The 135827-nt window shown below is 40.2% G+C and overlaps 1 protein-coding gene across 1 annotated transcript; it reads left to right on the top strand.

Moving 5' to 3' along the window:
* Positions 1-14559: 14559 nt before the first annotated feature.
* LOC126236219 (mite allergen Der f 3-like) lies at positions 14560-74965 on the top strand. Its single transcript, XM_049945354.1, has 6 exons — positions 14560-14684; positions 41372-41528; positions 53760-53898; positions 66831-66947; positions 67279-67428; positions 74702-74965. Exons 1-6 carry the CDS (start codon positions 14636-14638, stop codon positions 74837-74839), a joined length of 750 nt encoding a protein of 249 aa, XP_049801311.1. The 5' UTR covers positions 14560-14635; the 3' UTR covers positions 74840-74965.
* Positions 74966-135827: the final 60862 nt, after the last annotated feature.

Below are 135827 nucleotides of genomic sequence, written 5' to 3'. Positions count from 1 at the left end.
GCTTTATTTTAAAAGCCACAAGAGCTCTCACATCAAAATTTCAGAAGCTTAGTTTTCAATTTACAATTACCATTGCACACAGCATACATGTATGGCAGCACAATGTTTAGCGTAGGCTTGCGGATACGGAGGTAGCGTCATCAGGATCTTATGTTAAAGTACACAGACATACTAAAGCGACGTACATATACGAAGCGTACGGGTGTTTTTCTGGACGTGGGCTGTAGAGTGATAAGACTAGTTCAATTTCGCTTCCTGACAACAAAAGTGAAAGACACAAAAAGCAAGCTCCGATGCAAATGTAACTCCGCACGTGAAAACACCATTTGCGGGTATGTAAATGATTTCAGTTGTAATTTTCTGTGACGCCCACCGTAGTGCATTAGTGTTGATCGTGTTTAGTGTTGTTATTGGGCATGGTGGAAAGTATGAGGCGTGAACTAAGAGATCACAGCGAAGGAGGCGCAGATGCCGCATACTCTTGTGATACAGTGTTATCAGGCCCTGAAAAGGCCCTCGCTGTGGGCCTACGTATCGTGTAATATCCAGATACGTGGTTCATTCGCGATTGACAGTGGCCCGATGTTGGACAGCTTGAGAATGTAACGGCGAGCACACTCTTTGTCAAGGTTATGGTTGAACTCGTTTGACCACCATAATGGCCGTATTCAACACCAGGCACATAGTAACCGCTTCAAAGCCGCCCACGCCATCCGAGAATAAGTGATAAACTCTTACAATATTCCGTGTCATCCACACCATTGGCCGGAGACTAGCTGCAGCCAGGTTACGGAGTTGCTGCTCCACTCGTAGTAGGCCGCCGTTAACAATGCAGCACAAACGGTTCCGATTTGAGTTGTACCATAACCGGGAAGCGTGCACTGCTAATGAATGTCGTCGCATTGGGTTCAGCGATGAACTGCAGTTCATAATTAGCAGGATGACCTTTGACATTTGTCAGCGAATAGGCTATGAAGTACGTTTTCGAAATGCAAAGCGGTGTTACCCAATGCAGTTGGGGAGCCATCGGGTACGACTTCAGGTCACAGCTGGTAGTGACTGCGGGAACTCTGATGGCACAACAGCATACACATATACAGATGGCAGTAGTATCGCGTACACAACGTACGTCGTGTTTAAAAAGTCTCTCCGCAGTGCCGTATGATTGTTAGCCGCCCGTGCCGTATGCCGCAGTGAATATACCGAAATCAAACTCAGTGAAATATAAGTTATTAATTTAGTGAATATTCATTTTTACTTACAAATTTTCACATTAAATGTTGTAAGTGTCCCCCCTGTTGTTGAATACACAATTCAGTTCGTCTAATCATGTTTCCAAACACAAGTGTAACATTTCTTCTGTGACAGAAGCAGTGTAAGTGGATATTGCAGTTTTCAATTCATCAATGGATTTAGGACGGTTTTTATAGACACTTGCTTTCGCTGCATCCCAGAAGAAAAAGTCAGGTGGTGTTAGGTGAGGCGATCGTGGAGGCCAAAGTCCCTGTGAAATTATGCGATCACCAAGAACTTCAGCAAGGAGTGACATAGAAACGCGAGCCGTATGCGCGGTTGCATCATCTTGTTGAAAATAACCGTTCAGTATTTCACTTAAGACAAGTTCTTCTATGAATGGGTACGGAATATCACTGCAATATCGTTGTGCGTTTATTGTTTCGTTGAAAAATATGGAACCCACAATTCGACGTTTAGAAATTGCGATTCAGATTCCTTTTTACACAGAATGAAGTGGTTCCTCACGAATACACAATCGATTTGCAGTAGTCCACATACCAGAATTTTGCGAGTTCATGTACCCGGATAAATGAAACCACGCTCCATCAGTGAAAAACCTTCCATTCAGAATATCCCTTCCATTTTGTTGAACGAAATTTTTGAAACATTGACAATAATACAGTTTCTTGCCATTATCAGTATTTTTCAGTCCCTGCACGACTGTCACTTTGTATGGGCCGCTCCGACACTAACATCGATTTCGTGGGCGAATTTTCTTACTGACTTGTTCGGACTCATGGACATTTCATCGGAAATATCGAGTAGTTTACCCTCAGACAAAACGCTAGAACGACCACTTCTCGGTCCAACTGTCACTGAACCCGAACTTCGAAATTTGTTAATCAAATCTCACACATTATCGCGATATGCGAGTGTTGTCTCCAGGAAAACTGAATTAAATGTTTGACGAACTGAAACCGTGTATTTACCGCCAGCTTTGAACACTTTTTCGACTAAAAACACACGTTCTACAATGGTTAGAATTTTAACAGTGACAAAAAGGAAACAGACGAACAAAGGAACTAAACTTAAACGTTCACGTCAACATATAACGACACACACCAACGATACTACTGACGCTGGCTGAGATAAACGAAACAGTGGAATGTTGGGAGAGTCCACTTGAAGGGAAGTAATCCAGTCAGGCGAACAATCATACGCCAAGCGCGGCTAACAATCATACGGCACTGCGGAGAGACTTTGTGAACACCCCGCAGTGCACTGGTGTGGCTGTCATTTGTACTCAGGTCATTCGTGTGGAAAGGTTTCCGACGTGATTATGTCTGGACGACCGGAATTAACAGACTTGGAACTTGAATTCGTAGTAGGAGTTAGATAAATAGGACATTCCATTTAGGAAATTGTTAGGGACTATTTCAAGATTCACAATGTCAAAAATGTGCCGAAAATACCAAATATCAGACATTACCTCTCACCACGGACAACACAGTGGCCGACGGCATTCAGTTACGGACCGAAGCACCGGCGTTTGCGTAGAGTTGTTAGTGCTGACAAGCAACACTGCGTGGAATAAGCGCAGAAATATATTTGCGACATCCGACGAACGTAATCATTAGGACAGTACGGCTACATTTGGCGTTAATAGGCTACAGCAGCAGACGACGGACGCGAGCGTATTTGCTAACAGCAATGGTCTGCAGCGCCTCTCCTGGTCTTGTGACCATATCCCTTGGACCCTAGACGACTGGAAAACAGTGGCATTGTCAGACGAGTCCCGATTTCAGTTGCTAGCATTGGATAGTAGGTTTCGAGTGTGGCCAGACCCCGCGATGCAATGAAACCAAGTTGTCAACAAGGCACTGTGCTAGTTGGTGGCTGCTCCATAATAATGTGGGCTATGTTTAGATGGAATGGACTGATTTATTTGATCCAAATGAATCGATCATTGATTGGAAATGATTATATTCGGCTATTTGAACACGATATGGAGCCATTCATTGTCCTCATTTTCCCAAATGCCGATGGAGATTTTACGGATGTTAGTGTGCTATGTCATTCAGCCACAATTGTTTGCGAATGGTATGAAAAACATTCTGAACAGTTCGAATATTTTGGCCACCGAGATCGCCAGGCATCAATCCCACCGAACGTTTATGGGACACAGTCGAGAGTCAGTTCGTGCACTGAATACTGCAATGGGAACGCTTTCGTAATTATGAACGGCTGTAGATTGAGTAAGGGTTAATATTTTTGAATGGGACTTCCAATAACGTTGAGTTCATGCCAAGTCCAGTTGCAGCCTTGCACCGGGCAGAAAGAGGTCCGACGAGGTATTGAGAGCTATCTCATGACCTTTGTCTACTCAGTATACACTGAATAATAGGAGCGAAAGGCTGCATCCCTCCCTTACACTGTTTGTAATCCGAGCGCTTCATTCTTGCTCTCCCATTCTTAGTTCCATCCCTTGCTCCTTATACATGCTATGTATTTATCCTTATTTCCCTGCAGCTATTGTTCTCATAATTTCGAACATCTTATAACTGTTTACATTGTCGGAACTGCCTCTTCGTTATCTTTACTTTTTCCAAAGACAAACTGATCGTCATTTAGACGATGTTCAGTTTTCTTTTAAATTCTTCTGTATTTATTGTCTGCAACTCGGATGAATAAGATGTCAGGCTGATCGTGGTGTGGTTCTCACACTTATCTGCCCTTGCTATCTTCGGGATTATGGGGATGTATTTATTCGAAAGTCCGGTAGTATGTCTCCAAACCAGCTAGGCATTCGATTAACAGTTCCCCCCAGTGATTTTAATTATTCCGAAGGAATGTTATCCCTCCCTTCCCACTTATTTTATCACTAGACCTCCGAAACTCTGTTAAAATTCGACTCTAATAATGTGTCCCCTGCGGTGTTCCACGTTGCTCCCATCTTTACTTGTATCACGTTACCAGGGAGTTTCTTACTCTGGTAGAGATCTGCATTGTACTCTTTCCACCTGTTCGTTCTCACCTTTATTTTCTACAGTGGATTTTCCATTGAACTCTCATTGTAGGGTCCGTTGATTTTAATTTCACCGAAGGCTACTTTGACTTTTCTCTATGCCGAGTAGCTTCTTTCGACGATTATTTCTGTTCCGTTTTCTATTCATTTTCGTTGCAGCCACGCTTCCCTGGATTCTCCGCAGATCTTATATGTTTCATTGCTAAATGAAGTATGTTGCTGTACTCCTGTCCTGACTGGATCTTTCGTCTTTAGACGATCAATTAAAGTTTTTCTTCGCAGTTATATTTATTGTATGTATGTTTATCCAACTTCTGTGAGTGCCCTGTTTTGTAACGTTGATTCTCTTCGACTGAACTGCCTACTACGGTATTCACTATCGCAGTATTTACAGACGAAGAAAACTTCATATGTGTCTCATCGTTCACAGTATTTCAGCGTCTCATTTCTTCCCTCTTTGATGGTTCTGCACGATTCTCTTAAAATTCAGTCTACTCTTCGTCATTACTAAATTATGATCCGAATGTATATCTTCTCCTGCGTGTACCTCACAATCTTATAGTATCGGAATTTCTGTGTGATCACTGAGTAATCTTGCTGGAGTCATCTCATGTCTCACGGTCGTATCCTGGTGTACCTCCTCCTCTTGTGATTTCTGAACTGTGTATTCGATATTACTAGCTGAAATTTATTGCAGAACTTATATTTTTTCTCTCCATCATTCCTAATACCAAGCCCTTATTCCCCGGTTACTCTTACGCCTATTCTGTGGTTTAGGGACAGCGTCTTTGATGAGTAATCAAAGCGTTCCCGGTCCTGGGCACAACAATAGTCTTTTATTCATTTAGATGTGGAACAAGACACCCTATGAGGGTCATCTTAAGCAATTTCTTGTCAGCCGGAAACACATAGTTTCGGTTCATGAAAGTTGCTGGTAGGTGGTAGGATATTTACGTCTTCTCCCAGCACCTCAGTCATTCTCTGTGTTTGACAAATCAGGGGAGATGACGAGCCAGTCAGTGATCCTTACATTTCTCAGGTGGTTCGTGGTGCGAAACAAAGTGTAGGGCACTGCATTATCCTGCTGGAATATGCCATTTAATACTTGGTCATTAGGGATATGTCAACAACTACCAGCCCAGCCCTGATTCCAGGAGTTGGAGAGGTACGGGTCTCGAGAATCGCTGCTTCATGTGACATTTCACCACGTCATGTACGGTGTCGATGCGGTACTACATTATGCAAATGCCTGTTGTCTGTGGTATAGTGCCCGTGGTAAGCGACACACAGCAACTCGGGAACTCAGCTTACACTAATCTGTTTCCAACGGTTCGTCGTCACATTCCCTTCATAACATCTTCCAAAATTTTTGCTGTTTTCGCCTGCCTACTTGCCAGAGCTAGTGGAACAAACGTACGATCTTCTCGGTATGTAGTCCATCCATAAAAAAATGTACCTGTTCTTCTTACCACACTGCTGTCCTGAGTTCATCTTCGGTGGTTTCACTACTACTAGCCTACTATCGGTATAATTTGTTGGCCTGACCCTACTATGTGCTTAAGGACAGTGATTCTACCCTCTACAAAGTCCGCAAGATAATTGTAAGTTGCACCTGTATATCCTCCATCTGTAAAACACCAGCAACTTTAAAAACACTCAGTAATTAGGTGCTGACAACATTTTTCATCCCTGTTCTTTTTGTTGTGGTCTTCAGTCCAGAGACTCATTTATTACAGCTCTCCATGCTACTCCATCCTGAGCAAGCTTCTTCATCTCCGAATAACTACTACAACCTACATCCTTCTGAATCTGTTTAGTGTATTCATTCTTGGATCTCCCTCTACGATTTTTATCCTCCGCGCTTCCCTTGATGCCTCGGAACGTTCCCTACCAACCAATCCCTACTTCTAGTCAGGCTGTGCCACAAATTTCTCTCCTCCTCAATTCTATTCAGTACCTCCTTCTTAGTTAAGTGATCTACCCATCTAATCTTCAGCATTCTTCTGTAGCACCACATTTCGAAAGCTTCTATTCTCTTCTTGTCCAAACTATTATCGTCCATGTTTCACTTCCATACGTGGCCACACTCCATACAAATACTTTCAGAAAAGACTTCCTGACACTTAAATCTATATTGGATGATAACTGTTTTTTTCTTTCTTCGGAAACGCTTTCCTTGACATTGCCAGTCTACGTTTTATATCCTCTCTATTTCGAGCATCATCAGTTATTTTGCTCACCAACTATTTTATGTCTCTCAGCATCACCTGATTTAATTCGACTACATTCCATTATCTTCCTTTTGCTTTTGTTGATGTTCATCTTATAACCTCATTTCAAGACACTGTCCATTCCGTTCAACTGCTCTTCAAAGTCCTATGCTGTCTCTGACACAATTACAATGTCGTCAGCAAACCTCGAAGTTTTCATACCTTCTGCATGGATATTAATCCCTTCTAGAAATTTTTCTTTTGTTGCCTTTACTGCTTGTTTTATATACAGATTGAATAACATCGGAGATAGGTTACAACTCTGCCTTACTCCTGTAAGTAGGCTGTTTATGTTTTCTTATTGGCAACGTTACGTAGCGCTCTGTATGAAAATCACTGGCTGTGCTGTGTGCAGTCTGTGGCTAGTTTGCTTTGTTGTCTGCCATTATAGTGTTGGGCAGCGGCAGCTGGATGTGAACAGCGCGCAGCGTTGCGCAGTTGGAGGTGAGCCGCCAGCAGTGGTGGATGTGGGGAGAGAGATGGCGGAGTTTGGAAATCTTTAAAACTGGATGTCATGAACTGCTATGTATATTATTAGTTTTCAACATTATTAAGGTAAATAAATTGTTTGTTCTCTATTGAAATCTTTCATTTGCTAACTATGCCTATCAGTAGTTAGTGCCTTCAGTAGTTTGAATCTTTTATTTAGCTGGCAGTAGTGGCGCTCGCTATATTGCAGTAGTTCGAGTAACGAAGATTTTTGTGAGGTAAGTGATTTGTGAAAGGTATAGGTTAATGTTAGTCAGGGCCATTCTTTTGCAGGGATTATTGAAAGTCAGATTGCGTTGCGCTAAAAATATTGTGTGACAGTTTTCGCACAGTCATGTATAATTTTTCTAAGGGGACGTTTCATATGTCGACCCTTAGCCGAGGATACCTCACTGGAATCTTCTGATTTTTTCTTGTAGTTTGTGTAATTAGTGTAGCTTTTGTTTATTACTAGCGCGTAATTACAGAGAGAATTTCCTTTGTAGTTGTAGTTTTTCATTGTTGTACAGTAGAACAGTTGTGGCATGCATGTGGATTTGCAGCAGGTGTTTCGCAGCTGCGCTTGCAATTAACTAGATATTATTTTCAGTGCTATGTTAGTGTGTTCCCCATTTTGCTCTTCAAATTGAGTTTTTCTGTGTTGTCGTGTGAAATATTGTGACAATAATGGCGCGTGAAAAACGTAACACTAGGCTCCAAAGTAAACTGAGAAATGACTGCGAAGACGAAAGCAGTGTGTTAGCGCCATCGTGTAATGAATTAACTAATATTCAGAGTAGTAATTTGGTAATTGTGCATAGGGAAATGGAGCGGGTGGCAAATAATGGTGTAGACAGTGAAACAAGTAGTGAACAGGGAAGCATTATCGATCGATCGGTCGGCAACAGCTCGACTCAGGAATACGAAATGACAGGACACAATCTTGCAAATACTGCAGATTCAGATTTTGGGTCCTCACCGTTCTCTCAAATAAGTCAAATGCAGTGCCGAAAAGCATAGAGGAACCGATTCCAGACACTAACACATTATTATTGCAATTAATGCAGCAAATGAAACAAAATCAGAGACAAACACAGCAACAGTTAGACACAATGGAACAAAATCTTCAAAAGTTAGACACAATGGAACAAAATCTTCAAAAGTTAGACACAATGGAACAAAATCAGAGACAAACACAGAAAAAGCTTCAAAAGTTAGACACAATGGAACAAAATCAGAGACAAACACAGTAAAAGCTTCAAAAGTTAGACACAATGGAACAAAATCTTCAAAAGTTAGACTCAATGGAACAACACCAGAGACAAACACAGCAACAGTTAGACGCAATGGAACAAAATCTTCAAAAGTTAGACAGCACACTTGAACAAACACGTGAAGATTTAACTACTGAGTTACATAAAATCGAATCGAAATGTCAAAAAGTCTGTAATGACGTAAAAACACAAATTTGTGAGCATTTCCAACCTATTTTTTCGCGTCATGAAAATGCATCACAGAATCACGAAGCAGCCATAAAAGAACTGCAAACTATTGTTCATGAAAATCACGACACCCTGCAAGCTAAAATTGACTCAGTTGCATCTACCGATTCGGTTATGCAACTTGCAAAAACTCAGGAAAACTTAAAGGACACAGTAGATACGATTTCAACACAAATGGACACTCTGAAACTTGGTTCAGAAAAACACACAGAGGAAATAATTTCACTAACGGATACAGTAGCCGAACTTTCAGATCAGTTCACTAACTTATCTACAAAGGTAGATGATGATCTGAATGACACAAGACCTGTAGCCATCACTGACACAGAAGAGTATGAACAAATTAAGAAATTCAAACAAAATCAGAATCAAATTAATACGCAACACAAAAGAGAAATCCGAGAAGTACAAGATCAGTTGGCACAAGTAATACAAAAATTACATATTTCAGAGGACACTCGCGCTCCAACACGGGAAGAGGGACTTAGAAATACGGAACAACCACAAAATAATAACACAGGACACTTCGGAAATTATGAAAGAAATAGGCAAGGCACACCGAATTTTGAGATGCAACCGCCGAAACGACGTAACAATGACCGACATGTGACTCGCCGACATGATGATTTTGACTATAAGCTGTTCATTACTACACGTAAATTCAAAACATTTAAGAATTCAATACACATTCATCCACAAGCATGGCTCCATCAATTCTCTCATTGTTTTCCTCCCAACTGGTCCTTAGAGCACAGATTAGAATTTATGTGTGGCTACTTAGAGAATGAACCAGCTGAAAGAATGCGATCGGTCATTCACGATTGTCACAGTGAAGGAGAATTTTACCATGCGTTCCTCTCAGCATATTGGTCTCAAGCTACACAAGACCGAGTAAAACATAGCATCATGATGATGATACACTTTGAACAATCTGAATTTTCCAGTCTTGTCAAATATTTTGAAGACATGTTGCACAAGAATCAGTACCTGTCAAACCCATACAGCCCCTCAGAACTCATCCGCATTTGCTTCATCAAATTACCTGAACATTTACGACATATTATTTTGGCAGGAAGTTGCAAAGACGACATTGAAGCTTTTCAGGGGCTCTTACAAGAACTGGAAATTGACACTGACAATCGCGGAACGCGAAAACAGGAGCACAACAATTACAGGTCACATCCGTCACATTTCCGCGATGAAAGAAATAATAACTGGACGCGACAAGGCTATTCTCACAACATAAATCGTGACCAAAACAGACACCACCCGTATGACAACCGTTGGCAGAGTAGTAATAATTACAGGGAAAGATCACCTCTCTGCGGTAATGACTATCACAGAGACAATCAGAGAAACAGACAATATGGGAACCAAAACAATTATTATTACGGGAGACAGAATAACTTTAGACGCAACGGTCCAGCGCGCAGTTACGATTCAGGGAGAAATTCTCCACCACTTAACCGACAAGAAAGAAACTACAGGAACTACCGACATGACGACAGACGATATGATCGTAACGACATACCTGAATTGCATCAGAACTGGCGGGATTTAAACTGGGCAGGGCCCTCTCGACAAGGTGAATTTGTAGGTCCTCAAACCCCAATAACGACGCGCGCCAACAAAGAGACAATAGGCAATGACTCATACCGCTGGCAGCCACAAAACGTACGTATGAAACTAACGACGCAGCTGCCGTAGCTAGTAATTACGTAAAAATGGAAGACATTAGGGACATCTTACTCCAAGAACACGACGTAAAACATAACAACATTGCATATCCTGTGATTCACATTACAGTAAATGACGTAAAATTTACGGCAGTACTTGACTCTGGCAGTCCCATTTCAGTAATTAGTGAAACAGCCTTTAGCAAATGCAACAAATCGAACGATTGCCCCACACTTCCGTTACGTAAGATTAAATTACAAGGTGCAATCTTTGGAAAAAGTGTAGATGTACGCCAACAAACCAACTTAGAATTCTTTTGTCAAAGCCACAGCTTCTCTATGAACTTTCTTATTGTTCCATTATTGTCGACGGAAATTATACTGGGAGTAGACTTTTTGAATGAATACAAAGCAATCTTAAGCCTTCACGATGCTGAAATAAGTTTAGAAAAAGAAGGTAAGTCAGTAGCTTTGAAATTTGAAGATTGGCTCTCAAACCATGACGAAGAAATTAATCGGCTTTACCTCCTGTTAGACAACAGTTCGGAATTCTCGACGGAACTTGACACTAACAATCACTCTGCAAGTACTGACAGGGGTGATATCGACGGCGCATTTGATACTAATGAGTTAATTCAGAATAAAATTCAAACAACTGAGATTTGTAATGACAATGATAGGCAAGAACTTTTTGAGATTTTACAAGCACATTCCACAGTTTTTACTCACAAAACAGAAACAGCCTACTTACATAAGTTGTAAAATTTTTTGTGGGGAGCATGGGGGCTATGTAAGTAGGCTGTTTATGTTTTCTTATTGGCAATGTTACGTAGCGCTCTGTATGAAAATCACTGGCTGTGCTGTGTGCAGTCTGTGGCTAGTTTGCATTGTTGTCTGCCATTATAGTGTTGGGCAGCGGCAGCTGGATGTGAACAGCGCGTAGCGTTGCGCAGTTGGAGGTGAGCCGCCAGCAGTGGTGGATGTGGAGAGAGAAATGGCGGAGTTTGGAAATTGTTAAGACTGGATGTCATGAACTCCTATGTATATTATGAGTTTTCAACATTATTAAGGTAAATACATTGTTTGTTCTCTATTAAAATCTTTCATTTGCTAACTATGCCTATCAGTAGTTAGTGCCTTCAGTAGTTTGAATCTTTTATTTAGCTGGCAGTAGTGGCGCTCGCTGTATTGCAGTAGTTCGAGTAACGAAGATTTTTGTGAGGTAAGTGATTTGTGAAAGGTATAGGTTAATGGTAGTCAGGGCCATTCTTTTGTAGGGATTTTTGAAAGTCAGATAGCGTAGCGCTAAAAATATTGTGTGTCAGTTTAAGCACAGTCATGTATAATTTTTCTAAGGGGACGTTTCAACTTCTTTGTGTACTACTGGCTTGCCATATCAGCTTTTGATAATCATTTTGAACTTCCTGTCAATCTAGTCCTTTAGATGTATGTACCATCTTTCGCATGCTTTATTTGTTGCATTTTTATATTTTATCCCTTCGACAGTTAAATTATATACCTGTTGTTGTGGTCTTCAGTCCAGAGACTGTTTTGATGCGGCTCTCCATGCTACTCTATCCTGTGCAAGCTTCTTCATCACCCAGTACCTACGCAACCTACATCCTTCTGAATCTGCTTAGTGTATTCATCTCTTGGGCTCCCCCTACGATTTTTACCCTCCACTCTGCTCTCCAGTACTATATTTGTGATCCCTTGATGTCTCAGAACATGTCCTACCAACCGATCCCTTCTTCTAGTCAAGTTGTGCAAAAATTTCTCTTCTACCCAATTCTGTTCAATAACTCCTCATTAGTTAAGTGATCTACCCATCGAATCCTCAGCATTCTTCTGTAGCACCACATTTCGAAAGTTTCTATTCTCTTCTTGTCTAAACTACTTATCGTCCATGTTTCACTTCCATACATGGCTACACTCCACACAAATACTTTCAGAAACGACTTCCTGACACTTAAATCTAAACTCGATGTTAACAAATTTCTCTTCTTCAGAAACCCTTTCCTACCAATGCCAGTCTACATTTTATATCCTCTCTACTTCGACAATCATCAGTTATTTTGCTCTCCAAATAGCGAAACTCATTTACTACTTTAAGCGTCTCATTTCCTAATCTAATTCCCTCAGCATCAGCCGATTTAAATCGACTACATTCAGTTATCCTCGACTTGATTTTGTTGATGTTCATCTTATATCCTCCTTTCAAGACACTGTCCACTGCGTTCAATTGCTCTTCCAGGTCCTTTGCTGTCTCTGGCAGAATTACAGTGTCATCGGCAAACCACAAAGTTTTTATTTCTTCTTTATGGATTTTAATACCTATTCCGAATTTTTCTTTTGTTTCCTTTACTGCTAGCTCAGTATAAAGATTGAATATCATCGGGGATACCTATCTGAGATTTATGGGGACCTTTTCTCCTGGTTCATCCTCTGCTGCCTTCATTGTTTCATCTCTCAAAGATATCCATTCGTCTTCTGTTGTATTCCTTTCCACTCTTTCAGCCAACTGTTGCCTAACCCTCTATTTGAAGCTCTCAACTGCCTCTGCATCTTTGAATTTATCCACATGCTCTCTCTTTAATTTCGTATCTTCGTGTAATTTACACACTTTTAATCTGTAGTTCAAAACCAATTAGCAATGGAACTACGCTCAGAGACACATCTACAACTTGAAAAGTTTTGCCGTTTAAAAATTTTGTTTCAAGTCTCTGTCCCACTATTATATGTTTAATATATCTGAAACTTTCTGGTATCTCCATGTCACATTCTCCTATACAGTATCCATCCATGGGGTGCCTTCCTCCCAATCGATATTCTGTTACCAGTTTCTCTTTCCTTTTCTCCCTTTTGTTATTGTTAAATTTCAGCCCCTTATTCACAGTTAAATTTCCGTATCCCTTAACTATGTGAGTAATTCTTTGTATCTCATCATCAAACATTCTTTGAGTCTCCTCAACATCTCCGTCGATATTAAACGTCTACCTTTCTACTGCTGTTGTAGCTGTTCTGTCTTGGTTCCCTACTCTACCCCAATCCTAGCATATGTGCCAGCGCCCTGGGTATCGAACTGATATTAAGTCGAGATCTCCACTTCTTCCTTCTCACCATTCGTGCCATTGCGAAGGTGTGGGATGGCCTCCGTTCTGTGCAGCACACCAGGTCAGCTCCGTCACTTCTCCGTCTGTATCGGTGCCTCGCACATCTCCGCCGGGATCCCTTGCTGCTAATGCATTGATGTCCTGGATTTTCAGACTTTTAATCGGAATCAACGACGTGATGGGGATTTTACGATACCCAGAGACTAAGCTTGGTAAATTATAGTGGTGAACATCAGCATTGGAATAAGTTTTCACTCTGCAGCAGAGTGTGTATAGATTTTAAACTTAATGGCAGATTAAAAATGTGTTTTGTGAACCCGGACTCAAACCTGAGACCTCTGGATTTCGTGGGCAAGTCCTCTATCACCTGAGCTATCAACGCGCGCTCCTCCACTCCCCCCCCCCCCCCCCCCGTTCCGACACCACTCACACTCACACGTACACTGATACCAGTACCTTGAGTCCTATGATACCAGTACCTAGAGTCGTAAACTCTTTGCGGGACAATCATTTGCGCCAGAAGGAATGTTTCTCGGGGAAAGTGGATTAGCCACTACGTAGACGTATGGAGAGTAGGTGAAATATGCAAGAGAACTTCTGAGAAGTTTTTATAGTGGACGAGGAGTTACTGGGGTAAGCTAAGTCATGTCTGCTTGGATAGCAGAATCACAAACACAGCTTCCCTACGAAAGTCAGAAGTCCCACGTTTTGAGTCCAAATCCAACGCATAGTTTTAGTCTTCCACTCAATTTCAATACAAAACACTGCTTACGACATCGCGACGTATTGCAATTGCTTAATTGCTTACTGCCTGACACGATTATACAGCTCAGTGCACGGAAGGATGATGAAATAAGAAACGTTTCGTGTAATTTAGACCTTGTAGTCGATTTCAACACAGCAAAGAATGTTTAGATTGTAAAAGAAAATAATTTTTTGCTTTTTGTTGTACTGTCACAGATAGGGGTAGATTATCGCACCTAAGCGTATGACTATTACTAAAGTGGATTTCCAGATGTAAGTACAGCATGAAGTAGATGTTGCTGCAAGGAAGATAATATACACGGAGATTGGGAACAAAGTCCTGTGTGCAGATTAATTTTTGAACGAGCAGTATTAAAGTGGAAGGTATAGCAATTATCAGATGCTTTCAAGGTAAACTGTACCAACTGACAAGAGATAGTAGAAATGCTTAATTGAACTACAGTCTACAGGTGGTAAGTTATCAGAAAGATATGAAGTTACGCAGAAGATAAGGTTGCTGTTGGCAGTCCCGAAATTGCAACAAATCTTTATATATAAAAGGGGAACACAAATACCTTGTCAGAGAGTGATTTTGACGAAAATGAAGAGCTTTCTGGTAATTTGTATCTTCCTGATAGCGACGGCCACTGGTAAGTGAGTTTTATGGTTCAATTCATGCTTTTGAATAAAGTTTATTTCAAATTGATGATAATTTCTTTTTGTTGAATTTCGAAGTTTCGTCCGACGACGAGGTGCTACTGAGGATGTGACGTTTCCAGAATTTTTTAAGCTGCTATTGAGTGTTTACATTACGACAGTGTGAACCAGGCAGTATATTTCTAAATATGTTAATTAAAGGAATCTCTTGAGAGATGTGCTATCGTATCTGGCTGTTAGTTAACTGCTGGTGTGGAAGAAATCACGTTGTCCCGTTTCACACGACTTCAGGACTGCCAGTGCAAAATGTTGATTCAAATGCGCCGATCTCGCGACTGACGCAAATGCTTCAAATACTGCCGCCGAGCAACTGACATCTGAGAATGTGAAATTGGCGGTATCGGCAGGCTTGTACACTTACGGAATTCTTAAAAAAAGGCTTCGAACACTACCAGAATCAGTGCAGAGTGGAATTTAGGGGCAGTCATATGAAAAAGACACTGCCAGAAAAAAATTTAGTGCCTATTACTTCAAAACTAATCCATTGCTGACATGTTGGCCACGAGTACGCCGCAGAAGTTTCGCTGGGAAGCCCATACGGACATACAGTCCCGATCACTCCCCATGTGATGACTATGTTTTTGGAGCCCCGAAGAAAAACATTCGTGGCCCTGGATTTGCTTCGGATGAACAGGTTCACTCCTGGGTACAATCGCGGTTCCGTAGGCAACCGCAAAATATTTTTCCACAAAGGCAATGGTCGTCTTGTATCACAACGGATAAAATGTGTTAATAGTTACGGCCATAACTTTTGAAAGAATTAAGAGTGTCATTACTTTTTTGCATTTTCCTCGTTTCCATATCGCTACCCATTACACAAGACAACAAAAAAATCTATTTTGAACGCCAACAACGGCTGACTAGATAGCATAATCACAATGAAGAACGTGGCTAAGCGCCGCAAAAGTGCACAGGTGGACCGATTAGTGTACTGCTGCTGTTATTAAATAATCTGTCATTTTTAATTGACGAGCTGGTTAAATCAGGATTACAATGTAACATGTACAAAACACAGCTGACCTATTAAATTAACGCGTACAAAAGTTATTGAATGTTAACAAAGCGATAAAACTGCGACATTGACAACTTGTTAACTTAGACTACGAAGAAATGTTACACTTGTGTCATACCTGAAAATGGATGCATCGAGACCACAGAGGTACAGATGACCACAGAGACGAGAAATGTCATGTCACAATATTTGAGATGGAGTGAAATGCGATGGAGGTGATGATGACACCAGTTGAGATGAAGGTAGTACCAAATGGCTCTGAGCAATATGGGACTTAACATCTGAGGTCATCAGTCCCCTAGAACTTAGAAGTACTTAAACCTAACTAACCTAAGGACATCACACACATCCATGCCCGAGGCAGGATTCGAAATTGCGACCGTAGCGGTCACGCGGTTCCAGACTGCAGCGCCTAGAACCGCTCGGCCACCCCGGCCGGCGAAGGTAGTAACAATACAGTTTAATATTATGATGTTTGCTGTGGCTGAGTCCGCAGCTATGAATTTTCGTGGTGTTACGAGTCCTGGCGGTATATACGAGGCGTGAACATCATCAGATGTTGAGTGATCACTGTGAAGGAGGCGGAGATGCCAAGGACTGTTGTGATAGAGCGTTATCAGCACGTGAAAAATGACTGAGTGGCACCTACAGAAGTCGTTTTTTTCTTCATTCGTTGTAAGATTAGACAGTTTCGGTTTCAGATGATAATCAGTTCTCATATTAAACGGAAGCAATGAATAGCCATGTATTAGCAATCCCTTAATGGTTAGAATAGTACAAAGTCCGATCTTAAAAGGTGTTAGGATAAATACAGCTTGTTTTACACAAATTTGTCGGTGGTACGTTATACTATACAAGTCTCTGTACCCCTGTATATATTTATATATCGTCCACCGTTATTGTGCTTATGAATGCACTTGTCGTGCTCTTAAAGCTTTTCAGTTAAAACAAAATATTATTAACATTCTACATAATTATTCTTAATGTCTATATATTCCTTTCTCAATATCCTTACGACGAATACATTTCTCCAACGAGACATCATTTTGCAGATACCGTCAGTGCAGAATCTTTGACTTTTTTGATGGGGTCACCTCTGCTTGCGCCGCTTCACCACTATCAAAATGAAGTCCTTGAAGGTGTTCTTTAAATTCTGGAAATTGCTGAAAATCGGTTGTGGCCAAGTCAGGACTCTATGGAGGATGATTGGTAATACGAAGCTTCGGATTGTGCAGATGTCGCAGCGCTCCTGTGTGCTCTAGTATTGCCATGCTGAAAGTGAGGGTGATCCACGTTTCGACGAACTCTTTATAATTCGAAACTCGATTACTGCAGGATGTGTCTCACGCAACGACGTAGTTGTGTTTCTCAACGCTATGTTACACGATACAATTCGGAGGCCTCTAGCTGCATAGAGATGGAAATATGAAGACGTATGTCACTAACGTTTATTTTATTTAAAAAAATACTTTAGGTGTTATCACATTAAAATGCGGAGGCATTACTTTTCAGCACGCTCTCGTATGGATAGGTGACAAAAGTCGTGGTATAGAGATATACACGTATACAGATAGCGGTAGTATCGCCTATACAAGGCAAAAAATGGTAATGCACTGGCGAAGCTGTTATTTGTACTGAAGTGATCCATGTGAGAGGATTTACGACGTGATTGTGGCCGCACGATGGCAATTAACACACCCTGAACGCGGAATGGTAGTGGGAGCTAGACGCGTGAGACATTCCATTTCATAATCGTTATGGAATTCAGTATTCCGAAACCCAGTCTGTCAAGAGTGTGCCAAGAATACCACATTTTAGGCATTACTTCTCACCACGGACAACACAGTGGTCGACGACTTGCACTTAACGATCCAGAGTAGTGGCATTCGCGCAGAGTTGTCAGTACTAACAGATACTTAGTACTGCATGAAATACCAGCAGAAATCAAGTGAGACGTGCGATGAACCTATCCGTGTGGACAGTGCGGTGAAGTTTGGTGTTAACAGGATCTGTCAGCAGACGCTAGACGCTAGTGCCTTTGTTAAGAGCGCCTGCAGCGTCTCTCTTGAACTCGTGATCATATCGGTTGGACTCCACATAACTAGACGGGTCAGATGAGTCCCTATTTCCCAGTAGGGTTCGAGGGCGGTGCAGACCCCACGTAGCGGTGGACCCAAGTTGTAAATAAGGAATTGTACGAGATGGAGGTGGGCTGTGTTTACATGGACAGGGTCCCCTGGTCCAACTGCTACTTGGAGACCACCTGTAGCCATCCATGGAATTCACGTTTCCAAACAACGATAGAATCTTTATATATGACAATGCACCATGTCACCGGGCCACAGTTGTTCGGGATTAGTTTGAAGAACATTCTGCAAAAGTCGAGCGAATGACTTGACCCAGTTTAGCGCCCGACATGTACCACATCGAACGTTATGGGACATAATCGAGAGGTCGTTTCGAGCACAAAATAATGCACCGGCAACCCTTTCGCAGTTATGGACTGGATAGGGGCAGCATAGCTAAGTATTTCTGAAGAGGACTTCCAGCGACTTGTTGAGTACATACCACGTGACGTCAAGTTGCTGCACTACGCCGGGTGAAAGAAAGACCAGCACTGTTCTAGGAGGTATCTCATGACTTTTCTCGCCACACTGTATATTGCACTTATCATAGAGCTCAACATACATGTATGGGCTCACAATGTTTAAGGTTGAGTTGGGGCTATGGAAATAGCGGTAACAGGATATTATGTTGAAGGATACACAGACGTACCAAGGAGACGTACATACACTACTGGCCATTAAAATTGCTGCACCAGGAAGATGACGTGCTACAGACGCGAAATTTAACCGACAGGAAGAAGATGCTGTGATATGCAAATGATCAGCTTTTCAGAGCATTGACACAGAGTTGGGGCCGGTGGCGACACCTACAACGTGCTAACATGAGGAAAGTTGCCAACCGATTTCTCATACACAAACAGCAGTTGACAGGCGTTGCCTGGTGAAACGTTGTTCTGATGCCTGGTGTAAGGAGGAGAAATGCGTACCATCACGTTTCCGACTTTGATAAAGGTCGAACTGTAGCTCATCGCGATTGCGGTTTATCGTATCGCGACATTGCTGCTCGCGTTGGTCGAGATCCAAAGACTGTTAGCAGAATATGGAATTGGTGGGTTCAGGAGGGTAATACGGAACGCCGTGTTGGATCCCAACGGCCTCGTATCACTAGCAGTCGAGATGACGGGCATCTTATTCACATGGCTGTAACGGATCGTGCAGCCACGTCTCGATCCCTGAGTCAACAGATGGGGACGTTTGCAAGACAACAACCATCTGCACGAACAGTTCGACGACGTTTGCAGCAGCATGGACTATCAGCTCGGAGACCATTGCTGCGGTTACCCTTGACGCTGCATCACAGACAGGAGCGCCTGCGGTGGTGTACTCAACGACGAACCTGGGTGCACAAATGGCAAAACGTCATTTTTTCGAATGAATCCTGGTTCTGTTTACAGCATCATGATGGTCGCATCCGTGTTTGGCGACATCGCGGTGAACGCACATTGGAAGCGTGTATTCGTCATCGCCATACTGTCCTATCACCCGGCGTGATGGTGTGGGGTGCCATTGGAACAGTGGACGTTATATTTCAGATGTGTTACGACCCGTGGCTCTAGTCTTCATTCGATCCCTGCGAAACCCTACATTTCAGCAGGATAATGTACGACCGCATGTTGCAGGTCCTGTACGGGCCTTTCTGGATACAGAAAATGTTCGACTGCTGCCCTGGCCAGCACATTCTCCAGATCTCTCACCAATTGGAAACGTCTCGTCAATGGTGGCCGAGCAACTGGCTCGTCCCAATACGCCAGTCATATTGATGAACTGTGGCACCGTGTTGAAGCTGCATGGGCAGCTGTACCTGTACACGCCATCTAAGCTTTGTTTGACTCAATGACCAGGCGTATCAAGGCCGTTATTACGGCCAGAGGTGGTTGTTCTTGGTACTGATTTCTCAGGATCTATGCACCCAAATTGCGTGAAAATGTAATCACATTGCAGAGTGATAAGACTGGCTAAATTACAATGCCTGACAACAAAAGTGAAGCTCGAATTTTAACGTTAACTTTCTAGGTGCACACACCATCGGGGCGTGTATGCAAATGATTTAGGCTGCAATTGTCTGTGACAGGTAGAACTGCTACCAAAGCGCATTAGTGTTGTTCGTGTTTAGTGTTGTTACCAGGCCTGGTGGGGTGTATCAGACGTGAACAGCATCAGATGTTGAGTGATAACTGTGAAGGAGACGGAGATGCCGCGTCCTATTGTGATACAGTGCCGTCAGCCCCTGAAAAGGACCTCGCGTTAGGTCACATTTGGCCGTCTTGTTGAATTGTGGAATATGCAGATATGCGAGACATTCGCGTATGACAGTGACCCGATGACGGGCTGCATGGGAACGTCAGGGCGAGCATACCCTTTGTCAAGGTTCTGCTTGACTACGTCTGACCACCACAAAGAAGGATTTCGGTATTGCGCACCAGTCGTATCATAAGCCCATTAACGCTGCCATGCGAACCAACAAGTAGTACACACAACATTTTGTGTCATCCTGGTCAAGTGGGCGGATACTAGTCGTAGGCAGACTAGGGAATTACTCTCCCATGCACAGTATGATGCTGGGACACGGCAACTCAAACGGCTATCATTCGAGTGGTGCCAAAACCAGGAAGCAAGCGCTGACGAGGAATGGCGTCGTATTGGATTCGGCGATGAAGCGTAGCTCTGCATTAGCAGGATGACCTACGTCAGTGGCTAACGAGTATGACGGCGACCTGGGGAGAGGTCCTATTCTTTCAATGTTTTAGAGATGAACAGCGGCGTTGCACACGGCATCACGGTTTCTGGAGTCATCGGCGATGGCTTCAGGTCACGGCTGGTAGTGACGGAGGAACTCTGACGACACAACAAGACGACAAAGAGATCGTGCGTCATGTGTTACCTTGTATGTGACAGCATCTCGGTGTCCGAATTTGACAGGACAGTGCTCAACGAGACATGTCACGTGTCACTAAGAGGTGCATGCGTGACGCTGAGGTATTCCCGCGGCCAGCAGGATCCTCACATCTGTCCCCGATCGAACATGTGTAGGATCAGCTCGGACGTCAACTCAATCCCATTGACACTATCCAGGATACCGAGGACCACACAGCTGTCTGCCAGATTGCCTCAGGAGAGGTTAAAAGGTTTGCGTGACATTATTCGTAACCGAATCAATGAATGGATCAACGGCATAGGGCCAACGCGATGCTGGTGAGCTTATACTGCCATTATAAATTTGACTTGATTATGTAATCACTAAAATGGTCTCATATACTCTCTGAACTCGTGATGTTTCATTTCCTCGTGGCCCTTATCCTTCACTGTCTTAGTCATGCAGTGTGTACGTAGAGAAACTTCCCTCAAGTGCTTCAAATTCCTGATATTCTGGGTACTTCATTTTTTCGTCAGGCAGTGTATGTAAAACATACATTACGTTAATTATGCAGGGTATTCCCACCTTTTGATTCAAATTGAAACATGTGAGAGTGGGTCCAGAACTGATTATATTTGGATATGATGAAAAATGCCAGTTTATTATGTTATGGACATACACAGCATACCAACAACGTAGTTCGTAGTAACTGGTGATAGCGGCGATCTTCAGCGTCAGTGCATGAACTGCAACGGCACATGCAGTTCTTGGAGAGTATACGCCTTGTTGTCTGCGAAAGAATATGGTTTCAGCATGACGGTGCACCAGGCTACTTCGACGTTAATGTCCACGAGCACCTGAACAATAAGTACCCTGATTGTTGGACTGGAAGACAAGGTCCTGCTCCACAGCCAGCGCGATCGCCGTATCTCACACCAATCGACTTCTTACTCTGGGGATACGCCAAAACGTTCGTTTATGGAACCCCCGTAGAAAGGAATGAAGCTCTGCTTAGTCGGGTCCAAGCTGCCTGTCTCCTAAAACAACAGACGACAGAGATCTTTGAGGCAATGCGACAGCACTTAATGGGCATTGATACTGGCGCTCTTCTTTTTGAGCAATTACTCTAAAGTACTCTGTGTATGTCCATAATGCAATAAATATGCGTTTCTAAACATTTGACCCCTATCTCAATATAATGGGTTGTTGATCCACTACCAATTGTTTCAATCTGACCGAAAAGATTTCAGACACCTTCTATGGGAATGTGGTCCCTCCCTAAAGAACATAGAGCAAATAAGAATGAGTACACCTCAAAAAGTTCTTGCTATATCGCCAATAAAGTTAAAAATATAAGGAATCCCAGTAGTGGGAAAATTTCATCACTCGACATATCAAACTTCTACGCGAATATTGCGACAACAGAGACTACTGAAATCATTAACAAAAATCAGTCTAGGTGAACTTTATGAAATAGTAGGTCTGCTACAATTGATGAATGCATACTATTTCTCTTTCCAGAATGAAATTTATATGTCGGATTCGTTCCGCACTGGTACTTTACCTGACATTTTATGACCACTTTAGAAGATAATTTTCTTTTTGTCAGATCTAAATCTGAGAAAATAATTTGTCGTAATCGTTTCGACGAACTTTTTAATCTTGTTTCATGGTACAACACGTGAGAGTAATCTTATACAGCCACAGTTAACCATTTTATCTTGTAGCGTAAGATTAAACTCGCAGTGAGATCAGAGAAAATCAAAAAGCATCAATAATTTGATCTGAAAATTTCGAATGTGAAACTTGAACATACGTTGGACATATTTCATAAACCCTCCACAACGTAAATAAGTATTCGCAGTCAACCACATCACCTGAGGACACATATGACATTGCATGTGTTTACGCAATGAACTACAGATTACTCAGACTAGAACTGGAAAATGAAAAAACTGGAGAGGAACTACACATTCTCTACAGTGTAGTTGGAAATGATGATTTTCCTAAGAACAAGGCTGATACATTATTTAGAATATATTTCTCAATCTCAAAAAATAAGAAACTTTAACCGAGGGTACATGATAACAGAAGAAAATGCCCATATATAGGTACTTTTCCTTGCAAAACAGCTTTAAGAATATAGAACTGAAGTTGCAGGAAAACTGACAGTATACAATGTCTGTTAAGACATACGCCACGTAAACCTCGATCTTTCTCGCAATACATAATATCAGTTGTGGAAACTGATTTGACTTTTCTATTGGTCGAACAGAAAAGAAGGTTGAAAGAATACACGGCAGTAACAAACAGTAACTTCTTCCGTTTTGTTGCACATTTAAAAGGCTCCAAGCACAAAGTGCTTAATATTAGCGAATCGTTACAGGGTTTTCATAGAGTACACGAAGGTAAAGTAATGGACATGGTGAAGGGAACAGGAATTCGGTCTTAAGTAAGGACTGGGCGAGGCGGCGCGGTGCTTAGAACCACGGCTGAAATATCCGTCCGGGCCTCTAGACAAGAGTTTCACGCGGTTGCCTCAAATCGTTTGTCAGGTGCCGGAACGGTTCCTTTGAAAGGAATGGGATACATGACGATAGATATTAGATGATAGGACACATGGGATGATGTGAAGATGGCGATGAAGTTGTTGCAGGTTAACGTTGATCCGTAATGACCAGGAAAGAAAATAAGTCAAAATATACAGACAAGTGGAGAATTGGGGTAAACAATACCTATATAAAAATAACGTTATGACCTGAAAATGAAGCATGGGAGCACGAACACCCGTAATGAAGTTGTCATACACATTTACAAGACTTGAAGGGTCTAATAATGGGGAAATTAGCAGCATTTAAAAAAAATGCTGAGTTATTGTTTAGAGCCTGTCAAATATGTGTAGCTTCATTCAAAAGGGGAAGTTATTTGCTTAATTGTTAGTACCAGCAGAACTCGACGAAAAAAAAAAAAAAAACAAACGAAAGAGCTTACTGTGCCCCCATCACGACCACGACGTTTCAGATGAAATCCGTGACCGAGAATTTGTTGCTGAAGTAGGTGATTACAAGTTCCCATCATTTTGACACGTTATTTTCCGATTTTCCCACAGGTGAATCATAAGACAGGTCACCTATTTCCTTCATACTGACATTTTACAGTACTCAGGTGGGCCATTTCCTTGACGTAGATTTTTGTTCTTTCCAATCTGGTATGTTGCTTAAGGCTTGGCGAAGAGAAAAGGAAGATTCTCTAACCAACATCAACTACATTACTGTTTCTCATCACTCCATGGGCGCCAGATCAATCAATGTAATGCCGTACTTCTTCATACGCGCTAAGACATAAGGAGATATTTATTGACATTTTGAAGGAAAAACATACTATTACTGTTGTACAAACGACTTTTTTTTACTCACCAGTCTGCTTTGAAGCAGTGCGCCACGAATTCCCCTCTTGTTCCTACCTCTTTCTGTCATAGTGGCACTTGGACCCTACGTTCTCAATTATTTGTTGTATGTATTCCAGTCTGTCTTCCCCTATAGTTTTTACCCTTTACAGATCGCTCTAGCACGATGGATCCCCTCTTCCTTTCCGGAATTTTCCGCATTTTCGCCGATTCTGAGAAGAATCTTCTCATTCCTTATCTTATCAGTGCACCTAGTTTTCAAGACCCTTCTAGAGCACCACATCAAAAATGCTGCAGTTCTCCTCCGGTTTCCGACAGACCATGATTCACTACTGTGCAAACATAAATTCTCTGAAATTTCTTCCTCAAATAAAGGTCTATATTTGATACTAATATACTTCGTCTCGCGAGGAGTGTACTCTTTGCATGTGCTAGCGCTAGGCTGCTTTTCATGTCCTCGCTTCAACCGTTATGTGTTATGTTGTTTCCAAGCACTTAGCTTACTTCGTGGTCACCAGTTTTGATGTTCTGTTTAGCGCTAATCTCATTTCTGCTACTCCTCACTACTTTCGTGTTTTTACGGTTTACTCTCAACCCATATTCTGCACTCTATAGCAATGCCAGCAGCGAATTTCGTCATTGATGTTCTTTTCATCCTGCATTTCAGTTCTACTTTTAATACTTTCCTTTATTTTCGTCATTGCTTCTTCCGAGTTCATACTGAAGAGTAGAAACGGAAAACAGCATCCCACTCTTACACCCTTCTTAATACGAGCACTTCATTCTTGCTCTTAGATTCTTAATGTTCCTTGTACACGATGTATATACATCTGTCTTTGTCCACAGCTATTCTTCCCAGAATTTTGAAGATCTTGCGCCAGTTTACACTGTCAATGCGTTTTATATGTCGATAAATCCTACGAACGTATCGTGGTTTTACTTAATCTTCCTTCCATTGCAACCACAACGTCAGAACTTGCTCCTGCGTACCTTCACATTTTCCGAAGACGAACTGACCGTCATCTAACAAACGTTCATTTTTTTTCGATTCTTCTGTGTTTTATTGTTGTCAGCAACTTGGTTAATCAGATGTCAAGCTGATTGTACCATAATTCTCACACTTAGTTGCACTTGCTATCTTCGACTTTGAAGGGATGTATTTTCCCGTAAGACTTGTGGTATGTCTCCACACTCATAAATTCTAAAAAACCAACTAGTCATTGCATTGCCAAATCCCCCAATGATTTTAAAAATTCTGAAGTGTTACTTTTCCCTTCGCGTTTATTTTATCAAAAATCTTTTGAAGTTCTGTCAAACTCTGATTCTAACACTAAGTCCCATTTTTTTTCTTCTGTCACGTCGTCGAAGAGTTTCTCCCTCTCGTAGAAGTCTGCAGTTTACTCTTTCCACTTAAACCACTTATGCGCTAATCCGATCTCTCCTCTGCGCCGGTAGGCAAAAGGGAGTCATGAATGCCCAGCTTCATACCTATATTTCGCAAAGGTAGATTACGAATCACGAGTAAGACTCGCCATTTTCATATTATCTTATTACAAGTACAATTTTGTTTATCTTAAAGAACCTATCAACTGCGTCATTTGAATACTACATTATCATACATAAAAACCGGGACCACTGCGGTACTATGTTATATGTGTCCCTATCCCTCAGAGGAAATGAAAACCTAGAAGTACACGAAGTTTACATTCTTACTTCAAATATCGTTTACCTCGAGGTATCGTAATGCTCTGTAATGAATTTTGTTAAAAATTATGTCGAAGATTTATACAAAGATAAATCATAAATTTATGATGATTATTTCAAGTTATTAAGCTCATTTTTAAGACTTTTCTCTTCATTCCCATAACTGCCTTATCCCAACGACTATACTTATTCCTAATACTGTCATTATTCAAAACTATAAAAGTGGGAAAATGAATGCTACTCCTGTGTTGCCATATTCTGCTGCTGTTGATATTATCCTATATTCGTCGTAGATACTACAACTTTAACATATTTATTGTGCGGATAATATGTTTCAAATGGCTCTGAGCACTGTGGGACTTAACATCGGAAGTCATCAGTCCACTAGAACTTAGAACGACTTAAACCTAACTAACCTAAGGACATCACACACATCCATGCCCGAGGCAGGATTCGAACCTGCGACCGTAGCAGTCGCGCGGTTCCGGACTGAAGCGCCTAGAACGATAATATGTTTCAGGCTGAGTTAAAAATAACAGCCATGTTCTATCTGAAGGACCATCAGTGTTACAAACAGTGCTACGAATGTACTAACTGTTAGCTGCGCTACAAAAGAAATGCCTTAAGACTTTAAATTACGATGTAAATCAGAAGTGTACCACAGATTGCTTTGCATGTTTCTCTAATTTAGCGCCACTCTAACGATATGAGGACAGATTTGGAGAGAGTTGATTGTATTATTTGCACAGCGTATAATCTTGGCAACAAGTAGTCTACTAGAACCAAGTACAGACCTTAATTTGAGGAAGACATTTCTGAGAATGTGAAGCATTCTATGACAGTTATTCATGGATTGTGGGAATACCATGCGGCGCGGCACGTTACTTTTTACCGCCCTGCCAGTGTCCAGCAATGTTCATTTGTCTAGCTAAAAGCTGGAGTAGAACATACTAGACCACTACTGTCTATTGCAGGTCGCAACATACATAGAATTGAAACTTTCTGGCAGATTAAAACTGTGTGCCGCACCGAGACTCGAACTCGGGACCTTTGCCCTTCGCGGGCAAGTGGTCTACCAACTGAGCTACCCGCGCATGACTCACGCCCCGTCGTCACAGCTTTACTTCTGCCAGTTTGGAAGGTAGGAGACGAGGTACTGGCAGAAGTAAAGCTGTGAGGACGGCGCGTGAGTCGTGCTTGGGTAGCTCAGTTGGTAGAGCACTTGCCCGCGAAGGGCAAAGGTCCCGAGTTCGAGTCTCGGTCCGGCACACAATTTTAATCTGCCAGGAAGTTTCATATCAGCGCACACTCCGCTGCAGAGTGAAAATCTCATTCTGGATACATAGAATTGTCCGGTAAACGGGATGTGGCTAGCTACTGAAATAAAAGTTTTAACTTGGCAATATAAATTTTCAGGTGTATTTTTACGATAAAGATCACAGTTGATACTGCCAAGTCCGTACTAAGTGGCAACACAATGTAAAGTTCACACGCACACCACACTCACACATGTAGCCAGTTTATGGTATTTACGCCCGTTACTGAAGTTAATAGAGTTCACCGGATCGTTTACTTATGAAAATGCTCTCTCAAATGTTGTGCACTCTGCTCTACGCGTAATAACTGTTCCAGTCTTAGATCGCACAACGCGCCACGCGATTTTAACTAACAGTCAAAAGCAATAATTTTGATATTCCGTCCGAAATTCCACACGACTTCCACTAAACCGTTCACATAAATACACTTTGTACTCCTTCGCGAACTCGTAATTAGCATTTTTCCGCAATTTTTCAGTACTTTCGTCGGAGCTGCTTTCTATGAGATGTTACTCGTTCGAACCCTCAGCCCCAACCCCCATAGATCACACCAAAGGCTTTGTTCCCAGGATGGATTGGCGCGAGCCTGCATTTTTCTGATTGGCTGATATCACAAACAGCAAATCAGGTTGCAGTATTATCCCGCGCTAACCCGCGCTTTACTTCAGTGACCAATCATAGTAAAACATTTCTTTCTATGGCAATTGCTAAATAAATAACTTTAGAAAAGTATCAAATATAAAATTACTCCTTCTGAAATTTCCGATTAATTTGTGTTCTACTCGCGATTTATTAGTACCATAAACTGATTGTACATTTAATTATAGTAAATCCCCTGTATAGTTTAACTGGTACTTCGTGAATAAACAAAACAATTTTCATTTACTTCTGTTCTTCTTCACTCATACAACACTCACACTGCTAATTACTACACATATAAAACAATTATAATTATGCAAGTTTTGACTACGACTGCTAGCATTGTCCGTCATCTGCTGACCTCTGCCGCCTACTAGTACAACTACGTGCAGCTCTGTAACTCATATCCATGTCAGCTGGTGATATCTGTCGATGATTCATGCCTATAACGATATCGTCCTAACAAGTGACAGGAGCGATGCGAAGGCGCTACGCCTCAACCAGAACAGAAAAGAGTGGAAGGGATGACATTTGGTACCACGGGAAAATGCAATTTAAAGGGATTGATAAAACAACAAATGGGGCAGTAACTTCCATGATACTCTAGGGGGATCTATAGGGAAGACAGAGATTGAAATACATCGAACAAGTAATTGAGGACTTTCGTGCAAGTGCAGCTCCGAGATTAAGATGCAAATAACGTCATTTGGATGTGACATGAAGTGGCGTGGGGTCAGGACGCCGGTCTTCCGGCCGTTGTTAGATTTCCAGACCTTGGTGCCACCACTTCTCATTCAATCACAGAAAGTAATTATCTAGACTGTCTGGTGGAATGGAGCTTCCTATGTCGTCACTGAATCCGCTGTGCGCCTTTTCTCGGATATGTTATCTCTCTCTTCTGGAATTTGATAGCGTATTACTGTACCAGACGATTCTGGCTTTTTTTATCGGTAGTGACTTGAGATAGGATGCGGCCATAAAGTTTGATCCATACGATGTTTTCAGCTATCAGTTTACCATCTGTTTGCTTTTTCACACTCGATCGCAGCAGGTGTGTGACTAGTCAGGCTACACCACAATAGTTGGGGGAGAGCGGGGACATACCGTGCACGTAAGCCATTTTTCAAATATTTCGTATTTTTCGAACTCAATTGAAACGCTGAACACCTTTTTTGGGGCAAGAAATCAATCCCCCACACGTTTATGGCTTCATATTTGCTATATTAAATCGATTTACGTTCCTACAGCTGTTTCACAAAAGTGTTACGTTGCACGGTATTACCCCGAGGGGTGGGGTAATACCGCGCGGTATATCTTATGATACAGCATAGCACATAAAATGACAAAAACTCTGTAAAAATAAATCAGATTAAGAAATTTGAAATTCAGAATTTATTTAGAATTGAAAAACATAAATTTTACAACTTATTAAAGTTTCTAAATACAGAAAATCCATTTACTGGTAAAACAAAATTATTGGATTATGGTGTCAACTTGTCTCTGAACACATTTATCTCCTGTTTTAATTGCAGTAGTCACAAATATAGTTTTCACCTATGTCACATGCACTACACTCTGAATGAGCCCATCCACTGCAAATCACACATCGAAACCACAGCTCCCTGTTCTTACCAAACTCTCCGCAAAGCAAGCAAACAGAGTCGCCCTCCCTTAAAGTTCCATTCTTGCTCGTAGGCCTAACTAGTTTCTCCAAAAGGGTCAACGTCATCCATCTCATCATCACTACAAAGTTTGTATTATTCCTTCACGAAAATACTATATATAAGTAATAGAAAGTAACAAACAACCAGAAATGACTGACCAGTGAAATGTAACATTGTTTCCGTCTTCGTCTTTGCTACCATTCTTACTGTTACAATGAAAAGCAGCACACGAACCAACCATCTTTACGCACTGTTTCCCTGCAAATGGCGGCTTCTATCACGTTCAATGTGAGGACGCGACACTAGCGCCAATGCGCGGTCTAGTTTTTATTTAGGAAGTCTATGTTTGAAGCAAACTTTCTGAACTTGCTTTTTCCCTTAGGCTTTAGCACTGATTTTCTTTCTCTATTTATTAATTTTGCATTTTTTCTCTCTGCTGCTTTTTGTTAGCTAGCTTTGTTAGGAGTCAAAGTAAAAATTGAGGAATGATGTTGTCTGGCAGTTTTATTCAGTTTAAGAGGTTCTGGTAAGGGACAAATATCTTTGAATTGTAGCCCAACTTCGGGCTGAACATGTAGGCCTAAGGCTTTGTCTCTATCATCGGGCACACCAGTCACTGTTTCTGAAGAACAGAGCACAACTGTGTCACTGCTTTCATCATTATTAGCGCTGCAATCCCTAACAATTGGTAAAGCTAGGCCTATTTCTTTGTCCGGGTGCACACGCATAAATCTTCGTCATTAAATGTGGTAGGATTTAGAGGGAAACTTCCTGTTCTGCTAAAGCCAGAGATACCCTTCTCATTGGCACTCACTGCACAACACTACAGTTTTTCCCACGCTTCCAGCTTGTTGCTGAGCCAACTTGTTTAGCTCCTTTGGGTGCTAAAATTTTTCCTGGCTTCTGAACCATTGATATTCCTGTCTCATCAAAATTGTAAATTCTGGAGGCATCGAACTTATGGACGCCCATCACAGTGGTGAGATTCGAGAAAAAAAAATTAACTTCACTTGAATTAAAAGCTGAGATCCGAATGAGACTGGTAGCCTCAGGTTTGCGAATGCTGACTGATGGATTTCTTCTAAGAAAACCAGAGAGCCAATCCTGTCCAGCTCTTTTTGGTATTTTATTAAAATTATGCTGAATATTAATTGCCTCGGCATATTCATAAACTAATCTCCTCAACGCCACCGACGATATTCCATAAAATGTCTTTGGCAGCAAAAGAACATGCTTAGCTACGTCATCTTCCCGTTCTTTTGAAAATATAGGTTTCATCCCAAATTTACTTTAGAGCCATCTCCTGTTTTTAGCCTATCTCTTCCGTACATTCTTGCAGCTACTCTCTGTGGTTTTGCATTTTCTATAACATCGTGGAGTGCGCAATTCATTTCACGTTCCGTCCACCCTTTGCCTCTTTCTGTGGTTCTGGCTCGATTTCTCACCATCTGTGATTAAAAAAAAAGAAAGAAAACTTGTAAGATGACACACATACACACACACACTTCCAAATATGTAGTTCACGAAAATACCAAAAGAAATTACCATATGGGGCCCCGAGACAACATGACTCGCCATTGCAAATTCTAACCTAACAATCACGAAATTTAACGTCTAACATTTGATGTTTAAAAGAATATCAAGAAATGCGTAATTAAATAGAGCTACTTTAAATATTGTTGCTGTTAACATACACTCCTGGAAATTGAAATAAGAACACCGTGAATTCATTGTCCCAGGAAGGGGAAACTTTATTGACACATTCCTGGGGTCAGATACATCACATGATCACACTGACAGAACCACAGGCACATAGACACAGGCAACAGAGCATGCACAATGTCGGCACTAGTACAGTGTATATCCACCTTTCGCAGCAATGCAGGCTGCTATTCTCCCATGGAGACGATCGTAGAGATGCTGGATGTAGTCCTGTGGAACGGCTTGCCATGCCATTTCCACCTGGCGCCTCAGTTGGACCAGCGTTCGTGCTGGACGTGCAGACCGCGTGAGACGACGCTTCATCCAGTCCCAAACATGCTCAATGGGGGACAGATCCGGAGATCTTGCTGGCCAGGGTAGTTGACTTACACCTTCTAGAGCACGTTGGGTGGCACGGGATACATGCGGACGTGCATTGTCCTGTTGGAACAGCAAGTTCCCTTGCCGGTCTAGGAATGGTAGAACGATGGGTTCGATGACGGTTTGGATGTACCGTGCACTATTCAGTGTCCCCTCGACGATCACCAGTGGTGTACGGCCAGTGTAGGAGATCGCTCCCCACACCATGATGCCGGGTGTTGGCCCTGTGTGCCTCGGTCGTATGCAGTCCTGAATGTGGCGCTCACCTGCACGGCGCCAAACACGCATACGATCATCATTGGCACCAAGGCAGAAATGACTCTCATCGCTGAAGACGACACGTCTCCATTCGTCCCTCCATTCACGCCTGTCGCGACACCACTGGAGGCGGGCTGCACGATGTCGGGGCGTGAGCGGAAGACGGCCTAACAGTGTGCGGGACCGTAGCCCAGCTTCATGGAGACGGTTGCGAATGGTCCTCGCCGATACCCCAGGAGCAACAGTGTCCATAATTTGCTGGGAAGTGGCGGTGCGGTCCCCTACGGCACTGCGTAGGATCCTACGGTCTTGGCGTGCATCCGTGCGTCGCTGCGGTCCGGTCCCAGGTCGACGGGCACGTGCACCTTCCGCCGACCACTGGCGACAACATCGATGTACTGTGGAGACCTCACGCCCCACGTGTTGAGCAATTCGGCGATACGTCCACCCGGCCTCCCGCATGCCCACTATACGCCCTCGCTCAATGTCCGTCAACTGCACATACGGTTCACGTCCACGCTGTCGCGGCATGCTACCAGTGTTAAAGACTGCGATGGAGCTCCGTATGCCACGGCAAACTGGCTGACACTGACGGCGGCGGTGCACAAATGCTGCGCAGCTAGCGCCATTCGACGGCCAACACCGCGGTTCCTGGTGTGTCCGCTGTGCCGTGCGTGTGATCATTGCTTGTACAGCCCTCTCGTAGTGTCCGGAGCAAGTATGGTGGGTCTGACACACCGGTGTCAATGTGTTCTTTTTTCCATTTCCAGGAGTGTATTTCGCTCACCTCTAGACTTATTATCTTCAGATTTTATAAGAAAACAGTCGAAATCGGTTGAAACCGATTGTCGAAGACGTCTGTGCCGTTGTACGATATAAACCCCTCTGTATCTGATTATAGTTACTTCCGCTATGTGGCAGCACCATGCAGCACTCTTTGCGCTCTCTGGGAAACTGGATAAAGCGGTGCACGGTATTAGCCCGCTGTACGGCATTGCCCCGCTCTCCCCTATTACATAGAAGGCACAGAACGTCAACGAGAAAAACAATTGTGCAGAACTTGAATATGATTTGATGTGTACTTTACTTTTTAATGATTTTAAGGTAAAATATTTTCGAGGGAATGAATGAGAAATAGTTGTTGTGTTAGAGTGAGATCCTCACTGTCTCCAAAGAGAATGAAATTGACAGAAATTGAAAATGTTACAGAATGAATCACTGTCTAACATGTGCGAGACTGGTTCTGATTTGTCTTCCTACCACAGTTGCGAAAGGACGCTCTGTGAGTGTTTCAGGAATCTGTTTTGAACCTACTGTCTGCAAAGTAGGAAGATACCATCCCACAGATGCAGAGTCCAGAAAAGTGCGGCCGGCCGGGGTGGCCGTGCAGTTCTAAGCGCTTCAGTTTGGAACCGCGTGACCGCTAAGGTCACAGGTTCGAATCCTGTCTCGGGCATGGATGTGTCTGATGTCCTTAGGTTAGTTAGGTTTAAGTAGTTGTAAGTTCTAGGGGACTGATGACCTCAGAAGTTAAGTCCCATAGCGCTCAGAGCCATTTGAACCATCCAGAAGAGTGCAGTAGTACGTACAGTGATGTAATCAGACAATGACCAATGTCAGTTCCACTACACTCCCTGTAGCGGAAACGTTATCGCTAACAGAAATTAGTGTACGGGTTCAGGCGTAACTATATGTTAAGAAACAATGAAAATCTTGGATTTTCGTTATTGAGGTTTATTTTAGTCTAAGTCTGACTTCATAACTATAATATGTACATTATGGTAAAATATTGATACTGGATGTTCACAACTGTGTACTATTCTAAGGTTCTTTAATAGTAAGATGGTTGGGGATCGATAAAATACAAACAAATTAAATTAAATTGGGTCACAGATATCAATTAAGCTAAAAACGCACAGTTAAAATAATTGTTATTTGCTTGACACCTTACACCTTACACAGTCACATCGATTAAATATTTGGGCGTAACATTGCACAGCGATATGAAATGGGACAAACATGTAACGGAAGTTGTGGGGAAGGCGGATAGTGTCTTCGGTTCATTGGTAGAATTTTGGGAAGATGTGGTTCATCTGTAAAGGAAACTGCTTATAAAACACTAATCCGACCTATTCTTGAGTACTGCTCGAGTGTTTGGGATCCCTATCAGGTCGGATTGAGGGAGGACATAGAAGCAATTCAGAGGCGGGCTGCTAAATTTGTTACTAGTAGGTTTGACCGTCACGGGAGTGTTACGGAAATGCTTCAGGAACTCGGGTGGGAGTCTCTAGAGCAGGGCTTCCCAACGTGTGGTCCGCGGACCCCTTAGGGGTCCGCCGGCTCTTTCTAGGGGGTCCGAGGCCACCATTCACCAAATCGTGTAAAATAATGAGTAAAATTATTGAATAAAAATGTGAAAATCAAATTCATCACTATTTTTTTTCGTGTGAAGAAAATTGTACTTTTACTTCAGGTCGTATTCCCAAGCAACCTTTGCGGTTCCTAAGTAAGAACGCATATACAGTTTAGTGCTGGAGAATGCGGCTTCTCTGATCGACTCTTTCGCAACAATACGGGGATCGTTTGTGCGCCGGCTCACGGCGGTAGATGCTCTGAAACCCTTTACGCATGCGCGGAGCGAGCTTTGTCGACCAATCACAGCATTCGCTGGCACGTAAGTGGCCCCAGGCATCATTAAATGTTAAACTTGCTTTGTCAGTGCACTACCTATTTCATAAGTCGATTTTTGACCTTCAAGTTGTTTTCATTCATCTCTAAACCAAAGACTATTGATACTTCAGGGGGGGGGGGGATCATTGGAAACAGACTAGGGGTCCGCCATGGATTTTCGACTGAAGAAGGGGTCCACCAGCTGAAAAGGTTGGAAGCCCTGCTCTAGAGGAAAGGAGGCGTTCATTTCGTGAATCGCTACTGAGGAAATTTAAAGAACCACCATTTGAGGCTGACTGCAGTACAATTTTACTGCCGCCAACTTCTATTTCGCGGAAAGACCACAAAGATAAGATAATAGAGATTAGGGCTCGTACAGAGGCATATAGGCAGTCCCTCGTCCTGTTTGGGAGTGGAACAGGGAGAGAAGATGCTAGTTGTGGTACGAGATTCCCTCCGCCACGCACCGTATGGTGGATTGCGGAGTATGTATGTAGATGTACATATAAATACTGTTTTTCTAACTTTGTGTGGATGTTGTACATACAAAGCTTCATCCCGTTTCGAACTGATGTCAGATATAAATATTAGTATGAGGTACAACCACAACAGGCACATATATATTGTTTTCTTTTTGACACAGAATAAAACACCCTCCGAAAGTCAACTGGGAAAATTTTTTGTCATACTGAAACAGTCAGTTCTCAACAATTGCTGGCTGGAGGCTGGTTTGGAAGTTTGTTTTCCCGTGGCCCCTCTACAGCCGATAAATCGGAGGAAATCACATTTCAGTCAACGATCCTTATATTTGTCAGTGCGTTTGTGGTGTCAGCTATAGTATGGGGTCCTGCATTATCCTGCTGGAATACGCCAATTAGTACTCTGGTCATGAAAGTTTGGCAAAAGTTGCCAGTCCGGTTACAATTTCCCAAGCCTCCCGTCAACATGATCACAAGAGTTGGAGGGATATATTCTCTAAAACCGCTGCTTTATATGATATTTCATCAGGTCGTCAACGGAGTCGAGCTGAACATCGCGAACAGAAGTGAAATTTAATGCTGAACACCAAAGAATGCCACACACTCATCGACCCAGTTGAGCCTGTTTCTACATTATGCCTGTCGCTATTGTCTGGGGTATAGTGTCCGCGTTAAGTGACACATACCAACATGAGAAGTCAATCCAGCTTCCAGTAATGTGTTTCTAAAGGTTCTTGCTGACATTGTGTTTGTCGCATCTTCCCAGATTCCTGCTGTTGTCATCGTCTATTCAGAGCCAGTCGAACAATCCTAGGACCTTTTTCCGGCGTTGTCGTTCTGTAAGGATCCACACCGCCCCTTCTTAACGCACTGTTGTCTTGAGTTAACCACGTCATCACTCGTTCTGCAGTCGATACACCACTAGCCAACTGTCAATCCGATGACTCGATCTGACGCCACTAAGTCGGAGTTAATAAAAACAGTTTTCCAAAATTCCTTCGCCAAAGAAGATGATGTACATATTCCAGAACTGGAATTAAGAACAACACCCAACTTGAGTCATTTAGAAGTAGATATCATCGATGCAACGAAGCAACTTAAAGAACTTCATAAAGGCAAGACTTCCAGTCCAGACATCATACTAGTTCCTTTCAGAATACGGTGATACATCGAAAAAGTCCAAATAAGGGCAGTTCGTTTTATATTATCTAAAAACAGAGGAGGGAAGGTTAAGAATATGATAAGCAAGATAGGGTGGCAGTCGTCAAAACAAGGGCGTTTTTCGTTGCCACGAGATGTCTTCTCGAAATTTCAATCACCTACTTTCTCGTCTAAATGTGGAAATATTGTCGCCAAATTATACAGGGAGAAATGACCATAGCAATAAAATAAGAGAAATCAGTACTCATACAGAAAGTCTTCAGTGTCGATTATTCCCAAGCGCTTTTAGAGGGTGGAACGGTAGAGAAATGGTGTGAAGGTGGTTCGAATAACCCTGTGCCAAGCACTTAAATGTGTATTGCAGAGTAGTGATGTAGATGTGGATGCAACTATGTGGCTAATACCGATGATTCTACCTTTCACGAAGTCCGAAAGATGTCGGTAATTGCTTGTACTTTACTTCTGTATTCAGACCTTCACCAGGAAAATTCCAGTAGCCTTAGACTCGCCCAATTGCACTGACACCATATTTCTTCTGTAGGAAGCACTGAAGATGAGCTCGGATAAGGCAGAAGTTTTAGACAACATACGTTAAAGGCTTGGAAATACTAGACTATACATTTGATTGCGTTCGGTCAAGGTGTTTTGGAAGTGTAACACTTCAGAATGGTTCGGTAGCTAACGTGACTGGGAAGGTGTGAGGCCATTTACTGGTCGTTGGCTTGATAGGATGGGCATGGTAACCGGTGCCAGTATCTTTCGGTAAACTGTGCTTTTCTAACGCATGGGACGTCATGTTCTTTTTTTTTGGTCATCAGTCTACTGACTGGTTTGATGCGGCCCGCCACGAATTCCTCTCCTGTGCCAACCTCTTCATCTCAGAGTAGCACTTGCAAACTACGTCCTCAGTTATTTGCTTTACGTATTCCAATCTCTGTCTTCCTCTACAGTTTAGGCCCTCTATAGCTCCCTCTAGTACCATGGAAGTCATTCCCACATGTCTTAGCAGATGTCCTATCATCCTGTCCCTTCTCCTTATCAGCGTTTTCCACATATTCCTTTCCTCTCCGATTCTGCGCAGAACCTCCCCATTCCTTACCTTATCAGTCCACCTAATTTTCAACATTCGACTATAGCACCACATCTCAAATGCTTCGATTCTCTTCTGTTCCAGTTTTCCCACAGTCCATGTTTCACTACCATACAATGCTGTGCTCCAGACGTACATCCTCAGAAATTTCTTCCTCAAATTAAGGCCGGTATTTGATATTAGTAGACTTCTCTTGGCCAGAAATGCCTTTTTTGCCATAGCGAGCCAGCTTTTGATGTCCTCCTTGCTCCGTCCGTCATTGGTTATTTTACTGCCTAGGTAGCAGAATTCCTTAACTTCATTGACTTCGTGACCATAAATCCTGATGTTAAGTTTCTCGCTGTTCTCATTTCTACTACTTCTCATTACCTTCGTCTTTCTCTAACCACACTGTGTACTCATTACACTCTTCATTCCGTTCAGCAGATCATTTAATTCTTCTTCACTTTCACTCAGGATAGCAATGTCATCAGCGAATCGTATCATTGATATCCTTTCACCTTGTATTTTAATTCCACTCCTGAACCTTTCTTTTATTTCCATCATTGCTTCCTCGATGTACAGATTGAAGAGTAGGGGCGAAAGGCTACAGCCTTGTCTTACACCCTTCTTAATACGAGCACTTCGTTCTTGATCGTCCATTCTTATTATTCCCTCTTGGTTGTTGTACATATTGTATATGACCTGTCTCTCCCTATAGCTTACCCTACTTTTTTCAGAATCTTGAACAGCTTGCACCATTTTCTATTGTCGAACGGTTTTTCCAGGTCGACAAATCCTATGAAAGTGTCTTGATTTTTCTTTAGCCTTGCTTCCATTATTAGCCGTAACGTCAGAATTGCCTCTCTCGTCCCTTTACTTTTCCTAAAGCCAAACTGATCGTCACCTAGCGCATTCTCAATTTTCTTTTCCATTCTTCTGTATATTATTCTTGTAAGCAGCTTCGATTCATGAGCTGTTAAGCTGATTGTGCGATAATTCTCGCACTTGTCAGCTCTTGCCGTCTTCGGAATTGTGTGGATGATGCTTTTCCGAAAGTCAGATGGTATATCGCCAGACTCATATATTCTACACACCTACGTGAATAGTCGTTTTGTTGCCACTTCCCCCAATGATTTAAGAAATTCTGATGGAATGTTATGTATCCCTTCTGCCTTATTTGACCGTAAGTCCTCCAAAGCTCTTTTAAATTCCGATTCTAATACTGGATCCCCTATCTCTTCTAAATCGACTCCTGTTTCTTCTTCTATCACATGAGACAAATCTTCACCCTCATAGAGGCTTTCAATGTATTCTTTCCACCTATCTGCTCTCTCCTCTGCATTTAACAGTGGAATTCCCGTTGCACTCTTAATGTTACCGCCATTACTTTTAATGTCACAAAAGGTTGGTTTGATTTTGCTGTATGCTGAGTCCGTCCTTCCGACAATCATATCTTTTTCGATGTCTTCACATTTTTCCTGCAACCATTTCGTCTTAGCTTCCCTGCAGTTCCTACTTATTTCATTCCTCAGCGACTTGTATTTCTGTATTCCTGATTTTCCCGGAACATGTTTGTACTTCCTCCTTTCATCAATAAACTGAAGTATTTCTTCTGTTACCCATGGTTTCTTCGCAGCTACCTTCTTTGTACCTATGTTTTCTTTCCCATATTCTGTGATGGCCCTTTTTAGAGATGTCCATTCCTCTACAACTGTACTGCCTACTGCGCTATTCCTTATTGCTGTATCTATAGCGTTAGAGAACTTCAAACGTATCTCGTCATTCCTTAGTACTTCAGTATCCCACTTCTTTGCGTATTGATTGTTCCTGACTAATGTCTTGAACTTCAGACTACTCTTCATCACTACTATATTGCGATCTGAGTCTATATCTACTACTGGGTACGCCTTACAATCCAGTATCTGATTTCGGAACCTCTGCCTGACTATGATGTACTCTAATTGAAATCTTCCCGTATCTCCCGGCCTTTTCCAAGTATACCTCCTCCTCTTGTGATTCTTGAACAGGGTATTCGCTATTACTAGCTGAAACTTGTTACAGAACTCAATTAGTCTTTCTCCTCTTTCGTTCCTTGTCCCAAGCCCATATTCTCCTGTAACCTTTTCCTCTACTCCTTCCCCTACAACTGCATTCCAGTCGCCAATGACTATTAGATTTTCGTCCCCCTTTACATACTGCATTACCCTTTCAATATCCTCATACAGTTTCTCTGTCTGCTCATCTTCAGCTTGCGACGTCGGCATGTATACCTGAACTATCGTTGTTGGTGTTGGTCTGCTGTCGATTCTGATTAGAACAACCCGGTCACTGAACTGTTCACAGTAACACACCCTCTGCCATACATTCCTATTCATAACGAATCCTACACCTGTTGTACCATTTTCTTCTGCTGTTGATATTACCCGATACTCATCTGACCAGAAATCCTTGTCTTCTTTCCACTTCACTTCACTGACCCCTACTATATCTAGATTGAGCCTTTGCATTTCCCTTTTCAGATTTTCTAGTTTCCCTACCACGTTCAAGCTTCTGACATTCCACGCCCCGACTCGTAGAACGTTATTCTTTCGTTGATTATTCGATCTTTTTCTCATGGTAACCTCCCCCTTGGCAGTCCCCTCCCGGAGATCCGAATGGGGGACTATTCCGTAATCTTTTGCCAATGGAGAGATCATCATGACATTTCTTCAATCACAGGCCACATCTCCTGTGGATACACGTTACGTGTCTTTAATGCAGTGGTTTCCGTTGCCTTCTGCATCCTCATGTCATTGATCATTGCTGATTCTTCCGCCTTTAGGGGCAATTTCCCACCCCTAGGACAAGAGAGTGCCCTGAACCTCTATCCGCTCCTCCGCCCTCTTTGACAAGACCGTTGGCAGAATGAGGCTGACTTCTTATGCTGGAAGTCTTCGGCCGCCAATGCTGATTATTTATCAAAATCTAGGCAGTGGCGGGGATCGAACCCGGGACCGAAGACGTTTTTGATTATGAATCAAAGACGCTACCCCTGGACCACGGGTACCACTGGTACCACGAGTAGACGTCATTTACGAGGTCATAAAGGCACAGGGATTTCGAATTTTCATCGTCATAGCAAATTAATATTGTGTTTTCATGGTTGGATAACAGCAAGAACCTTGCAGTCTTGAGCTGACCGCTCCCAATGGGGTGCAGAAGACTCCGATCCTTACGCACCTCACGGAGTACAGGCAATGCAGTAACGGAAGAGCAACACCACTGCGTGCTCCAAGCATCAAAATGAATGGCTGGACTGCTGCTGATTTGCAGTACGCATTGGTATAGGCTGAAGTACGTCGCTAATCGAAGCGATCAATCATGGTTGCCAACAGACACCATTAAAGCTGTTTGGGCAGTTATTCTGACGTGGGAGATTTTTCCATGAAGTGGGACGCCTGATACCTTTACAGTCGTTCTCTCACCGGCAGCGATACATGAACGTAGAGTTCTGCTGTGAGAATTCTCATTAGAGCCATATTCACTGTAACTATGTGCCTTTCAGGAACATGCATTAAATAGCCACATGTATGGGATACGTCGGCAAACGCGAACATGGTCTGTTTTGGAATATCAAGATGCATTAGAACTTCTATAAAAGCAACTTACCTCCTCAAAGTACTGTAACAGTAAAGCTACTGAGAACATCTAACACACAAGGTGAACGAGGGATGACAAGTTTCACGCTCTTTGTAAATGTGTACGTGCTTGAAATTAACCAACGGATGCTATGATTTCGTTGTCCAAAGTGATGAAATGGCTGAACTATGACGCTCTGCGTGTCATATTCCGCAGGTTCACACCAGACAGTCATAATTTATAATGTCATCGATACTAATCTATCCTGTTATCTAACTGTGTTTTGAGTGAATCATTTTCTCCCCCAATGACGATGGAATCTTCCAGGGTGGAACGATTTTTCTCCACGAAATCATTTCCGAATTTCATCCAGTGTTGTGGCGCCTAAACGCTATCGTCTCACTTCACTTGTTTGTATGGCGTCACGTAAAAGTATACGCGCTCGCTGTATTTTAGATCTGAAGCCCTTGTAGCAAATGAGCATTTAGTAAATAAGTAGTAGCTACTGTTCACCACGTGTGTAGTGATAGACATTCAAAAGTTGTTTGTCGCGATGCAGTGTCTGGGCACGGGGGCCGCATCGTGAACGGCAAACCGGCGGCGGACCACGAGTTCCCGGCGCTGGCGTCTCTGCACGTGAACGGCAGCCACTACTGCGGCGCCAACGTGCTCTCCGAATACTGGCTGGTCACCGCCGCGCACTGCGTCAAGACCAGGTAAAGCAGCCACCGCGTCTGCGAATTGTGTGCCCAGCCGCTCTTACAAGACTGTCCAGACGGAAAAATACATTTTTCATAATTTGAAATATAATTTCATGACATTGCTCATTATCGAAACGGCCAGTCACAACTAACAACAAACTCTCTAACCTAAAAAAAATATTAGAAATGCATTTCATTTATTTTTATACATAAGACATATTTATGACAAAGGCAACTTACTGCCTGATGGCTCCATTAATACGATACAATTCTTCCGAAATTGTATTTTAGATTTCCTGTAATAAAACCATATTTCGAATATTGAAACCCATATAATACGATACACCCTGTTTTACTGCCATGCTTTCAGAATCGACGACAACTTAAGACCATAACCAGCTTGGTTGAGGGACCAACGCTTTCGGCTAGTTCTAAAGTTGTATGAGATGGATTGTAGTCGAATTAAATCAGGTGATGCCGAGGGAATTAGATTAGGAAATGAGACACTTAGAGTAGCACATGAGTGTTGCTATTTGGGGAGCAAAGAAATTGATGATGGTCGAAGTAGAGAGGATGTAAAATGTAGGACAGCGTTTCTGAAGAAGAGAAATTTGTTAACGTTGAATGTAGATATAAATGTCACGGAGTCCTTTCTGAAAGTATTTGTATTGAGTCCAGCCATGTATGGAAATGAAAAATGGACGATAAATAGTTGAGACAAGAAGAGAATAGAAGTTTTCAAAACATGCTGCTGCAGAAGAATGCTGACACTTTGATGGGTGGATCAGGTGACTATTGAGGAGGTACTGATTGGAATTAGGGAGAAGAGTAATTTGTGCACAGCTCGACTAGAAGAAGGGATTGGTTGGTAGGACACGTTCTGGAGCATCAAGGCATTACCAATTTAGTACTGGAGGGAAGCGTGGAGGGTAAAAATCTTAGAGGGGGCCCAAGAGATGAATAGACTAAGAAGATTCAGAAGGATGTAGGCTGCAGTAGTTACTTGGAGATGCACAGTATAGAGTAGCATGGAGACTTGCATGCAACCAGTCTCTGGACTGACGGTCACAATAACAACATGACATAACACAGGATGCCATTCTGTCGTATTAAAAGTCAATTAAACTACGGTTTTGAAAATTAACCTCTATTTAGCACACGTTAGAAGACATGATACCATTTTTTAAACATAAAACTGTAATTCAAACGCATCAATTGACTTAATATTACTAAACTATAAATCCTAATATGAAATGGTCCATAACTTCAGAAAAATTACAGACTCGCAAACTGTGAGACGACTTTTCGAAGTAGCTCGAAAACTCAGCTGAGACATTTAACACTTCGATTATGTTGTCAGTGTTTCTTAACACTAGCAATAGTAAGGCGTTTTCCATTACACGCATTACCAGGCGGGAAGGGTACTTTATACCAATAAGAAAAAAAAGAAATTCGTTAATTGTTGTTGAAACATATTCACAACATACTTTGTAAAGAACTAATGATGTGTAAGTAGCGTCCAGAACCTGAAAAATAGCTTTTAGCACCCTGATAGCAATAACAGTGCCCCTTCAATATCGTGTGTTAATGACTTCATGACAAACGCAAGAAATTAAAGAAATGGTAATTTCTTTCATATTTGATGATTTTTACTCTCGACATTCCTTTTAAAGAAATATCGGTGGATAAGTAAATCCTTGAATCTGGAAATATTTGATAAGATATCCATTGGTGAATGTGACATCAGCTATTGAGACTTACGTTTTTAGGTTACGTGTAACTGAAAAACTTGAAACATATGTGGAACCTTATAGGAGAATGTCTTTATAAAGATAGATATTTTTTTTCAAAATGTTAAAACATAAAGTAAGAGACTGTAGTACTTTCAAAAGATAGGCATAAGGTAGACCTCCATGATATTGCGAGAGTTAAATATTGTATATATTTCATTTATTTTCATAATATGGGAGACCTGTATGTGATAATAATACTAGATTAAAGCCTGATTGCCACATTAGTAATATATATTCAAATGAATTTAATATGAAATAGCAGAACTCTTTTAAGTTAAAAATAAAATAAATTAAAATAGCTCTGTCCTTTAAAGAGCTTGATTCTATCATTAATTACATGTTTGCAATTCCTTCTGTAACGTCACATCTCTTAAATTTGTGAGGAGAGGGTGTATTTAACTACATTTATACTTGATACCAAGCGTCTCTTCGGAGTGAAATTGTGTTATGGAAAGTCATATAGACCTGCAGTACGTACAATATACCAATGAAAATAATGTAGGTTGTAAACAATGGAAAAACATATGTAATGGCAATTGTAATTGTGAGCGCCTTTTGAGGGTTGTGCTACAAAAATGTATCTTGATTTATCAACACTTACAGTGCACATAGTTGCAAAAAATTGTCAGCGCAAGTGAATATCGGAATACTAGACCTCGGATCGACTGCAGCCATTAAAGGCACCACATTGTGTTTTTGATGTCCACAAGCTGGATCTGTGGCATAGTTCGCCGGCCGCGGTAGCCGTGCGGTTCTGGCGCTGCAGTCCGGAACCGCGTGACCGCTACGGTCGCAGATTCGAATCCTGCCTCTGGCATGGATGTGTGTGATGTCCTTAGGTTAGTTAGGTTTAAGTAGTTCTAAGTTCTAGGGGACTTATGACCTAAGATGTTGAGTCCCATAGTGCTCAGAGCCATTTGAACCACTTTTTTGTGGCATAGTTCATTGGGGGCTCAGATTTTATGGACCCCAGTCATTAGGTAAGGCCATACCTTTCACCACAACTTTCATCTCTGCCTTATATTTCTGCGTCTGAACACAAAGATGGTGATATTTTTGGAGAGTATATCCGCTACAGCGAAAAATAATTTATAGAATTTCTATGAAAATGGATTTCCGTTATTCGTTTGAGTCAACATTACCCAAAAGAATCAGAAATAGTAATGTCTTTGAAACTACTTTGTAGGAGTGTCCATAGCAATTGGGATGGATTTGGCATTTGCCTTGCTCTACTGCGAGGCTTGACTGCTTCCTCTGTATCCTAAATCTCTATTACTAAAAGATTAAAACATTGTCCGAGTCAGCCGAATGGTGTTTTATGTCGGCTGTCTAACAGCTTCCGAGACACTAGATCTTTTATTTTTAGTTTTTTATATAATAATTGAGCGAATTTAAAAATTTGGCGTTTTAATTTATTGCTTCTTTAGTATTGTAGCTGACCGTGGGAACAGGAGGTGGCTACGATTTGAGTATGGGGCTTCGTGGAGGTGGTGGAGGCCCAGAAAAATGTAGCTGTCAAAATTATTACCTCATTCTCTACTCGTATATTAGCGCTGCGTCGGTGCAGGGTAGCAACCACGCCACCACTGCATGGGAAGAAGCCGGAAGGCCGGCGAGATGTCAGCTACCTCACACCCAGATTACCTTAACATTCACGCCCATTTTTGCTGGTGTCTGTACCCAGCATGCGGCAAGTGGTCCTGTTGTGTGAGTGTGAGGTGAGCCACAAATACCTGGCATCAACGGCGCACATAGGTAGTCGACAATCTCGCTGTACTAGTCATATCAATGGTGGATGACTGTGTCCCGGTGGTCGCTGGGGTGCAGTGCGGAGGTGCATCCATTCCGGTGATGGAAGTCGCCTGCTGTGCATGGGATGCGACCCACTACCTCCTGAGAAGGAGTACGGCTGCTGCTGGAGTGAGCCAGGGAGGCCCCCTGCGCTGAGGCACTAAGTCCGGGGGGAGGGGGGGGGGGGGGAGGGGCAGACATAGTGCAGGCAGCCGGCAGCTCTATGTGGTCGCCTCGTGTGGCACAGCACCCACGTCAGGATAGATCGCTGGACTTCCGATTAAGCTGCTGCGAAAATGACAGCTATTTACAGGGTGAAAAGTATTTAAACCGACGAATTCTGGGAGGTTGTAGGGGGCATCAAAGGAAATATTTTTTCCTAGTATAATTTTTTCCTATGAGGAGTATTTAAACCGGTAGAGGAAAATTTCTCTGGCGGCATATTAATTAAACCAACAAACACTTTTCCATTTTTTATGACCAAGAGACAACACATCAACATAACCCAATTTCAGTTATAGTAGATTTTCAAAAATGCCTCCATTGACACGTAAACAACATCGGATCATGTTCTGTCTGACACGGGCAAAAACCCTAGGAGTATCCTGAATTGTTCCTACTGCTGCTACTATCCGGGCAACATGATCCTCTTATGATGCAACAGGAGTTGCGTAAACAAGGTTGCGCATCTCTCCTCACACAAAAAAGTCCAGAGGGGACATATCGGGGGATCGAGCAGGCCATGGTTCAGGACTACCTCTTCCAATCCACGTTTCTGGGAACCGTCGGTCCAGGAATCGACGCACACGACGACTGAAATGTGCCAGCACCCCGCCATGTTGTCTTGTAGGGAGCGGAACGTCTTCCAGCAATTCTGGCAATGCTCTAGCGAGGAAATTGTGATAGTGCTTGCCATTTAATGCCCTAGTTAGCAGATACGGCCCAATTAAACATTTCCCAACAACACCGACCCACACATTAACGAAGAACCGCACTTGATGGGCGCCAGTAACTCTGGCATGTGGGTTATCCTCACTCCAAACATGCGAGTTGTGCATGTTGAAGACTCCATCACACCCGAACGTTACTTCATCGGTACACAACACAGAGGATGGAAATGTAGGATGCATTTCACACTGCTCCAGGTACCAGGGCGAAAACTGTGCTCTGGGTGGATAATCAACTGGTTCCAGGTTGTGGACACGCTGTAAGTGAAATGGACGTAACAATTGCTCTCGAAGGACTGTTCTTACAGTCGTCTGATTCATCCCCATGCTACGTGCAATTGCACGAGTGCTAATTGAAGGATCCCGCTCCATGTGCTGGAAGACAGCTTCCTCAAATTGCAGCCTTCTTACCGTGCGACGGCGTTCCTGTCCAGGTAATCTGCTAAATGACCCAGTCTCACGCAGACGTTGGTACACAGCAGCAAAGGTCGTATGATGCGGGATACGGCGATTAGGATATTGTTGTTGATAAACCCGCTGTGCAGCTCGTACGTTGTGATTCGCTACGTATTACGCAGTGTACTCACTCCAGGTGTATCGCTACATTAGTAAACAGAGACAATGCACTACTACACTGGTGGACAGCAGTTGCCTACAACTGAAGACCATAATACGCCCTCTAACAACAGAAGATCGCAATGCGGCCTCCACCGGTTTAAATAATCCTCATAGGAAAAAATGACATTAGGGAAAAATATTTGTTTTGATGTCCCCTACAACCTCTCAGAGTTTGTCGGTTTAAATACTTTTCACCCTGTATATAAGATAGCAAAGCATCTGTTATATCATGGCGCCACCCCTAGTCGCCGGCCAGGGTGGCCGAGAGGTTCTAGGCGCTACAGTCTGGAACAGCGCGACCTCTACGGTCGCAGGTTCGAATCCTGCCTCGGGCATGGATGTGTGTGATGTCCTTAGGTTAGTTACGTTTAATTAGCTCTAAGTTCTAGGGGACTGATGACCTTAGAAGTTAAGTCCCATAGTGCTCAGAGCCATTTGAACTATTTTTGAAGCCACCCCTAGTCATGTTCTTGGCAACACGACTGAAACCCATTGCTGCAGAATTCCCCATGCCTGTGCTGTGCATTATGCTGCGTTGGAGGGTTTCGCCGAGTGAACCTGGCCTGTCTCGCAAAAATTCAACAGCTCGGTAGCTATAACTGAAATGACACCACAATGCATTCACCAACTACAAGCGATTACTGGAATACTCCTTCACACGTACTCACAGATTTGCTCACAAAATGGTAGCGGCACTCCGCTACTAACCCTATTCGCAGTACATTTTGTGGACATATCCATCTATATCACTGAATCTGACAACAAAATTAAGGGGGGGGGGGGGGGTCAATAAAATATCAAAGAGACAGATTGGAAAAAAATTAATTAAATTGTTTATTATTTGCAAAGAATTTGCCATAACTGTTATCACATATATCTCGTCGGCAACGAATGTCTTCATGGCTCCAAAAGTATGGAAATCACATGGAGAGGGACCAGGATGTATGACGGATCTGTAACGGCTTCCCTGTGAAATTTCTGCAGTACTGATGCGGATATTATCGCTTGTTTAAGGCCATAAATTTATCTTCGTGCGTAGGTCTCCACAGAAATTCACATCCCATTTTAAGTAGTTCATTAAGGAGAGCGTCATTTTGTCTAAAGCCACAATAAATTTCTGAAAGGAAATTGATATCGTGACAAACCTGGAAAATATGCCAACTTGCCGCATATTCTGCAGTTATAAGCAATTGATTTATGGCTTGCACTTTCTCCAGGTCCACACAAATTCTTTTATTAAATGCATTTTATCCTTCAGCTCGTTATTTTTCCCGTTAGTCATCTACTGATTTGGGTTATTAACTATCATCCAGGATGAAGGGTACAACAGGTTAATTTAAAGCATCCCATATTCCTTTGAAGCACAACAATGTCGATATTATCCAGTGAAATTGAACAAACAGCTGACAAAAATTTTGTTTTTGTGCGATTTCTGTGGATAATTTCGATATTGTTCAGCTTCAAAAGAATATGGGATGCTTTCAACTACCGGTAATCCGTTGTACTCTACATCTTGGATGATGGTTAATAACCAAAACTAACAGATGACTAATGATACAAATAAACAGCTGATGGTTAAAATGCGTTTTATTAACTACTTTACGGTTGTTGAACCTCACCTTACGGAAACATTACAATATAGATTCCTTCCCCTAAAACCATGTGTCGTAGGAAATTCACAGAACATACAAAAACCACGTTCTGAGGATTTACTGATGGTCCTGTTTTCCTTACCCGCTCGAACACCTCCCGCAAGTGCTGTATATGTTCCGGGATCAAGCTACTTTACACCACCCAATCACCCATACAACGGTAAACATACTTAAAACTTACAGTAAAAAACACGGCATCCATGAACTGGGAAGGAATTACCGTCTATGTCACCAATCCGAGCCGTACACGATTGAACTAAAATAAGTTCCTGTCCTTTATGGACGCAGTAATCGATTTTGAAACCTCCTCCAAAGTTACTTATTTGTACGTCTGGATAAGACCTAATACAGTAAATACTGCACTCTCTTAAACCATATGAAACATGATCACAAATCTAGTAACGGTACTGACCTCAATATCACCTTTTTTGTTTGATTCACGGTAATCCAATACAGGACTGGTCTCGCCGTTTCATATAGGAACCAAGAACCAAGGAACAGCTTATGAGGATTTATATGGTCGAATTACACGATGTTCTACTCCGTTTCCAATTGTTCCTTTAATAACTTCATCCTCGGATGTGCTTATCTCTGGGATGGTTTGTTGGTTGGAACATTATCCATTAATTCGATCCAGTACTCTAGCAATCGTGGAACCCCCAGTACCTCGGTTAATATATCCGGGCCGGCCGGTGTGGCCGTGCGGTTCTAGGCGCTTCAGTCTGGAACCGCGTGACCGCTACGGTCGCAGATTCGAATCCTGCCTCGGGCATGGATGTGTGTGATGTCCTTAGGTTAGTTAGGTTTAAGTAGTTCTAAGTTCTAGGGGACTGATGACCATCGATCGCATAGTGCTCAGAGCCATTTTTAATACATCCGAAAACTCCGCACACACTGACTTTATTCTTATATTTCAGAAATTCATCTAAAAGAGCTGACTGCAGATCTAACTGTTCCGCCTTTCACATACTACCCACTTCCACGCTGCACTCGTGACATTTCACTACCATCATGCATCCTTACCCACGCCCTCCGGTGCAAAATACACTCAGTGGCTAAAATATCAATGACCTTCATTCCCACCTCCTAAGAGAACTCTCCAACCATCCCCTTGATTTGTAAACATCCCTTTACAATTAAGCTCGGCTTACCAGCCATCATATATTGTCCGGTGTCTGCTAGCAATATCCCCCACTTACAGATTCGTCAAGTTCTTTTTTTTTATCTTCAGGCTTTCGGGATGTGCCCATACACCCGTCTCAACAGTGGAACGTCAGTTATGTTGATACGAATGTTACGACAATACAACACCCAGTCCTAGAGCGGAGAAAATCTCCTGTTCGCCAGGGAATCGAACCAGGCTATTTCGGTGAGCAATCTGCCGCGCTGACCGCGCAGCTACTGAGGCGGACGAAGTTTATCTTCACCTTCATCAATCCCCAGCATCGATTTTAACACAAAGCAAAAACAATAAATCAGCAGAGGCGAGTACTTCATCCTGCCCAGCCTCGCTACAAGAATATCAGGAAGTTGCCCAATTTGTTTTGTTAAAGATAAGCGCAGTCATTCCCGGAGTAGGGAAACGTTCTATGCGTAGTGCTGTAAAGATGGACAAGTATCAGCAGTTAGCAAAAGCCGCACAGCATCGACAACGCAGCAGAGGCCGAAATAGGTTATAGAAATAGCAGAACCCTTTCACAGAATGAGGAAAACTACCCTCAGATCGGTTCTCCGTTTCTTCAGCAGACTTCGCAAATGTTGCAATCCTATAGCAAGCACCACCCAACTTTGTAGGATAAATGCACAATAACGGCGTTGTACAAAAACATCAGCTGTCCAATTACTTTCTTGGCTATACCTTCAAGTCATGCACAAAACATTTTTGGGATGAACGCGTTTTCATATTCCAGTTTTAAGATAATAGACAACGTTAACATCGTATTAGCAGCTTTACCATTCAGTGATCTTGGTTCACTGTGCAACACATTTTCCTATTTATTTTCACCAGTCTTAACGTGCGCATATAATTATATAGTTGACATTAGGTTAACGCATCTGCAGCACCTCGCTACTTCAGGGCTAGATCAGTGACAGAAACGTTAAGAGATGTTCTGAATTTCGAATCAGACTTTCTGGTGCAGCAACACAATCCCATACCAGTGACATCCAGACAACGAAGAAAATAACTGGTAGTGGTACGAAAACCAAATTGCTCCCTACCTGTAATGGTCACTTAAAATCAACTATAAATTCAGAATCAGAAATTGGCGTCGATCCTGTTTCAAGTCCAGAAGAGTTCATGACAAGACTATCAGCGTTGTCTAATCTTGGTTTATCAGGAACTATTTACAATTGCCTTTAAACCCAATTCATGCCCACCAACACTTCATTTTGATTGTACAGATACAATGGGCTGCCTCTCAGAATTGCTAGTGCTCCAGCAGTTTTCCGACATGTTTTGGAGAAGCTGACTCAGAACGTTCCGAAGACAGGCACTTATCTGGATTATATACCTCAGCAAGTGTTGCTAAGAGAGAGCGTCACCTTGCGAAGTGACGTCTGCTGTTCAGACACAGCAAGAAAATAAACTAAGCTGCAGGCTACAAAAGCGCAAATTCGTTCAAGAGTAAGTGGAGTAGGGACATATTTTGAATTGTACAGGACTTCAACCGACTCAGCAACGTGCGGAATCCATAGGAAAAGTCCAGTTGCCTACGGACTTAATAGACTTTCAGTAATTTCTTGGCAAAATTATTATTATTATTGATGCCAATTATCGTACATAACACCAGACGTCTAAGTAACCTTAGCAAGAACGCTGAAAAATATGAATGCTCACAGCAATGTCAGGAATCTTTTCAGTATTTAAAACATTATCTGAAGTAAGTCCCGCGTCTGGTGACCGATCTCATCAGAATCCTAATCTGGCTACCTGTGCGTCTCATCATGTATTGTCGCCACCTCTATCACAAAAGCGATGATGAGCATGAAGAGCCCAACGCATAACCATCTAAATTGCTCTTCAGGTCATCAGTTATTGACAGATCGAAAAAAAGCACTAGTCATCACATTTTTCTTCCAAAAGTGATATCTCCTTCACAGCACAAAACGTCGACTTATAACGTAACTGTTAATTCTCTTGTTCTGTTCAAAGAAACGCCTTCCGGAACAATTACACAATGCCAACAACACTAAACTCACTTCTTCAGCTGTTACAACACCGGGCAACAGCTCAATATACTAACGCCGTTGCCCTATCGAGAACACCTATGGGATCAGATCTCACACCTGGCTCTCGAGAAACACTGTGCTTAGAATCAGGAGACACGTCTCAAAACTACTTATAAAAAATTCCTAACACTTCATCTGTAATTTCGAAGGACACAGCTGAAGACCTTATCCTCATATTACGAGACAAAGTTACCAATGTTTTTAGGAGTGCCAACCACCCAACTTCCTTCGGCAACTCCAAGAAATTTTTTTCCCTAAAAATGAACATCCAGATGGTACATGGAGCAGTGATGCTGACATCAAACAACGATAGCTGCCGAATGATCTCTTCGCTGCCACATCATGGGCATGTGAAAATCTCATGCACGGTGTCCACTGCGTGATGACACGCATGAAGGCGATAACAAGGTGGCATGCCTCCCACCCCAACATCTTGCAGGACATCGAGAGGACAGCTACTCCTGCAAGACTTGCACATCAATGCGACCAGTACCCCTGCAAGAATTCCAATCTTAGCATCCATGGAGGTGCCCCAGCAAAGGAGACAGTAAACAGTCCTGCAGAAATATTCGTCTTTGGAAAAAACTCTAGAAACCATACTTTCGGACAACGGGCGTCAATGTTGACTCAGAATATTTCATGATTCCGGCTGTCGTAACGTAATAGTGCACTCTATAATAGCGTCGTTCCACCCAGCCTCCAACGGCGAAACTGTGTAGTTCGTCCACACCTTTAAAATGCAGATGCGGAAGGGGCTGCCAGCCTCATCCCAACCAGCTGACAGCACACCTACCTGCTTCTATCTCGACATAAACAACACCGCCTATAAAGCTGTCTTGATATAACTTTACACACCTGGAAGCCCTGCATGCCTAGATTCAGCACCGTTTGAGTTGGAAACTCGTGGAATCGGTCATTTTTGCACCACTGGCACCACTGACTGCGAGCATGGATCCGGAGACCGGAAAACCAGTTCCAGCCTACTCCAAGATCAGCACTGCTCTACATGGCGCCTGCAGAGGACACGGTGATACCACACGTTGAGATGACCTGCGAACATTTGGCTGCCCACCCACAACTCTTCCCTTCCTGTATCACGATATCGACCGGGCTACTTACACCTGGCCCTGCGCTCCGATTCAAGGGTGGTGGGTGGCTATATCTCTGTCATCCGAAAGCGAGGTCAATACCCTACGACTAACCTAGCAGCGTCTGAGCCGGTGGACGGTAAGAAGTACTAGAGCGGTGATATTGGCCTGGCCACTAATGTCAAATCGGTGAGAAAACCCGGCCGCCAGACGGTTGCCAGGTACTTCGAAGCCTACTATGCCAAAGGCTCTACCTCTCTTTCACCGTACTTTCATGTCTTGGCTGTTTAACTGACTTTGTTTTAGACCGCTGTTCTATGGATTATTGACAGATTTGTTTGAAGCTAGACTATCTGCATTATTGTCTTGATTTGTCCTACAATTTACGACGACATGTCGCGGACTGTAACTGTAAAAATCAAATAATTATGGTGCTTCCATATTTTCTGTGAAACGCAGTTGTGTTGCAGCACAGAAAGTGTGATACTCATATTTATCAGACCATTAGGTGGTGGCAGCATCTCTGCTTTCCTACTACTGCCTGTAGATGTGTCGTTATTCACCAGAAAATACTTTAATTTGTAACTTTTCGTTGTGGGTCGCATGACTTCAGCACCGCAGCATTCAGCACGATGTTGTTTACAAGCCCCGCACAGCTACCTATTGGGCAGCAGCAGCACGTTGCACTCTTCTGTGTTGTTCCGGTCAGCGGCTATTACAAGGCTGCCTGCTCCTCATTGCCTGTCCTCTTAGGGCGTTGAAATCAGCACGTGACCCCTTCACTGACCATTGTACGCTCCGCTTCCTTCTACAAAGTCAAAACACTACCTCCGTCCTCGTTTGTGCGCTGCTTAAAAGTATGCCAGGCCGCGAAGTGCGCCCTCGATTTCGACAAGGATGTGTACCACCTTGAGCCAGTGAATCTGGCTCGTGGGAGGAATCGAAACGTACGTATCAGACTCGTAATACGTTAACTCTCCGTATTTCCTAAAAAAAGTCAGTAATTGCAGCTTGCAGCTTGCGAATCGTCACAATCACTTGTTATGGACAGTTTGTCTTATTAGTGCATATGTAAGGGCAGTGTGCTGGCAGATATCTCGTTCTGACAATTAATGATTCATTCCAGTGTACCGTCTCAGCAGTACATACTGGCTGGCACAAACTCACAGACCAGTGGAGGGTCCATCCACCAAGTGGAGCAGAACATCGTACATGTGAACTATACTGGTCTAGTGGGTTCATCTGCAGATATAGCATTGCTGAGGGTGAGTTTACAAATATGCATCAAATATGATGGATTTCATACAGTTATTTACATTCCGTTATTATATTCACATATGGTATCATTCAGGAGAAATGTCGCAGATCACTCACTGTTTCGAGATTATAAGGCAAAAGCCAAATATAGTCTCGTCAATTTACAGTTAGTTATTTGTGACTATTGAAGTAGTGGAGTGTGGATCCTCCTTTCACATCTCCAATAACATTTCTCGTTGGACATACACCTGAGAGGATGGTTATTGAAATCGCCATCAAGTCATTCACATTTAGTGTTCAATGGCTTCCATAAACTGCTCGCATTAATCGTTTGGATGATTCTTTTGATAAGTTCATGGTCGACATCTCTTTCTTTTCTGCATTCAATCAGATAATGTGGCCTTTTGTAATGATCATCGTTAAACTCATTCAACCATCCTCCTACTTCCAAAAGTGATTACAATTAGTGCCTTTCCCTTTCTGGATGACACATGTTCGGTCAGTTATTCTGTAACAACGGAGCTGTTACAGAACGTGTGTACACAGACATACTCGTATTTGTACTGTCGCAACTAATGATGGAGAAGAAACAATACAAATTTGTTTCAAAATTTCCCCAGTGGTAAAAGAACGACTATTCACATCTAAAGTGATGGCTGTCAGATCATTTGAGTGGTCAGAAAACAGCTTCATCAATTACCTTTTTTGTGTGGTTATCTCATAGTCATTCTCTCTCTGGTTAGTAGTCTGAAACTGTGGCGGACAAGTTTTCCCAATTGTTAACTAGAATTTCACGGAATTTCAAAAACATTTCTACATAAAAATTTAGCATACCACGAAAGTATCAGGGTTGGGTGACTTTAGTCTGAGAAAAACAAATTTATTAAACAGAATTTAAGAACATTTAGATTTTTATAAAAGAAGTAAAAAAAAATTAAAATTATCGTCATACCACACTTGTAAGCACATAGTTTCACTAAATTTTTGAATTTCACTCAGAATTAAAAGAAATTTAGGAGTTCAGTAGAGACAGTAAAAAAATCCATAAATTCCGCAATTTTTGCAGTTTTACACGCTAACACCAAGCAAAGAATTCATATTTCAACTTTCATAGAATATAATGGTAAATATATCCTAAATATTTGATTTTACTCTGTGCCAGTCTGTTAAACACAGGAAAAAGTAACATAAACAAAACTGTAGAAAAGCTGTGATGTAGTATTTTCAGGGACTGTTAAAATATGTTAACTGGAGAAACTGAAAAACAGATAAGTTTAGAGTACAAGGAAAATTTCGAGAGATACAGTAAGAGAGAACCAAACTTGCTAACTACGTTTTATGTGCATATACTATTAATTTATTGATGTTTCTTTTTGGAATTATTTGAAAGGTGTAGAAAATTTAGACAAGAGTAACTGTTACATCTATATATAAAAAGGTTGGATTATGCCTGAAGAGATAAAGTCTGCTCGATATAGCTTATAGAATAACTTGAATTGGTAAATTAATACTGTTAATGTATTTACATTAAGAAAATGAAGTCATGTTGCTAGTGAAATTTGCCATTACAAAATGGAAGAAAAAGGAAAAATCTGAAGAATCAGTAATACGTGAGTGGAAGAAAGAGAACCAAGATTAAACTAAGGCTTTAAAAACGTGAGCAATCAAACAATGTAAGTTTAATAAACACTTGAAGCACATAGTACTTATTTTAGAGAACAGTGGTTGAATTCAGTGCAACAGAAATTTACTGGATAAGCTGAAATTCTTCCTAAATTTCTTTGACCTCTTGGCTCAAAATTGGAAAATTTTGCTGGACACATGTGCCTGACATTTAATTATTGTTTTATGAAGGATGATGTTTACATTCATTTCGATTTATTGATTTAGCTTGTAACCTCCCTGTGAAAATAAGATAATCAAAAATGTGAGCCAAGCTTAAACTCCCCACAAAAATTGATAAATGGAAATTAACCATAAACCCACAATAATATTATTAGCTAATGAACCATGAACTGAATATAACATCTCAACAGAAATAATTAAATCTGATAAATTCTATAAGGGCAGCAGCGCTGACCTTCGGCCCTGTGAAATAATTAAATCTGATAATTTCTTACCTCAGTAAAACTGCTTCTATATCTGCTCTTATTTTTCGGCACAGCTTCGTGCAATGCTGGCGTATATTTAATTTTGATTGTTGGAGGGAATGCATAGGAAATATTATTTAACTTGAAATGAATCCTTTTGTTTAAAAAGTTACTTTATAGAAAAATTATTATTGGGGCATTTTTGAACAAATTAATTACAATTAACATACGTTATTAGCTGAGCGCAATGCTGCTTCATTACCTTCTACAATAATACACTCATATCATCCACCACATTCCTGACCAGACTCGTGGGCAGACCAGACCGCGGACGCATGCCGACTCGCTACACACTAGCACTGACTGAGTACAACTATCCAACAGTCTACTCTCTCTGCCCACTCTCCACACACTACTAAACTCTCGCGCGGTCAAGCACAGACTAGCCACGATGAATAACTCTCTGGTCAGAGATTCTGTCATGCCTCGCCATCGCTGGTAATGAATACATATGAAACGTACGCGTTTCATAACCCTCCACTGGGGGGGCAAAAATTTGGCAGCGATGGTGAGTCATTTGGACTTGCCATGAGCAACAAATTTTTTCTTAACTAACTAACTTTACAATCACAGAATATACAGATACATAGGTGTAGAACATAAAGAAAATATGGTGCATATGCACTGAGTACAGAACATATCAGGTAATGACAAAATATATATACAATGAGTACAGAACATATCAGCAAATCACAAAAAAATGTATATGCAATGTGTAGAAATCATGTTAACAAAATGACAAAAGTGCACATGCACTGTAGTTCAGAACATATTTGCAAATCACAAAAATGTATAGGCCATAAATACAAATCATGATAACAAAATGATTTTTTTTTACTACGTCACAAGAATTAGGATAGGAAAGGGAAGGATTGCGTCATGGTTGTAGCACTTTAGGTTGCAAGCAGCTGCACTGAAAGTCCATATCTTTCTACAGAAGCACAACACCAAGTGAGGCAATCTAAAGCTCTTTTCCCAGAAGTATTAATTAGCGTAGCCAAGACACTGAAATGCCGTAGTAATATTCCATGTTATCCTTTTGGTAGTACATTAGGCACACCAAACAGTGGGACCATAATAGCATCTCATCGCTCATTGTGGTGGACAGCATGTCGTGTCAACACCACGTTCTTGTCTGTTACAGCAACGTAGAATTAGTGCAAAAACCAAAAATAGTGCTCCATGATCATGAGGATATACAGGACAAACAGATATTGCAGTAATTCCAGGTAATTAGGTTAGAAGGTGAAGGACATTAAGTCACATACTAGACTTCATTGAGAATTACACTGGTAATGGGTGGCACTCATTGCCCAGTCATTGAACATTTCTGTACCATGTACGTAGTATTACAGAATAATGTTCATGAGTAACTTTACAGCGAACATTGGCACTCATTGCCTAATTACAAACCATCAGAAGTCATTTACAGAGAACATTGGCATTCATTGCCTAATTACAAACCATCAGAAGTCATTTACAGATACCATTGGCGCTCATTGCCTAATTACAAACAATCAGAAGTCATTTACAGATATCATTGGCACTCATTGCCTAATTATAAACCATCAGAAGCCATTTGCAGAGAACATTGGCACTCATTGCCTAATTACAAACCATCAGAAGTCATTTACAGAGAACATTGGCACTCATTGCCTAATTACAAACCATCAGAAGCCATTTACAGAGAACATTGGCACTCATTGCCTCATTACAAACCATCAGAAGTCATTTACAGAGGAAATTGGCACTCATTGCCTAATTACAAACCATCAGAAGTCATTTACAGAGAACATTGGCACTCATTGCCTAATAACAAACCATCAGAAGTCATTTACAGAGAACATTGGCATTCATTGCCTAATTACAAACCATCAGAAGTCATTTACAGAGAACATCAGCATTTATTGCCTAATTACAAACCATCAGAAGTCATTTACAGAGAACATTGGCACTCATTGCCTAATTACAAACCATCAGAAGCCATTTACAGAGAACATTGGCACTCATTGCCTAATTACAAACCATCAGAAGTCATTTACAGAGAACATTGGCACTCATTGCCTAATTACAAACCATCAGAAGTCATTTACAGAGAACATTGGCATTCATTGCCTAATTACAAACTATCAGAAGTCATTTACAGATAACATTGACACTCATTGCCTAATTACAACCCATCAGAAGTCATTTACAGAGAACATTGGCACTCATTGCCTAGTTACCATCAGAAGTCATTTACAGAGAACATTAGTACTCATTGCCCAATTACAAACCATCAGAAGTCATTTACAGAGAACATTGGCATTCATTGCCTAATTACAAACCATCAGAAGTCATTTACAGATAACATTGACACTCATTGCCTAATTACAAACCATCAGAAGTCATTTACAGAGAACATTGGCATTCATTGCCTAATTACAAACCATCAGAAGTCATTTACAGAGAACATTGGCACTCATTGCCTAATTACAAACCATCAGAAGTCATTTACAAAGAACATTGGCAGTCATTGCCTAATTACAAACCATCAGAAGTCATTTACAGAGAACATTGGCACTCATTGCCTAATTACAAACCATCAGAAGTCATTTACAGAGAACATTGGCACTCATTGCCTAGTTACCATCTGAAGTCATTTACAGAGAACATTAGCACTCATTGCCTAATTACAAACCATCAGAAGTCATTTACAGAGAACATTGGCATTCATTGCCTAATTACAAACCATCAGAAGTCATTTACAGAGAACATTGGCACTCATTGCCTAATTACAAACCATCAGAAGTCATTTACAAAGAACATTGGCAGTCATTGCCTAATTACAAACCATCAGAAGTCATTTACAGAGAACATTGGCATTCATTGCCTAATTACAAACCATCAGAAGTCATTTACAGAGAACATTGGCACTCATTGCCTAATTACAAACCATCAGAAGTCATTTACAAAGAACATTGGCACTCATTGCCTATTTAGAAACCATCAGAAGTCATTTACAGATTCCATTAGCATTCACTGCCTAATTACAACCCATCAGAAGTCATTTACAGAGAACATTGGCACTCATTGCCTAATTACAAACCATCAGAAGTCATTTACAGAGAACATTGGCATTCATTGCCTAATTACAAACCATCAGAAGTCATTTACAGAGAACATTGGCATTCATTGCCTAATTACAAACCATCAGAAGTCATCATTGAAAATGAGTTAAGAAATGGCATAATTAATCTAATTATAGTAAACATTGTCCTCATAGTTTATCTTATTACATTAATCAGTGGCATTCATTTACGAGTTACAAAGAATTTTTTGTGCCAGCAATGCATTGCGTTGGGTTCGATAATTAATAACAATATTTGCTTTTGAGTTATTGCTGCAAACGAAGATGTGTAACGTCATTCGTCATGAGTCAGCTGTATCTAGATTATGAAACAAGTAGAGTATATGTAATCACATTCATAAATTACATCGGTTTAATGAACAACTGCTTATAGTACATTAATTTCATGAATAATTTCTGCTGCAAAATATACAAAAATGGATTATTAGACTGAAAGAAGAAACGCATTTTATGCTGAAACGTAGAGAACTGCGAATTAACAGGTAGTGAAATGTGTATAAAATGTGTTCCCTAGCTGTCCTTTCCAATACCTTCAGTCATCATACTATGCAATACAACACATACTGTCAAAACGAACTGCAACAAATACTTAAATAACTACAGAGCATAAATACATAAACTTCAACATCATCCTCATCTGTAAAGAAAAAGCTTCATTATCCATCACTTCATTATCACAACTCCATTATTATCATCACCTGTAAAGAAAAACTTCATTATTCATAGCTGCATATTCTTCATCATTATTCATCACCATTCATTATCATCTGCAAAAAAAAATCACTTCATTATTCATTGCACAACTATTCCTTATTTCTAGCATATTTCCTCACTAAAACTAAGATATGAAGTTCTGTCTGACAGCCTGCTTCGTATTCTGAAAGAAAAAATTAGTTAAGACTGCTGTTCTACGATGTGTATAGTATATTCTTGTTAATTCTGACCCATTTACTCTTCCTCATAAGGTTTTTGCATCTTCTTTCGTTTATTCCGTAGGTGAAATTCCCATTTCTGTTTAATTTACTTCCTTTACACGTTATTTCTTTCTGAAAATGATGAACAAAGATTAATGTCTTGCATTTAATTCATATACCATTAGATAAAAACTGGTTTATAGTGATACAATTAAGCATACAGCATAGCATGACAGAAAACGTATTATGTCAAAAAATATAGACAGTGTTCAGATGCAAAAATGTACACAGAATATCATAATGCAGCAGCAAAAAATGTAAAAATAGTCACGATGTTGAGATATCATAGGGCAAAAATGTCAAAGTCAACTGGTGTTTGCTATGTCTTAACTATTTCATAATACATACAAACAAACAGGAAAACAATCATACATACATAAAAAATGGAATATGTGCACGGTCTGATGTGTAATGACAAGAAAAGCGACCTGCTAACCTTCCCTTGCCGGGCACTTGCCAAAAAAAATACGACAATCGTCAGTAAGTAGTCACATAAATATAATTACATAAGTGGTCATAATTTGTGTAAATTCATCTGTAAAATATGCACGGTCTGATGTGTAACGACAAGAAAAGCGATCTGCTAACCTTACCTTGCCGGGCACTTGCCAAGAAAAATACGACAATCATCAGTAAGTATTCATGTGAATATAATTGCATAAGTGGTCATAAAAATTAGGAAATGGCACTACAGCATGTTAAATCATAAAGTATCTTCATTCAATAAAAGGTTCAATATTCGATATGTGGTGGTTTTCTTTCGATTTTCTGGTTCTCAAAGTTTCGACGTGTGTTACATTGGGGTGAGGAATGCTGCGAATCCGATATGGACCTGCGTATAGAAGTTCAAATTTACTGCACCTACCTTTTATTTTGTTGGATAAATAGTGTGTACGTACTAATATCTTCTGTCCAACGTGAAAGTCACGGCGTATACAAACCTGTTTTTGTTGTCTTCGCCGGCGCTCTGCGGCACGTTTGATGTTGTTCAGCGCAATGTCAATTATTTCATGGTGTCGTAGTCGACGAGATGTAGGAAATGTTACTAATTCTTTAAATTTGTTAGGTGGTTCAACATTTTTCGGTATAACAGACGGAGATAGCATAGTAGATTCATTCGGTATGGAATTAATTACATCTTGAAATGAGAGTATGTGTGTGTCCCAATCAATATGTTTTGTATGGCAGTAAATTCTACACAGTTTACCAATTTCTTTAATTATTCGTTCACAAGGGTTCGAAGAAGCATGGTACCAGGATATATATATATATCGGAGAAATGTTTCTAGCTCGTAACATACGTGTCCATACAGCAGATCGAAACTGTGATCCATTGTCGGAAATTACTTTCAACACATGACCTACATGAAATAGAAAATGTTTTACAAATGCTTTCGAAACAGTTTTAGCAGTAGCTTTGCGTAACGGAGTGAAGGTAACAAATTTTGAAGTGAGTTCAACAGCGACAAAGATGTAGCAAAACCCTCTATTAGTTCAGGGAATAAGACCAAAAATTTCTACAGCGGCCATATGTCTCAATTTAACAGGTACAATGGGATATAATGGAGGAATATGTGAAGTTGTGTCTCATTTAACTTTCTGGCAGATTTTACATGACGCTAAAACTCGTCGAATACGTTTCTCCATGTTGGTAAAATAACAGTTCTGTCTCAGTATAAGAAAACATTTTCTAGCTCCGTAATGTGCGTAACTTAAATGAGTATACCAGATTAATTCGTTAACAAGTTCGTAAGGAATGCATAATAACCAACTGTCGCTGTCAGGATGAGAGCGGCGAAACAGAATGTCATTGCGTACAGTGTAATGGTTTCTAATGGTAACATTATTCCTATCTTGCCAAAGGTGTTTAATCTCTTTCCATACGTTGTCTTTACTCTGCTCTTGTGCTATGTCTCGTAATGACGACGAAATGAAATTTTCAAATGCAATCTGTTGAATGTACATGACGCTGAAGTTTGCTTTGCAGAAGTTGGTTGCGATGTCTTGCTGATTGTTGCTGAGAGAACGGGATAGTGCATCTGCTACAATATTTTGTGTGCCGGGAATGTGAACAATTGTAAAATTAAATTCCTGTAGATAAAGTTTCCATCTGCTTAATCTGTCGTGTGTAAATTTAGCGGAAAGTAAAAATTGTATCGCTCTATGATCTGTGTAAACTGTAGTGTGTCTTCCATAAAGAAAATGCCTAAATCTGGTAAAAGCCCATACAACACATAATGTTTCAAGTTCTGTAACAGAATAATTACGTTCAGCAGGTGACAGAATGCGACTTGCAAAGGCGATGTTTTTAACCACTGTACAACCATCTTCTTCAATTTCCTGGAAAATATGTACGCCTAAAGCGGTGTTAGAACTGTCGGTGGCAATGGAAAAATTTCTAGTAAGATCTGGATGCGATAAAAGTAGTGCATTCAACAAAACATGTTTCACATAACGTTTTGCGTGAACAAGATTCTGCGTGTCAAAATTATTGCTTGCGTTACTGGAATATACAACCTGTACTGTATTTAATCAAATTCTTTCTGACGTGATATTATTTTCAGGAGGATGCTGTAGCATATCAACTATTTGTACTGTTCTATGTTTCTTCCTGACGTATTACGCTCTGGATGATACCTACTGTCTGGTTCATTCATGATAATATGTTGTTGCTGATGTTCTTGCTGCTGACGAGATCGACTGTTTTAAATGTACGCTGAAAATTGTGCTCATTATTTTTACGTCTGTCATGATTGTCATTTCTATACGGTGCACTGCGATAGGAATTGAAGTACTGTGTTTTCTGCACGTAGTTATTTCCTTGTTGCTGTGCATTACTATTTGTTGTAGCTGGGACTATACGTGCACGCGGCGAAACATTAAAGCTTGGTTGACCTTGTGCATTACATTGTTGGTTAGGTATGCTAACCGCCTGACTTTCATGCTGTTGCGGTAAAAACATGTATTGTTACTAAAATGTGGTTGCGACTACTGAAAATTTTGTACATACTGATGATTAAAATTTTTTCTGATATTAAAGTTCTTGTGGTTGTCATTTCTTGAGCGTCTAATAAAAAATTGTCACTTTCGGTAAAATTTGTCATATCGGGTTTTCTTTACACTTTTCTTAATATTAGGTATAGCAATAGTTAAAGAGCTGTTTTGATAGATATAAAGGATAGTAGAAGAGAAGGCAGCAGTGCAGAAAACTAAAGATGAAACAGCACTACTACGGCTCGGGGCCCTATGCACGCTACGGCACATATTCATTAAAGCATAATGAATCCCCTGAGGTCATTTATGCGCTACAAATAAATTTTAGCTTTTGCGTTACAGGCAATGGCGGTAAAAATTCAGAAGCAAATTGCTGTATCCATGCTAATTCTAGTTTCTGTATTACAGGCAATGCTATTGAAAACACAAAAACAAATTGTCGTATACGGTTCAAAGCGTGTACCTGTGCTCTGTCATTTTTAAATACCTTACATTTTTTTACAGATACGAATTGCTTATAATCAACGTTATCGTCACTGAATGTGTGAACAGGTTCACGATTGCATAAGAATCTGTTTGTCTGTGACTGTTCGGAATCTAATTCACGTACTCTCTGTACATTACCTAAATTATACTGGCTGTGTGAGTGTGAGAAATGTTCGGAATTCGCCGTATGCTGTAATGTGTTATTAACTGAAATATTTTTTATCTCTGTTACCTCCTGCTGTAAAGTTGACAATTTTCTATGTAATGTATTATTAGACGAATCTATCTCACTGATCGACTGCTGTAAATTTTGGAATTCAGGTGTTTGATTAAACGAAATCGGCGAAGTGTCGTCTGATTTGCTGTCATTATTACTTTCAATAACGTCAATACGACTGGCCAATTCATCATATTTTTCAGTCAGTATTTTTACCTGATCATCGTTTTTAGTGTCAGAAGCATTAATCTGTTTTTGTAATTTACGTGTGGTTTCGTTCAATTTTTTAATGTCGGCTTCGATGACATCGGAATCCTGTGTTAGTTCTAATTGTTCGAGTCTGTCGGTCACTGTTTGAAAATGTACTGTGTGTGTATCTGTTTTTGATTTAAGATCAGAAATTTCATCACGTAATTCGGTGTTCAACTGTTGATGGTATTAATTTTGTCCGATACTGTAGCAATATTGTTGTCTACGTATGTTTTTGCTTTCGCAAACAATTTACGTTTATCTTCCTGTCTCTGTGCGGTGATTATTTCCATGACTTGTCGTTTTACTTTATTCTGTTCCTGTATAAATTTACGGAAATGCGTATCACTGTTTTGTAGGTGATGATTAAAACGTTCGTCAATTTGAGTGTTCTGTTGGTCGAATTTCGCGTCTATCTTTGCATCCATTGTGCGCGAAAGTTCTGCTGTCATTACTTTAAACTCGTCGCGTAATTGTGTTGCTTTTTCAGAGCATTGTTTACCAACTGCACTAATTTCGTCTCTGAGTGATTCTGTTGCAGCTGTTTGCATATCCCTTAATTCTTGAGCAACAGATCTAATTTCTTCACTACTTTTCCTAGCGCAAGCCTCAACTTCTTCACGTAATTGTTCTTTAGTATCATGACACTGCGCGGCAACGGCTGTAATCTGCTCACTAAGCTGTCTAGAATTTTTGTCTAATTTTTCATTAAGGCTGTCATGTTTTTCATTAAGCTGTTTGATCTGTTCACTAAGCTGTCTGGAATTGTTGTCTAATTTTTCATTAAGCTGTTTGTTATTTTCATTAAATTGTTTGTTCTGTTCACTAAATTGTTGTTTGAAATTTTCATTCTGTTGTTTGGAATTTTCATTAAGTTGTTTGAAATTTTCATTCTGTTGTTTGAGATCTCCACTAATTTCGTTCTTAAACTGTAGCAATACTGCCATAATTTGATCCAAGCCAAAAGTAGCTGTTGCATTCTCTTTTGTATGTGATGGTGTACCTGCAATTGTCACGTTTTTTGTGACCATTTGGTCGTTCTGTTATTCACCAAAAGTATTGCCCATCGGATGCGCACTGTTAGTCACTACCTCGGAATTAAATAACTCCGACGCATTCTGATTACACTGTTCATTCTCATTAGACAAATTTGTCAGTTCATTACTTAAATTTTGCAAACCGGTTGTGTTGAGCTGGGCAGCGCTCATTACAACAGAACGCCCCGCGTCATCAATTGTCGTTAAATTAACAGAGGACACAATCGAATTCTTTTGTTCATCACTAGGACCAAAATCAACATTAGTGGTCGGTACACACTGATTGTCAGTAAACGAAGGATTGTCATCATTACACTGCGTGTCGCAAGTACTATCGGTCAAGTTATTTAGGTCGGTTATTTCACTCATTATACCTCGCGATGTACTATTAACAGTTTTTCGTGGCATGTTTCTCAGAACAAATTAATCACAAATGAAATAAGCACAATGAAAAAGGCAACAAACACAAATACAACAAAGAGCAACGAGTTGCCGATGATCTGTGAGAGAAAATCACAAAATTAGTAAAAGCGTTGCGCCAAATGCTAATTATATTTAAGTAAATAAGAGCAGATATCTGGCTACTTATCAGAAGATTCACAAAGAAATACGATCCTGGTCCGGATATCGCCAAGTGTAACCTCCCCGTGAAAATAAGATAATCAAAAATGTGAGCCAAGCTTAAACTCCCCACAAAAATTGATAAATGGAAATTAACCATAAACCCACAATAATATTAATCATCTAATGAACCATGAACTGAATATATCATCTCAATAGAAATAATTAAACCTGATAAATTCTATTAGGGCAGCAGCGCTGACCTTCGGCCCTGTGAAATAATTAAATCTGATAATTTCTTACCTCAGTAAAACTGCATCTATATCTGCTCTTATTTTTCGGCACAGCTTCGTGCAATGCTGGCGTATATTTAATTTTGATTGTTGGAGGGAATGCATAAGTAATATTATTTAACTTGAAATGAATCCTTTTGTTTAAAAAGTTACTTTATAGAAAAATTATTATTGGGGCATTTTTTGAACAAATTAATTACAATTAACATACATTATTAACTGAGCGCAATGCTGCTTCATTACCTTCTACAATAATACACTCATATCATCCACCACATTCCTGACCAGACTCGTGGGCAGACCAGACCGCGGACGCATGCCGACTCGCTACACACTGGCACTGACTGAGTACAACTATCTAACAGTCTACTCTCTCTGCCCACTCGCCACACACTACTAAACTCTCGCGCGGTCAAGCGCAGACTAGCCACGATGAATAACTCTCTGGTCAGAGATTCTGTCATGCCTCGCCATCGCTGGTAATGAATACATATGAAACGTACGCGTTTCAAGCTGCAGTTCAGGAAACCCATTACTGCAGGTAAGATAAAATATAAATCATAAAGTACAGGTCTTTTATCCCACTTGAGTGCATCTCTTGTAAGTGAAGCAGTGCTTAAATATCTATTGTATCTGGTTAGGTGTTCACTCTCAGAACATCTGAGACTGATAAAAATTTTTATTTTTGTCTCTTTGAGAACATGGTAATTTTCATTGTAGGAAAGATTATAAAAGACATGAAGTTTTCAATTAATATATAAACACAACATACTTGTATATTTCCTATGCTGTGGATTGCACTGTTTTCCATACACAGTTTACTATAGCGTTGATGTTGCACATGTACAGGTGTCTTCGCCGTTACCTGTGGATGGAATAACCATCTCTACTGTGACGCTGCCAGTGCAGGGCCAGGAGGTGGAGGATGGGGCGAATGCTGTCGCCGCTGGATGGGGCAAACTGTCGGTAAGCAGAGCTGCAGTTTAGTGGAATGGTGACCAGCTAGACTGGTAATAGTGGAAGAAAGATTTGTTGTCGTATGAACACTCTCTGATTTTCTAGAGTAAAGTATAAATGTTTGTTCTAATTCACTTTTTCCAAATCGTCAAATAAACAAAAGTCCTTGGAAATTCCTCAGAATTTCACGATTTTTTTTTTAATTTTTGGTAAAAATTACCCGGAGCTTACGTACATATTTTAGCGTATGACCACAGAAATTAAACAAAGGTAAACGATCCTTCCTTTGAACACATTTCGTATTTATATGCATAACTTAAATAATAAATATTTTTTGCAGTATGAATATGGGAACGAAACGCTGGCGCCATGGCTTCAGAAAACAAACTTAACCATTGTTAACAACACAGAATGTCAGAAAGAATACAAAGGTGGTAGTATCCTACCAGAGCACATTTGCGCAGCAGACCGTTATTCCGGGATTTGTGGGGTAAGTAAATTTCAATTATGTTTACTTTCACAGTTATACAAGTGAACGTTTTTAAAAACTGAGACCAGTATTTGCTATCTATACTAACAGGTGTTCTACTGAAGTTTGTTAAAATTAAATAAACAAAGCTGGAAACAGTCCAAAACTTTCTGTCATCTCTCTTATTTACAATACGTCTTTTCACTCTGAAGATACGAAAAAAGAAACATAATCAGAAACGTAATCGAAAGAAAGCAGAAATGAAGAAATAAAACTGATATCTGGCACAACTCCAAGAAAAGTTGGGTTTTTTTTCTATTTATGTATATTGTATTTTTGTATTCCTTAGTGTGTGTGTGTGTGTGTGTGTGTGTGTGTGTGTGTTTGTGTTTGTGTATGTGTGTGTGTGTGTGTGTGTGTGTGCGTGTGAGTGCATACATGTACGTGTGTGTGTAAATGATAGGATGTTAAGTACGAACATATAAGCACTTACATTACCATTACATGGGTTTAACTAACCAGTTTTTATTTTGTTGTTACCTTTCCTCACCTCCCATTTCATCCTTTAACATCAACCATTCAACCACAAATTTAATATAAATCCATAACCCTTTCAATACCTGCCTCCAGAATACGTTTTTCTAAAACAGCACACTTATACATTCACATATAAATTCTGCATTTTTTTTTCTTTTTCTCATCAGTCGTCCGACTTGTTTGATGCGAACTGCCACGAATTTGTCTCCTGCGACAAACTGTTCGCCTCAGAGCAGCACATCCATCTTACGTCCTCAGTCTTTTTCAGAATGTATTTCAATCTTTTATCCTCTACTGTCCATCCCTAGAGTTTCAACCCTCTGTGGCTCCTTCTAGTACCATGCTGGCTATACCGTGATGTATTGACAGAAGTCTTATCATCCTGTCCCTTCTTCTTGCCAGTGTTTTCCATATATTCTATTCCACGCCATCATTTCTTACCCTTCATTGCATATCATTTTCAGCATTCTTATGGAGCAAAATGTCTCAAACGTGTCGATTCCCCTGTGCTTCGGTTTTCTAACAGTCCCTATTTAATTACCATACAATGCTGGGTTGCAGACGTACAATCTTAGAAATTTAGTCCTTAAATGAAGGCCCGTGTTTGATACTAACAGACTTCTCTTGGCTGTGGTATTTGCTCCGTCCATCATGCGTTACTTTGCTGTCTAGGTAGAAGAATGCCGTGGCTTCGCCTGCTTCGTGATTCCCAATTATCGTATTAAGTTTTTCTCGGTTCTCATTTCTGCAACTTCTCATTACTTCCATCTTTCTTCGATTAATCTCAGTTCACATTCTGTACTCATTATACCATTCCATTCAACACATCCTGTAGTACCTCTTCACTTTAACTAGCGATAAGAATGTCATCATCGAATCTTATCATTGACATTCTTTCACCTTGAATTTTCATCCCATTCTTGAAACTTTCTTTCATTTCTGTCATTGTTTCTTCGATGCAAAGATTAAAAAGTAGGGGAGGTGGGAGGATGACTAAATCCCTGCCTTATACCCTTTTCAACGTAGCACTTCGTTCTTGGTCTTCCATATTGTTCCCTACTGGTTCTTGTATAGATTGTGCATTATCTGTCTTTCTCTACAGCTTACCTCTATTATTCTCAGAATTTGTCAAGAAATCCTTTGAACATGACTCGATTTTTTTTCAGTCTTGGTTCCATTATCGACCGGAAGCTGTGTTTTTGCTGCCTTTACCTTTTCTAAAAGCCAAACCGATCGTCATCTAACGGATCCTCCGTTTAGTTTTCCATTCTTCTGTTCGTTTTTTTTGTCAAAACGTAGACAGATGAGTTGTTAGGCTGACTACGAGATTATTCTCGCATTTGTCGGCTCTTAGTGTTTTTGGAACTGTGTGGACGATGGTGAGTCCGACTGTATATCGCCAGTCATGAATACTACACGCCAATGTGAATAGTCCCTTTGTTGCCACTTCCTTCCACGATTTTATAAATTCCAATGGAATATTATGCATCCCTTCTGCCCTATCTGTTTATTCTCCTATCACGTGATCAGAGAAGTCCTCCCTCTCATAGAGGCCTTCCATTTACTCTATCCACTTATCCTTTATATATGCTGCTTTTAATAATGGTATTATCATTGTAATCCTAACGTTACCGCCCGTACTTTTAACTTCACTGAAGGCTCTTTTGACTTAGTCCTTCCGACAGTCATTTCTTTTTCGATTTCTTCACATTTTTCAAGTAGCCATTTCCCCTTAGCTTTCCTGCAGGCTCTATTTATTTCATTCCTAGGTGGCTTTTATTTCCGTATTCCTGTAGTTTTTTGTACTTCTTTCTTTCGTCGACCAACTGAAGTATTTCTTTTGCTACTCATATGCAGTTATTTTCCATGTACCTAAGATTTTGATCACAACTTCTGTGATTTGCCTTTGTAAAGATATCCATTTCTCTTCAATTGAACTGCCTACTGAACTATTAATTATTCCAATATCTGTAACCTCAGAGAACTTCAAGCATGTCTTTCAATTCTTTATTGTTTTCGATCCCTCATCTTTGTGCACTGATTCTTCTTGACCTCTTAAACTTCTGCCTACTCTTTGTCATAACTATACTGTGGTATATGTCTATATCTCGTCCTGGGTAACCTTTACAAGCCAATATCTGAATTGAGAATCTCTGCCTGACCGTAACGTAACTGGAATATTCCCCTATGCACGGATATTTCCCAAAGATACCTCCTCTTGCTATTCTTGCACTGAGTAGTCGCTGTTACTAAATGAAATTAATTGCATAACTAAACTAGTGTTTTTGCTCTCTGATTCCTACTACCAAGCTTGTGTCCTCTCATAGACCATTCTTCTGCTCCTTCCCCGAAACCGCGTTCCAGTCCGCCCTGACCATTAGGTCTCTCTTTACATAGTGAATTACCCGTTGAAGATCCCCATATACTTTCTCTGCTTCTTCATCTTCTGCTTGCGATGTCGGCATGTACACCTGAACTATTATTGTCGGTGTTGTTTCTGACGATTCTGACAAGAATAACCCTGCTACTGAACTGTTCACAGTAACTCACTCTTTACCGTATCTTCCTATTCTAACAAAAATCCTACTCCATTGTACAATTTTGTGCTACTGTTGATATTTCGCTATACTCTCCCCACCACCAAATTCTTTTCTTCTTTCACTTTCACTTCACTTATCCCCATTACATCTAGGCCGAGCTTTAGCATTTGACTTTTTAAATTTTCTAGCCTCCCTACTAAGTTGAAAATTCTGACATTCCACTACCCAATCTTATGCTAATGAAGATATTATCATCACACTATCCAATTACAGGCCACAACCCTGTGGATATACATCGTGTATCTTTAATTCAGTGATTTCCATTGATTTCTGCATCCTCTTACCATTGATCATTGTTGATTCTTCCGCCTTTTAGGGGCAATTTGCGACCCCAAAGAGCGAGAGAGTGCCGTAATCTTTGTCCACTCCCCCGCCGTCTCTGACAAGACCGTTAGAAGTACGAAGTACGAGGGTGCCTTCTTATGCTGGATGTCTTCGGCCACCATTGCTCACGGTTTATATTCAAAATTTAAACTGTGACTGGATTAGAACCCGGGACCCATGACGTCAAAGACGCTATCCTGAGTCCACAGGTGCTTATGTGAGTGACTTAATGTCTCTTATTCTCATGATTCCTATACTAGATATTTGACGGTGGCAGCAGACAGGTCGCGAAGTCTTCAGCTAACAGATTCTCTAAATATACATAACAGGAATAACTACATAAGCTTTTTCCATGTTTTCCATTTAAATCCCCTTAACTTCTTTGTTATATGCCGTTCTGTTGCGATCTTTGATTTCGTACGGTCTCTGTTGTAATGCATACTTTACACGAATTCCAGACGTTGGATCAATACTGTAAAAACGATTGCACAATTGTCTTTTATGTATTTTCCTTCACAAAAGCACTACACTTTATCAGAATCCTTCCAACTATTCTAAATCTTCTATTCCCCTTTCATAGTGGTAAGTTTACGTGTACACAACATTTAGAAACGACTCTAAATATTTATACCACGTGACGTTGACTCTAACCATGTAATCAGCTACTGTCAGGTTATTTGTCTTTGTTGTAAGCATTATCTTGTATTCTCCCCCAGCATTTCCTATGGTCATTCAGTGACGATACTTTCCTTGAACAGCTGCTTCGTCAGCGAACAATCTTAGCTAATACAGATTGATAATTTCAGAGAAGAAGACAGCAAGGAACAATTTAAGATAAAGCTATGTATTAAATACCGTGTAACCCGTTTAGAACCGACAGTTTCATCGTCGGACGGCAGTTCACGTCAAGATGTGCTCTTGCTGAAGTTTACGTAAGTTTTAGGCTGTCCTGTTTCTTCCACTTTGTGATGAAAAATTCTTGGGATGATGAAGCATAACAGTAAAAAACGATGTTAGAAATGACTTATCTGGACTTAAGCATCCTTCATAACGATCGAACACAGTGTGACCATATCTTTGAGCCTAATTTGTTGCTATATTTTACTTACGTTGAAAATCCACTGTCAATGTGTTGGTATGTTTTTGCCTTGTATTTGTAAAATACTTTAGAGTATATGCAGCACTAATTTGATTTGTACATCACCACATGGCGTGAAACATCACACACACACACACACACACACACACACACACACACATACACATAAACAAACACTTTCACACATGTGCGCGCTTGCGAGAATTTTTTGCCACATATGAAGATGTAAACAAGGAGGGCGATATCACGAATTGAACATTACCATAGAAACTCTCTCTCTCAATGACATTACAGTATATACGTTGATTTGTCAGAAGAAAATTTACAAACAATAAAAATTACATTACATACATTTATCATTCATGAGCATTAATTCTAAATAAAGTCACGAATTTAGCAACCAGTTTCTTAGGACATGTTACTTAAATAATATTATGTAAATTCTGTGGTATACAGAGGGAACCAACTAAGTAGTGAGAAATAAATATATATTGCAACAGTAGAAATTGTATTGCTACATGATGGGTAGTTTACAGTTTAAGTAAAGTTAACATTTGTTTTAAGGTGTGACTGAGATGCTATATTTTAGTGTTGTGTTTATATTGGATTACTGACTGCATGTTGTTGTGAATGGGAGTAGTGTTTTTGCACGTTTTAAAGTAGGAAGCAGGTGATTGAAAGTTTGTACCTAGTTCTGTCTGTTCATTGAGGAGATGATGTGGTAACTGGCTTTTGCGTACGTTCATTTCTACTGTTCTAAGCGTGGTGCAGTATTTGGATGTCGTCTTCAATGCTTTTTACTCCATGTCAGTTGTAAGTTGAATACATTGCAAATTCAGATTTTAATGATTTGTTCAACCTTATTTAGTCTAAATGTTCTTTGAACCGAATTTCTAAGCTTCTCCTAGTTTGCCCCATATAGTAGCAACGACAATTTTGGCAACTGAGTTTACATATACCCGATCTTTCGTGTGAGGCTTGTTATTCTTTAAGTTATTAATGGCTGCCTGCCCAAGTTTGTGGTTGTGTGGAAGCACATTTTGTATTTGTGTTTTTAAACAGATTATTTATTTTGTAGGATATGATCTCTGAAAATGGTAGTGGGACATATTTTCTTCTGGTTTCTCTCGTATTTTGAGCTAACTGCGTGAGTGTCTGATGTGACGCTTTGTTGTCTGACGTTTGTGGGATTTTTGTGGTAGTTTATCGCCTTCGAAAGAATCAACCTACTTTTTATGTAGAAGCACAGCCTCAAAAAGCAGTTTTCTATAAAATGGGACTCTTCCTGATCCTGTCTGACAAGACGTTATGCATATTGAAAGCAACTGAGGTCCTGTTACGCTTCATTGGGGCAGACTGTTGAAAATTCACCATTATAATATACAAGGATGTACCAGTCAAATACCAATCGAAACACTCACACAGTAACCATTTCTTCAGTTCGAACAGTACCTTCCTAATGACAAGTTGGCTACTTCAGTTACGACGACTACTGTATGTTTTCATTCTCTTTCTTATCTGTATATACGAGGCCTGTTCAGAAAGTAAGCTCCGATTGATTGCCAAATTGAAACCACAGTGAACATCAGAAATGTTTTACTTGTAACAATTAGCTACACCTTTCAGCTACATCTCTACGTAGTCGTTGTTCTGACTTAGACTTTTGTCATAGCGTTGTACCAACTTTTCAATAGCCTCATCATAGAAGGCAGCCGCCAGTGCTTTCCGCCAATTCTCCACGCTGGCCTACACCTCGTTGTCTGTGTCAAAATGTTGTCTTCAAAGACAGCGGTTCATGTGACCAGAGATGAAACTCAGGGGGAGACAATTGCGGACTGTATTGTGGGTAATCTCACATTTCCATTTGAAAACGATGCAGGAGCATCTTCATTGCCCCTGCAGAATGCGGCTGAGAATTGTCTTGAAGAAGAAACAGCACGACAGTTATGTAATGTTAGCTGCATAGCTTCAGGCAAAATATCTCACCAGGCCCTCGTACTTGGCGGCAGACACTATTTTCTAGACATCTTTACGCACTCACTGCGAGCTCAGAAATGAGAAGAGCGACGTGATGCTAACTGGGGTTATACTAGAGACACTACCCAACACATCTGTGCAAAGATTTATCGGATTTTCATAGTCGTTTCCATTTCGCGACCGATCGGAGGTTACTTTCTGAACGCCCCTCGTAATTTAGTCCACGGTATTTTTAAATTTTTTACAGTACTGACAGCTCTGCAACCGTATATTTCGGTATGCAAAGAAAAACATTACATTCTAAAATAAGCTATTCTTCTTCCGAATTTTAATTTACATATCATTTCAACGTCTGCACCTTCGATCTTTGCGCATTATCAAGTAAAAACAGCAAAAGAGGATTGTGCTTTAACGTAAACAAAAATTTGAAAATATCGGACAACATGTATACTGCTTTTTTAAGTTCTGACATGTACTAAAGCACGAAATTTGTAGCAGAATTCCTCTTGGAAAAGGACTAACTTGAATATGAACAGTCGAAAGGGACAGTGATATTTGATAAAAATTTCTATCTGGGTGTGAACACCGCTCCATAATAGGTAATGAATATGCGTTGGCGTTCAAGGGTTCATAACATTAGAACAATCGCAGCCACGCAAACAACTTATACAGTGTGTTGTTGCGCTAATACGATTCGAATTAGTCTCAAGTTTTTTGTCTTTTATTTAAATTTTGTAATACGATGATATGCTTTCAGGGTGATTCTGGGGGACCTCTATACGTGAACGAGCAGCTTGTGGGCGTGGTTTCGTTCACTCGCTACTGTTTTCAATCACCGAGCGTCTACACCAGGGTCCCCGTGTTTGTCGACTGGATCAAAGAAAACGCACAATAGTTGATCGCCTTCAAACAATAAATAAAGGAGAAATATAGGCGACTTGAAGAGTGTTTCATTTATATCATTTTCCTTTGGTTGTCGTAATAATTAACAGCTTCTTTACATTATATGTTGTCCCAATCATTTTTCGGGTTCATGTTATCTTCTTTTGTACTAGCCACACTACCCTGTAATTCCTTCTTTTTCATAGTTTGTATGAAACTGAAACTGTGTGACCGACGGGGACTACAAGGTGATCTCTTGCTGTTTCAAGAAACCATCGAGTCTGTTCCAGGTAGCTGTATGTTGCGGTGAACGACAGAGAAGAAGGGTACTTCCTTGCCTGGTTCTTTCACTGTGCAATGTATACTGGCAGATTGAAGATTTTTTTGGTGGGTAGCAGAGTGTACTCTGGCAGACTGAAACTTCTGAGAGTGTTTGAATGGTTCAGTCGGTAGAGCTCCACTGTGGAACCCAACCCCAGTTCAAGCTGCCGAATGTTACGTTATAGCGTATACTTTGCTGCAGAATGAGAGCTACATTCCGGCACAATAGTGTGTGTAACACAATACGGGAAGCCTGTAGTGACTACGACGGAGCACATATGCAGACCTTTCTCGCAGCTCAAAGCACGATGCAAGCTGTACTGGGAGTAGGATACAGTTATTGCCTGGTATTAGGGCACTGAAATCAAGCAATATAGATTAAAAAGCAAACCATGCAACAGAGCTACTCAGAAACAGAAACGAGAATAAAAAGAACGGCTGAATACAAAGGATCAATAAAATCACCGTCCCACATCACTGTCATCCATCTGTTGTAGACTAAGGAGCATGTTTCAGGACATAGCTTCCGTACATGGTTTAACAGAAGTCTCATATGTCTAATCTCACTCATATTATTCGTATGTGTATTTATGAAAGTCATGTATCTCTTCACATAAACGGACTATTCATTTTTCGAGGACCGTTTAATGTTCTGCTTGTGCACTATATGCAGTGTATTCCTGCTGATTAACTGCAGTCACTATTTCGTCATTACTAATCATGTTATATACAGATGACATGGAGAATGATTTTAAGTACAGACACATAATTTTCAATTAGGATAACATTAATTTTGAGAAACTATGTTTAGAATTGTTTTAAATCACTATCTAGATCATGAACAATCGAAAATGGCAAGCGGTTCAAAAGGATGTAAAACAAGATACTTAACCTACTTCGACGTAAGAGTGTCGTAGTGTAGTGCACAGTTACGGAGTACCAAGACGCAGCTTTTACGTTCTACAACTTTCTGTGGACACTTATCACTGACTCTATGGCAGAGACTGTTAACCCAATATATGAAAGACTTTTTTCTGCAGATGTGGTTGTTGCATAACGTCCTAGTCTCTGAACAGAATGACCTCCACTCTTTCATTACAACTGCCTCTAAATATGAGGATAACTCGTGGCGATGAGGGCTTTACATTTCCATCCCGCTATGTTTTGTAGGTTACATGTGCGATATGGTGCCTAGCGAATATACAGACACTTCCTGTATTATTGTTTTCTAGGTTTCACAGATATCTTGCATGGCATCATTTAAAAGAATTTGTTTACACAGTTGATGTTACAACTCTGAAACAATTACTACTTTTCAGTGAAGAAGTGTCCGGGCAACTGAAAGATCTTCGAGAACTGCAAGAGACGAGTAACAGCTATATGGAGATGTGTGTACACATTCTTGTGAAGGAAAGTGTTTCTTTTTATGTTATGCCAAGCACAACAAGGGCTCTATTAATCACACGAAGCGTGGCTTTTGTGGTTTCTATCCCATTTTACCTAGCATCTATTTGATTTCACTTTCATCCGCCACTTACCATGGCCTAAGGAGACGAATTCTCGCCTACACCGGGAGGTGAGGCAAATCCGACCGTATTAATCGCTATTTTCTACTTACCTAAAACAACTCTACTTCCCAGTGCTTATTTACTTTAACCGCCTAAAGACCCATTTCAGTTTGCATTGTTTATGAACATGAGATACTTTGTAATTTGGGATGTGGTGGCATCGTTCTACTTATAACACTATCTAATATATCCTGCAATAAGTGAAGCTGGGTCACCTTCCTGCCCATCCAGTACCTTATATGCAGCTTTCCTTCCGACTTGTCTGAACCACCACTGGTCGTCCCATCATTGTGTTGCGGCCTACCATGTCCAACAACAGCGATTTAGAAACTCGCGGTGACAATGGAACTCAATGTTTTCGGAACTTCAACCTTTTCATAACTCACATTCATACTGTTTGTGACAGTGAAATGAAATGTTTTTGGCTCTCCGAAAAGTAAGTGTCGCTGTTACGTAAAAGGCTAATTTGTGGTCTTTACGTGCTGGAACGTGTTTGCTGGCTCACGCCTCTTGCGTGGATTGCTAACTTATTTGTGAAATGCATTGCGTAGGTGGTTGGTACGATACTTTTCTTTTAAGATACCCATTAAAACTTGGTGTTGTATTGCGTTTTTAGCATAAAGGGACGCATTTACGTACAAAGTAGACCACGATCTCAGTTAAGTTTTATGTCTTACCGATAGACTAGTTACGTAGCAAATATCTAGTTGCCTACTACGAATTTCATTTCAGTTATAGATCTATAATTTTATTTTACGTTCTGAATACGAAAAAGGTGCAACTGAGCAATGATAGTATGTTGAAAAATGTAGGCAAGATTACGTGAAGTAATATCTGAAAGTGAATAAACAAGACTGAAAAAAGGTTGCACAAATAACACATTTCAGCGCCTTCACTACTTCTGTGATGATAGAGATGACAAAAGTCATTTGAAAGTGCACCTTACCAAAACATTTTTTTAAATTTATGGCTGAAATAACATTCCTAAATACGCATCAGTACATTCAGGACTGCACAAAGTTGCACTAAAAACATTAAATTACAGTACTTTACTGTTTTCACTCTGAATTTAATGTCAACAACAGCGGGATATATGACAGGGATATCTACAGTCTGTTCGTCTATTTTCAACTCGCATACAACAGCTTCCACAGGATCAGCCTACGCAGTGCACTGGATGACTCCAGAATCTCTGAGAAGCTAGTGATAGGGGTGCGAACTTGTTCGGATGAGTCACAGGCAACAGTGCGTTTCCGAGTGGTCATGTGTTCTGTTCAAGTCATCTTAAGGAAAGTAATAAAGTAATGTAGGCAGCTGTAATGGGCTGGAGAACAGATGGATGGTAATTTCAATTCTCTCGCCTATGATGTAATACTACTATATGTATGAAATCCTGGGTTGAAAGGCATGTACCAGGAAACGAACTATGCACAGAAAGTTGTGCTGTAGATGAATCAAGAAAACACGGAGTTCATGCAATTAAGAAGAAAACAAGAGCAGGAAGAATTTCTTGAGGTGTATGGCATTAGGTTCAAGAGATTTCACCAGCTCCAGTACTTCGCGTCTTGGTTTACCAGTGACAACAGCACAGAAATGGGCATCATGGAAGAACAGCAGTTGGAATGAAATGCATGTGTTCCCCCAGGGAGACACTCGGCTAAAATCAGTATCAGAGAACACTAAGATGAGAATCTAGATCACAGTGATATGTCGAGCAGTCTTGCACGGTTCAGAAATATGGAGCATGACTCAACGAGAAAACGAAAAATATATTAATATTTGAAAGAAGAGTAATGAGGGAGATATTGTGACATTTCTTAGATAAAGGATAACGGAGCAGGGCGAAAAACGAGGAAATCTTCCTCTTAATGCAACAAGCAACTATCCTACAGAAGCTCAAGATCAAAACAATCCGGTGGGCGGTCACCAAGAAAGACAGATGAAGGTGCCTTAAAGTAACCGAACACCGGATGCCACATGGGATGAACAGGCAGCGCAGTGTGGACGACCTTGCGAAGGGTCTGGCAACCTTGAAGACTGAAGATACCAGAAGGAACCTAGCACAAAACAGAAAGCAATGGAGGCAATTTTAGGAAGTAGCGAATGGTCTGCAGGGCCAGTGATCGCTGGATATGTGTGAGTGTCTGCAGCTTAGAATATTCAGTAACGAAAATATGAAGATTACAGTCTCTCATTTGCAAACAAAAACAGGACTCCACTTAATAATTCACTTCATATTAAAAACACAAGCAGCAATACAATACGTGTTCTGGCTCTGCCCACACACAGACGAAAAAAGCACTCACGATTTCATAATATCCAGGAAACCGGCAGCCCTGAGCACAACCAATCACAATCAGTCGAACCATCAATTGACACACAAAGAAGTAAGCTTCAGATTCATACTCCACAGATTTAACACAAACCCATAAGTAAACTGAACTACACGTAAGGGCTAAACACAATAAAATAGAACCAGTAATCGAAAATTGTTATGATACCCACAATATACAGACACCAAAGCAAAAAATATGTAAACGTAGAAGGACTGAATGGGTCGCCTTTAGAAGACCATGCACCACAACACAGAATAACGCAACACACAGACAATGACGACATGCCAGACACAACAGACCAACAGCCCATTCACAAAATAAAATGGAAAATACTCTCATACAGTAATAAAATAATTAACGGAAAAGACGATATTTTAAAGAAACAGGTACTAAAAATAGAGTACAGAACGGGTAGATGAACACAGAAAAAGCCCACAGGAAGAAACCACAGATAAACTGAACTTACATGAAACACTTGTCAGTCAGTATACATAGGAGCAACATGAAGGAATTTTGAAAGAAGACATTTAGATCACCTGAAAGCTCTAAAAAGTAGCTGCTTCCATGAAACATTTGCTGACCACCTAATAACCAACAACCATCGCCCTATTAAAATAGAAACAGATTTAAAAATACTAAAATCCAGCCACAGTGTAGACCATAAACTTCCAATAGAAGAAAACTTGCATTGCAGAAGGTATTAGCAGGTGGAAAATGCTTACAAACAACTACACCACAACACTCAGCGGCACACATTAAAGAAACTTTATTGAAAGGATGACAGCGGTAGCTAAAACCACACACGCACAGAGAGAGAGGGAGATAAGAGGAACACGGAGAGAGGGTGGAGAGAGGGAGGGAGTAAACAAAATTCAAATTTGGCACCGAACTCGCATGAGAATAACTGGTCTGGACACACAACAGCAACATCTACACTGTGTTTTGGCAAAGTTCAAAAGTAGTGTTTACAAAGGAAGTGCTACATAATGTGTGTACTGTTTGTGTGCGCTTCTCAAAAACTGATGAGAGGGCTGATGAGAAAGGATTTACAAAATACGAATGTAAGTAATATCAAATACAGTCGTGAAATATCTTTGCACAACGAAATGACGTTCAGTAATAAATTGACGTGTTAAGTCACAAACCAAATTCACATTTACATCATTTAGCGGCGAATGAGAAGCTACCAGTTTCTGATAAAGGAAGGAGAGTCCTACAGTATCCTATAATTTAAAACTAAGATAGTAACAACAACAACAACAAACAACAACAGTAAATTAATTATCACCAAAAATGTGTTTAGATTTTTACAGATTTGAATAAAGGAAACCTAATGACAATGGCAGAAAGATCTTGAAACTGTTTCTGGGTCTATGTGAGAAAAGGGTTTTGTGTAATAGGTTGACCTTACGTTCAGTAATTTTATCTGAAAAAAGCCAATGCAAGAGTAGAAAAATCCAATTGATGACGGAGTGACAATCTTCATAGCGCAGAGATGGTCTTTTGTAGCCACAGTCCAACAAGGTTAGAACAATCTGAGTATTACGGACCACTTGGAAATTTGCAGGCGTAAGACTACCTGCAAGAGTGAATAGCACAGACAGTGATTAGTCCGTGGACAGACGACGATGGGAACAGGTTAACTTCCTGTCGGTGATGTAGGTCTTCTTGAAACGCAGTAAATGGGAATCAACAGTACTAGAGCACGCAGTGTCAGAATTATAGCAACAGTACGACTGGTTCGGACACCGCTTGATACATGGCCTAAGGACCTGTAGAAAAGTTTTAAAAGTTCAATGTTTTCATCAGGTGAGAACCAACAGCCGTTAAGTACTTAAGTACCTATATATCATCTACCAGTTTCGGTCATAGACCAACATCAGTGAATGTGAGGTAAAACAGATGAGGCAGAAACATATCGCATTTTCCTTTTAAACTAATAAAACAGATTTCACTACGACAAACTTGATATTGTATCAACCTAAAAGGAAAATGGGATATGTTTCAACTGATCTCTTCTACCTCATATTCAGCGATAAAGGTCTAACGGAAACCAATAGATGATATATAGGTCAAGTAAAACAACCGATGGTTAAAATGAATTTTCTAAAACATTTAAATGTGTAGCAGAAGCATACACACAACACTGCTGGGATAGGGTAGTAATTTTATGTACCCCTTTTTAAGCACACACACAAGGACGTACATGACAGACCAAAGCCAATGTTAAAAATGTAGTGATGGTCCCCACAGGTGTGTAGCGCTGGAAGTGCTTGGACAGTAGCTGTGGTCCTTCCATTGATTCTGAAGCTCTAATATCAATAGTCTCGAATATTTCATTTACTATTGTTCTGTTAGTCGATATTTTTCAAATATATGACTCCCAATATAGGTTTCTGCAGATGTTCAATACCCATAAATGCAACAAAATGACAATCATACAATCATTTCTGGCAAGTATCAATTTGCTATCGACACTAAATAAATCTTGCCAGTACGTTTTGTGATAAGTTTCAAATAATTATTTTTTGCAACACATAAAACCCTTGCTCTAGGGATAGCGCCTTTGATTAGTAACCAAAACGCCATAGGTCCCGCGATGGAAACCCTCCACCGCTTAAATGTTGATTAATGATCAATATTGGCAGCCGAGGACTTCCGGCATAAGGATTCACCCTCCTTGTCACAGTGGGAGGAGGAGGAGACAGAGGTTCAGGGAACTCTCTGTCCTTGGGCTGGGAAACTGCCCCTAGAGGCTGAAGAATCAGCAATGATCAATGGCATGAGGAATCAGAAGTCAATGGAAAACACTGCATTAAAGACACACAACGTGTATCCACAGGACCTGTGGCCTGTAATTGAAGAAGTCTCATTATGATCTCTGCATTCTCAAAAGATTCCGGAATAGTCCTCGATTAAGATCTCCGGCAGGGAATTACCAAGGGGAAGGTGACCATTCGAAAAAGATTGTGAATATCCGACGAATGGATAACTCTCTACCAGATGTGGCGTTGTCAAAAGTTTGAACGTGGTAGGGAAGATAAAAAAATCTGAAAAGGGCAATCCAAAGGCTCTGTGTAGATATAGTACGTCTCACTCAAATGAAATGGAAAGAAGACAAGGATTTCTGGTCGACGAGTATAGGGTAATATTAACAGCAGCAGGAAATGGTATAATGGGAGAAGGATTCGTTATGAATAGAAAGGTAGGACAACGAGTGTGTTACAATGAACTGTGCAATGACAGGGTGTTCTTGTCGGAATCGACAACAAACCGACAACGATAGTTCCGGTATACATGCCGACGTCGCAAACTGAATATGAAGAGTTGCAGACAGTATATGAGGATATTGAATGTGTAATACAGAACATAAAGGGAGATGGAATCTAATAGTCATGGGGGGACTGGAATGCAGTTGTAGTGGCAGGAGTAGAAGAAAGGCTTATAGGATGATATGGGCTGGGTACAAGGATTGAGAAAGGAGAAAGATTAATTGCGTTTAGTAGTCAGTTTCAGCTAGTAACAGCGAATATTCTGTACAAGAATCACAACAGGAGGGGGTATACGTGGAGTAATCCAGATGATAGGGGGAGATTTCAGTTAAATTATATCACTGTCAGACAAAAACTCCGAAATCCGATATAGGATTGCAAGGCGTTCCCAGGACCAGATATAGACTCAGACCACAATGTAGAATTAAAAATAGGCGAGGGTGGTAACATTAAGAATGCAACTGGAATATCACTGTTAAATGCAGAAGAGGGAGCGAATAGGTAGAAAAAGTACATTGAAGGCCACTATGAGGGGGAAGATCTGCCTGATGTGATAGAAGAAAAAAGTCGACAGGGAAGAGATAGGGTATCCAGTATTAGAATCAGAATTTAAAAGAGCTTTGGAAGACTTAAGATCAAATAAGGCCGAAGGTGTTAATAACATTCCATTAGAATTTGTAAAAATCATTGGGGGAATTGGCAGCAACGACCTTGCCGCAGTGGGTGCACCGGTTCCCGTGAGATCACCGAAGTTAAGCGCTCTCGGGCGTGGTCGGCACTTGCATGGGTGACCATCCAGGCCGCCATGCGCTGTTGCCATTTTTCGGGGTGCAGTCAGCCTCGTGATGCCAATTGAGGAGCTACTCGAGCGAATAGTAGTGGATTCGGTCAAGAATACCATCTTACGACCGGGAGAGCGGTGTACTGACCCCACACCCCTGCTATCCGCATCCTCCTCTGAGGATGGCACGGCGATCGGATGCTTCCGGTAGGCCACTAGTGGCCCGAAGACGGAGTGCTTTATTGGGGGAAGTGACAACAAAATGACTATTAACGTTGGTGTATAGAATGTATAAGTATGGCGATGTACCATCTGACTTTCGGAAAAGTATCCACTCAATTCCGAAGACTGCAAGAGCTGACAAGTGCGAGAACTATCGCACAATCAGCTTAACAGTTCATGCATCAAAGCTGCTGCCAATAATAAGATAGAGAAAAATGGAAAATAAAATTGAGGATGTGTTGGATGTCGATCAATGTGGCTTTAGGGAAGCTAAAGGCACCAGAGTGGCAGATTTTACGTCGCGCTTGATAACGGAAACAAACTAAAGAAAATCAAGACACATTCAGAAGATATGTCGTCCTGGAGAAAGCTTTCGACAATGCAAAATGGTGCAAGACGCGAAATTCTGAGAAATATGGGGGTAAGCCCTACCGAGGGATGGGTAATATACAACATGTACAAGAGCCAAGAGGAAATAATAAGAGTGGGCGACCAAGAACGAAGAGAGGGGTGTAGTCTTTAGCCTATATTGTTGAGTCTACACATCGAAGAATCAATGATGGAAATAAAAGAAAATTCGGCATAAAAGGATGTTAATGATACGATTGGTTGCTGACGTTGCTATCCTCAGTAAAAGTGGGAAAGATTACGGGATCTTCTGAATGGAGTGAACAATCTAATGAGTAGAGCATATGGACTGAGTGTAAAGCGAAGAAAGATGAAAGTGATGAGAAGTAGCAGAAATGACAACAGCGAGAAACTTAACGTCAGGATTAATGGCCACGAAAAAGATGAAGTTAAGGAATTCTGCTAGCTAGACAACAAAATAACCGAAGATAGACGGAGCAAGGAGGATATCAAAGCAGACTAGTACTGGAAAAAGGGCATTTCTGGTCAAGAGAAGTCTTCCAGTATCAAACATAGGTCTTAATTTGAGGAATAAATGTTTGAGAATGTACATTTTGAACCACAGCATTGTATTATAGTGAAACATCGACTGTGGGAAAACCGGATCAGAAGAGAGTCGACGCATTTGAAGTATGGTTCCAGAAAAGAATGTTGAATATTAGGTGTACTGATTAGTAATGAGGTTCTGCGCAGACTCGGAGAGGAAAGGAATATGTGGAAAATAGTGCCAAGGAGAAGGGACAGGATGATAGGACATCTGCTAAAAGATCAGGGAATGACTTCTACGACACTATATAGAACTGTAGAGCGCAAAACTGTAGAGGAAGACAGAGACTGGAATACATTCAACAAATAATCGAGGATGTAGGTTGCAAGTGCTACTTCGAGGTGAAGAAGTAGCTTCAGGAGAGGAATTCGTGGCGGGCCGCATCAAACAGTCAAAAAAATGATGACTCAGAACAAATAAATAAATAAAAACACACCACATTTGACGCACATGTCTCTTTATCTTGGATTTACAGCCAGGGTTTCTGCATTTTGAGGCATTCCTTGTCTCAAAAAATTATGGTAGTTGGTCATTATTTAAAACCTGACTTCTGAAACGAGTTGCAACACGGTTTTTCTTGCCTTTTTATTCACGTTTCAACATCATCTACATCTTCAACGTGAGAGGAATTCTCTTGACAAGGACGTTATCTTCTCCTAGCTACCGCCACGGCATCTCAATGCTTTTTTTTTACCGGTCAGTTTAATCTAGCCTAGGAGGACAGTCTTCAGTCAAAAACGAGAATTTGTCGTTCCCAATCAGATAATTCCGCACAGCTCTCGTGCAAAAGAGATTTTAATTCCTCATCAGTTAACATTTCAGGCATTGCTAACGAGTGTAGAAATAACAATTATTTCCGTATTTCACTATCGAAGACCTGACTGAAATTAGCATGACCTGAGATCCACGTACAAGGACCAGAAAATCGGTTATCCTGTGTGGACCGAAGGAACGAAGAAGATACGATAACGTCTACGATGTACCAATAATATAATAGAGCTTTCTTTGAAGTTTTTAGAGAAGAAGAAAGGATATTTAATTTCATTTTGATTAAGGGAAATATATTCCATGGATCCGATAGTCGATTCTCCACGTCTTATGCAAACGACTAAAACTGAGTTTGGTAGAGGTGCCTTTGAAATATTGGGTGAGGGCCTAAAGGTAAGTTATAATGGAGCTAAGTACAGCTGACGGTTATCAACATATAACTGATACCGGCAGTGAGTTACAACAGTTGACACATGGATAAAATTGAAAAACAGGAGTTATGTACATTGTGTTGATCCTTATACGGTTCCTAATGCTATACACCTTCATTACGTATTGCTCTTCAGGTCATTTCCTCCTATTTGTAGGATCCAATATGCGAACGAAATGTTTGTTCAGTAGCTGGAAAAGTATTTTTTCTTGTCGGTTTGACAAGCAAAATGTTGACTCCGACAGCGTCGACAGAGGAAGTGAGCTTCTTTTGTTAAAAAAAAAAGAGAAACATTAAGTACATAATGGACGTCTAATTGTGTACCTATAGCAAGTTTCAGGCAGTTCGTCACATTTTCCAGAGTTGAAGTCGTGCTCCGAAGCTTTACAGAAGCTGACGTTGTAAGGTGTACGCTTCGTCGGCGATGGGCGAGGCATGACAGAATCTCTGACCAGAGAGTAGTTTATTGTTAGTTGTTGCTTGTCGCGAGTCTGCGCTAGTCTGCGCGAGTCGACAGTAGAAGTCTGTCTGCGCTTGTCTGTGCGAGTCTGCAGTGGTAGTCAGTCGGATACGGTAGTAGGGAGTCAGCATGCGTCGGCTGTGTGCTCTGGTCGCGACTCTGGTCAGGACTCTGGAGGATGAGTATTGTTGTAGCAGGTAAAGAAGCAGCATTGCGCATATTTAATAATGTATGTTAGTTGTAATTTAATTTGTTAAAAAAAAATGCCCCAATAATAATTTTTTATAAAGTAACTCTTTTAAAGAAAAGTAATCATTTGAATTTAAAGAATTTTTCCACTCTTTTGAAGAAAAAGCATTCATTTCAATTTAAAGAATTTTTCCTATGCATTCCTTCCAAGAATAAAAAAAAAATATACGCCAGCATTGCACGAAGCTGTGTCGATAAATAAGAGCAGATATACTTGCAGTTTATTGAGGTACGAATTTTGCTTTTGTTATTCAGAATACAGGGCCGAAGGTCAGCGCTGCTGTCCTTATAAAATTTACCAGATATTATTATTTCTGTTGAGAGGTTCCATTTGGTTCATGGTTCATTATTTAATTGATATTATTGTGGGTTTTTGGTCAATTTTCATTCCTTAATTTTTGTGGGGAGTTTAAGCTTGGCTCCATTTTGCATTATTATTAAACATTATTTTTGTTGGGAGGTTACACTTGGCTCCATTTCAAATTTTCATTTAATTAAAATTACGTGTGGAGAGGTTACACTTGGCGACATCCGGCCAGGATCGTATTTCTTTGTGAATCTTCTGATAAGTAGTCATATATCTGCTCTTATTTACTTAAATGTAATTAGCATTTGGCGCAACGCATTTACTAATTTGTCACTCTTTCTTCCACATATCATCGGCAATTTGTTGCTCTTTGTTATAATTGTGTTTGTTGCACTTTGCATTGTCTTTGTTTCATTATCGAATAATTTTGATTAGTGAAAAATGCCGCGAAAAACTGTTAACAGTACATCGCAATGTATAATGAGTGAAATAGCCGACTCAAATAACTTGACCGACAGTACTTGCGACATGCAGTGTAATGATGACAATCCTCCATTTACAGACAATCAGTGCGTACCGACTACTTGTAATGATTTTTATCCTAGTGATGAACAAACGAATTCGATTGTGTCCTCTGTTCACTTCACGACAATAGATGACGTGGCACGTTCTGTTACAATGAACGCTGCCCAGCTTGACACACCCGGCTTGCAAAATTTACGTAATGAACAGACAAATTTTTCTAACGAAAATGAACAGTTTAATCACAGTACGACAGATTTATTTAATTCCGGTGTAGTGACTAACAGTGCACATCTGATTAGCATACATTTTCAAGAATCACAAAATAACCAAATGGTTACAGAAAACGTGACAATTGCAGGTACACCAGTAAACAGCACAAAGAATACAGTGGCTAATTTTGACATGGATCGAATTATAGCATTAATGCTACAAACTAATGAAAATGTCAAACAAATTAATGAACGTATTAAAAAACAAGATGAAAATTCCAAACAACAGAATGAAAGGCAAGACAATAACTTCAAACAACTTAGTGAACAGAACAAACAACTTAATGAAAATTCCAAACAACTTAATGAAAAATTAGAGAACAATTCCAGACAGCTTAGTGACCAGATTGCAGCTGTTGCCGCGCAGTGTCATGATACTAAAGAACAATTGCGTGAGGAAAGTGAGGCTTGTGCTAGGAAAAGTAGCGAAGAAATTAGATCTGTTGCGCAAGGATTAAGGGATATGCAAACAGCTGCAACAGAATCACTTAGAGACGAAATTAGTGCAGTTGGTAAACAATGTTCTGAAAAAGCAACACAATTACGCGATGAGTTTAAATTAATGACAGCAGAACTTTCGCGCACAATGGATGCAAAAGTAGACGCGAAATTCGACCAACAGAATAGTCAAATTGACGAACGTTTTAATCACCACCTACAAAACGGTGAAACGCGTTTCCGTAAATTCATACAGGAACAAAATAAAGTAAAACGACAAGTCATGGAAAAAATTACTACACAGAGACAGGAAGATAAACGTAAACTGTTTGCGAAAGCAACAACATATGTAGACAACAATATTGCTACAGTATCGGACAAAATTAATACCATCAACAGTTGAACACCGAATTACGTGCTGAAATTTCTGATCTTAAATCAAAAACAGATACACACACAGTACATTTTCAAACAGTGACCGACAGACTCGAACAATTAGAACTAACACAGGATTCCGATGTCATCAAAGCCGACGTTAAAAAATTGAACGAAACCACACGTAAATTACAAAAACAGATTAATGCTTCTGACACTAAAAACGATGATCAGGTAAAAATACTGACTGAAAAATATGATGAATTGGCCAGTCGTATTGACGTTATTGAAAGTAATAATGACAGCAAATCAGACGACACTTCGCCGATTTCGTTTAATCAAACACCTGAATTCCAAAGTTTACAGCAGTCAATCAGTGAGATAGATTCGTCTCATAATACATTACGTAGAAAATTGTCAACTTTACAGCAAGAGGTAACAGAGATGAAAAATGTTTCAGCGTTTAATACATCACAGCAGACGCCACTTTGCGAACATTTGTCATACTCACACAGCCAGTATAATTTAGGTAATTTACAGAGAGTACATGACTTAGATTCCGAACAATCACAGACAAATAGATTCTCATACAATCGTGAACCTGTTCAGACATACAGAGACGATAATTTTGATTACAAACATTTTCTATCAGTGAGAAAATTTAAAATATTTAAAAATGACAGAACACAGATCCACCCCTTGGATTGGATACAACAATTTAGCTGTGCTTTTCCACCAACTAGGCCTGTAATGCACAAACTTGAATTTATTTGCAGTTTTTTGGAAGGCGAACCAGCAACTCGTATGAGACCGACCGCGAGACAATGCTACTCGGTAGAAGAATTTCAGAATGCTTTTCTGTCAGCGTATTGGTCGAAGATGACACAGCGCGGAATTAAGGATCAATTAATTTGTTTACCGAATTATGAGAACTCAAATTTTTCCACTGTCACTCAATTTTTTGAGCACATGGTCCAACAAAACCAGTACCTAAGTGAACCATACAGTGAATCTGCACTTATTCAATTATGTACTTCTAAATTACCACGATCATTAAGAGTGACACTTTTAACGGGTCAGCAGAAGGAAAATATTTCGGCATTCAGAGATCTGTTACAGCTTTTGGAAGTGCAACAATCGGATTATTCTTTTATAGACAAAAATTTTTCATATAATAACCAAGGTCAACAAACATACAGCAATTACGATCAGCCATGCAATTTCAATAGCAAAGCTAATAGACGCTTCAGGAACGAAAACTACCAGAACTTTAATAACAGACAAAACTCAATTATCAGTATCGTGAAAATTATCAGCAAGAGGAACCACATTTTGGTAACAATAGACGTTTTACCCAACAACAGCAACAAAACCAACCGGTTAGAACACCTAACCAACAATGTAGTGCACAAGGTCAACCAAGCTTTAATGTTCGCCGCGTACGCGTATAGCGTCGGCCTCAACAATTAGTAATGCACAGCAACAAGGAAACCAGTACGTACAGAAAACACACTATTTCAATTCCTATCGCAATGCGCCGTATAGAAATGACTAACACGACAGACGTAAAAATAATGAGCACACAATTTTCAGCGTACATTTAGTAACAGTCGGTCTTATCAGCAGCAAGAACATCCGCCACAACATATAATCGTGAATGAACCAGACACTACGTATCATCCAGAGCGTAAAACGTCTGGAAGAAATAACAGAACAGTTCAAATAGTCGAAATGCCACAGCATCCTCCCGAAAATAACAACACGTCAGATAGAATTTGACTAGATACAGTACAGGTTGCATCTTCCAGCAACGTAAGCAATACTTCAGATACATAGAATCTTGTTCACGAAATTGTTATTACTTTTGACGACATCCGAGACACTCTTTTGCAGGAAAGACCAGTTGTTCAATAAAACATTTCACACCCTGTCATCGAAGTTAAAATTGGATCATCGAAATTTTCAGCAGTAATCGATTCTTGATCACCTATGTCAGTTATAAATGAAGAAACTTTCAACGAGTGTAACAAAGAGAATACCTATCCTACGTTACCATTAGGCATAACTAAAGTAAAAGGAGCAGTATCTAGTAAAGGAGTAGATGTTAAATTACAGACACATTTATCATTTTGTATTGCAGGTCATACATTTCACTCAAATTTTTGGATTATTCCGTTATTGACGACAGACATTATTCTAGGTACGAATTTTCTGGTACAACACGATGCCATTATTGACTTTCAAAACTCATATTTAATGTTGAAGGATGAAAATGTACAACTGGCTTTAGAATTTCAGCATTCTTTATCTGCAGAAGAACAAACAATTAATCGTACAGAGGTCATTTCCGCATCACATAACATAGACTGTCATTCCACATTGTTCACATATACGTACGTACACAACTATAATACTCCAGACGAAGCCGACTATGACGTTATACAGATGATTTCTGATAAAGTTAAACAGAGCAGTGCAAATACAGACGACGAACGCACGCAACTACTCAAAATTCTTTTGCAGCAAGCTCCAGTTTTTGACAACATTCCTGGTACTATGTCCGGTTTTATGTATGAATTTCAAGTTAAACAGCACGACACATTTAAAGCCAAGCATTATCCCATTCCGTATGTTCATAGAGAACAAGTTAAGAAAGAATTGCAAGCTATGCTTGACCAAGGAATTATTGAACCGGCAGTTAGTCCGTACATAAACCCACTCCATATTGTTAAGAAAAAAGATGGTTCACTTCGCCTCGTACTTGATTCGCGGCACATCAATGACATTATTATTAATGAAACAGATCGCCCACAGACACTAGAAGAACTTCTACAAAAATTTCATGGTACTGCTAGTTATTCCACATTAGATTTGAAATCGGGATTTTGGCAAATTCAGCTCCATCCGAACTGCAGAGAGTACACAGCATTTCTATGTTTTGGTGACTGTTATCAATTTTGTAAATTACCGTTCGGCTTAACAATTTCTTCAGCAGCTTTTATTCGCGGTTTGAATACAATACTTCCGACAGAACTTAAAGACAGAATCACAACGTACGTGGACGACATTCTTATTGCAGAAGCTAACTGGTCTGAACACAATTTGATTCTGGAACAACTGTTGCAAACCTTTCGTGCACAAGGACTCACAGTTAATCTCAGTAAATCACACTTTGGTAAAACTTCTATAAAATTTCTTGGACATGTAATTTCAGCAGAAGGCATTGCGCCTGACCCGGAAAAACTTCAAGCTTTACGTGACATTACTGTTCCCACGACGAAGAAACAACTACGCAGTTTTTTGGGTTGAATTAACTTTTTTCGTAAATTTATTCATTGCTCAGCTTTAGACACCCCTAGATTATGTCAATTGACAGGTAAAAACACTATTTGGTCTTGGGATAGGCAAACACATTCTGAATTTGTGAACCTAATAGAAGCCTTGTTGAATGCACCACTTTTATCGCACCCAGATCTAACTAGAAATTTTTCCATTGCCACCGACAGTTCTAACACCGCTTTAGGCGTACATATTTTTCAGGAGATTGAAGAAGACGGTTGTACAGTGATTAAAAACATCTCCTTTGCAAGTCGCATTCTGTCACCTGCTGAACATAATTATTCTGTTACAGAACTTGAAACATTATGTGTTGTATGGGCTTTTACCAGATTTAGGCATTTTCTTTATGGAAGACACACTACAGTTTACACAGATCATAGAGCGATACAATTTTTACTTTCCGCTAAATTTACACACGACAGATTAAGCAGATGGAAACTTTATCTACAGGAATTTAATTTTACAATTGTTCACATTCCCAGCACACAAAATATTATAGCAGATGCACTATCCCGTTCTCTCAGCAACAATCAGCAAGACATCGCCACCAACTTCTGCAAAGCAAATTTCAGCGTCATGTACATTCAACAAGTTGCATTTGAAAATTTCATTTCGTCGTCATTACAAGACATAGCACAAGAGCAGAGTAAAGACAACGTATGGAAAGAGATTAAACACCTTTGGCAAGATAGGAATAATGTTACCATTAGAAACCATTACACTGTACGCAATGACATTCTGTTTCGCTGCTCTCATCCTGACAGCAACAATTGGTTATTATGCATTCCTGATGAACTTGTTAACAAATTAATCTGGTATACTCATTTAAGTTACTCACATTACGGAGCCAGAAAATGTTTTCTTATACTGAGACAGAACTGTTATTTTACCAACATGGAGAAACGTATTCGACGAGTTTTAGCGTCATGTAAAATCTGCCAGAAAGCTAAATCAGATACGACTTCACATATTCCTCCATTACATCCCATTGTACCTGTTAAATTAAGACACATGGCCGCTGTAGACATTTTTGGTCCGATTCCCAGAACTAATAGAGGGTTTTGCTACACCTGTGTCGCTGTTGAACTCACTTCAAAATTTGTTACCTTCACTCCGTTACGCAAAGCTACTGCTAAAACTGTTTCGAAAGCATTTGTAAAACATTTTTTATTTCATGTAGGGCATGTGTTGAAAGTAATTTCCGACAATGGACCACAGTTTCGATCTGCTATATGGACACGTATGTTACGAGCTAGAAACATTTCTCCGATCTATATATCCAAGTATCACGCTTCTTCGAACCCTTGTGAACGATTAATGAAAGAAATTGGTAAACTGTGTAGAATTTACTGCCATATAAAACATATTGATTGGGACACACACATACTCTCATTCCAAGATGTAATTAATTCCATATCGAATGAATCTACCATGCTGTCTCCGTCTGTTATACTGAAAAATGTTGAACCACCTAACAAAATTAAAGAATTAGTAACCTTTCCTACATCTCGTCGACTTCGACACCATGAAATAATTGACATTGCGCTGAACAACATCAAACGTGCCGCAGAGCGCCGGAGAAGACAGCAAAAACAGGTTTGTATACGTCGTGAATTTCACATTGGACAGAAGATATTAGTGCGTACACACTATTTATCGAATAGAGGAAAAGGTAGGTGCAGTAAATTTGAACTTCTATACGCAGGTCCATATCGGATTCGCAGCATTCCTCAGCCCAATGTAACACACGTCGAAACTTTGAGAACCAGAAAAACCAAAGGGAACCACCACGTATCCAACGTCAAACCTTTTATTGAATGAAGATACTTTATGATTTATCACACTGTAATGCCATTTCCTAATTTTTTATGACCACTTATGCAATTGTATTCACATGAACACCTACTGATGATTATCGTAATTTTTTCTTGGCAAGTGCCTGGCAAGGTAAGGTTAGCAGGTCGCTTTTCTTGTCGTTACACATTAGACAGTGCACATTTTCCAGATAAAGTTACGTATCTTACGAATAATTATGCAATTCTATCTAGTGATATATTAATTTTATCAAATTTTCTCTCTATTAAAGTCTTCAATTCTCGCCTCTATTAACTACACAACATACAAGCTGTACATAGAGAAGATCACAGTTCTTGTCGTTATACACCCTAGACCGTGCACATTTTCCATTTTCATGTATGTATGATTGTTTTCCTGTTTTGTTTGTATGCACTATGAAATATTTTAGATATAACAAACACCAGTTGACTTTAACATTTTGCCTTATGATAGCTAAACATCGTGACTACTTTACTTTTTTTGCTGCTACATTGTGATACACTGTGTACATTTTTGCTTTTGAACACTTTCGATGTTTTTAACATATTACGTTTTCTGTTATGCTATGCTGTATGCTCAATTATGTTACTATAAACCAGCTTTTATCTAATGGGTATATGAATTAAATGCAATACATTAATCTTTGTTCATCATTTTCAGAAAGAAATAACGTGCAAAGGAAATAAATTAAACAGAAATGGGAATTTCACCTTCGGAATGAACGAAAGAGGATGCAATACCTCGTGATGAAGAGTAAATGGATCAGAATTAACAAGCATTAACAAGAATATACTATGCACATCGTAGAATAGCAGTCTTAACTAATTTTTTCTTTCAGAATACTAGGCGATTGATGCAGGCTGTCAGACAGAACTACACATCTTAGTATTAGTGATGAAATATGATAGAAATAAGGAATAGTTGTAAAATGAATAATGAAGTGACTTTTTTGCAGATGATAATGAATGGTGATGAATAATGATGAAGAATACGCTACTGTGGATAATGAAGTTTTTCTTTACAGGTGATGATAATAATGGAGTTATGGTGATATGGGTAATGAAGATTTTCTTTGCAGATGAAAATAATGATGAGGTTTATATATTTGCTGTTAGTTAAGAGATGCTATGTAGTTATTTAAGTATTTGTTGCAGTTCGTTTTGACAGTATGTGTTATATCGTATGGTATGATGACTGAAGGTTTTGGAAAGGACATCTAGAGAACATATATATTTTTATACACATTTCACTACCTGTTAATTCGAAGTTCACTACTTTTCAGCATAATATGCGTTTCTTCTTTCAGTTTCATAATCCATTTTGTATATTTTGCAGGAGAAATTATTCATGAAATTAATGTGGTATAAATAGTTGTTTACTAAACCTATGTCATTTATGAATGTGATCACTTGTTTCATAACCTTGCTACAGCTCACTCATGACGAATGACGTTACACATCTTCATTTGCAGCAATAACTCAAAAGCAAACAAAGTAATTACCAGTCAGAAATAATGCTCTAGTTTAAGAGAGTTCTGAATAATACTGATCAGCTCTGAATAGTATGTCACTTCAATAATGACTTCTGAATAATACGAAAAACATGCTTTGTAGCTGGCCAATGAATGCCACTGTTTATTGTAATAAGATTACTTATGATGCCCATGATTACTAATTATGTATAAATGCTATGCCAATAATTAACTCATTTTGAATAATGACTTCTGAAGAATACAAAAAAAAAAGATTTGTAACTGGCCAATGAATACCACTGATTATTGTAATAAGATGGCCAATGAGTGCCAGTGACTACTATAATTAACTGAATTATGTTAATACTATGCATTCATTAGCTTCTGTTTTGAATGATGACTTCTGATGGTTTGTAGCTGGGCAATGAGTGCCAATGTTCTCTGTAAACAAACGATTTATGAACATTATTCTGTAATAGTACATACATGGTACAGAAATGTTTAGTAACTGGGCGATGAGTGCCACCAATTACTCAAATCAGTTGTTAGACTAGTGTAATTCTCAATGAAGACTACTATGAGACTTAATGTCCTTCACCTTCTGACCTAATTACCAGTAATTACTGCAATATCCATTTGTCCTGTCTATCCTCATGATCATGGAGCACTATATTTGGTTTTTGCACTAATTCTACGTTGGTCTACTTTACAAGAACATGGTGTTGACACGACATGCTGTCCACCACCTTGAGCGATGGAGATGTTATTATGGTCCCACTGTTTGGTGTACCTAGTGTACTACCAAAATGATAGCATGGAATATTATTACGATATTTCAGTGTCTTGGCTACACTGATTAATACTTCAAGGAAAAGAGCTTCAGATTGTCTCACTTGGTGTTGTGCTTCTGTAGAAAGATATGGACTTTCAGTGCAGCTGCGTGCAACCTAAAGTGCTACAACCATGACGCAATCCTTCCCATTCCTTTCCTAATTCTTGTAAAATGATAGAGGCGTATACAGTGCGTGTGCACTTCCTTTCATTTGTTAACAAGATCAGTTGTCCTAAAAATACTAAAGACTGCTATAGTGCATATGCACTTTATTTCACTCCTTAATATGTTTATTTGTTGTAAAAAAATATTAGAGAGTTTTACAGTCCGTGTGCACTTTTGTCATTTCTCAATATGATTTGTACTTGTTGCCTATACATTTGTGATTTCCTGATATGTTCACTACTTCAGTGCGTGTGCACTTTTGTCATTTGTCAATATGATTTGTACTCATTAGGTTTATTTGTTTTTAAAATATTAGAGAGTTTTACAGTGCGTGTGCACTTTATGTCATTTCATTTGTACTCATTGTGTATACATTTTGTCTTTACTTAATATGTTCTGAACTTCAGTGTGGTTGCACTTTTGTCATTTGTCAATATGATTTGTACTAATTAGGTTTATTTGTTGTAAAAATATAGTGAGTTTTACAGTGTGTGTGCACTTTATGCCATCTGTACTCCTTACGTATACATTTTGTGATTCCCAGATATGTTCTGAACTTCAGTGCGTGTGCACCTTCGTCATTTTGTTAACATGATTTGTATTCATTACTTATATATTTTGTGATTTGCTGATATGTTCTGAACTACAGTGCGTGTGCACTTTCGTCATTTCTCAATATGATTTGTACTCGTTGCCTATACATTTGTGATTTCCTGATACGTTCACTACTACAGTGCGTGTGCACTTTTGCCATTTGTTAATATGTTTTGTACTCATTGTGTATACATTTTGCCATTGCTTGATATATCTGTACTCAGTGCGTGTGCACTATATTTTATTTCATGTTCTGCACCTATATATATCTGTAAATATTCTGTGATTGTAAAGTTAATTAATTATGAAAAATTTGTTGCTCATGGCAAGTCCAATTGACTCACCATCGCTGCCAAATTTTTGCCCCCCCCCCCCCCAGTGGAGGGTTATGTAAGGTGTATGCTTCGCCGGCGATGGGCGAGGCATGACAGAATCTCTGACCAGAGAGTAGTTTATTGTTAGTTGTTGCTTGTCGCGAGTCTGCGCTAGACTGTGCGAGTCGACAGTAGAAGTCTGTCTGCGCTTGTCTGCGCGAGTCTGCAGTGGTAGTCAGTCGGATACGGTAGTAGGGAGTCAGCATGCGTCGGCTGTGTGCTCTGGTCGCGACTCTGGAGGATGAGTATTGTTGTAGAAGGTAAAGAAGCAGCATTGCGCATATTTAATAATCTATGTTAATTGAAATTTAATTTGTTCAAAAAAAATGCCCCAATAATAATTTTTTATAAAGTAACTCTTTTAAAGAAAAGTAATCATTTGAATTTAAAGAATTTTTCCACTCTTTTGAAGAAAACGCATTCATTTCAATTTAAAGAATTTTTCCTATGCATTCCTTCCAAGAATCAAATATATATATATATATATATATATATATATATATATATATATATATATATATATATATATATATATATACGCCAGCATTGCACGAAGCTGTGTCGATAAATAAGAGCAGATATACTTGCAGTTTATTGAGGTACAAATTTTGCTTTTGTTATTCAGAATACAGGGCCGAAGGTCAGCGCTGCTGTCCTTATAAAATTTACCAGATATTATTATTTCTGTTGAGATGATCCATTTGGTTCATGGTTCATTATTTAATTGATATTATTGTGCGTTTTTGGTCAATTTTCATTCCTTAATTGGTATGGAGAGTTTAAGCTTGGCTCCATTTTGCATTAGTATTGAACATTATTTTTGTTGGGAGGTTACACTTGGCTCCATTTCAAATTTTCATTTAATTAAAATTACGTGTGGAGAGGTTACAACGTGTGTTAATGTGCAAGGTTATTATTGATTATATAGTTGACTGTAGGCGGTTGAACACTTGTGGATTAATGGAAATGATTTGGTAGTCCGAAGAGGATTTTCTGAAGTCCTTCTTAGGTGCAATTATTGTTCTTGTAAGATTCTGTTTCGAGTTTACTAGGACGTCATTTCCAATCAGCTAGTGCTAAAAGCTCAGTATTACGGTGAGCAAGACAGCGCTGACGACGAACTGTATCACTTGTGCTGTAAGCTTATCATTTTTAGCAACCACTAAAGAAATGGCACTCTTCATTTCATGATCATATCGGTAATTACATGTTCTCCGTTAGTTATACAACTGACAGAACCCAAGGTCAGGAATAATGGGGGTGAAAGGAACATACGTGAAGCGGGATGGGAAGGAAGTAAGTACTTACAGCCGCACGGCGCACTGCGGCAGGCCAGCGGTGAGAGATAAAAATGTGTGCCAGACCGGAACTCGAACCCAGATGCTCCGCTTCACTAGAACGGTTGCATTAACCGCCACAGCTTTCTGGACATGCTTTCCGGTAGACTCAAATTCCCAACTTCCCTCTCACCGCATGGCAACGACCCCACCAAATATCGCCTAGTCACAGATTTCTGAGTCCCGTAGGAGTTCGGACGTTGGTTGTGCATCGGCACTGGAACTTTTTCATCAAACAGCCCACGTGTCCATAGAATTATAGACATATTCGACAAAGCTACACCACTTCAATCTAGAATCCATGGTTTTTAGGGTCTGTATGTTCGCTAAGTGAGCTTTTCGGCTTTTGCTTTTCTTACGTAACTCCTTAAAAGGGACGAGATGATTTGCGGTAGCTTTTACTTTGTCTGTACCAGACAGCGAAAGTTTTATCACAGGACGCCAGATCAGTGACAAGATATTTAACTCTTTCACAGGCTGGCTTGTAGGAAGTACGTTTTCCAAAGGATTTTTGTTTTTTTCTACAAAGCATCAAATAGGAGTAAGATGTGCTAGTGGATCTTCGATTCATATTTTACTTTTTCTTCCTATGCTTGCAACTGTTAAGGGATGGATGGTCGTGGCACGTGTAACGAAATCGCCGTAATGTCGAATTCGTTAAAGAATGATGAATAATAAATTTTATCTTTTTGCTTTTAAGTTAATTTTCTTTCGTGCGAACTTTGTTGTAGAACCGTTCTCTTATTTTCGTGTGGTAATAAAAAATTTTACTTTCTTAAGAATTACGTACATTTAAAGAAAAATATTACGTGCACTCATATTAACTGGATAATAATATTTAGTTGAGAATTGAGTCCTTTAGATCATTCGGCCTTGGCATACACTTTCCTGATGCAGTGGGTTTTTTGTTAAATATTTTTACTGAATTTTATCCCGGCAATAGCCATAGAACACAAGATTATCTCTATCAGCAGAAAATGTTGTAATTATTGCCAAGCCGACATTTATCACTGATCAAACCTACTTCACTATGCATTTGAGTTATTTTAAAGAACCAAACTGTTTAAATTTCAGTGTTAACTAACATTAACTATCCGCCTACGAATGCACAAACGTATAATTAATTCAAATTTTATCAGCCACAGGATCACTGAAAAAAAGAACAATTTCTTAATTCACGATTGATTTTTATGCATCTGTTCCCGATTTACGGGTTTGATAATTTTTTAAATGTGCCGCCTCTTCAGATCTGCGATTGTTGATCGCGGCATAGCCCAGCAACACCGCTAAAAAATGCTGAAAAATTCTTAAAGAAATTTTATAGATGACGTGGGCAAGCTAATTTACATAAATAATTCACACTTTTGATAAATACTGATATATTTAGCTCAAACAACAATTCAACTCACATTAATTCGTAACACATCGTCTAATGGCGGCTAAGTCCAGACGGAGACAAAAGACTTCTACACGTTCGTTAAAAGCTTCTTCACAGCGTCCAACCTCAATCGCGTCTCATCAGACAAGACCAAAGAATACATAATGTTTAGTCCTTATATAGCATTTCCCGACTATTAACATTTCTTTGTAAATTGATTTCTGGCAAAATGCGATATCTCTGATACAGCAAATACTGACACATTTTACATTCACAAAATAAATACAGAAAAATTCCTATCCTAAATACAGAGAAATATTACAATAAAAATATAAGGAGAATAATTAATACCACATTAAGTAATATTTTTGTTCAATAATTACGATATATACAACTTGCCCAGAGCGGCGTATATGGTACAAATAAACTGTGAAAATGCGAGGGAACGTTACATTGCCCCCTGGCAGCATTTGGCAAAGAGTTTTTACACTTTGACACAATGGTGCCAGTAACGTTCTTTACACTTCTGTATGTTTTACGGAATGGCTCTTTTATTTAGTCCCAGGGTTATATAAGTTCATGGCTCCCCCATTTGGGCGTAGGCAAACAGGAAACCTGGGCAAAACTGTGCCGGAGCCCAGCCATCCCAGTTGGTTCATAGTCAATGTAGTCTTTTTAACAGTTATTCATTTGAATTAAATTAGCAGTTTGTCATAAACGGGTTACACAATTACACAATATCACAGTCACATATAGTTCAATGGAAGGTTTTTTGTGTGTGATACTATTATTCTTGTGATACACTACAAGGTCACTTGTCCTAGGATATATCACTCACGGACATACATAGTAAATGTTCAATGTTTATCGAAATGAAGTCATTAACATGTTATTCAGTTTATGTGAACATTTCAAAAAAGGTCAATAATATTGTGTTTGGTGAACGGTGCGGAGTGATTGTTGGGCGGCGCTCGGCGCGGCGCGGTTGAGTGGCGCTCGGCGCGGCGCGCTGACTCCGTGTATGTCACCGCCCCCGGCGTTGACAGCTACGACGCGGAGGGGCGTGGCTGTCTGTCTGCTACGGGCTGCTGCGACCGCTGCATAGCTGATGTAGCCGGATGCGCGTTGGATATCAGCTCGCCCGTGCGACGTCTTCTTGCGGTGCTCCAGGAAACATGCAACAAGTTCACAAACAGTGTACTATCCTTATAGGCATTTTTCCTGCTGTGGGAAAGAACGCACACAGTTAGTGGTAGTTATTACTCAGTAGGCCTTCACTAGTCTGGTTTGCACAATGTTTCGTTGTCACAGTAATACTTTTATGGGCACACAATATTCTTCACCATGTCATGACTTGTCATTAGTCACACGCAAGTTTTCACCTTAGGACAAAATCAAAATGTATTTCTGTAGTCAATGCGCTTTCCTAGCGTCCCTTGACACACAAAGAGTTAAAGTTTGACACTAAGTTGATCCACCGTCCGTTATCGGTTCACTGTTCGTGTCGTGCTAGTTCCTTGTCCACTTGCACACACGGTGATGATACAGTTTTTTATTACTTATACACAACTACTCCGTGACGTATTGCTGCAGGTTTAACAGTCACTGTCTGTCTCTGCCGCACAATACTGCACTTTTGTTAAAGTTCCTTTATTTCTATTTACAATTTCCGCTGCTCAATTTTGTTTGTAACAGCACATTCGTAACTCTTTACCAAGGTGTGAGATTTGCGTACATGGTAACAATTACTCAAAATTCGTATTAGTTTGCCCATAGTCATCTATATTCGTGTTCGATTAGATTTTATTTGTGCATTCCAGCCGGATTCAGGCATATTGTTCAATAACTCCTTTGTACTCATGTCACACTTTACTATTAACGTCCTACGTAACTACAGTGTAGTCTCTGTAGGCAAAAATTTACTTGGACTGTCTCTGGCTAGCTCCTTTTAACTGATTGAATATGCACATGCTTCAATTGAAGCTTCTTTGTGCGTAACTTTGCGTTACATTAATTTACAACAAGGTTGCCTCCCGTGGTGCCCTCGGGTCACTACTGGGTGCATTATTTTCTCTGATAATATTGGTGAGATAATAAAGTTCTCAGGGCCTCATATTACTGATATTATTCTGGGTTCGGATCTGTCAATCTGACAGCTACACATATATACATACATACACATAATAGAAAAGATTGTGCCAAGAAATATTTCAAATTTGACACACATATTGGAAATTATGTAGTACACTAACTAATCCTTACTAAAATGTTCTTCTTGACTGAACTTTGTCACAGCTTAACACTACAAATAATTGCACTAATCAGATTATCTGTGCAAACATTTAGAGCATGGTTTAGATAACACAAATTAAAAGAGTACATAACATAAATATCCATACACATGAGAAAGTCAATCATATTCTTATAGCTAAACACTTCTACACTAGTACACATTATTAATGTTCATTATTTACAAAAGAACGGTGTCCACATAGGACTATTAGTCTTTTATTGTAGGAATGCTTTTACATCCTTACGCGGATACAGTCCCCGTACTCTCCGTGAGTGGGGATCTGCTGAGAGATAGCTACTATTTCCTTCTTGGACTAAGGAATGGAGTATGAGGCTCGACAGTAAGTTTTGTGAGGCTTTACCTCGATCTTGTACTGATATCCCTTAACAATTCCTGGTCGTTCTGAAAATACCTCTGCATAATTAAATAATAACTGTACCAAATCCTGCTGTTGCATAGAATTCAAATTTTCGGACTGTGACACTTTGTTCACTAATGCGTCCATATTCGCTTTTGATTGATCACCTTGTACGTCAGGATAATAGAGATTCTGTCCTAGACAATGATTGTCTAAATGTAGTATCGACTGATTCCTACATTTTATATTAATAGCATTACATTTAGGTACAGGTACCTCTCCGGATCTGAGCATGGACAATTCTATTCTCCTACCAGCATTCATCAAACTTAATTTTCCCCGAGAAAGGTCGATTATTGCGTCCCTTTCTCTCAAAAAATCTACCCCCAAAATGCAGGCTACCTTTAAACCCTTTACTACCAGGAATGAGCTCGCTATGGCTTCTTCCCCTATATACATCTCTACCCGCACTTGGAGTTTAATTATTTGTCGCTGTGCACTTATGGCTCCAGTGACTTTACAATTATTCACGGGAAAAGTCAGCATACGCCTTTCCTTCCCCAGTACCTTGAGTAAGTCCATACTCATAACACTGACAGTAGCACCTGTATCTATGACTGCTTGCACATCAATATTATTAATTTTGATCTCTATTATCGCTTGTACTTTGTCTTTGTGTTCCTTTATGCACGTGGATGGTTCAGTTATTAGTTCGTCTCCCACCTGTACCCCGTCATTATACCTAAGGATACAGATTTTGTTCGGTGTTTTGTTCTGTGTCGGGCTGCTCTCACTCCAAACCTCAGCCGACGATGGAGAGCGTATCTCGGCTGCATCTAGTTTGTTGAATTATTGCTAGTGGATGGGCGTGGCTGCTCTGTGTCACTGACCTCCACTATGTGCACGTTGTGTTGCGTCGGCCGCCACGGTTGCGCAATTGGCGCATTTTGTGGTGGCGGTCGGTTATTGTCATATCTATCACTGTTTTGCCGGTCCGGACTGGGCCTCTGGTTCTGTGGCCAAGTTCGGTTTGCATCATTATAAGTATTAGTGTTGTACGGCCCCCTGGCATTTTTCCATCTATGATTGCTTGGTGGGCCTGTTTCATACCGGTCATCGAACCTCCTCTTTCGGTCATTATTCACCGGCGGACTATTGCCGTTCCGGTCTCTACCCCTATTTCCGTTTTGTGCATACTCTTGTCTCCTATTATTACCTCCGCCGTTTCCATTACTTGGTGGAGGCGTGTTATTTCTACCATTTCTATAACCGTTTCCGTTATTTCTAGCCTGTTCAGAGGCTGCCTTAACGTCCTCCTGAATCAGGTCAATTGAGTCCAGAACAGACAAGAAATGTTCCATATCATTTTCAGGCACGTGTATAAGCTTTTCCTTTACATGTATCGGCAAGTGTGATTTCAAAAGTCTGATCAAATCCCGGGATGAAATCTGTTCGTCCCAGTAACGGGTCTTGTTAATGTACTTCTCAAAATATTTTCGCAAATTGCCTAGTCGTGGAGAATACGGCTCTGGATTATATACCTCCTTCCGTAATCTCTCTTGAATACATGTTGACCAATATTTGGCCAAGAATGCCTTTTCGAATTGCTCATATGTATCACAACTGTCAGCTGCTTCGGTTGCCCATAATGCAGCATCTCCTTGTATGTATGACATAACAAACTGTATTTTCTGGGTATGACTCCAAACGCTAGGCAAAATGTTTCTAAATCCCTTGATAAACACTACAGGGTGAACAGACTTCCTCTCCGTTGTAAAGATCTGAAACTGTCGGTTCCTAATCAGACTTTCTTCAATCACTACTTTGGAATGACATTTATTTGTTCCGCTTACATTGGTTGCCTGTTCTGTCTCGCAGTCGCAATTTTTTACTGCAGTATTTATATGCCTATCATTGTTGGACCTGGTTGGCGTGACATATGCCTGTGCCTCGTCCTGCCGCAAGCCAAGCTCCACCTCGGCAAGACGGCGGTCCACACTCCGCTGCCACAGCGGAATGTCTCTTTGCACAATCTTTTTTAGATTCTGCACATCCGCTTTTGAGTCCACCTCTCTGGCCTCAATTGCGGCGTGCACTTTCTGATCTATTTCTTTTATGACTTCACGTTCTACTTTGTGCACTTGTTCGGTCACTTTGTCCTCAATTACTTGAGTTGTGTCAAGTTCTAGTTGTTCGACCCTATTAGTCAAAACACTGATCATCTCTACGATATTGGCATTAGCCACTTGAATACTGTCTACTCTTTCGCTTAATTCTTGCACCGTTTTGGGTATGGTTTCATATTTTTGTTTCAAACTAACAATCTCACTTTGCATAACTTCTAAAGTTTGCATCAACTGTAAGTCCCTCTCATGCAGGCGTCGGTCACGCTCTGCTTGTTTAGCTTCACGTTCTCTATCGCGCTCTGCTTCTTTGGCATCACGTTCTTTATCGCGCTCTGCTTGTTTACTTGCAAATTCAACTTGGAAATTGAGCATACGCTCGAACATAACTCTTAATGATTGCACTTCTGACATCACACCACTCTCTGGTCCGTGTCCAGTGCTTGCTGATTGCACAGAATTTCCGCTCTCAACTGAATCACTGGGTGGCAGTGGCAACATTTCTTGCCCTTCTGCCCCCAGATTTTCACATAGTACTTCCTGAACTACGTCACTAACATTACTTTGTGTCCCACTTTCCAACTCGGTATCACTACTTACTGACTGTTGCTCATTATCCATATTGATATCTTTCTGACTACGCAGTCTAACCATAGTAAACACAAGAAATAAAATCTGAACTAAATATCCTAACACTCAGGTTTCACTGACATAATCACACAAGAAATGGACATTAACTAATACACACTTACTATATACTACAATGACTAACTACCTAAATGTCCTGTTATTTTAAAACAAAGTACTAACAACAAGCACACCACTAATGATCCGAGAACACTGCACTGAGGCTACTTTACTACCCACAGGACAACTACACTGTAGCTTTACCTTTTGGTGATCTATCTTGGGTGCAGCTGCCCCCTGATATTGTGGTATGTAATTAATTTTTCGAAATAATGAGCTCTCTTCTTCAGCTTGCCTCTGGATACATAGTGTTCTCATGCAAAAAATCATACACAGGTATTACCACACAATATTGGTTATGAAATACATACAATACATAGAAAAATTATTAAATGTTCTCCAACAAAGTTCGACTATATTAATTCCCTAGTTATCTCACGGGTATTTAGTGGCCACTGCATATTCGAGCCCCACGTTGGGCGCCAATTGTAACGAAATCGCCGTAATGTCGAATTCGTTAAAGAATGATGAATAATAAATTTTATCTTTTTGCTTTTAAGTTAATTTTCTTTCGTGCGAACTTTGTTGTAGAACCGTTCTCTTATTTTCGTGTGGTAATAAAAAATTTTACTTTCTTAAGAATTACGTACATTTAAAGAAAAATATTACGTGCACTCATATTAACTGGATAATAATATTTAGTTGAGAATTGAGTCCTTTAGATCATTCGGCCTTGGCATACACTTTCCTGATGCAGTGGGTTTTTTGTTAAATATTTTTACTGAATTTTATCCCGGCAATAGCCATAGAACACAAGATTATCTCTATCAGCAGAAAATGTTGTAATTATTGCCAAGCCGACATTTATCACTGATCAAACCTACTTCACTATGCATTTGAGTTATTTTAAAGAACCAAACTGTTTAAATTTCAGTGTTAACTAACATTAACTATCCGCCTACGAATGCACAAACGTATAATTAATTCAAATTTTATCAGCCACAGGATCACTGAAAAAAAAGAACAATTTCTTAATTCACGATTGATTTTTATGCATCTGTTCCCGATTTACGGGTTTGATAATTTTTTAAATGTGCCGCCTCTTCAGATCTGCGATTGTTGATCGCGGCATAGCCCAGCAACACCGCTAAAAAATGCTGAAAAATTCTTAAAGAAATTTTATAGATGACGTGGGCAAGCTAATTTACATAAATAATTCACACTTTTGATAAATACTGATATATTTAGCTCAAACAACAATTCAACTCACATTAATTCGTAACACATCGTCTAATGGCGGCTAAGTCCAGACGGAGACAAAAGACTTCTACACGTTCGTTAAAAGCTTCTTCACAGCGTCCAACCTCAATCGCGTCTCATCAGACAAGACCAAAGAATACATAATGTTTAGTCCTTATATAGCATTTCCCGACTATTAACATTTCTTTGTAAATTGATTTCTGGCAAAATGCGATATCTCTGATACAGCAAATACTGACACATTTTACATTCACAAAATAAATACAGAAAAATTCCTATCCTAAATACAGAGAAATATTACAATAAAAATATAAGGAGAATAATTAATACCACATTAAGTAATATTTTTGTTCAATAATTACGATATATACAACTTGCCCAGAGCGGCGTATATGGTACAAATAAACTGTGAAAATGCGAGGGAACGTTACACACGGCACAATCTGATGTTAAGCACATTATTTTACAGTAATCCTCAACGCTCCATTCCCCATCACTCAAATGTTGAGCGTTTTAAGCCCTTGTATTTGGTAGGTCGTTTCAGATGGCAGCATTAATATACCTTTGACTTCGAGGGTTAATCTTTCGAGGAACATTACGTTGTGGATGAGAAGTGTTAGAGTGTTTGATTTCCTTAAGGTACAGCTTTAACCCAGTCCGTGAGATAAACTCTACAGCAGCTGATAGCGGCGCCTCTTGATACTACAAAGCTGAACAGAGAGTCATTCTGTACGGATTCCAAACAACACAAAATCCAGCTGTAATCGTAATAAGATAATCAGGCGGCGAACGCTGGCGACTCAGCGAACAGAACGCTCCGCTATTTGTGCTTTCATTCTCAGCTATTACGGTGGGATTACTGTTGCCACTGCTCCGCCCGGATTAATTAAGAGGCGACCGGATTAAATGCGGCAGTGAATCACACACGTTCCCACGGCGCAGCCTCGGCCTGCAATTACGTCTCCAAGCAGGTAGGTGGGCCACACCGGCGGCGGCCGCAGCATCCGCCCGCATAACAGCGAGGCAGCACGCAGTATGTCAGTAGTTTCCATCTAAGCAGAATACCGTCAGCTCCGCTTTCAAACGCTTCGTAATAGTCGTCTGTTTCAGATCTAAATAGAAGTTTCTATAGATAAACTCAAAATAGTTGCTATCTTCTCTAAAGTATAAAAGGGCATATCCTGGCTCATTGATTCACTCACCTACTCATTCATAATCATCCAGTCTAGACCGCTAAGGACAGAAACTTGAAATTTTATGTTTTAAAGTTTGAATTTGGGTTCTCAGTTAGAAACAAAGAAATATCTGTTTCACTGTTGGAGGAAATTCATCTCCTATGCGGGTGAAAGAGAGGATGTAAGTTTTTAAGTATGTATTTCATTATGCAAACAGTTTTGAAGATAAATCTATGAAAATTCATATTCGGCTTCTCTGTTAGAAATTAAAAAATACGCATTTTTCTATTTTTGGAAATTCAACCCCTAATGGTGTAAAATAGGGATTAAAATGTTTTATGAAAGTATTTCATTGCGATATCATTTTTAAAGCTAAATCTTCGAAAGCTGGTATTTGGCTTCTCAGTTAGAAGCGAAATAATGCATGTTTCACTATTTTTGAGATTTCAGCCACTGTCAGACGGGTTCATTGACTCATCATTACCAAACCACTAAAGATAGAAACTTGAAATTTAGAGAGGGCGTTTCTCTTGTGCTGTAGGCGTCGTTTAAGGCGGGGTTGTTCAAAATTCCACTTATAAGGATTGAAATAATGAATGAAAGGCTTTTTGAATATATGTAACCATTGATACAATTTTGAAGGTGATCTACGAAAACTGGTATTTGATTTTTTAGTCAGAAATAAGGAAAATACGTGTTTCAGTATTTTTCGATATTCAGCCATTAAGGGGATAAAACAATGGGTGAAAGTATTTTCTTTAAATAAACCTTTATGAAAAAAACTAAAGTATTCTTAAAGCTACATCTGTGAAAATGGATATTTGACTATTTGGTTAGAAATAAAAGAAGACGTGTTTCACTGTTTTTCGAAATTCAGCCCCTAAGCGACGAAATAAGTGATGAATATTTTTAGGAAAAAATTATTTTGTATTAAAAAAAGATTTAAACCAAAATCTATGAATATCAGTATTTCATTTCTGGGTTAGACATGAAGAAATATGTGTTACGGGAAGAAGGATTCTACGGAAATATCACCACAAGAATGGGATGAGACGGGGGATGAAATACTTTTTGAATACACGTCGCTATTAAGGCTGTTCTGAAGCTAGAAATAAGAAAACTGGTATTTGGTGTGTCAGTCTGAAGTAAAGAAAGATGTGTTTCAGCATTCTTGGAAATTTAACCTCTTTACGAGTGATGTAGTGTTTTTCTTATTTCTTTTTAATAGATCAAATTCAGTCCCTAAGGAGGTGAAATAGGGGTGAACTGTTTTATAAAATATTTCATTATGAAAGCATTGTTAAAGCCAAACCTATGAAAATTGGATTTGGTTTCACTCTCAGAAATAAAGAAGTACGTATTTTACCGTTTTTGGAAATTCAACACCTGGGGCTGTGAAATACGGGATGAAAGTATTTATGAAAATATTTCATTATGCAAAGATATTTGAAGCAAAATCTATAAAAATTTATATTAGGCCTCTACCAGTAATAAAAAATACTCATTTCACTGTTTTCAAAAATTTCATCTCCTAATTGGATGAAATAGGGTTAAAACGTTTTACGCAAATATTTCGTTGTGAAAGCATTTTAAAATCTAAATCTACTAATTTTGGTATTTAACTTCTCCGGTAGGAATGAAAAAATACGTATTTAATGTTTTCGGAAATTTATCCCCTTAAGGGAGGGAAATGGGGCCAGTCTGATTCACTGACTCATCATTGCCCAGATCAAATCGCTAAGCACAGTAACTTGAACGTTGTAGAAGCTGTCCATTTCGTACTGTAGGCAACGTTTAAGAATCATTGTTCGAAATTCCAATACGAATGGGAGTGAAACAGGGAATGAAAATTTTTAAGAAAATATTACATTGTATCAACAAATTTTTGAACCTAAATCTGTGAGAGTTGGTATTTCACTTCTCAGTTACAGATAAAAAATGTGTTAAGCGATAAATGTTTTTAGGGAAGTATCGCCAGAAGAACAAACAGACATGATTAACAAAAACCTTGCACTGCACCTACCAGAATCCCTGTTTGGTCAGAAGTACATTCGGAAAAGACCAAATCCCTACAACCTTAAATAGCGTAAGAATTTGTGAGTAGCATAAAAAGTCGATTAAAGAAAAACAAATAAACCATTGTATCTACGTAAGCGAAGCTAGTTCACGATAAAAATTATCGAATGACGGAATAAATAAAACGTTTCTCCATGTGAAAATTATAAGATTTTTCTGATGTTGAATTACTCCTAGATTAGACACCATTCATTACATGTTGAAAACGACACAGTCGACAGAAAGATACAAACGGAGACAAAAACCTTCAGAAAAGTGTTCCTATTACTTAAATTTGAATCGGATGCTCACAAATTATATATGTTTTTCAGAAATATCTTTCTTGCAATTGCCAATTAACATTCTGTATCCTTTGTACCTGAATCATCATCAGTTATTTTAATCACCAAACAGTAAAACATGCTAAGTATTCATAATGTCTAAATTTGTAATCATATTGCCCCAGCATCACCTGATTTCATTTCGACCGCAGTCAACTCCATTGTTTCACTTTTGTTGATATTCATCTTATAACACCTTTTCAAAAAATTATCTATTCCGCTCAAGTTACTTTCCAAGACCTTTACCATATCTATCAAAATTACATGGTGGCCGACAATTGTGAAATTTGTATTTCTTCTTCCTGAACTTCAAATGCCTTTTTAAATCAATCCTAGACTTTCTTTAATGCTGTTTCAATCTACCGCTTTTATAATATCTATCATCTGGAGCAAAATTATACAAATTCAGCCCATTCACATACTTTTGATCATAATACTTGTTTACGCAAATCAAGGCGATAATTCATGCAAATGCTGCTATATCATTTGTCACAGTTTTACTGTAATATGGACAGTGTGATACAGTTCTGCTGTAACAAAGAGGGCACTTCGTTACTGTGTTGCTGAAACATGGAGGGCAGTTTGTTATAGTTTCCCTTCTTGTATATTATTTCCCTTTCGGTCCGCCGACGATTATAACAAAACTCTGGTTTCTTTACACTTTTTGCTTACTGTATCTTATTCCTTCTACCTTCAGAATTTAAACGCTATATTCCAGTTAACGTTATCAAACCCTTTCTCTAAATCTACAAGCAGTCTAAGCACCAGTTTGGGTTTCGTCAGTGTTTACTAAGACAGCTAATCACAAATAAATGCACAAAATAAGTATGTAAGAAATCAGAAAAAATTCGCTTGAAGCCCTCCTAAGAGACGAAATCCATTCCTTCCAAACCGAATATTTAAGCGTAAGCCAGATCTGCCTTAAATTCAGAGAGTATCGACAGCAATGGAGAGATTTGTACCATACAAATTAACAAAGGACGGAACAGACCCCCACGCAACAAATCACAACACTGTTGCAGAAGAAACGAAAAAAGTACGCCAATTTCAAAAGAAGGCAAAATCACCAAAATTGGCGAAGTTTTACCCAAGCTCGAAATTTAACCCAATCTTCAATGCGAGATGTATTAATAGTTTCCACAACAAAACTCTGCTTCAGTATCTCACAGAGAATCGAAGGAGATTCTTGTAGTATGTGACGTACACCAGCGGCAAGACGCAGTCAATTCCTTCACTTTGCGTTAGCGACAGTAATGTTAGTGATAACAGTGCAAGTGAAGCGACGTTACTAAATACGGTTTTTCGAAATACTTTCGCCAAAGAAGATGAAGTAAATATTTCAGAATTTGAATCAAGAACTTTTGCCAATATGAGTATCTTGGGATTAAATGTCCTCCATGTAGCAAAGCAGCTTAAATCAATAATGACACGTTCTCTGGGGCAGACTGAATACGTATTAGATTCTTTTCATAGCATGCTGATACAATAGCTCTGTACTTAACAATCATATACAACCTCACGCTCGACGAAAGCTCCGCACCTAAAGACAGGACACTTGCACAGGTCACACTAATACTCAAAAAAAGAAATAGCAATAATCCGATGAATTACAGACCTATACCATATAAGCATATAAAATATGCTGTGCTCGAACATTACGAATTACCTCGAGGAAACGATCTGTTGACACACAGTCAGCATGCTTTTAGAAAACGTCGTTTTTGTGAAACATATCTAGCTCTTTTTTCTCACGAAGTAATGACTGCTGTTGACGGGAAACCTCAAATTGATTCCTTATTTATAGATATGCAAAGTCTTTTAATACTGTTCCTCACAAGCAGTTTAGCTTTCGTGTCTGTGGAGTAGCTCCTCAGTTGTGCGACTGGATTCGTGATTTCCTGTCAGAAAGGTTCGTAGAAATTGCCAGAAAGCCAACGAGTAAAACAGGAGTGGTATCTGGCGCTTCCGAAGGAAGTGTTATAGGGCCCCTAATATTCCTAATCTATACAGGGCGTTTCAGAACTGACGGTCAATAACTCACACATGTTAAGTGGATGCTAAAAGTAGCTAAAAATCTCCAATAAACATGGGCCCACAAATCAATCGCTGTCGAGATACAACACATTTTCTGTTGCGGTTCATCAGTGTCTAGAAACACGTGGCATCTCTAAACGTTAAAGTAGGTGTTCAAAATCTTGGCCATGCGTCTGAATGCAACATTGAACTCCTCTCTAAAATGAGTTGCGAGTCCTTTTAGGCAGCCCTGGGGATTTCTGTAAATGCTGGAAGGCTGCTTCAAACCGCAATCGTAATTCCTCAAGAGAATTGACCTCGGTAGCGTAGACCAGGCTTTTGACAGAGCACCACACACAAAGATCTATGGGATTTACATCTGGAGACCTTGGAGGCGCTGACACAGGCCCCCGTTTACCTACCCAGTGTTGACCATACGTCCGAGTTAGAAGCCGGCGCGCTCGTAAATGAAAACGTGCTGGAGCACCGTCATACATGAACCACAGGTTCAGACGTTGGTTCAGTGAGACATCATCATGTACATCTGGAAGTACAATCCGCAGAAACCGCACATACTGTTGTCCGGTTAGTCTCTGGGTAGGAAATGTGGTCCAATCACGCGGTTTCCGAGCAGTCCCGCCCAGACGTTCAACGAATAACGCTGCTGATGTCGTGACACGTGTGATATGTGAAAGTTTTAGCAGTTAAAAATACCGTCACTGGAAAATCCAGCCTCATCCATGAACAGAATACTGCTTACAAAATGCGGATTCAGGGTACACTGTTATTGCTGCCATTGGCAAAAATTCTCTCTAGGAGGGAATCTGTTTTGTTGAGACCTTGCACTCACTGGATTTGACATGTATAGAGGACTTGCCGATGTAAAATTCGCCACACACCGCTATGACTTGGAACACGCCCTTGGGTAGCAATCTTCCTGGTTGAAGTACTCGCATGTTCGTGTGCAATGTGTAACGCCCTTTCCTCAACATCGGGTGTTATGCATCTGGGTCGACCTCTTTGTACATGGTGTGCGAAACTCCCGGATTCTCTAAGGTGCTGACGTAGCTCGCTAAATGTAGGCCTGTCGGACTGTCTGCGGAAAGGAAAAGCTTCTTCATTCAGTTGTGCGGCCTCAAGAGCACTGCCATTCGCTTTGCGTGCTCTTCATTGGTGTAATCTCTGTCCATGCTGCCTTCACGTTCGTTCCTGATTGTGAGGCCGGTATGACGCTGTGCAAGAAGGAGTTGAAGGGAAGTAGTTGCGTTTGAGTAAACAAACAGATAGTCGATCCCAGACCTTGAGACACCAACGTAAATACCGTGACATCCAGCGACATTTACAGTTGCCTCCCAACTCTAATTAATGCGATACCTTGCCAACGGTTGATTTGCAATACTGATTAATGGAGTTTTCTTAGGTACTTTCGGCTTGTACTTTCCACATGTGAATTATTGACCATCATTTCTGAAAAATCCTATATAAATGATTAGGAGACAATCTAGTAAAGCCATAAGAAGATCTAAACCAATTCCAAAATGGTTTAGGCAAGATATCTGCACTGGCGAAAAGTGGTAATCGACTCCAAGTAATGAAAAGAGGATATCCACACGAATACGAAAAGTAGCCCTTTAAATTTCAGTTACACGACACATCACACAAATCTGAAGGCTGTCATTTCAGCTAAATACCTACAAAAATTACAATGCTCAAGAAATTGGAACGCGCACAAAGAAAATGTTGTGGGAAAGTCAAATGAAAGAATGTGTTCTATTGGCAGAACTGTTATAAGGTGCGAGAGGTCTACGAAAGAGACTGACACACTACTATTGTCCGTCTTTAAAGAGTCTTGCTGTGCGGTATACGATCCCCACGAGAGAGAGGTTTGCCGTGTTTGAAACGTGAGTTTGGGTAACAATCATGAAAATAAAACCGTTTTTCCTTGTGGCGAAATCTTTTCACTGAATTTTAATCTCCAATTTTCTACTCTGAATGCGAAAATCTTTTGTTGACAACCACATACATATTGATCATTGAGATAAAATAAGAGAAATCAGAGCTCTCACGGAAAATTAAAAATGGTTCAAATGGCTTTGAGCACTATGGGACTCAACTGCTGAGGTCATAAGTCCCCTAGAACTTAGAACTACTTAAACCTAACTAACCTAAGGACAACACACACATCCATGCCCGAGGCAGGATTCGAACCTGCGACCGTAGCCGTCGCGCGGTTCCAGACTGTAGCGCCAGAACCGCTCGGCCACCAGCGGCCGGCGCGGAAAGATTAAAGAATTATTTTTTCTTGCGTGTCGCTCGAGAGTGGAATGGTAGAGAAATAGAGAGAAAGTGGTTCTACAAACCCTCTGCTAGGCGCTTAAGTGAATGAGAAGTCACGTAGATGTAGATCAATATGGCCTCGTGTGTTTTCAGATTTCTACGACACCGAACATGTGTCAGTTTTTCCAAAATCCTGTAAATAATTCGTGTAATTATTTTGCAAACATCAGTTGTAAACAGATGTTTCGGCTACATTTATACATGGCAGCAAATGTCTTCTTTATAACAGAACTGTTACCTTCCTCTTATTTGACTCTCACGTATCTTGCAAGCCAAGTGAAGTAGTTGTACCGTTTTTTCTTGCAAATATCTCAGTAATTCTGAGGGTATGACGTCTACTACAAGTATCTTATCCTGCATTTTTTAATTGCATCTACTTTTGTCTTATCTTTGCATAACATTGTCTTCAGCTTCATTTCCCTTGTATTGAGCAGTTACTAGAGGCTTGACATCTGAGGTCTTCATATTCGCAACGGTTCTTCCGTTTTCTACATATTTCTTTTTAATTTTTCTACTGAAGAGCACCTATTTCAAACGTACATGCTTCTATAGGTTACCATTTCTCCTCTAGTCACGCCTGGTCTGTTAATTTCCTGTTTCTGTCTACCTCATATTTTAGACGCCTGTATTTGACGTATATTTTCGCCTTTATTCAGTTAAATTCACAATCACGTGTTGGAAAAGAGAAACCTTACGCGACTTCATATCAGCGGGACATATTCAGTGTGCTGCCGTCACACGCAGCACGGCCCATTTTCTAAACAGTTGACGGAGACGTGGCGCAATACGTCGCGCCGCCTGCTCCATTCCAGACGCACCTTGAAAGTAAATTTTCGAAACTTGAGAAATATCTGGCTGCCTCTCACAGGCGAGCAGAACGCCATTTGCACGCGGCTCACCCTGGACGTGCCGGCGCGACGGCGGCTTCCCGTTTAAGGAGTGAACCGCCCTGGGGAGAATTCAGCAGCCGCGGGCGGCGAATTCTTCGCGCCTACGCGTCTCAATTTTGTGGATGCCTCGAAGATTCCTCGCGGCTCCATCACGAGGATTAAGCAACGTGAGAAAATTTGACGCCCGCCCACCGCGCCTTAAATTGCATTCCTGGCCGCCGCCTCGGCCCCTAACCCCTTTACCTCCTTCTCCTAAACACCTCTCTCTCTCTCTCTCCACATCCCTCTCACGAGCCCGCGTGCTCACATCATTGAGAAGGACCCGCAACGGCAGAGTATTGGGCCGGGCGTTCATCCCAATGACGTGCTCCCCCAGAGAGCGAAGACTCTTCAGTTGTTTTGCATATTCTAGACATCACTAGCTCGTGCTATGTATTGTACTCAGAGGGTACAACCCGTCGCTACTGTTCTGTATGCTTCAAATTCTGTTTACAATACTCTTCATTTCGCAGGTTCATTATAAATTTAATTAGTGCTCTTAACACGGACACACACACATACACACACATTGAGATGACAAAATTCATGCGATGCTCCCTAGTATCGAGTCGGTCCTTCTTTATCCCGGCCTTGCGCAACAGCTCCACGTAGCGTGGATTCAACAAGTCGCTGTAAGTCGCCTGCAGAAATATTGAGTTATGTTGCCACTATAGCCGACCATAATTGCAAAAGTCTTGCAGGATTTTGTGCACGAACTGATATCTCGATTATGTGTATTAAATGATCGATGGGATTCATGTCGGACGATTTGGGTGGCCAAATTGTTCATTCGAACGGTCCAGAATCTTCTTCAAACATACTGCAAACAAATGTGAGTCGATGACAATGCGCATCACTGCTTCGGAACTTGAAGTCCATGAATGGCTGCAAATGAAGCAATCGAATAGAACCATGGCCAGTTGATGATCAGTTCAGAGGGCCATTCCACGTAAACACAGCTCTCACAATTATGGAGCCACGGCCAACTTGCATAGAACTTTATTGACAACTTGGGTCTATTTGCTACGACTTCGTGGGGACTGCGCCACACTGGAGCCCAACCATCAGCTCTTACCAACTGGAATCGTGACTCGTCTGACCAGGACACGGTTTTCAGCTCCTCTAGTATCCAACCGCTATGGTCACGAGCCCAAAACAGGCATTACAGGATAGGTGGCGCTGATAGCAAAGGCACCAGCTCCAGTCGTCTACTACCGTAGCCCGTTACCGCCAAATTCCGCCGCACTGACCAAACGGATACGTTCGTCGTACGTCCCACATTGATTTCTGCGCTTACTTCACGCTGTGTTGCTTGTCTGTTATCACTGACAACTCTACACAAACGCCGCTGCTGTCGATCGTTAAGTGTAAGGCCGTCGGCCACTGCGTTGTCCGTGGTGAGAGGTAATACCTAAATCTTGTTACTCTCAGTACACTCGTGATACTGTGGATAGCAGAATAATAAATTCCCTAACGATTCCCGAAATGAAATATCCCATGCGTTTAGCGCCCACCACCATTCCGCGTTCAAAGTCTGTTAATCCCCTCGTGTGGCCATAATCACGTCGCAAACCTTTTCACGTGAATCACCTGAGTAACAATGACAGCTCTGTAAATTCTTTTCCCTTTTGTACCCTGATTACGCGATATTACTGCCATCTGTATACGTGCAAATCGTCATCCCGTGACTTTTGGCGCCCCAGCGTATAAGTCTAATTAGTACTCTTTAGGACACGTATCATCTGCTTTAGCGTATTATATGCGGTGACATATCTGGTTAATTCCACCTGTTTGCGGTTCCTGACTTTGGTACCCGACACCCATGTCGAGTAACGACACAGAGAACAGGCCAGACATACTCGCGCTATGTATTCCAGCCCTGACCCGCTCGAGGCGCAGCTGGATCTATCACGTAATGTGTAGTCGTTCACTAATAGTAGACTACTTGTAAATGCTGCAGAACTGCTCTTGGCAATCAATCTCTTCCTGCTGTTTGAAGCCTTTAGTTACGCGCCATTAAACAGTAGATTTTTGACCTTACCTGTTTTACGTTTGTGATTTGGATTACTCCCCGCCCCGATCTATATGCTTAAGACGATTTTGTTACGATCTGGACTTGCTTTTGGTTAGCAGTTCTTTGACTTCGTAATCTTCATCGAACTCTGGAATCACCTGTTTGTTCCATTGGTCTCGGCCTTAGTACAACTGAGAGAGATCATAAACTGTGTTCTGCCTCCGCTGAGTGGGACAGAAAACCGTCCAAGGATCCTTGTACTTTCTGTATTACTACACTAGCTACAGTGTGGCGCTTCTGTAGGTAAAATGAAAGATTGGTGGGATTTGTCCTGTTATAATATAAGGTTCTTTAACTGGTCGTTAACTGTAATATTTTTTTATATCGAGTCCACATATATCAGGTTTTCTGGAGCACAAGCATCCTTGCAATGTATGGAGGAGGGCATTTAGTATATCATTATTACTTCTCCAGTCACTAATATTACGGTAAAAGATGCCTCTGTTTACGGAGACTAAAGAAATATATTGATTGACTCTCTAGGAAAGTAAACTCACGTTGTTTCGATGCTAAACCATACAACGCCAGTAGTATAACTATGGTAAGGCCATGAGTCGTCATTGAGCTTGAATGCATGATGTCATTCAGGGTGACAGATGGGTGAAAATTTAAAAATCCAAGTTAGTGGATGGAGAATACATTAAAAGTCAAAGATGGTAGATAGTAGGGACTATAAAGACCGAAGATGGCACTGGCAGGGAATTTAAAAGTCAAATATGGTTGCTGGTTGGAAATTTAAAAATAAAGATGGCAGGAAATTTTCAATAAAACGGAGCTGCCAGTGACAGTGCTCTATGTTTTTTTTTTTGCCATCGTCCACCATGTTCAAAAGTATCCAGTTACACTTCAGTATTTCCAAAAGCCATTTTTGGTGCATATTCAAAATTATTTCATTTCTTATCAAAATGTATTGTAAGCACTCCTCGCCCCTGACACCCCCCCCCCCCCCCCACACACACACATGCATTAACAAACACATGTGTGTGTGTTATGTTCCATATCTGTATTTCATCTTACTTTGTCTTCATGCTCCACTAATGTTTATATCACCTCCTCATCAGTAAATTTCTAGTCTCTCTTTGCAATATACGCTACTACAGAGGCAATAGGAAAGAAATAGTTCAAATAAAAATACTGTAGACATAACATTTATTGTAAATAAAGAAGGCTATATTCTGAAGAAAGTTAGATGCACAATTAGTTGATTGTGCACGTTTATGTGTTTTACATTCACTGTTTTATATTCTTCATCTACACAGAGTTCAAAAATAGCGCAGACATCAAACAAATTACATTCCAAAGGAATTTGCTTGATGTGAGCATTTACATACATAGCATAGTGTATTATACACACTCTAGTCAGCGTGAGGACTATGTAGAGTTTAAATTTTCAATACTTTTACATTCAATGTTTTTACATATTTCACACCTATAAAATAGAGTCGCACTTAATGTTTTTGGATTTTGCCACAGATCCACAATACAGTCAGTCAATATCACGTTTTTACTTGTTCTCTCTTACACAATAAGTAGACCACCTCCATTGCCAAGTGATTAGCATCACAGTCTTTAGTGAAGAAGAACCTTGGTTCGATTGCCCCTCACATAAATCTAAGTAAGGAATTCTGGAATGGAATTCACTAGCCTCTGAATATAACCAGTCACCACAATTTCTCAGCCTGTTATAACCTCAAGTATGATATTGTGTACCTAGCAATGGAGGGAAAACCTAGCTTGTGTTGCTTTGATTAAACTATGTACTGTGGTTTTAACTTCTGAATCCAACGTACATTCCCTAAACTCATCAGTGTCAGCTTTTTGATAGAAGATGGTTTGACACCTTTTGATCTTCAAGATTGGGTTTTGAGTGCACACATGTTTGCTCTCATTAAACAAGCAAGATGCTAGGTCAACCGGCGTGACCGAGCGGTTCTAGGCGCTTAAACCGGAACCACGCGGCTGCTACGGTCGCTGGTTCGAATCCTGCCTCGGGCATGAAAGTGTTTGATGTCCTTAGGTTAGTTAGGTTTAAGTAGTTCTAAGTTGAGGGGACTAATGACCTCAGATGTTAAGTCCCATAGTGCTTAGAACAATTTGAACCATTTTTTATTTATTTATCGCATTGTCTTCATCATTTAGGTAATATTCCAACGCAGATCTTGCCCCAACAACCCTCTAAATTTAAGAGGCATTATACTAGATAATTAACCTTATCTTTCAGTACAAAACGTTTTATATCTTTTAGTGCTAATTTTGTATTGCATTATAACACACAGGAACCTACACGACATTTCACCCCTGTACATTGTCACGTAAGAGCAAAATTGTACAAATTGTAAATGTTCAGAAGTATCGGAATGGCCTAATTGTTGCATAAATTAGCATTATGATCAAAAGTTTACTACTGAGTACTTACTGTAACTCAGGTATATTTCTTTTACTCACTCAGTGTTGCATTGATGCTGTCACCTATAGTTCACCGTGATTCAGGAACTGCAGCATTTGTTGTCAAATACACAATCATGAGGAAAATTCAACATGTGTGGCAGCGCCCAAAAATAGAGTTATATATATATATATATATATATATATATATATATATATATATATATATATATATATATATATTAGTATTTTATAGGAAAACTCTAACAAATTAACCTGTGATAGTAAAAAAATGTAATAAATTGACATAAGTTACAGTGAAATTACTACAAGTTCTCCTTCTGGTGCAGTGGGATTGTACCAAATTGACCATGTTACAACCAAATTCTAACAATAAGATCCATGTCATGATATAACTATAACAAATTGCCCTCCACGTTACAGCAACACTGTAACAAAGTACCTTCTGTGTTACAGCAGCACTGCATCACACTGCCCATATTACATTAAAACTGCGACATATGTTATATAGCAGCATTTTCATAAATTTTCGCCATGTTTTGTGTAAACCAAAAGTATATGAATGAGCTGAATTTGCATAATTTTGCACCATGATCAAATACATCCTACAATATGAATTTGTGTAATTCTGCATTATGATTAAACGTACCGAAATGAATTGAACTTATGTAAATTAGTATCAGTTCCAAAGTATCCATATGCTTTTAATTTTTTCGTCATGTTCAGAAGTATCGGAATGGCCTAATTGTTGCATAAATTAGCATTATGATCAAAAGTTTACTACTGATTACTTGCTGTAACTCAGGTATATTTCTTTTACTCACTCAGTGTTGCATTGATGCTGTCACCTATAGTTCACCGTGATTCAGGAACTGCAGCATTTGTTGTCAAATACACAATCATGAGGAAAATTCAACATGTGTGGCAGCGCCCAAAAATAGAGTTATGTCTGACACTTTTAATTCACTAATTCTTCTTCCTGGAACGTTTCTGCTTGTGCAGGGTATACGCAAAGCCTCTGCAGAGAACGATGTGTTTGCCCAAGTTTAATTCTTTTGCATGTGAAAAACAGTTTGACACACAAGACGCATTATCCCTTGTCTTAACGTTTATTACTGCATGTTTATCTTATATCTGTGCAATCTCATGTATAATCCAACTTAAAAACCATTTATTTTCATTTACTTTATCATGTAGTTCAGCTATGCCCTGCAGTGTCCAGTTAGAATATCTCTGTTGACAAAAGTGTGTGTAACGCCTTACCACTAACAATAGTCGAGCACCAGCCATCATTAATCCCAAATGTCGTTAAAATCACATTCTTTGTGTTGATACAGATTAGTCTTACTTCGAATTAGTTTAAATTCCCTGCCATCCGCCAACTTGGATTTTTAAATTTCCTTTCATCCGCAATGTTAATGATGTCATGCATTCAAGGTCAGTGAACGCCCGTTATCCTGCCAGGGTTCAAAGTCAGTTATAGAGTTCCAGAAATCACATAAATCTACCACTAACGTCTCTCTTGCGACTTCTGGTACTGCAGTTGAGTAAATATATCATTTACATTTTCGCACTTAGGAAACGAACCAATGATAACGCATGTTGCAGTTCTTCGGATCTTCTCCATTTCATCCACTCGCCTTTTTTTCTGATACAGGTCCCACACTTACGAGGTGTATTCAAGTATAAGTCAAACATATGTTTCCTCAGATACTACCTCCTCCACGTCAGAACTCTAGTTCCTGTGGATTTTCCCGATGTTTCTCAATAGTTTATTTAACCCGGTCAGATTAGTATCTTAAAGATTTCTCCTACATCAAACCAGAAACAACATGTACCAAAAATTATTACAAAAATGTTTTTAACTCATAGGCTTGCTTCTGATTCAGTTATGTACAACTGGTATATTATGAGGATAACTATAATTGTCGGCATAAGTAACAGCAGTGAGTAATAGCAATAACTGACATAATAATAATAATAATAACAAAATAAACGAGGATATGAATAGCTATAAGGTTCATAAGCTTAGCACATTTGACGTCGTGTTTAGCGTCATCAGATACGTCAGGTATAGTGAAAGAGAAGATGACTGAAAATGACAGTGGCAATACCTGTTAAGAAAGGACAGATTTTCAGTAGATATCTGCATAACAACGAGAGGAAAGGAGGTTCAGACAGCACGCCGGCGAGAGCGAGCTGCAGACAACTATAATGGAAATGTAGCTATTGTGATGGAAGGTGGACCATTAGCTGAATGTTGAGTTTTGAGAGGGCTTATTTTTCTTTTATATTTTGAGGAAAATCATTCCGAATTCGGTTTCCTGATACAGAAAATGGTTTTCGGAATATGGCTGTATTATGTGCTGGAGGAGAGACGATTTTGCGGTACTGAGACAGAGTGTTACTGTAACAATTGAAGTAAATGATAGGGAGAAGACGATAGAGAAAACACAGTGTATGACACTTCCTGGCAGATTGTAACTGTGTGCCGGACCGAGACTCGAACTCGGGGACTTTGCCTTTCGCGGGCAGCTGCTCTACCATCTGGGCTACCCAGGCATGAGTCACGAGACGTCCTCACAGCTTTAACTTCGCCAGTACCTCGTCTGCTGTCTTCGAAAGTAGACAGAAGCTCTCCGGCAGATCTTGCAGAAATAGCACTCCTGGAAGAAACGAAATTGTGGAGACATGACTTAGCCACAGCCTGGGAGGTGTTTCCAGAAATATATTTTCACACTGCAGCGGAGTGTGCGGTGATATGAAAATTCCTGGCAGATTAAAACTGCGTGCTGCACCGAGACTCGAACTCGGTACCTATGACTTTCGCGGGCAAGTGCTCTACCATATGAACTACCCAAGCACAACTCACGACCTGTCATTTGTTAAGTAACTGTTGTCCCTGTTCCATTCGAAAACAGAGCGAGGGAAAAACACATATCTACACACATCAAAAAATGTTTTGCATCACCTCGGTTCCGAGAGTTCCGAAAACTGTACAGAAAATTGGAATAGAGATCAACATAAACATCATTTCCGCCGTATTTATTGCTCATGAAAACCGCACATTGCATGTGGTACCACCATACATCGAGACCTTCAGACGTGGTCGTCCACATTGCTGTACACACCGGTACCTCTAACACACGGTATTACGTCCTCTTGCATTGATGCAAGCCTGTGATCGTCGTGGCATACTGTCCATATGTTCATCGAGGCACTGTTGGTCCAGATTGTCCCACACCTTAAGGGCGATTCGGCGTGGATCCATCAGAGTGGTTGGTGGGTCACGTCGTCCATAAACAGCCCTTTTCATATATCCCAGGCAGGTGCGATTGGGGTCATGTCTGAAGATCATGCTGGCCACTCTAGTCGAACGATGTTGTTATCCTGAAGGAAGTATTTCACAAGATGTGCACGATGTGGGCGAGAATTGTCGTCTATGAAGTCGAATGCCTCCCCAATATGCTGCCGATATCATTGCACGATCGGTCGGAGGATGGCATTCACGTATCGTACAGCCGTTACGGCGCCTTCCATGACCACCAGCGGCGCACGTCGGCCCCACATAATGCCACCCCAAAACAGCAGGGAATCTCCACTTTGCTGCACTCGCTAGACAGTGTATCTAGGGCGTTCACCCTGACCGGGTTGCCTCGAAACGTATGTCGGACGATTGCCTGGTTGAAGGCATACGCGACACTCATCGGTGAAGAGAACGTGATGCCAGACCTGAGCCGTCCATTCCCCATGTTGTTGGGCCCACGTGTACCGCGCTCCATGGTGTCGTGGTTGCAAAGATGGACCTCGCCATGAACGTCTAGAGTGAGGTTACGGATCTTGCAGCCGACTGCTCACAGTTTGAGTCGCAACACGACGTTCTGTGGCTGCACGAGTAGCACTATTCAACATGGTGGCGCTGTTGTCAGGGTGCCTCCGAGCCATAATCTGTAGATAGCGGTCATCCACTGCAATAGTAGCCTTTGAGCTGCGTGAGCGAGGCATGTTGTCGACGGTTCCTGCCTCTCTGTATCTCCTCCATGTGCGAATAACATCGCTTAGGTTCACTCCGACACTTCCCTTGTTGAGAGCCCTTCCTGGCCGCGCGACCGCTACTGTCAAAGGTTCGAATCCTGCCTCGGGCTTGGAAGTGTGTGATGTCCTTAGGTTAGTTAGGTTTATGTAGTTCTAAGTTCTAGGGGACTGATGACGTCAGCTGTTAAGTCCCAAAGTGCTCGGGCCCATTTGAACCATCTGAACCTTCCTGGCACAAAGTATCAATGCGGACGCGATCGAACCGTGATATTGACCGTCTAGGCATGATTGAACTACAGACAACACGAGCCGTGTACCTCCTTCCTGATGGAATGACTGAAACTGATCGGCTGTTGAACTCCCTGCGTCTAATAAGCGCTGCTCATGCATGGTTGCTTACATATTTGGGTGGGTTTAGTGATATATCTAAACATTCAAAAGGACTGTGTCTGTGATACAATATCAACAGTCAACGTCTGTCTGCAGGAGTTCTGGGAACCGCGGTGATGAAAACATTTTTTTGATGTGTGTATATGCCTCTGTAGAATTCCTAATATCTCTTGTCTTCGCTGTCACCACATGAAATGTACGTTGGTGGCAGTAGAATAATGCTGCAGTCAACTTCAAATGCCATTTCTCTAAATTTTCTCAATAGTGTTCACAAAAAGAACGTCGTCTTCCCTTCCGGGATTCCCATTTGAGTTCACGAAGCATCTCCGTAATACTCATGTGATGACCGAACAAGTACACAGAATCAGAAGGTAGGATTCTGTTACAACTCTATCACACTTCCCTATTATTACTTCTCTTACGGCTTCAGATGGTTCTAACATACCTTTCAGGCTTGTTTTTTGCGGTATTCCTTCCATCCGTACTAAATCTAAGCGCTAATCGTTCATAACAATACGGACTGATACATTTCAAAGTAGAGCAGTTTGGAATAAATGAAGCGCGTGAAAGAAAATTTTAATATCTGGGTATAACAAGTATACTGTCAATTTATCAGTGTCGAAATCTTTGCTGAATTCCAAAATGTACATCACAGTCGCCTTCATTTCGTTAGTCACTTTTATAAGAACGGTGGTAGTACTGCCGGTTTCATTAAAACCTGACTGCTATTTATCTAAAACATTGTTTAGAGTTACGGAATTGGTAAGCTGATTGTGAACTACGTACGATCTATTTGAAAAATCTTAGATGCTGTTGGTAGAATGCAAGTGGGGATGTAATCGGCAGGTTATTTGGCATATTTCTTCTTGAGTAAATGCTTTATGAGCCCCTCCATCCACGGTGTTATGAATATGCTGGAGGTGCGAAAATGGTTAGAAATGTCGTTAGTTTGGGCAGTAGTGGATCGCCAAGGAAACTGATCATTCGACTCTAAACTCATTGCACAGCTGCAGAATGGATGCGTGCTATTGACTTCCGGTACGTATTAATAGTGAATGAGTGTTGAAATTTTTTTCTTATGAGATGACTTTTAGGGAAGCTGTAATTTGTAGCGTGTCGTTGTGTATTGTTGTCGGTGTGCGCATTATCGATTTAGATTTTGCTCATTCCTAGACCTCGTACGTTTTTGCACAAGGCGGCAGGCAAAGTGAGTTATCAGCTCACTAGTGAGCATACTCCAGTTTTGCGTTTCTTACAGACTGACTAGCTGTGTTGCGTAGTTGCTTATAGGAGAGGTGGTTATCAGAAGTCGGGTGCCGTTTGTATGTCCTGTGTGCTGCGTCTCTGATACTCATAAGGAATTTAAGATAATCTGTAAGCCATGGTGCAAGTTAACTATTTGCTCAGACAATTTTTAAGGCATCATGTTTACTGAATTAATTCAGATAGTGAAATTAGATACTTCATAATTTATATCTACGTTATTTCCTACCGTTGCCATTGGCAAGAAATATTGCAGACGCAGATGCTAGGTCTGACGTATTAATGCGGTGTAAGTCCGAAAAGTCGCCACTGGTTATTCGTTCATTGGTCATTGCAACGAGTAATACGTGAATATCACATATTGAGCAGCCATGCCAGATGCAGAGATGTGATCACTCCGAATTACTCGGAGATTTCACTGCCAATGTATCAATAAACATCGGAGTGTCTGCTCTGTTGTCAGTTGTGGTAACAGTGTAAGGATAGAACAGGAAAGCGCATGCCTAAATTTTGAATCGAAGGTGGCTCCGTACACGTCCTCCCTGATATTTAATGTTCATGACTGCATCGATGCTCGTTCGGTAACCATAAAATAACGGGTCCTTACGGAAATCAATGCGCGTTACATTACATTAAATTTAAGTCGAGAATCAACCGCCAATCCCTGCATCAAGAATAGATCCTAGGTCTTCCTGCATTTAGATACTGGCGTTATAACTTCTTTATAAAAAGAAAAACAATTTGCAAGTACTCTCATGAAGCTTCAGACGTTACCCACAAGGTCATTTGTATGCATAATAGTAATGATGTATGTATGTATGCTAACTGAAGTGATGAATGATATTTTGTAACAAGGCCTGGATTCGAATCCGGGTTTCCCGTTGACTAGGCAGATGTGCTAACCACTACGCCACACTGGCACAGAGACGTTCCACAACCGCACGGCCTACCCTAGCACGCCTACATCTCAGTTCAAAATCGCATTAATACCTCAGCCCATTGGTAAAGTGTGAACGCCAAGTGAGGTTATGATGTACTGATGTTAAAAATGGTTGTAGCAATGTTCACATTGAGGACCTCAGTGGCAAGCCTAGCCTTGTCACTGACGAACTAGTGAGGAAAATGAAAGACAAAACTCGTCAAAATGGTCGTTTCACGGTTACAGTACTTTCACAACATTTTACCCAAAGTCCACGGAGTCTGGTTGATGAAATAGTGGCAGGAAGCTTCACTTGTGCTACATGCGTTCCCAGTATCCTAACGGGAGATCACTAAAAACATGAATTGGCTGCCTCACTGAGCTTCCTCGAAGATTTCGAGAATAATGATAACAAAGTTATCGACTGCATCGTCACTGGGTACGAGACTTGGGTGAAGTATGTCAATTGTGAAACAAAAAGGGAGTCGATGGAATGGGGTCACAAAAATTCTCCAAAGAAACCAAGGAAGCGTCTGCAAAAGCTGTAAGCAAGAAAAATCATGAGCACCGTGTTTTGGGACTCTAGGGGAGAGATTGTAATTGATTTTCTTGAACTTGGCACAACAATTAACTGAGAGGGGTATCAAACACAAAGTTAAGCGGGCGATACAAAACAAGGGTCGCGGAAAACGTAAAGCAGATAATTATTTTCTTTTCCCAACACAACGCTCGTCCACACTCAGCCAATCGTACCCGAGAACTCGTACGGGGTTTAGATGGGAGGTGTTTGATAATCCACCATATAGGCCGGATTTGGCACCGAGCGACTGCCATCTCTTCCCAGCAATGAACTCATGTCTCGTTACACACTGATTTGAAACTGACGCAGAACTGCATGTCGGTATAAACCAGCGGTTGCAATCGCAGTCGCAGATTTCTACAGAGAGGGTACTGAAAAACTTGCACCACGGTATTATAAATTCCTCAATTTGATTGACGATTATGTAGAAAAATGGTTTAAGAGCGTCCCTTTAAAATGTATATAATAAAAATATATTTTTTGATTATGTGAATTTTTTATTTAGAAACGTCTGTTTCTTTATGGATATCCCTCGTACATCCATAGAGAACTAATTTCTTAAAATTCAATCTACTCTTCATCATCACTAAATTACGATCTAAGTCTACATCTGCTTCTGGGTACACCTTACAATTTAACGTTTGATTGTGGAAATACTGCCTGACCGTGATGTAATCTAACTGGAATCTTTCCGATCTCCCGGCCTTTTCCAGGTACACCTTGTCCTCTTGTGATATTTGAGCAGAGTATTAGCTGAAATTTATTTCAGAACTCAATTAGCATTTCTCGTCTTTTATTTCTGCTACCAAGCCTATATTCTCCAGTAACCGTTTCTTCTAGTCCTTTCTTTACAACTGCATTCCATTCCCAGATGACGACCAGATTTTCGTCTCCCTTTGCTTACTGAGTTACCCGTTCAGTATCCTCATATACCTTCTTTACCTCTTCACCTTCTGCTTGCGATGTCGGTATGTGTAACTGAACTATTTTCGATGTTGGTTTGTTGCCGATTGTGATGAGGACAAACCTGTCACTGAGCTATTCACACTCACGCTGTGCCCTACCTTCCTATTCATAGCAAATCCTACTCCAGTTATACAATTTTCTGCTGCTGTTGAAGTTACTCTATACCATCTGACCCGAAGTCCTTGTCTACTTACCATTTGACTTCACTGACCCCCACTAATTCTAAAACTGAGCTTTTGCATTTCACTTTAAGGTTTTATAGCTATCCTACCATGCTCAAAGTTCTAGAATTCCACGCCCCGATTATTAGCGCGTTACCCTTTTGTTAGGTATTCTGTCTTTTTCTCGTGGTCACATCTCTCTTGGCAGTCTGCTGCCGGACATCCGAATGGGGAACTAGTGCTGAGTATTTTGTCTATGGAGAAATCATCATAACAGTTTGTTAATTAAAGAGTGCATGTCCTGTGTATACACATTATATCTCATCAAGGCAGTGGTTTCCTCTGCCAAGAGCATCCAGGTGTCATTGATCATTGTTGAGACTTCTGCCCTTTACGGACAGTATCCCATCGCGAGGGGGGAAAAAGTTTGTTTGCTGCTGTCATTTACAAATGTCCTGTCACTTAGTAAGACAAGTCGTATTTTCACAATGTGAAATTGTACGTGCACCTAATGTCAAACTTATTCCATATTTCTTATTTGTAATAGGGATTAATAATACTACTGCTTTAAATACTAATAGACTTAAAACTAATTGAGAAATGAAAATCTTAAAATTATAGGTTTACGAAAAACCGATAGAAATTTAGGAAGATAAAGAGAGGTTAGGACTCATTATAAACTCGTAAAAATTTTCTAAAATTATAGGTTTACGAAAAACCGATAGAAATTTAGGAAGATGGAGAGAGGTTACGACAGATTATAACCGTGGAAAAATTTTCTAAAATAATAAGACTCTTGCATTTAAGTAGGGAAGTACACACATTTGTATTAGATATACCTCCACAAATCATTGAGCCTGTCACATTCGATGTAGCGTACAAAATATATTTAATACTCTTTTGATAAATTTATGTGTAAAGATGTGTGTTATATTACTCTTACATTACGTTTCTTGTAGGTCGTTTGTTCTTTACTCAAGGGCATAATCGGTACATAATTTGAGAATCTTTCACTACCTGTGTTGTCTGTAAGACAAAGCCTTGTCTAAGTTTAATAAGCAATTGCATAATTTTCATTACAGGTATTATTTTACTTAAAGGGACATGCTCGTGAAAATGACCAAAAATTTGAAAAAAATTATCTTGATCTATAGGAAAGAAAATTTCATGCCGATCTCAAAAATGTGTAATTTATGGTCATTATCGTTTTCCGTTCGTTCTAAAATTGAGGTTGAACGTAATGTTGCACAGAGGCCACGCCCATCTGTCAGTTTGAAGTGCGTCAGAATACGTGTTGCATTAATTTGTTCTTCCGTTTTTTCCGTCGTTAGTTACGGGTCGTTAACACAGGTGTATTCTAGAAGGCACTGAATCCAGAAACCAAAGTAAGGCATGTCTAGAAGGCTGTTGTTCGAATGTAACAAAGATCAGAGAATATATGATTTCGGAATTTCATACACGTATTGTTTTGTAGTTATTGTGTGTTGTTTTGTTTCTGTGTGTGTCTCCTGTGCTACAAATGCCGAGAGTAAAGAAATTTAGCCCCAAACGAAAGTTTCTCGGTAACCAGTTCCAAACACAACAGAATAATACACATCAGTTGCTTCAAAAGTAACCCGTGGACACTGTGTATACAGGCAGTGCTTTCAGACGTAAACTTTCGGTTTCTGAATGTAATAAGAACAAGCCTAGTAGTATTGTCAGCAGCAATAACGACGGAAATGTTATTATGAACCTAAATAAACTGTCAAGACTTTTGAAGAGTGCTGTGAAATGTAAGTACTGCAATTGTGAAGATAGTATTGATGTTTCTGAGATTTCAGCAAGGAAGGGTCTTTAAAGTCGGTTAGTGGTTGCCTGTAATTAGTGTAAGATGTACAGTGATACTATGACATCGCCAGTTACTGATTGTTGATGTTACAGTATAAATATTCAACTTGCTTATGCAATGCGATGTATTGGAAGGGGAAGGAGAGCTGCCCAGACTTTTTGTGCAGTGATGGATTAGCCTCCGCCACCACTGAGATTTGACAGATACAATAAATTAATACATAATGCCTTATGTGGTGTAAGTGAACATTCAATGAAAAGAGCAGCAGAAGAAACAGTAGCCTTGTCTGAGAATACAGACATTGTAACGGAATTTGATGGATTTTGGCAGAAGAGATGTCATACTTCTGTGAATGGGGTTGTAACTGCCACATTTATTGAAACTGGTAAGATATTAGATAATGTATGTCTAACAAAGCACGGCCAGGGTTGTTCAAGTGAATTTATTGGCGCCCATGTCTGTGTAAAAAACTTTGATTGTCCAAGTGGAAACATGGAAACGAAAGGAGTTCTATTTTATAAGATCAGAGGTCAGTCGTGGTGTGAGGTATGTAGGCTACCTTGGAGACTGTGAAGGACACACTGCTGTTGTCACACTGCTGCTGTGGAGACACTCTGATAGAAAACCTTGAATGTGCTGGGCATGTAGAAAAAAGAATGGGAGCTCGGCTGAGAAAATTATGTAAAGACTTCATTGGAAAAAAAAAGTCTGACGGAAAACACATTAGTGGTCCAGGTCTTCTTACGAAAAGTGCAATTGATTCTTTGACTCAATATTATGGACTAGCAATAAGGAGAAATGTAGAAGATTTGGAGAACATGAGACGAGCTGTTTGGGCAACATGGTTTTAGAGTGCCAACAGATGAAACCCCACAGCATGGTTTGTCTCCACCAATGGAAAAATTCGTGGTGCAAGTACTGGCTGAGCAATGCTACAGGCATACTATATACCCACAAGCATTCCTTACCATTTAGAGTAATGGAGGCAATTAGGCTTATATATGGGGATCTGGCAAATAAAAGTCTACTTAGGAAATGTTTGCACGGTTTCTCTCAGAATGCAAATGAAAGCTTCAACAGCTGTACAGGGGAGAGAATACCCTAAACTGTATTTGTTGGGCTGACAGTGCTGAAGATTGGTGGAATGGATGCAGTTATAGCATTCAATGATGGTGCAATTTCAAGGATCAATGTTATGAAGAAACTGAACATTCAGATGGGAAGGAATATGACTTCAGCTCTAACTACTATTGATAAACGGCGGGTAACCGAAGCAGAGACAGCTGCAGAAGCTGATACCAAGGAGTCAAGGATAAAGAAAAGGAAAGAATGATGAGAAAGAGTATGGCGGGTAAGGAAACAGGAGGACAACTGGAGTATGCAGCTGGAATGCTCTAAACGAACATAGTGCTAAGTCAATAAATCTGTAAATCTTCTTTTGCGATTTACGGAAAACATGAATTTTCATCATTCGGGTACAGTTTTCTCCTAAATGACTGACGTTAAACTCACAAAAATTGATACAGATATTTAGAATGACCTCTATCTCCGTAGCCTACTATTTCCTGAAAAGTTTGTAACATGATGATGATGCTGGTGATATTTGAGCTACATATTTCAATATTTTTGATGTAGTAAAATATATTATTTGTCTTTTTCACAGATCAGCATCAGGGAAGGAAATTAGAAGTATAAAAAACTAATGTGAATGTTGTCTGTACTGTGACTCTTTTTCCAAGCTGTGCAGTCAGTGGTTCCAAAGAAAATGATACCACAATGAAATAGTGTTCCGTTTTTTATGCTATTATAAATATTGTTGTCAGTACCAAAGTATAATAAATATCTCAATGATTTTTTGGGAAATGTTTTAATGACCCTAATTGTGTATAAGAATTTTGAGCTATCTCTCATTTATAGATCTGTTGCACTATGAGGGTGAAAATAATGCTAAAAATGCAGCTCGTTCAGGGGCGTGTCCTCTTAAACTTAATAACAATTATACCATTTAAATTAGACGTAATATTCAAGATGTTTCTGCACATATTCAATGACAGTGATCCTTAATTTTGTCTTAGGTCAGTATATTAATCTCAATGTTTGTCTGTTTTTCAGCATCTGCGTCTATTTCTGTGTTTGCGTCTATATCATCTCAAGTATCCTGTTCCCATGTTTGTGTGTTTGCTCGTATTTGCGTATAAATTTGTTGTTGTTTGTATAATTCGTATGACGTGAGTGGCACATTATCAGTTATGCCATTCGGGTATGCTTCAATAGTACGCCGTCGTAGAATTCTCCCTATGTTGTCATAATCAGTACTGGGTCGCATGTGTGAGTCTGTCACAGTGTAAAGAGACATGTTCAGGAGTTCCTAGATATTCGCAAGTGCACATAGGTATTCAGCTGAGACCAAACCGATGGAGGTGTTCTGCTTGTGGACCATGACTCGTGAGGAAATGAACCATGCCACATGTAGGATCTTATGTTTTAGCCTCATTCTTCCCAGATGAAACTTCTGGTGTCGTTCCTTGATGTTGGGGAAAAGGTGTAGACACGACACTCCTTTTCTGTCGAATCCCATTCTCTCAGCCAGGTATCATTTCGCCAGAAGTTTAGTTGGCGCCTTTCTGTGATGTCCTCTCCTGTCCTTGTCGCGTCTGCCTTCTTCAACCAGTACTCTGCTGCTCTGTGACAGACGGTGATGTCATTGGGCGCTGCATCCTCTTCACTGACATAGGGCCCATTTCTTGGATGAAAGTGGCGTTAATGGATGTGAATACAGTGCGGTGTCATGTTTAAGCTGTATCAAGGTAGAAGGGAAAGGGTGCAACTACACGGGACACGGCGGTTACCTTCGTAATTTAATCTAGAACAAAGTCTGGTGATCGGAAACCTCACGCTACCAACTCTCCTTTTGTTGCCGTCCTTTTGCGGTCGCTAAATATTTCTTCCACCATCAAAGTTCTAACGTATTTCGGAGTTTTGTGCCAGCACATAAGGGAGATGTAGCGACCTGAGTTAGGGAAGCGCGTATACTGATTGTCAGCACTAGCAACGAAATATTCTGTCGCAGTGAGTGAAGTAATCTTGTGGCATTTTGGTCATATAGTTTTGGAGTGTTTTGCCCAAAATGGCATTAATTGAAAACACGTCATAGGAAAGTCCAGGCAAACTTTCTGTTCCAATTCAGCGGTTGCAACTCTAGCTTCGTATTTGGGAGTACTGGAGCCACGTCAGCACAATTGTATTTACCGTACATCAACCAGCTCTGTTAACTCAAATGCTGGGAATGTGTTTTTCCTTTTTTATTTTTTTTTTAATTTTTTTTTTTTTTTTTTTTTTTTTGTCATCAGTCTGCTGACTGGTTTGATGCGGCTCGCCACGAATTCCTTTCCTGTGTTAACCTCTTCATCTTCGAGTAGCACTTGCAACCTACGTCCTCAATTATTTGCTTGACGTATTCCAATCTCTGTCTTCCTCTACAGTTTTTGCCCTCTACAGCTCCCTCTAGTAGCATGGAAGTCATTCCCTCATGTCTTAGCAGATGTCCTATCATCCTGTCCCTTATCCTTATCAGTGTTTTCCACATATTCCTTTCCTCTCTGATGCTGCGTAGAACCTCCTCATTCCTTACCTTATCAGTCCACCTAATTTTCAACATTCCTCTATAGCACCACATCTCAAATGATTCGATTCTCTTCTGTTCCGGTTTTCCCACAGTCCATGTTTCACTACCATACAATGCTGTGCTCCAGACGTACATCCTCAGAAATTTCTTCCTCAAATTAAGGCCGGTATTTGATATTAGTAGACTTCTCTTGGCCAGAAATGCCTTTTTTTGCCATAGCGAGTCTGCTTTTGATGTCCTCCTTGCTCCGTCCGTCATTGGTTATTTTACTGCCTAGGTAGCAGCATTCCTTAACTTCATTGACTTCGTGACCATCAATCCTGATGTTAAGTTTCTCGCTGTTCTCATTTCTACTACTTCTCATTACCTTCGTCATTCTCCGATTTACTCTCTAACCATACTGTGTATTCATTAGACTGTTCATTCCGTTCAGCAGATCATTTAATTCTTCTTCACTTTCACTCAGGATAGCAATGTCATCAGCGAATCGTATCATTGATATCCTTTCACCTTGTATTTTAATTCCACTCCTGAACCTTTCTTTTACTTCCATCATTGCTTCCTCGATGTACAGATTGAAGAGTAGGGGCGAAAGGCTACAGCCTTGTCTTACACCCTTCTTAATACGAGCACTTCGTTCTTGATCGTCCACTCTTATTATTCCCTCTTGGTTGTTGTACATATTGTATATGACCCGTCTCTCCCTATAGCTTACACCTACTTTTTTCAGAATCTCGAACAGCTTGCACCATTTTATACTGTCGAACGCTTTTTCCAGGTCGACAAATCCTATGAAAGTGTCTTGATTTTTCTTTAGCCTTGCTTCCAATATTAGCCGTAACGTCAGAATTGCCTCTCTCGTCCCTTTACTTTTCCTAAAGCCAAACTGATCGTCACATAGCGCATTCTCAATTTTCTTTTCCATTCTTCTGTATATTATTCTTGTAAGCAGCTTCGATGCATGAGCTGTTAAGCTGATTGTGCGATAATTCTCGCACTTGTCAGCTCTTGCCGTCTTCGTAATTGTGTGGATGATGCTTTTCCGAAAGTCAGATGGTATGTCGCCAGACTCATATATTCTACACACCAACGTGAATAGTCGTTTTGTTGCCACTTCCCCCAATGATTTTAAAAATTCTGATGGAATGTTATCTATCCCTTCTGCCTTATTTGACCGTAAGTCCTCCAAAGCTCTTTTAAATTCGGATTCTAATACTGGATCCCCTATCTCTTCTAAATCGACTCCTGTTTCTTCTTCTATCACATCAGACAAATCTTCACCCTCATAGAGGCTTTCAATGTATTCTTTCCACCTATCTGCTCTCTCCTCTGCATTTAACAGTGGAATTCCCGTTGCACTCTTAATGTTGCCGCCATTACTTTTAATGTCACAAAAGGTTGGTTTGATTTTGCTGTATGCTGAGTCTGTCCTTCCGACAATCATATCTTTTTCGATGTCTTCACATTTTTCCTGCAGCCATTTCGTCTTAGCTTCCCTGCACTTCCTATTTATTTCATTCCTCAGCGACTTGTATTTTTGTCTTCCTGATTTTCCCGGAACATGTTTGTACTTCCTCCTTTCATCAATCCACTGAAGTATTTCTTCTGTTACCCATGGTTTCTTCGCAGCTACCTTCTTTGTACCTATGTTTTCCTTCCCAACTTCTGTGATGGCCCTTTTTAGAGACGTCCATTCCTCTTCAACTGCCTACTGCGCTATTCCTTATTGCTGTATCTATAGCGTTAGAGAACTTCAAACGTATCTCGTCATTCCTTAGTACTTCCGTATCCCACTTGTTTGCGTATTGATTCTTCCTGACTAATATCTTGAACTCCAGCCTACTCTTCATCACTACTATATTGTGATCTGAGTCTATATCTGCTCCTGGGTACGCCTTACAATCCAGTATCTGATTTCGGAATCTCTGTCTGGCCATGATGTAATCTAATTGAAATCTTCCCGTATCTCCCGGCCTTTTCCAAGTATACCTCCTCCTCATGTGATTCTTGAACAGGGTATTCGCTATTACTAGCTAAAACTTGTTACAGAACTCAATTAGTCTTTCTCCTCTTTCATTCCTTGTCCCAAGCCCATATTCTCGTGTAACCTTTTCTTCTACTCCTTCCCCTACAACTGCATTCCAGTCGCCCATGACTATTAGATTTTCGTCCCCCTTTACATACTGCATTACCCTTTCAATATCCTCATACACTTTCTCTATCTGTTCATCTTCAGCTTGCGACGTCGGCATGTATACCTGAAGTATCGTTGTTGGTGTTGGTCTGCTGTCGATTCTGATTAGAACAACCCGGTCACTGAACTGTTCACAGTAACAGACCCTCTGCCCTACCTTCCTATTCATAACGAATCCTACACCTGTTATACCATTTTCTGCTGCTGTTGATATTACCCGATACTCATCTGACCAGAAATCCTTGTCTTCTTTCCACTTCACTTCACTGACCCCTAGTATATCTAGATTGAGCCTTTGCATTTCCCTTTTCAGATTTTCTAGTTTCCCTACCACGTTCAAGCTTCTGACATTCCACGCCCGGACTCGTAGAACTTTATCCTTTC

This window comes from Schistocerca nitens, chromosome 1 (genome assembly GCF_023898315.1).
Source record: "Schistocerca nitens isolate TAMUIC-IGC-003100 chromosome 1, iqSchNite1.1, whole genome shotgun sequence".
NCBI classification, from domain to species: domain Eukaryota; kingdom Metazoa; phylum Arthropoda; class Insecta; order Orthoptera; family Acrididae; genus Schistocerca; species Schistocerca nitens.
Note: the sequence above shows the minus strand (reverse complement) of the source record. Positions and strands in the feature narration are given on the sequence as shown.

What these genes read in the sequence shown, in the direction of transcription:
- LOC126236219 (XM_049945354.1), top strand. Translation starts at nt 14,636, where the DNA reads ATGAAGAGCTTTCTGGTAATTTGTATCTTCCTGATAGCGACGGCCACT. An exon ending in GCGCACTGCGTCAAGACCAG is followed by an intron (nt 41,529 to 53,759) that starts GTAAAGCAGCCA and finishes GATTCATTCCAG; the next exon opens with TGTACCGTCTCAGCAGTACA. An exon ending in CAGATATAGCATTGCTGAGG is followed by an intron (nt 53,899 to 66,830) that starts GTGAGTTTACAA and finishes GCACATGTACAG; the next exon opens with GTGTCTTCGCCGTTACCTGT.